The sequence below is a fragment of the Indicator indicator genome, chromosome 2 (assembly GCF_027791375.1).
Source record: "Indicator indicator isolate 239-I01 chromosome 2, UM_Iind_1.1, whole genome shotgun sequence".
Classification (NCBI taxonomy): domain Eukaryota; kingdom Metazoa; phylum Chordata; class Aves; order Piciformes; family Indicatoridae; genus Indicator; species Indicator indicator.
In genome coordinates this window covers 33,104,955-33,249,133 of record NC_072011.1, presented here as the reverse complement: position 1 = coordinate 33,249,133, position 144,179 = coordinate 33,104,955, and the positions used below count along the sequence as shown (strand labels likewise).

Sequence of the window (144,179 nt, the reverse complement as noted above, 5' to 3'; positions counted from 1 at the left end):
TACCAAAGATCGGGGAGAATGGTCTGGCAATGATCATCTTAACCGTTCATACTATTAAAATACTTCAGGTGAAAGTTACATTGGATTTATATAGCTTTATTATTATTACTTATTACTAATTAAGGGTTTAAACCAGTACCCTGACAAAGGATGGAATTAATACACATTTTGGTTTTGCTATCTAGATCAAAACAATTACATACCTAGAGATGCAATTAAGACATACAGAATTGTTTAACATGTCTCACAGCCTTCTCCAACAGATGTCCAACATTTGCCAGGCAAAAATTCCTCTTCTGCGATTCCATTTTGACAGAACCTAAACAGGACCCTGTCATGCAGTGAAGAAGCACTTCTAGAGGGAAAAGGAGGAAGAGAAGGCTGATTGGACAGGAAGATGGGGTAGAAAAGACCGTAAGCTAACAGCTATGATGGGGTAAGCCTGACCTTCCATGCTCAGACTTACTCCATGTTCTTTCTGTAGGAGGGGATGTCAGAGACCATCCTGGTGCGAGAACTCTCCCTGTTAGCCTCATCAGGAGTTCCAGGCACAGGCCATGCTGGCACTACAGCAGCAAGGCAGAAAATAGGGCCCTTCATTTCTGTCATCATGGCAGCTTCAGGCCAGCAAGGATAATTACCAGCTTGCTTCTACCATTCTGGTTCCAGTTGAGTCACAAGTCCAAAATGCCAAGTTTGGTAATCTCAGCTGAGTTCTGTTTCACACAGCTATTTATACCAGGCACATTACATGGTCAAAAATCTCAGAATATTCAGCTATGGTGGTATTAATAGAATGAACAAAAATGGAGGCTTATTGCATTTGTTTTTGGTTCTGATGTAGCTGGACAGTATACAAATGGTGTGTGAGGGCAGGACAAATATGTCTCTATCTTATTTACAGCGTATCTTCAGTTGGAAACTGGCACCTACAGAACCCTGACAATCAAACAAAATGCCTTTGTAAAGGGACTGAACAGGCTTTCCCATGACAAGGTTATGAATAATTGAGGGCACAGGAATTATTTCTCCAGTGACTGAGAACATGTGATGCTATTTCTTTATGGAACTCCTGAACTAAGCAGTGAAGTTACTTATTTTCTTGCTTTTCAAACTGTTTTAAGACATTGAATCCACTTTTTCATGGCATGTTGAGGTAAACCAAAGATTTCAAAAAGCATTTCAGGAAACCCAGTGAGTTACTAGTAAACTAGCTCCTTTCTAAAAGGCAAGGCCCTCATTTTCTGGACATCACTTGTGTTTTCAGAAGCAGAAATTAAATGAAAGGGTGTAATTGAGGCTCATGTAGTTGAACGAGAAAGCAGAAGATTCCCAAAATATGCCCAAACAGGCATATAAAAAAATAAATGTGGGTTTTCTTGAGGAATGGCCTGATCTGTCGTTGCACACTCACCCCAAAATAAACTGCACTAAGATTATCCCGGGAGTAACACCAGCACCAAAATCAGCTTAATAAAGGGGCAAATTTAGAGATGGTATTCCCTTCTGACACTCACAAATTAAGATATGTGCCTCAAAACTTAATTGATTCTCCAGGTTGCCAGCCCGACTTAGTGCAGGGTGGAGGGGGAAGTGTGAAGAAAAAGAAAAAAGTTTTTTAAAAATCAGTATCTAAACTAAATTATTCTCGATAATAAGAAGATAATTTTATACAAATTATTCTTAAATTGCCATGATCTCTTACATCTTGTACTTTGTTAACTGACCTAGAAAAGCACCACAAAAGGTCTTTCATGCACTCTAAAACTGTCAGTCTTTCCTTGGCAGTATGCACTCCATTTCATGACTTCAAAGATACACATTACCATGGCTTTTCAATATGGTTTCATGGAAGCAAAACAGTCTTACCTGGTAGTACTATTCCTCCACAATTTACCTTTTTTTCCGGAGAGACGAATGAAGATTTGTGTTTTTCAGTGTCAACTGACAAAGTAACAAACTTTTAAAGAAATTGTCCTTGGTAAAAACATCTGCATAATGCCAATGAGTAACTCTTCCCAACAGGTTCTCACGATGACAAGTTTTGCAGGCAGAGATGATCTTTCTCAGTGTATAATGCCACGTGTGGAGGGATAAAGCAATTGCACATCACTTGAAAACCTTTGCTTGTACACAAGGTAACACCACCACTGCTACACAGCAGTGCAGCTACTGCAGTCACTCTGATTCTGGTAAAGCTGCACTGGCTGAAGTGCATACTACTGATTCAAGAAAATAAATAAATACATAAACAAACCACTGTACAAGTCAAACTTTGACCCCATTCACTGAATTAACAATTCAGACTAATAAGACACCCCGCTTCCAAATACAAGAATATAGAAGAGTGGTGGAGAGGAGGTATTCCAAGCATTAAACTGATTTGCAGAAGTGCAAGCATCAATAAGAAAGTGGAGAGGATTTTAATTTTTTACAGGCTACTTGTTTCAGGAACAAATTTCCCTTTATATTGAGAAGTTTTACTATATTTTTTGCAGTCTAAAGGAGTGTTCTACTGAGGAACTGCTGCAGCAATAAGAATCAGCTGATATACGAGGGCATGTTTCAAGTCCCCTGATATCGATGGGGGAGGGAAAGTTCCATTTAGAAATTATTTTTGTAAGTCACTAAAGGATGAGACATCCTAAAACATTCAGTTAAGAACACACACAGCCACTTTAAAACCCCAAAGCAGCTTTAGTAATTTCAGACTCATGCTACAATGTACATATTAATTTTGACATTGTCTGTTCAGAACACTGTACATGTCTTATTGCTGCCATTTAAAATATTCTAATAGGGTAAGACCATTGACAGCTTAACCTTTATTAAATTGTTGATTCAAGATGATTCTTTCACCATCAAGTCTATTGAAGACATTACAAAAATTGTACTGCTATTATTAGATTACAGACAAACTATTTAAAAGAACCTTCTCATTGTAACATTGGTCTTCTCTTTACAATTAGACCCCAGAAAATGACGGGGTTCTGTCATAACACTTTGCTAAAACAGCAGTTAAATAATAATTGAGGCACTTTTCGGAGATTATTAAAAGCTATGAATAATTAGCTCACTCAGAGCTAACTGAAGAGCAAGCCTACAGTATTAGCTGCTACTTATGATAATATCCCTACTACTTGTTTTTAAAATCCAGGTACCTGGAAGCTTAGAGTTTGTAAAACACTGAAGTCAACTCCAAGCTTTCAGTCTGTTTACAATAACAGTTACGCTTCTCTCACATTTTTCTTGTACAAAAGATTGTTTGAATATGAATTAAACCTCACAGCATAATGCAGGAAGTGCCATTAAACTTTATACAGAGTAGAAACAGATTGTGCCTTGCTGAAAGAGAAAGCATGAGGTGGACAATCCATGGGCTCAGTCATCCTCTTTCATGTTCTGTCATAATATGGTATCTTTAATATTGCTCAAGCACAATATATTACGTTGATATTTCTAACTGCAATCATAATCACAAAGTAATGTAAAATCCTGATGATTATTCTGAGAGAACAACATATGTCCTAATCACAAGGACCTAAGCATGGAGCAGAGATTTTTAAAAAGGAGAACTGTTATACTTCAGTTTTCTTGATCACTTGGTACAAAGCATTTGGGACTTTACAGAAAAATCACATCATATTTCCATACATGGACTTGCTAAAATATATTTAAATAACAGGAGTAAAATTGTATTCTACATATATCTACAGCCAATGGGATACTCTAGCTGCTCAGCTAAAGTATTTGTGCAAGAACTAAAAATAAATAAAAGTATGCTGCTATGACTAAGATCTGCAATACACTCATTGTGCTGAGCCAAGTGAACAGGGCAGGTTTGAAATATGAAGTTCCTTGACCAAAAATTAAAAAAATCAGAGAAGCTGTCAGGATGGATGGAAAAAAGCTGTTTACAGTGGGAAGAATTTTCTTGTTCCTTCTGGTGAATAGACAGATGTAAGACAAATTTGTCCAGAGGTGTCCCAGTTATTCAGTATCATATCCCAAAATGGGTCCCAGCCATTTTTCTACCTCTGCCACAGATGATTTTTTTCTTAGTGCATAATCTTCAACCTGCAAAGGGACCACAAAACATGATGAAGAGTTGGAAATTCCTATACAAAAATTTTGGAACATCTGCTCACAAGGTGTAACAGCTACTGGAATGTACAGTGTTAAGTTACCTGATCTTTACATATCTTGCCAACAGAAAAATATTTGGATTTGGGATTGGAGAAGTAGAGGCCTGAAACTGCAGAAGCAGGTATCATTGCTAGTGATTCAGTTAAACCAATTCCTGGAAAAGAGAGTGAGAATTTTATTATTCTTTGAATTGGTAAAAAGAATGAATTCAGACACTTTTTCTGTTGGATAGTTTCAAGCAAAGTTGAAAACCAAGAAGCTTTCAGACGAACTGAAACCAAAATAATTTTCCACCTGTTATCTATTAAAAAAATACACATAGCTTTAAATATATTGCAATATCTGAGGGGGGATGTCAAGTGGAGGGGGCCAAGCTCTTTTTGGTGGTGCACAGTAGTAAGACAAGGAACAACCAGTTCAAGCTTGAACATAGAAGATTCCACCTCAACATGAGGAGAAACTTTTTTACAGTGGGAGTGATGGAGCACTGGAACAGGCTGCCCAGAGAAGTTGTGGAATCTCCTTCTCTGGAGGCTTTCAAAACCCTCCTGGACACATTCCGGTGCAGACTACCCAAAGTGATCCTGCTTTGGTAAGGAGGGTTGGACTCGATAATCTTTTGAGGTCCCTTCCAACCTGTAGCGTACTGTGATACTGTGACTTTCATCACAGTATTACTGTAGAGTAACAATACAGTAGGAAGGAAAAAATTTATACATTTTGGCAAATGAAATGGGCAACCAGACATTTTGAAACACAGAATTGTAGAAGTGAAATGTCTGGCACACAAAATATCAGAGAAAATAAAATGTAATTAATGCCTTTAAGAGTTATTATCTCAAAATTTCTGCAGATCAGGAAATACACTGCTGAATTGGCTTTTTTCCTGTTTATATCTGGAATGTCTTCTTGCAACCATAAGGATGCTAGAATTTTTCTCTGTACAGCAGAATTCTGTTTGCATGCAATCTGCTAATTAGGGACATAACTCCCTCACCAAAATTGCTAGCAGTATTTTGCAAATTCTTCCTTGAACGAGGCAAAATAAAAGGTAATGAAAAGGCGAAGACAGCAATTCCCAGAATTGCTTCAGTTTGGTTTTCTTATGTAGTTCTGTACTACTCGATTCACTGTTTTGCTGGTATTTCAATCTTTCAATTTGCATAAAACCAGTTTAAGAATCTCAGTAAAAGTATGTAGAGGTACCTGTTGTTTCCTCAATGTTTGCAAGTTTCCACATGGTGAGTTTTTCTGTATGGTCAGGCTGGCTTGGATATCCAGGAGCAGGGCGAATTCCCTCATACTTAATCCTGCGCAGGTCAGAAAGATCTAGCTGCTCAGAACTTGAGTAAGCCCAGTATTCTCTTCGAACCCTTTCATGGAGCTCTTCAGCAAATGCCTGGGAATAGAATGGAAAGATTTTAAATATTTTTTTATTTGTGCAGACTCATGCAACACTTATTTGATGAAGACAAACACTGATAGAGACTTTCTCCTCATTCCCATTTTAATTTTTAAGTGAGTTCTTATTATAGGTGAGACATTTGATAGCATTAAAGTTCAGATACAATACTTATTTTTGCTAATTCAAGTATTTTAGTTTTCTCTCTTACTGGCAGACAGTGTTTCTTGGTTGTCCTGTTTTAAAATCCTACATACTCAAAGAGGTAAAGATGTGCACAAGTAACCAGAAAAGAAGTAGCACTGAAGTTATTAGGTTATGACTGTTGAGGTATCTTGGTCAGGTCTAGTTATGGAAGGCCAGATCATTCTTGCATCATTGCTAGTATCAGATGTTAAGTAAGTGCTGCTGCTCTTTCTAGCAGAGGACCTTTCCTTTAGCTGAAAGTGGGCCACAGCTTTTCTTAATGGCTCTTACAGCTTACACAATTTTGCCAGCAATTGCCATCTTCAAGAGAAGTTTCCACTTCAGTATCTTTAGACAGCATTTAAAAATAATTTCTGAACCTCTGCAGCTTGAAATACACAACCAGAACTAACTCCACTTGCGTTGCGCTGAGGTTACTGTAAGTTTTAACATGGTTAAGTGTAGGGGCAGGCTGATTGGGATGGAGGGGTAGGAGGGAAGGGGTGGCATTTTCTAAACTACTTCAGTTAGAGAATTAAGAGCACGTGGGTCTTAGCTCAAGACATGTTAGGTCAAAAGACCTTGGATAAATCTCTATGGTCACCATTAAAAGCAGAAGGCAAATCTGCAATTCAAGAATATAACCAGTGGGTGCTTTTGGGTCCAAACATGTTCTCATGTAGATAAAACAACATAGTTCTTCTAAGCAAACTTGTTTTACAACTACTAAATTCTAGGAATCATCAAAACCCTCAAAGAGCTCAGAGACACTTTTACAGCTGTGACATACGGACAGGAGAGTTCTCTTTAGCTCAGAAAAGATTTCTCTTCTCAAGACGATTTCAGTAGAACCATTTCACTTTCAGATTTAATGCAGAGCATACATTACAGGCAATAGCCTAAATTTAAGCTAAAACTTACAACAGTAACTTGTCAAGCAAATCTAATACACAGTGATAAAATCTGCAAAGGAAACGTGAGATAAACCCTCATACCTCTGCCAATCGATCGCCAAGAGCCTTTACCATTATGATGTTGTATTCATCATCCTGTTTCCTAAATTGATTGCATAACTCCTCTACACCAAAGCAGGCCACAGCAAACAGGCCTAAGTAGTCACGAATGCCAGAATCCAATGGTGCTATGAAGTCAGAAAGGCAGTAATATGGATCTGTGCAGGCAGAGTCCTTTTCAGCCTGAAGCAGTAAAAACAATGCCATAAATCAAAACATTTAAAAATATACTATTAGTGCACTATTAATCTGAAGACCAGTATTTTTAAGTCTAAAAGGCTGAAGGCATTTCAGACAAACATCTAACTAGTCATTGAGCCATGCAAATCTTGTACTTGAATTGTACTTGGATAAAAACATCTCTCTTACTCTGAGGGTGTTTGAATCTCAAGCAAAGTGGGTTAACACAAATAGGAAATATCCTGCTCACTGGCTCCTTCTCCAAAATGCAAAAAAGGGAACAGAAAGAGGTGACTGAATGCTAGACACAGCACCTAACAAGAAGTTTTACTGTTGAGGATCATATCAGCATATTCACAGAAATGTTCAGGTTGGAAAAGACCCTTGGGATCACCAAGTTCAACCAACTCATTGTGGAAACATGACTACTATTTAAAAATTGGCACAGCTCTTGTAAATCTACCCAACTTACAGAAGTAGAAGTTATTTTATGGCTATTACTTTGCCAAAGATTTCTCTCCAAAATTTCTTTTTCTACAACCTATTTTAACAATGCTTTCCACCCACTCCCAACTGCAGTTTAAAAAACAGTTAAAAGAACACACTACCACCATCACCACCACAAAGACAGACAAATGGTCAATCATTTCCCTAGTTTCTGTAACCTACTAGGTTACAGAAAGTACCATAAAGCTGAAGAAATATCCTTTTCCCAAACAAGTGAGATCTATGTTAATTTTAAAATTTTTTTGGTAGTGATTACAGTTAAGGCAAATACTAAATACTCCAACTTTTAGATTTATGTCACATCCTTAGTAGTGTCAATGTCATAGATTAAACTCTGTGTATTGAAAGGAATGTTTTATATAAGAAACAGGAGACAATTATTCTCTTCTGCTTTACCCTGGTGATGCCTCTGCTGTACTACTATGTACACCAGATTGAAGGAGATGAAGCAGTCCAGAAGAATAGTACCCACAACAGCACAGCTTCATGGCCTTAACCTTTGAGAAAAGGCTGAATAATTTTGGGATCTATAACAGACCAAGGAAAATAACAGTCTTCTAATAGTAAAAACCATTACAAAAAGAACATCAAATCAGATATTCTCTCTGGAAGAACCATAGGAAAAGGCCAGGAAAAGAAACTGGAGTAAACTTGATATACATGGGACATCAAAATGTTTAATTAAGTAATAAGGCCCTGGAACAGCCCTGCCTGAATGATAGTGACAAAAGTTTATATAAACATCTGCCATAGACCGTTAAGATCCAGTTCCCTGGATGGATTTAGTGTAACTAACAAACTTAAAGTGATATATTTCTTAGTACAGTTCTGCAATACTGACACAGGACTGTCCTCACAGAGTACCGTACTCCAGAAATTTAGGTAAATGGTTACCTTTTTTGTTTTTGCCATGCTTGATGACTGAATATGTGAACTAAGTCAGAAGGCAGGGAAAAAAGAGAGGCAGAACATCTTGAAACTCTGAATTAGCAGCCAACTAACTCTACTGCCTCTTCATATGCAGAATTTTTCATTAAAAATCCCTAAGACTGTCGAGAACATGTATCTCCATTGAACTGTATTTTCTAGGTATTTTAATTGTAGTTGTTTTTAACTCTTAACTCATTCAAGCAGAATTTCTCATCTAAAGCAGATTCCAGGTATATCAGTGAACTAAGGTTCATTAGATTTTAATTTAGCACTCAGGATGTATGTGATGAATTTATACAGCACAGTGCTATAGCATATCTTAAATACTCAAATGAAGACAGAAAATACATGTCACATCTGAAGATGGTAAATCTACAAAGTATTTTGTATCATTTTGCACTACTACAATGTAAAATACTAAAAATGCTACAATACGAACACTTGGTTCATGACTAACAAGACCTTTTTGTTACTGAAAAAAATAGCACAACGGCTGCAGACAGATTATGACAGCCATTTTCCGTACAGAATTTAATAGGACCCCTTTGTTACATTCTTGAAATTCAGGGAGGAAAAAAAATTGCTTTATTTAACAAATGTTGTTATTGTACCTGCTGCCTCAAGCCATAAAATTTTGCTATTGGTTCTGAAGATCCCACTGCCTCTTCTACAGCATATAAATGGATATCATCTTGAACACTTTGAGCTGGCCAGAACCCAATCACACCTCTGGCTTGTAATTTCTTCTGACTGATCAATGTTTTCAGTAGATTTTGAGCATCATTATAAACTCTCTTTGCTTCTTCACCTATCAAAAAAAGAGAAACCTTTAGAAAAGACATGCTTTTACCACTGGCTAAATGTGTTTAAGAATTGCTAAAGACAGGTTGATTTTCCATATAATTTTCTGATGACTGCAACAATCTGTCAGCTACAGCAAACAGAGATGGCAGTGTGATTATGCCTATATAGATGTAACATGTATCTTGAAAAAACAAAACAAAAAACCCACAACCAAAAAAAAAACCCAAACACCAACATTTCAGCCAGCACCATTCTAGTAGGGACAAAGTGTACAGAATAAAATGAGCCACAGAGAATGTGTGTGCACCTACATTACCACATTGCAGCAAACCCAGAAAAATGGATTTCAGTGTCACCCTTGCATTTTCAGCAAGATTTTCAAGGCCTACTGAACAGTTTCAAAATGAAACAGGGCCATCTTGCCATTTGCTCCCACAACAGGGACACAGATAAAACATTAAGTGCTCTGCTGCCGTTTTCTGTCATTAAAATACCCCCCTGTGTTTGGCAGGTGAATTCTAAATAAAATGATTGGGCATTTTTAATCATTTAATTTTTCAGACTCACATGCCAACACCTGTTCACTAAGTGTTGCTTTAAACAAATTACTTCAGTGACACAAGGTTTCCACTATTCCTATGAATTTCAAACTATTCAGAATCTTAATGAAGCATGGCAGGTCTGTTAGGGTTATTTACACACAGTACATGCAATTTCAGTCCTTACCTACAGTCTTATCATTAAAGACTTTAGGGAAACCCCGGTTGGGGTACTTTCCTCTGAGCTGCCACACATCAAAGAAAGGCTTCCAGTCAATGTATTCTACCAGCCTGTTCAGGTCATAATCTTCAAAGACTTTTGTGCCAATGAATTTTGGTTTAGCTGCAGGAATCAGGAGTACAATCTGACATGATGAAAACAGTTTAATATTGCTCTTACATGTGCAGTATAGCTGATGCTCACCAGCTCAAACCATTGTAAACAACCTCTTCCAAAGTAATTGTCTTAGAGTTCTTACTGTCATATTGCAACTCTACAGTTACAATGTGATAAAATGAAAAAAAAGGCATAAAAGGCATATAAAGTTTAAAGAGAATATCTGAAAAATCAAGATCTTTTGTTATTTCATATAAATCAACACTTATTAGCTGTTGGACTTCTGAACTTAATTCATTGGACAAAATATTGGACAAAATAGAAGACCATAAAACCCTACACAACTTATCAATACCTAATATTTTCTGGGCATATACCTTTAATATTTACAAATCCCCAAAGAACTTTTGCAATCACCACACATGCTCAAATGTATATGTACAAGCAAAAAGAAGGATGGATCTATGTTATGATGTGGCCACAAGCTTTGCTGTCTGTGCTGTTCAATACTTGGTAACACAACCTTTATTAAGACAAGGTACTGAAAATTTAGCAGTTTTTGAGTCTTGTAAATGAAATGACAGAAAGTAGTGACAGCTTAACATCACTGCAGGACCCCAATTCTTGTAGAATGCTGTTTATACCCCTAGTCTCTAATGTGTGAGACCAAAACTGGTTCAGACACTGACGTGGGAATAAAAAAGTATAAAGAAGAATATGAGAAAAAAATGCCATGTCACAAAGAGTGTTCCTAAATATGGTACAGTAAGCTTTGTAATGTAATGAGCTATCTGACATTATTTTGCAAAGCAGGTTTATCTTTGATTATATGGTGTTACAGGTAACTCACTGGTTTAGGGTTTTAAAAAAAAAAAAATCATTAACTATAAATTCATTCTTTGAATACACTGCAAAAAATAAAAAGCAATAATAGGATTCTCAAATTTATGCCATAAAATTTCTCTGCTCAGGCAGTCACCAATGTACTCAAGTTGTTACACTATCATATCCTGAATTTTAATAAAGCATAATCTATGTGTAAAATAAATACAAAAAGGAAGGGCACAGCAACAGCAATAATATTTAAACTGACCTGGTTTATGTCCTGATAACCAATCATTATGGAAACCTTTTCTTCTAGCTTGATGTAGAGACAAGTACCTTCGTTCCTATATGGACATAAGGGTTAATGTCACAAAGCCAGCCATCTTTAAAACAGATAACCTGTTGATTTGGTGGTAGAGTCTTACTCAAAACAGTCTTCAAGACAAAATCTGACAATAGGTAATTTCAGTTCAAACAACTCCCAGTTCACAACTGTAAAGTAAGATTACATCACAATCATACATTATTTTTGCTTCTATACTTCTAATGAAAACTGGCCAACAAGACTTCTAGCTCCTCTGAACTACATCAGAAGTTCCTGTATGACTTCAAAATACATGAAAATACAGGTGCAGCAAGATATTCTCCTACTGCCTGCAAAAAAGCTTAGAACTGCAGTGACATCACCAGCAGTGACTGCAGCATGTCTCTGGGCAAATCACTGGCTCTTCTTAAAGGCACAAGAAATTTGCAGCAATGAAGGCCCATGAATTCACTGTTGACCTCTGCTCAAAGGAGGCTGCTGTAATCACTGATCTCAGCTTAGTGGACTGGTTACTTGTGCAAAGACATTCTTAAACTTGGCCAAGCCAAATGCCCTCAGCAGGATTCCTCAAGCTTTATCTTTCCTTATCAAGAGACCAGGAAACAGCCAGACGACTTTCAGCTTATTTCTGTGTTTATTTACAATGATGGCCTCAGAGGAGTCAGATATTATCTGTTTCTTACTGTTAATATGCACAGTATTTCATTGTGTCCTTCTCTTCACTTTCCTAAAACGGCAACCTCAGCTCTGAGACTGCTCAAATCCATAACCTAAACAATACAAACACATCAGGAGAGCATGGTGGTGTAAAATATCCAATAGATTATAGTTTAGTGCCAGCAAAAATCAACCAGTGTCATTTTAATTACTCCAGTGTACTGCCCTGTTTCCAGTATATCGCTGGTGTCCTCTGAGTTGTTTTTTTGCTGAAACTGAGTTAGTGAAGAGGCAAGTACCAATCACTTCAAACAAGAAAAGCTGCAGTTGCTAGATCAATTACATTTGTACCTTGAGAGACTCATAGTGCTCTTTTCTAATTTCTTCATATTCCTCTAGTATTTCTTCAAAGAAATCGTCCTTTACACTTTCATCTAAGAGCTGGGAGCACTGAAAAAAAGGAAAAAGAAAGCGCTAAGTATGTACTGTAATATACTATAGCAAGGGCAGAGTATGAACTTCAGACTATGATATCTTTCTTTTCAGACTGCCTTCCCATCACACTTGACCACATCATAATAAGCTTTACCACTAGTCTGCAAACTGGATTAAAAATATATTTTAGAACATGATTGTTACTGAAAGCACTCCCCTACTACACAGATAGCATTAGCAGAGCCAAGCCTGGCTTTGTAAAGACCTGAAAAGCGACTACTCCAAGACTTTAGAGGCTGAATAAGTCATAGAAACAACACATAGCTTGGCCTGTTTCTTCCCAGAAGGTATTTTCCAGCTAAGACTACCCATTTGTCTGAGTATCCATCCCAGAAAACTCCATACACGTTTCATAGTACTAATGTTGCCATATCACTAACCTCAGAAATACATCCAAAATGGAGAGACTAGCAGCTCAAATCTAATGTTATCACTCTTCACTATAAAACATCTTGTAACTACAGCCAAGGACTCAGAGTAAATCATGTCACCCTTACTAGAGAAATGGACATTTACATAAAGATCTCCAGTGACAATAATTAACAAAAGGCAGATGAGATAACCATGTGGGAGCAAAAACTAACTGAAACAGTAGTAGTTTAGAAACTGGTCCCTGTCATGCCCTTTCAATTTTCTGCCATAACATTAGCCTCAGGGAAAGAATGAGAGGCATTTTTGCATGGATGAGAAACTGTAACTTAGAACTTACAACCACAACACTCTTGGATGCATCCAGGACATGAATTACAGGTGCACTATATCGTGGGGCAATTTTAACAGCTGTATGTGTTCTTCAATGAAAAAGAAAAAGAGTGAGCATTTCACAACTGAAACAACAAAAACTCCTAACACAGACAAAATACCCAGCGACATAAATCCTGCCTTAATACACAGACCACAGCTTCAAAAGTAGAAAGTAATTCATCCATCTGCTATGCAAGGATGATTAAGCACGGATTTTAATACGAGGTACACAAACCCTTCAAACAGTATCACACTGCTGAAAATCAGCAACTCATTAGTTTGAGTTTCAGAAAATCTCAGTGAGAATGTTCCAAACTAAGTCTCTATCAAGAACTTACAACATTTTTGAAGTATTTTTTGCTTATCTTATGTTTTCCCTCCCACATGGTAGTTTCTGTGTCTATGTTTAGCATTAACATATTTCAGTGATGGTTATTCCATTTCTGTGATGTTCTACTTCATAACTGGAAGCACAAGCCCACTACTCACCCAGCAAAGGAATTCTGCCAGTGGTCAGTAACTATTACAAACTTGCACCAGCTTTGTCAGTCAAACAATTCACATAAAACGTTCACAATTCATCCAATTACTCAGCACTTACACATATTCCAGTCCTTATTGAAATAATTCAGCATATGATGAAGAATCACTGCTATATTATAGTACTATTTGTTAATCAAACTAGAGTTTAAAGTCCCAAACTATCACGTGAAATGCAGCTGACTGCCCCCATTGCTCAGAGTCTTGGCAAACTGGGCAAAAAGGTGCAGGAATCACAGAATCGCTACAGTTGGAAAAGACCTCTAATATCAAGTCCAACAGTTAACAAACAAAGACCAAATCCCAAAGCACAGTTCTCTTTCTTGAGTAAGTTCAAATATGATTTTGCAAATTAATTTATATCAGAGGCCAGGAAGCAATCGTCCACACCATTACCCCCTTTTTCTAAAACAAAAGAAAAAAAACTTTTACGTATTTTTCACAGTATCACAGCCAGAGGAAAAGAGATTTATGGAGAAAGATAAAAGGATACAGTTAACCTTGCATACAGGTGACCCTCTTCACTGTCCCTAGAATTATGGGATGATTTGCTAAGAAAAAAAAATACAGAATACAATGGTTCTGCTACAATACATGCTGCTTTGATGAAGCTGCAAGCAGAGCTTCTTTTAGTTATGCAAGAAATTACTTGAGGGAAACGTAGAGAGAAACAGCTACACACGCTCTTTTTCCCTGTTTAACGCTATTTTTATACACATTCCCCAACTTCCCAACTAAGACATCTTACTTAGAAGTAGTTGCTCCTCCAATCAGCAAAGGAATCTTTATTGCCAATCTCTCCATTTCCTTGGCGACAAAAATCATTTCATCCAAAGAAGGGGTGATGAGACCAGACAGGCCAATTATATCTATTGTAAATGTACAAACACACATACACAAAAGGTTCATCCAATCCACTTTAGAAAAAACACAGAAATTACTACAGGAAGGTTTCTTACATACGTCAGAAAATAGTGAGATAAAAAAGCTGGGTAGTTGCTAGTCTAGAAATAGGTTTGACCTAATTAGAAAGTGAAAGCTTCCTAAAAATGAAAGTGATTCCAAATCCACAGTTTAAGGTATTTCTCAGTCTTCACAGCTGAACACCTACTGCTCTAGTTTCAGCAGTAAGTACACCATACTTGTCATTAGCAAGCTTCAAACCTCAGAAGTTCAGCACTGAGGATGGAAATAAGACAAAATAATTATAAGCTCTGCTCTTAGAAACAGCAAATGCTTTCAGACTTTCACCACCTATGCTACAGACAATTCATCTTTTCCAAGATGCACTGGACTGTTTCAAAGCAACTGTAACTTGTTTCAGAAAGTCTATTATTTATTAGAACAATTTATTTCCAATTTCACACTCACTGATTTGGCAGGCTGAAAGCCAAGTTCTTAATGATTTAAGACCCAGCACAAAGTTATTTAACCTTTCCAAGTCTCCAACTGTAAAACAACTACATCTCTCTTAGAGTTGTCCTGATACAGTGTTTCAGTTCCTTGGGCTAAGTTTCAGCGAAGTGTCAAATACTAAATAATTATTATTGCTAATGCAGAAGTTTTGGGTTATCTGAAGACAGTCTGACCAAATCATAGACAGCATAGGAATGCAATGAGTAGCATTAAAAAAATATGAGTGGGGTTTAAAATCAAACAATTCAGGAGTACTAATTAAATCTCTCTATACCTGCTTTGTTCTCGATAGCAGCTCTCAATATCTTGTCACATGGAGTCATGACTCCTAAATCAATAACTCTGTGAAAAGAAGTGATAGGACACAAGATTGTTCAAAAAACAGGTCAAAATTCTGCTAAAGGGCAAATACACTGCTCTTACTGTAAATGACTGACCTAGAATTAAAGTTAAAATTGAGAATTTTGTTTGTCTGTTTCTCTTAAGACCTCTGTCGGGAATTTTAATATAGAAAACATATTGAAAGTTTTGCCAGACCTAGATATATCAGAGTTTCAGAAGATGAGAAAATTCAAGTGCAACAACACTGTTGCCAACTCTGATGCATGTACACAGACCCCAAGAGAGCTGCCTTTTCTTAAAGTTGTCTTTTCAAACTCAGAAATGGGACGACAATCTCATCTCTCATTTAACAAAACATACCCCATCAAGTTTTTAAAACCTCATAGTTAATGAACATCTTGAAATACACAATACAAGGTTCAATCAAATCTTAGACTTCCTTTTTCCCAACACACACAACCCACACATAGTCTTGCCTACTGCAATTGTCGTATCTGAACTTTTCAGATATTATGCCTATTTATTAGGAAAAAAAAATATTAAAGGAGGAGGCTATACTCCCTCTTGCCTTCCCACTAGTAACAGCTCATGGTCTACATTCCCAACTACAACAGAGGACAGTGCCCAAGAAACGCCCACCTCTGTTATCACCAGAGTTGCAGTTAGCTTAACACATTAATCAGCTAGCTAGTTTCCAGCTACCAACTGTCTACCTGAAGTTGTTGCAGCCCAGAACAACTCCCACGATGTTCTTGCCAATGTCATGCACATCTCCTTTCACAGTTGCTAGCACTATTGTACCTTGGAAAGGATCCTGCAAGTCAAACACCAGAGTCAAATTACTCAGAAGCCTCAGTATGTTTGCACAGATCTTTCAAACAGTGCAGTCCTAATCCTTGACCAAAAGTCCTGTTGTAGTACAAGTAATTGTAAAGCCTGGAAACAATGCTTCATGAATGTGCATGATTCACTAAGCTAGATTGATCTAGATCACCTTCTTTTAGCAAGAGGTTTGGACTAGGTGATCTCCAGAAGTCCTTTCCAACCCAAAGCATTCTAATATTCTATGATTATACCAAATAACTACTGATGATTTAACTAGTACCTGATATCCTAGAAAAAATAAATAAATTAGATTTGCACAAGAAGAAGGAGAATCTGTGCCAAGCAACAAGCAACATGGACAAGAGCACACACCATTTAAAATAAACTCTATATAGGGCACACTGAAATTTCAGTTGTCTCAAGCAAAGAGTGCTGGGTACACATCCAAAAGGCTTCTTCTTTTCACTCTTGGTAGAGATCCACAGCTTTGTATCCTCAAATGTAACTATCAATGCTTTACATTTCCTGGCAGCCTGTGACTAAAACTGTCCTGTAGGTTACAGTAGCCTGGGTAACATCAGATGGATCAGCTACCACAGTCTGCAAGTCATTTTCCTTCAAGTCAGCATCTAACTTTGGAGATGGATGCACTAGATTTTAATTCTCTCACCAATTCTTTAGATAGTGACAACATTTTCTTTTTAAGAGGAAGGCACTACATCCCTTGTCCAGCAGAATATAGAGGAAGCAGGACAGAAGCCCTACTTTTTTTCCTCCTGCTCTCCTCAGCCACACAGAATATCTCACAGTCTCTTTAGAGTGTTTGCTGTATTTTTAAGAATCTGTCAAATTCCACTTTGTTTCTTTTTAACCAGAGAATTAAGTGCCAGAGGGTTCACAGTAGAACCTAATCCAGTGCTCACAGAAGCAAACAGCATCAGAACAAACCAGAAGGTGCCAAGTACTGACAGTGTTATCTGAATTAAAATTAAAAAGAACAGCACGAGCAGGAGAGAGATGACACAGAAAGGTGACTCACAACAGCCAGAAAACAGATCTACTCAAGATACTGCAGAGAAGACAAATTCACATCCAGAAAGAGCATAGGAAAAGAGACTAGGTGTTCTCCTACTATTAAGATTAATCAGGTTTGATCATTGGGTCATTTTTGCTTCTAAATTATTTGCTGTATTCGTTACACTTATTCTGGATAATCACACAACAGATCCACAGTAAATGGAAATATACAGTGTAAAATTATAAGGGAAGAATTATGAACCATTCAAAAATCCACAGAAGGGCAACCAAAGGAAACACATGGTTAGAGAAATTGTGCTATTCTTCCTTTTTAATGTGTATTAAACACCAGATTTGTGGTAATAGACTTTTTAATCTGAGAATTTATGAAGACAATGTAAGCTTCTACAGGATGAAAAATGTAAACACACATCAATCCTAAATTTGATAGTCAAACAAAGACAGGAGAACAAGAAAAAATACTAAACCAAAACCATAAGCACCTATCACATTGTAAATGTAGCAAGAAGCAGTAGATATGAATATTTAAAAGGGCATTCTCTCCAATTCATCTGAACTCTCTTTTCTACTAAACAGAATCTTGCCAGTATGGAGAAACAAGGGACATCCTATATTTTTATTTATTTTCATATTCCACTAACAAAATTTGGAAGACCTTACTTCAAGTATATCATAGACAGTTGATAAAACTATTCTCAGGCATCCAACCACTGGCTGTGAAACAGGAAATGCTGTAAAGGAAAGGTCTGCAAGGACCTGAAAAATCCTTGAATTTTTTCAGTTACATATATTTTATTTATTACATACAAAGTAGTTTTCAGAAACTGGTGAAAAACTACACATATGAAGAGACAATCCTATTCAGACCTTGTTTTCACAAACACTTATCCCCTGCAAGTTGCTCATGGCTACACATGCAACGAGCAAAATATTCTATCATAACAAGAGGTCTCCAAGTCATAATCAATGAGGAAAAAAAAAGAAAAGAAAAATTTTGGTTTATTTATCTGAGAGAATGGTCAGGGTTAAAGGAAAGGGAAGAGTTGAATACACAGAAACATGGTAACAGGCTTCAAGCAGGCGAAAGGCCTCTCCAGAGCTCACTGAGGGTCGAAGTTGTAGAAGCAAAGGGCAAAATTTGCCATACAGTTAGAAGTACTGTGAGTAAATAACACTAGAATTAAATGTCTACAAAAACACAAGTAAGTAACCCTGGTATCAAGGGTCTACAAAGGCTTAAGGTATGCTTTAGGAAACTTTTGACAACATCTTAGGCACACATCAAGCAGAGTTCTAAAAATCTACACTTTATGAATTTCAATCCTACTTCAAATTATGTCTGTTTCCATACGACTGCATCAACTCTTCAGCATGAAAGCTGAATAATTGTCATTAACGGAAAATAATTTACATTTTTGTCATGGCATGCTATGAAAAAGTTACAGCACAAAGGACTTTGTCTTGCCTCTTCCTCAGTGCTGCCTTGCTGGGCTCTCCTTTCCTCTCTTTCTTTTTCCATATAAGGAATAAGGTGGCCAACTGCTTTCTTCATAACTCGAGCAGACTTTATCACCTGCATAAGTAAAATGAGGGTGGCAAAATAAACATTCAAGATTAGGTATATGAATAGACTATGATTTCTATTAGTTTTCTTCTATACCCATTCAAACAAACAAAACTTCAGGTTGGTGCTTGTCTCTTCTCACAGGTAATTACTGATAGAACAAAAGGGAACAGCATCGAACTGTGACTCAGTAGGTTTAGACTGGACATTAGGAAAAATTCTTTCACAGAAAGAGTGGTCAGGCATTGGAATGGGCTGCCCAGGGAGGTGGTTGAGTCACCAACCCTGGATGTTTTTAAAGGTTGTTTACATGTGGTGCTTGCAGTTATGGTTTAGGGGTGAACCTTGTAGATAGAGTAGGGTTACTGGTTGGACTTGATGATACCAAGAGTCTTTTCCAACCTGAATGTTTCTGTGATTTGCAAAACCAGATTCCAGCTTTGCAGGCTTTTCTGTGGTAGCAGTCTGCTGGTCCTACTGGACCACATACGATGCTTGCTTTTACAATGCAATCTCCTGGACCACTCACAACAGAATTGAAAGCTATTTCAGGCCTAGACTTGGAAGGTGCTAAATGCTGTGATTTTTAATCAAATACTTTTTCTCTCTTGCTCTTTGTCCCAGGCCCAGACTTAAAACTGCATTTCAAATAAAGCAAAAAGACACAGGAAGAAACAAACCAAACATATAAAACTACATAAAGTTCTAAAGAAAGAATACTGCTGCTTCTCAGCAGCACCTCAATTTTCACAATTCCTGTGCTATATCTGAAAAAAAAAAAAAAAAGCCACAAAACACCAAAACAGTCAGCACAGAATGTTTTGCTTATATTTTAAAAAGCTAGATTTTGCAAAATGGGAAAATATATGAAATAATTTTCTCATTACCTGAGGCAGAAACATCTTTCCAGCACCAAAGAGATCACCAACAATTTTCATGCCATTCATTAAAGGTCCTTCAATTATGTTTAGAGGTCTAGGATATTTTTCCTGATTTAACCTTGCTTCTTCTGTATCTGCAGTGATATACTTCTCAACACCCTGGATTAAAAAAAAAAAAAAAAAAGAGAAACTTTTTAACTTGCAAGAAATACAGCTTTTCCTTAGTTGCCATCTCCTCAAAAAAAATCACAATGAAAGCACAAAGAGTGCACTTTAAATAGTGCTAGTCTTTAAGAATACCTCAAATGCATATTTAAAACAGGTTTTCTCAGGAAGCAAAACACTGTAGTTCTTAGGCATATAAAACAAGAGTCCCCAGCATTAACAGGTTTCTGTGTTTTTCTTAACTATGTCATAAGGAAAAACATTTATAGTCTGCCTCCAGCACAAGGGCAACTTAGTGTAGTGCTGTTAGAAGACAAAAAAACCCAGCAAACCCCAGAAAGTACAATCAGTTATGCTACAAAGTAAACCAAATATGTTTCTACCAATACTAGAGAAATAAATTAAAGGTCAAAGACTTCAGCTTCTGAAATTTGTGAAAATGGTGGTGAAATCAGCACAAATTCCCCTGTTATTAAAGTTAGTTAAATATATTAATTAGCAGCTTTTAAAAGAATAGTAGTTGGAAGATTTTTCTGAAGCCAGAAGTTTCCCTTGAAGCCTGAGCCGAGATCAAGTCTCTGAACTGATGGATAGGACAATTTTCTGCAGAGATTCACCTTTACGAGAGCATATTCCAGCCTTTTTTCCACAGAGCTTTTCCGCCACTCATCGGTCTGCACAACTTTCTTTCCTCCTTGGGCATGATTCTGAAAAGACATTCATAGAAACATAAGAAGTACAGCTACGAACTTTACTTTTAGACAAGTGAAGATAATTTCACATACTGACCCATAAAATAATTTAGATTATTCAAAAGGTATGTGCAAATCATATTGCAAACGTCCATGATGTATTACAGACATACAGACACTTAGTGAGCTCTACATCCAAAAAAGTTTATATCTCAATGAAAATGTCCACAAAACAGAATTAAAAAAAAAAAAAAAAAAAGAGGGAGCAATTTAATAATTTTCACACTCTCAAAAACGATAAAATGACTAATCTTAAGGGTTTTACTTCCGGTAACAATTTGGTTTTTGTCCCATATACTACATTTAATTTTTAAATTCTCATTAATTTGCCACTAATTCAGTTTCTGATGGAATACTTTATGGTATTCCATACTACAGCTGTGTTTTCAATCATGTGTCCTACAGAACTATTATTTCTCATGCACAGAGGTTAATCCAAACCCTCATATATTCTTTTTGCCTCACACCCACTCCCTTTTACTAAGCATGTAAAGGTCAAAAGGGCTTCAAAACGCAAGAAAGGTCATAAGCATCCACCCCAGGAAGACTCCTAAATGGGTGCACTATCCATTACTTTAACCACTATGATTTGGGCAAGTAATTTCCTTCCTCAGCCATTCTACATAATCTGATATCTTTCAGTCCTTATGAACCTCCTATACTTCTGGTGCACCAAATGCTCCTCAATATCTGGCCATCAACATTAGCAAGGGAACCATTCCAACCTAAATAGGCCATGAAGCTGTAGGGTAGGCATGCACAGATCACAGTGGGAAGTACTACATAGACAGAGCTACCAGATTATTCTTCAGAGAGAGCTCATCTCTGCCATAATACATATAGAAAACTTACTTAACCCACCACTGTTAACAAGGGATGAGGCATAAATACTGGTACTAGATATTTAAAGCTGCTTTATTTCCTATTGATTGCTACCTCATCCCTTTTTTTTTACCTGCTCATACTCTCTAGTGCTTTAGACTGTAAATTCTTTTAGGGAGGGTTTGTCATTCACTTTAGGACTGTACAGTGCTTTGTAAAATAGGGGCCCTAGTAGTTTTCCCTCTTAGATGACTTTTGGAAAAAAAAAAGGGGGGGGGGGGGCAAATCATTCATGAGATGAAGGTTGAACTCTCACTCTGAGAGGTGTGCCTATTGCTGGCTAGGCTGAGCTCTGCAGCTGCCCTTTTGGAAACAATTTTCACATTGAGAACATTTTTCTGAAAAGCTGAAACAAAAAGCCTATTGTTCCGCTACAAATACCTACTCAGGCTACCTTTTCTTAGCAGAACAACAGGAAAGCAAACATTTAGGGTAACATCATGAAATGTAAGTGTATATGTATCCTTAGCTGTATCAAAAGCAGTGTGGCCAGAAGGCTGAGGGAGGAGATTGTCCCCCTATACTCCACTGTCATTGAGATCCTACCTGGAGTATTGTGTCCAGCTCTGGAGCCCCCAACACAAGAAAGACATAGAACTGTTAGAGTGGGTCCAGAAGAGGGCCATGAAGATGATCAGAGGATTGGAGCACCTCTCTTATGAAGACAGACTGAGATAGTTGGGGTCGTTCAGCCTGAAGAAGAGAAGGCTCCAGGGAGACCTTATAGCAGCCTTCCAGTACCTGAAGAAGGTTACAAAAGAACTGGAAAGGGACTTTTTACAACAGCAGATACTGATAGGGTAAGTGGTAACGGCTTCAGACTGCAATAAACTGGATTTAGATTAGTGATCAGAAGGAAATTTTTCCCCACAAGGGTGGTGGGGGGCACTAGAACAGGTTGCCCAGAGAAGTTGTGAAGGCTCCAAGCCTGGAACTGTTGGACAGGGCCTTGAGCAACCTGGTCTAGTAGGTGGTGCCCCTGGCCATGGCAGGAACTAGATGATCTTTAAGGTCCCTTCCAGTCAAAACCATCCTATGATTCTGTGCTCTTTAAAAACAAGGGGATTATAGTGCATGCAGAGGATTTAAAAACCTGCCTCTGGAAGAACAACTCCCTTTGCCATTAACGGGTTAAAGTTTCATTTTGAGAACATGTGCAGCTATACACGTTATGGAAAATGTTGTAGGCTGTTTTTTTTTTTACCTCAAAGTTCAAATGAAGACTGATCTCTTAAATCTGCAAGTATTAAGTTCCTCCTTTTCTCCCCCACAGGCCTAGCACTCAAGCAACTGGCAAGGAAGAAACTTCAGTGGTGGTCTCTTAGAGATGTGAAAATTGAAAAGAGAATGCATATTCTACTGTTCTTTGTGCAAAATAAATTGCAGTAATTTGAAATAAAAAGAACATATGCACTTACTGACTGAAGAATACACTTTTTGCATTTAAAATCCCAACACCTTTAGACAAAAGAACTTAGAGCCATTTAATTCCACTACATTAGTGGAAGGTCTGAATAATTATTTTGAAATATGCCTCAAACTCCAAAACTTGAAGTAATAATCCTTCTCATTGTCTCTAAGTGACTGTCTGTTTGGACTCATACTTTTCCAGAACCAAGATGAAACCCAAATCAGGATGCTTACCTCCAGTGAAAACCTAAAAGTTGTAGTACCTTCTGTTAAATTTTAACAGAGCTTTGAAAGATGTATTGAATCAAGAGTGTCTTTTTTGCAACTGGGAGCTGATTTAATCCCACAGTAAAACCACCACCATGAATAAGAGTAGAGATTCCAACAATGACTTCCCGAACTTTTAGACCCAGGAGGAGTCATCACCCACTTCCATTTCTTCTTTTCGTGCCCCATTTTAATTCACATTCTGCCTTCTCCAGCACCACCGCCTAAGCAATCCCTAATTCCTGTTCTTTGTTGCCTTCCTCTTTAGGCAACTCTGAATACCCTAATGGTAGAACTCTGCTTTTATAGACAAGATCACTCCCAGATGAATTGCTTAGGCACTAAGAGCATCATCTAAAATAGCCTATGCACGAAGGATAGTTTTCAACACTTAGCCATTACTCCTGAAAACACACCACCACAGTGTAAACTACAACCCAAATTAAGCTGTGTGCACAAGTAATATCTACAGGAGCTACAAAACATGCATGCAAACCTTCTTATACACTAAAATCTAAGAACCACCTAACTCACCAGCTAACTAAGATTTTTGCTATCTTCTGTTCAGAATAGGAAATTACTAATCATCTTATGGCTGAGGATCTGGAAAACTTAAGACATGCAATCTTTGGCTTTTATCATCATCTCAAAAACACTAAATACCTGATCCTCACTTTTGGCATCAGTTACATACACTGGCACAGCCAGGAACCACAAGCAACTACTTTTACATACACTTGAAGTAAACCATTATTTACCAGAGAGAGCAGTTTACTCTCTCTCCCACACTGCACTTCTCAATTAAGCTCCAGCACAAAGACTTCCTTTGGTAGTGTGTTAGCCTTTCTGGGGTTTGGGGTTTTTTTAGTTTGTTTCTTTGGAATTTTGTTGTGTTTGTTTGCGAGGGTGTTTTGTCTGGGGTTTTTTTGGTTGGTTGGTTTGCTTCTTATTGGTTTTGAGTTTGTCTTTTTTTAAAAAGAATGCCTATACAGCTTGGTCCCCTGAAGAATCTTGATCTTTGCAAGATTTTTCAAGGCATCTAAGAATTCAGAGAGGTTCAGTCTGTCAGAGTTCATATTTTATTCTATATTAACAACTGAAGCATTTGTAGTAGCATTAGTAACTTCTAACACCCAGTGTTAGATTGACACATGAAGTTTATAGGTTGTTCTACCTGTCATCAGCAGAGCGGTGTTAAAGACGAGGTGCTAAGCTAAATACTGTTCAGAGCTTAAAAATTACCTGAGCATAATATAAAAGTTTCTCTGTTGCATCAGGATCTTTGTTCCAGATTAGATTCTCACACAGCTGTAACAATTCCTTGTGGATATCATCATACACTGGCAGATTCCCAGCATTCACAATTCCCATGTCCATGCCATGCTGGGGGGGGGGGTAGGGGGGGGGGAAAACAAAAACATGAGAGAGTCCTCCAACCAAGGCAGATCTGCTAAGTGCAAACATATGGAAGCCCAAAATACATCATACCTTAATTGCATGGTAAAGGAACACCCCATGCATTGCTTCTCGAATGGCATCCATTCCTCGAAAGGAGAAAGACAGATTGGAAAGACCTCCACTTATCCTGGCTCCTGGCAGTGTTTCCTACAGGAATTGCACATAGATTTTTAGAAAATTGTTTTCCAAAAAGGAAACCTAAACAAAGCATTTCATCCATAAAACAGTTGGCAGCTGGGCTACAGTGCATTGGCTATGCACTCTCTCTCTTCCCCGCTCCAGATCCTTCTAGCTACTCAAATTCATAAAAAGCAATTCACATCTCTGTAAAAAACAAAGGAAAAAAGTAAAAGGAAAAAAAAACCCAGCATAATGATCTGCAAGCAGCTATTATGAGTTCCATAGTCATAGGTGCTACTATCAGTCCTCTCACAGTAGCATTCCACATTTTCCCCATGCAGACCCATTTATGGCTCTTCCATCCACAGCTCTTCTGGAAATAGGAGCAGCCAACCCACCCACTTGCATATCTCAGGATCAGGTTGTAGCTGAGCAGCTAACCTGAAGGCTGCAGCCTCCCTTCCAGAATCCCTGTGGTGACAAAATAGCCTGTGGTATGTTCAAAACCCAGACTGATACTGACAGAGCATTTCCAGATAAATCAAGTTGCCTTGTGAAAAAAACTCAACAGTGCAGCTTCCTCAGCTGTATTCAGATGATGCTCTTCACTGCAGTACTTTCTCACAAACAAAAGAAAAAAAAAACCCTTTCACAGTAACAGTTTAAAAGGCAGTTTAAAAAGGACCTTCAAAAAGGTCCTTTTAGCTAGAACATGAATATGATTGTTGTGTCTAATGTATATTTACAGTAGAGATAACACATTGAAATAAATTTATGAACTATTGGAAGTTCTGCTGAAAATACTGGGGAATAGCTGCACAGTCCCCCTTGCTGATTTAAAGCGTGCATTTTGCAGCAGTGTGGTGGTGGTGTTTGGGAGTGGGAAGTGTTTATCTGTTTCGTGGTGGTTTGGGTTTTAAATAGTCTCAGCAAAACACGTCAAGATAAAATAAGATTACAACTCACTTTTATGGTTTTGGTAGCATTGATAAAATTAATGGCATACAGGTTATGTTCTTCCATTCCAGTTCCTATGGTCAAAATATTAGGGTCAAATATTATATCATTTGCATTGAACTGCACTTTTTCCACAAGGAGGTGATACGCTCTGGAACAGATTGCAATCTTGGTTTCTGTTTCTGTTGCCTAATGAAGGAAAAGAATTCTGACATGAAGCTGACAGACAACACAAAAAAAAATCAAATCCCCAGAAATCATTTATGGCTGCAGTAATTCAAGAGCAGCTCGCTTCCCATGACTTAGAAGATCATGAAACAGACCATCCTAGAAGCTGTGCTAAAACACGTGGAGGACAGAGACGATGGCTTTACCAAGGGCAAGTCCTGCCTGACCAATCTAGTGACTTTATATGATGGAGTGACTACATCAGTGGACAAAGACCTATGCATTTTGTTCCCCAACATTTCATCATCCCATGCAAAGTTTAATAAGTGGGTTTTGACATAATTAAACTAATTACCAAAGATTCCACTCTCACGCAAAACTCAGCTTCTGAACTAGAAAAATCTTCTAGGAAGGAAGAGTTCTGCATGGCTGAATAGAAGAAACACACTCTTGTGCTAGCAGAGCTAGAGTAGTACTTGGATTCCTCAAAAGTAAGCAGCGTAAGAAACACGCATCAGAGCTGAAACCACCGCTAAGATTATACAGATCTCTGAGTCATCCATGTCAATAAAACAACTTTGTCTGGCAGGAGAGTAAAAAAGTCTTCCACTCCAGAAGAAAAACATCTCTCCTTTAAAGCAACACTTACCTGTCCCATTTCATCAAACGCCATGACAACCACAGCTGCTCCATACAACTTAATCTTCCTTGCTTTCTCCAGAAAGTCCTCCTCACCCTCCTTCAGACTGATGCTGTTAACAATGCATTTCCCCTGGCAACATTTCAAACCTGCTTCAATCACTGAAAAATTTGAGGAGTCAATGCATAACGGCACCTGTAAATAACAGAGGAGTAAGCCATGGGAATACATACAAGCTGTGAATTAGAGTTCCACATGATGTTCACCCATTTGGACATAAAAATGTACAAACATGAATCAATATTTATGAACGTTCCCAGCTGGTATTTGTATATTGACTTTGCTTTAAATGCAAAATTTATTCAAGAGCTTCTATGGCATCTCCATCACTTATCATATAGAGACCTATACTTTTTCCTGTATTGTCTGGTGGTTTCAAATTACTCATTTTTAGTCAATGCACATTGCAGAAGTACCCATCCTATATCCATAGCAATTTTAAGTTCATGGAAACTAACACCATTATGCACTGCCAATATATAGGTTATGGCTCAAAACTGCTGCAAAAGGAACCTGAATCATCTTTTCTACCCCACGAAAATAACTGGCATATATTTAGCTAAAATAAGACAGATGATCTTAAAACCTCTGCTTCCTCCAAAGGCGTTACCTATTATAGTACCTTTTCCTCTTGCGGAACACCTAAATCTGCTTATTAAGCACCTAAACTGGTTACTTAATAAATCAGTATCAAAACTTTCTGAAAATTTCCCAACTCAATAAGAAGTGGAGTAACTCAATAACAACCTTTGCAATATCAGGTTCTGAAGAAATCAAGTTACAAAATTTGGTCATTGCAGCAGGGCCATCCAGCATCCCATCATCCATATTGATGTCAAGAATCTGGGCCCCCATTTCAACTTGCAATTTGGCTATACTCAAGGCTTCCTAAAGAAAAAAGCAAAAAACCAAAATCAAAATCAGTAGAAAAAAAGCCATTCTCAGAATAACATTTCACTTCAAAATAAGCATTCAGACAAAAAAAAATTAATTTATTAGACATCCCATAGGAAAACAAGGAAATGATCAGTGATACACGACAACATAAAATAGTTGTTAGCATGGCACAACTGATAATTAATCTGTTTACAAAAATATGACACCAGAGACCTAATGTGCAGGTAGTGTCATTATGTTTAATTGAATGATTTAAAGATTTGCCTGGTAACAAGGACTTCTAACAGCACAAGGTCACAGGAAAACAGTCTTTGTGATGGTGTGACATAAGGGTCTTGTATCACAAGCTCTGCTGTTTAATACCACAGAGTACTTAATTTTTGGAGGATGTTTGACTTTTCCAGCTGTAGAATAATCACCAAGTGCTAAGAGGGAAATACTAAAGCTTTCCATCTGTCCCACAATTATCTGAACACCCCAGTCTGTTTGTTTTCTCTTTTTTGTCAAACTGCAGACTGAGATTTTTAGTTGCTCACAGTCCCTAACAACCTGTGCTTAAAGATCTCATTATTTAACAGGCCTAACTTGCTTCATGACTTCTAAGAGGTTAAGGGTCAGACTCTCTAAAAAACAAAGGCAATTTTATTTGCATCAACTAGAACAGCAGCTCATACTCTGGGACAGAGTCTCAGATCTCAAGAAATATCACTCTACTATTTCTTTGAATGTTACAGTAACAATTTACAGAAGAATGAGCCTTACAGCCTTTTCATTTCTGCCTTGCAGCTGTTTGAAGAAAGGAGTTACCTTCTAAGCACCCTTTTCTGTAGCAACTCTCGTGTAGCATGCTGGAGCCAGTATTCAAATATATAAAGATTAGATGCAACCATAGCACTAACCAGGATTGGAGAAGGGAGGGAAAAGAGGGATTACATTCCCTCCTCTCTCCTCTGTAAGATCACGACTAGATACAGCACAGACCAGGACATTTTCTCAACTATCATCAGCTCTGTATCTTAGTGCAAAATGTTTCCTGAAACATTTGCCAAAAAAAAAAAAAAATCAACCAACCAAACACAAAACAAACCTAATAACACAGTGCAGTGGAGTAGTGAAAAATCAGAGCATCAGTTATAAAGATTACTGTTAAAATATTTACTTCGTAGTTGCCTCCCATGATGAGCTTAGCAAACTTCCGTGAGCCTGCAACATTGCAGCGTTCGCCAATATTAACAAAGTTGGTGTATGGGCCAATCCTGAATGGCTCCAGACCTTAAAAAGATATTTTTTAACATATTTGTAAAAGCAGAGAAGAAAAATAAAAACCACACTGTTTAAGAAAAACAAAATCCCTTTTCTAAACTGTGAGAAGAGGTACCTTTCTCTTTAAGAACAGCAATTTCTCAGCACATCATGATGTGCACAAACCTAGTGAACAACTAGCAAAGAATGCAGTGAAACAAATATACATGACAAAGGTGTCTGTCCTTCCTCAATGACAGTCAATAATTTACCTGACCTACAAAAAATAACAGCCAGTTTGTCCAAAGAAAATTACATGAAGCCACAATTCTTCAAGCACCTATGTGTATGCACAGACATACCTTCTCTCAGCTTCCACATTATCTCATGACTCTACCCCCACCAGAGAAGCCCACTGAATTGACCAACAAACAAAGACAGTTCCTAACCACATACCCACGTTCAGAGAAACAAGTTAAATGTGCAATAAGAGGCAAATGAACTTTACACAACAGACTAAGCTAATGTATAAAACCACAGGCCAACCATGATTTACTGAACTAAGGCTAAAGTCATTTGACTTTGAGAACAATACCAGACCAAAAAGATGGTACTATTTTATTTGGATAGACGGCTCAAAGTCTTAAAAGAAGGCCTGCTTGAGGAACACACAGATCTAGACTTGGCTAAAATAAAAAGACATTCTAGACCTGAATATATTGCTGGAACACTGTCCCAGTACAAATGGACTGGCATCTGAAGTGACACAATGTCACGGTAGGGGCAAACAGGCCCAGCACAAAACCCAGACAGACCCTGATGTGTCTAGACATGGTCCCCCTCTCCCACCTCCTTCCTGCAGAAAGTCAGGAAAAGGAACAAAGGGGACCGGACCATGCATGTCTGGTAAACAACTCTCCTTCTGGGGTAAGAGCACAGGTACTGGCCACTGCTCCTCCCTGACCATGCCTATGTTCCTGCCTTTTCTGGCCACGGCCTGGCAGAACCCCTTTTCATTGGGTAACTATGTGCCGGCTTCAGTTGCCCTGTTGATCCAATTGAATCTCGGGTAAGATATATATACAGGCTGATTTCCAGTCACCTTGCCTTGCTCAAGCCTTGCTTGAATTGCCTTGCTTGAACCTGCTTGGACCTATCTTACTTGAAGTTGGCTCAAGTTGCCCTGCCCTGCCTCAAGTGCACAGTCCAGAGCCTGGGATAAAAGGCCTACAACACAGCAAGCTAGAGAAGCCATGAGCTTAGGAGCTGGAGCCAAGCCTAATTGCCCTTGCAACTAGAATTTTGCAATGCCTCAGGACAAAGCAAGTGCCCATTGCGAAGAATGAGTTGAAAACTGCCCACCGTCCGCTGAAGCCAAACCAGCCTGGGACTGCGTGGCCGTCTTGCTGGCTGTGCTTGAGCACCATTTTGCTCCTGGGGATTTTCTCTTTCTGATGTTCCTACCAGTTTGCATAGAATTGTTAAAATTGTTATATTTGCGTAAATACTGTACATTCCCACTGTAAACATATATTCCAACTGTACAGCAAACCTATTTAATACATTTTTGGCAATTTTTCATATTAATAAAAATATTAATATTTTAATATTTGCCATAGTGTTTATAAATCAAACAATCATATTTCGTTAACACACAAGACAGCTCTCTCACAGCAGGTGAATTAGGATCTCACCCCTGCTCTCTCTTTGCTTGACCCTTCTGTTGCAAAGTGAAGGTAAAGACACTCACCATTAGAAAATGCCTAAGACTGCAGGATAAAATATGCTGGCGTGGCTCTATTATACAAGACTGTAGTAAAATGCTCTATTAATACTTTGGTCAAGACAGTAAGATTTAGGTCTGGTTACACACCCATAACCTTGCTGGATTAAGGTAGAACAAGAAACCCATAGTGCCATTCTAATCAGGAGAAAACTGCAAATAAATTTATAAAGGAACACTGCATAAGTTATAAAGTTCAAACTGTTACACTGTTTTACCTGATAGCAGCATGTATCCTTGAGAGAGAGACGGTGGAACACGAGGCTTACAAAATTTCACAGCTTCAGCAATTTTCCTGAGTTACAGAAAGTGGAGAGCGAAGTTTTTTATTAAAATTAAACCATTCCAGAAAAGACTCAAACAGAAAACGCTAGACATAGACCTACATCTCAAATTTAGCCCTGTAGCTGACAAGAATAATTAGCTAGTTTAACTTTGTGTAGACAAAGCAAAAATATGCTCCCAGAAGACTATCATAGCTGTTTGTAGGGAATGTACAAAGCAAGTACAGAATGTGAGATACTATGCCAATGGGATAGTAGATGGGTATCAGAAACATTCCTCAACCACTTTGGCTCTTACCTTAGTAATCATTTGTTGAGTTGAGCAACTGTTGATGACCACAGCAAGAATAAAAGTGACCAACACTGTTCAGTGCTGAGACAAGTTTCTCAGATGCTGGAATGACTCATGATGTTCATGTTCATTTTCTCCTTGCCCCAGTCAGGAGCAACACACAGTGTCATCTACATGTTCACATACCACCTCTTCCCAGTCTGTAAATGGATCACAAGGGCTCCTTCTCTTCCAAGCCCAGATGAAAAACAGAGATTTTCCCACTGACCTGATTCCAGTGAGAAAGATCAAATGCTTCTTCTGACTGGCCAGGACTAGTGCCAACAGCACTCCTAGATACTTTCCAACATTCCCCCTGCAACACCCTCAACTCCTTCCTTTCTTCTACCAGCAAAGGAAACCTGAAGTTTCACCTTTTGGCAAGGAGCACAAAAAAGAAGAATGTATGGCTACAGTAGGAGAAATGGGAGGTCTATTATATCCAGTGGTGAAAAGGGAGGAATCATTCCAAAACAATTTGAAATAACAAAACAGCAAAGGTATAACCCTGGTTTGAACCATGCCTTTACCCACTCTCATTTCACATTACACATGCCTATGAAAGCCAGGTTATTGCTACTCCATATATTGCACTTGGCATTCACTGCTATTGGTATTCATGTGATCCATCTTTTCAGGAAACTCTGAGACAGGCCATGGAATATTACTCCACAGAAGCAGCATTTAATCTACTTCCCATTGCACCTAAAGTTGTGGTTCATGAGGTACCTGATATGTGCTGGTGTAGTACCACAGCAACCGCCGACTATGTTGACCAAACCATCCAAAGCAAAACTCTGCATGAGTAAGGGAAAAAGAATTTTGTTTTAACTTAATAAAGATAGATAGATAAAACCCCGAAAAGATAACCTTTTTCTTTTTTTTTCATAAGCTAAGCTATCAGGAAGAACACAAGTTAAAAAAAAAAAGGCTATTATAAACCCATCAGTACTATTTCTTCTCTTATGGATTTGTCTTGAGATGTGGATTCCCAAGGCTAACCAGCAATTTCAACACCTACTTTTTAGGAAATTACATTTTAAACTGGCCTATTTTATACTGAAGTCCCAGATGAAAAGTTGGGCGAGTATCAAAGAAAAGTCATACTATATTATAAGAAGGAATTAACATGCATCAGATACTGCATTCTCACTGACAAACTGCAAGTCTAGCCACATACTTCTCTGTCTTCCACAGATCAAGTGGCATGTTGAAGGACACCCTCCACTAGAACACTACCACTATCAGTGGCTCCTGTATACACAAATCTATAAAATTCTGGTAAGTTCATAAAAGTCACTCAGCTTTTTTTATTCTAGAATGTAAAGGTATGAACCCAGAAGTGCAAATGAGTAACATCCACAGATCAAGCAGGAAAACATGAAAATAATTAAGATTTTCTAAGTTTCCTAAATAGTTTTTCCCTAACCTGGTATCTCAAACCAGCATCATTTAGCAAATTGCTTACAAACAATCCAAATGACATATGGAACCATCTAAGGAAAAACAACACAACACACCACTGTAACTGTGCATAAAACACAAGCAAATAATTCTAGTCTACTAATATGTCAGATATGACACACAATAAATAGGTCATACCTTTATGTGCTTGGCAGTCACTTCTGGAGTTTCATCATAACCACCGAAAGTATTGGGAAGACCTTGAAACATAATTTTTTCCAGTATTACAATTTGTTTATAGCTCACAAGAACAGAATTAAATTCCATCAAAGATATATATAAGTAGCTACACTCGTATGAGGACTAAAACACTTCATCACCTTTGCAATCATTATTCAATAGAATATAAATTAGGCTAATGAGCATTGTGTGCTCACTGTCACTGAACAAAAAATTACATTCAGCAGTTTAAAATATTCTTAATTTTTCCCTAACAGTGAGAAAACCCCAAAACCCCGCATCCCAAAACAAAACATCTTTTTAAGGTATTTCAACTCAATTTCTGCTAATGGGCTGTGATGGTTTAGTTACATTTCAACACGTTCCCCACACACCTGCATTGGGGTAACAGATGACGTAAGCTGTTGTACATTTTCCGATTGTTTCAATGAATGGCCGCATTTCAACTGCCCCTAAAGCACAATTTAAGCCGATACTGAAAAATAAATTTTCAAAAATTATTTTGAGGTAAAAACACCTTTTACAAACAAACCAGACAAATGTTAGTGCTGGCAACTGCTAACACCTGCCATCACCTACAACAAAACCAACCTGATCTCCAACTTCTTTAATCATCATCATCAACACAGCAAGACTGTGCAAAAAGAGAACTCTTGGGTGCAAGAAAAATGCAAGAAGGAAGGGGGCTGGACTGAATTGAACAGGGAACAGTAAATCAAGATTTCATTCCAAAATCCAGGAAGGAAGTGGCAGCATTTTGACAGCAACTGCAGCAACATGACAGCTTTGTATTTTCTAGATAAGAGAGAGAACAAGTGGAATGAGAATGACAGACTGGAAAGGAGCCTTGTGCTACAAGAACTATAAGAAAAGGTTGGAAAAAGCAAGACATGCTTCAAGCCGTTAACTCATTTTCTTTTTAAATGTTACATAAATTATGTCAACCTTGGAAGAAACCAAGTGTCTCCTCCAAGATGCCTCATGGCAGCACTAAGCTTGGGCAACTCAACCTGCTATATCTTAGTAACCAAGACAGCACTACAGCAGAATTATTTTTACATTAATAAGCTTCTCAAACAATTTTGTCAGTATGTGAGGTACAATCATGTTTTCTATGGGTCAGTGATAGATACATAAATGTGACCTGCACTCAAAATGTCTACATGGATACTAAAAAGGGAAATGTCTCTTTCAGAAAGTTTCTAAGAGGTTTTCTGATCTCTCTTCACCATTCTAGAAAGCATCTATGAGCACTGCAAAACTCAAAAGGTGCTCACAGTGCTGCTAGAAGAAGCTTTCACCTTTCCTGGAAAGAGTCTCAGACAAGATGCAAGGTAACTCACTGAAACCGCAATAGATAACAACTACATCTCACAACTGAATCACAGGCGCTGCCTCAGAGGTAAGTTAATGAAGTGCACATATGCCCATTGCAGAAGTCAAAAGCAGTAAAGCCCTGCACAGGACTTGAAGCACAAAATGGTTTTTGACTTTTTGCTTGTTTCCAAGGAGTAGGCATGGCCTAGTAACTGCATAAGTAATAGCAGTAAATACTTGCAGCCAACTTCACTTGTTGAACAGAATGACAAATCTTTGAGATCCGCAGCACTCCCAGCCACATCTAAAACTGTGGCCTTCAAGATTACACAGTCACATAACAGGACCAAATGATATACTAACTTCTTCCAACATCTTAGGTGTGGTTTGGCTGGGGGAAGGGTGGTCATATATGTCATTTTTTTTAAAACAGACAGTTCTACCTTTAAAATGCTTTTTCTAATGTATCTCATATCAGCCATTCTGTTTAAATAGAAAGCCCCTTTTATTTTTATTTCCCTGTCCAGTGTTTACATACAGTTAATTCCTTCATATGATTCCCTGAATACAAACAATATGCACAGGGAATACACAATCATAGCAATGAAGTTCTGGAATTTTATTTCAAAGTGAGGGCTCATCCCCCAGGATTTTCTAAGCAGGGCAAGGTAAGAATGGTTAATGAGACTCTCCTTATCAATTGCAGATGAATGTAATGTATTTCCTACTGTTAAGTCATTCAATTTACAAGCTTCCAGCTCACACTCCCCATACCTTTTTAAGCTCTTTCCTGCATTGGGCAGATTCATCTTTCCTTTCCACATTTAATATCCACCTGTCTTCAGTTCCCAGTACAAATTGATCTGCCACTCTCTTTACCTCTCTTACCAGAGAGATACTGCAAAAGCAGCCTGCATACCAAACAAACAAGCACTTCTTGATGTTCTGACTTGACTTAGTGGGTACTGGTCATCCAGACTGTCAGAATTATTACCTGCTAAAAGGGTTGTTAGTACCAGAAAGCGTAGTGACAGGACAAGAGGTAACAGTTTCAAACTGAACGAGGGTAGAGTTAGATTAGAGATTAGGAAGAAGTTCTCTACAGTGAGGCTGGGAAGCACTGGAATAGGTTGCCCAGAGAAGCTGCAGATGCCACCTTCCTGGAACTCCTCAAGGCCAGGCTGGATGGGTATTTGGGCAACCTGTTCCAGTGGAAGGCATCCCAGGGAAGTACAACTGGAACTAGATGATATTTAGGGTTCCTTCCAACCCAGAAAAAAATCTGTAATTCTATGAAATATATTTATGAGCATAAGAGGATCCAAGCATTCCTTGTTTCAAAACTGCCGTGTCAAACGAAGCACAGAAATGCAGACTCATTCAGAAACAAAGAGCAGCTTCTGTGGCCAGTAGCCAGAAGCCTTGAATCAAACTGCTGGTATGCTATCTCTGCTGCCCTAGTGTAATAACTGTCACATCCTCATTTTAAACATGACCTCTCTCCCTTGCTCATTTCTTCACAGCAATCACACATCACTTCTTGTGAAAGCTAAGGCTGCAGAGTGCCCTTGGGACCAGAACAAACACCATGTTAGAGCCCTAAACTCAACATATGTCTTCTTAATGCTACCTCAGTAGAAACAATGACAGGATACAAAATAACATGAAGGGCATTCATGCCATATCTGAGCACCTTTCATAGCAAGCAGCCTGCCACATATCTTTCTGCACTTAGAAGCACACAGTTATGAGTTTCTCAGCTGCAAGCAACAGGACACAGAGCACACACTTTTTAGGGGAGAGATTCAAACTGAAGTGATGTAAGGACAATAGGACATACAAAACCAAATGGAAACATGGGAACACATATAACATGATCCCTAGGAAACCGCTACTTAATAGCTTTTTCACAACCTTGAAGTCAGCCACTCTGTACCAATTTGGCAGCAGAAACAACATCAAACGCAATCTGCTCCACAACTAAAACCCTTCTGCCACAGTGCTGTATAGTAGCCTTTGCACAGATGAGAAACAAGCCCCAAGCATTCAGAACCATAAAACAGCTTTTATGAAATATGGTTTAATAAATTCTTGATTTCTGCTCCAGTGCCCTTCTCCCCTCTTCAGAGGCAAGAGAGTTATAAGCAAGATTATCTTAGACTGACTCATGCCAAATATGGATCACTAGGCTGTGATGCTGAGAGAAGAAGTCAACTACTGTTCCAAGAGGCTCCATATGTCACTTCTGGAGCACCGTCTGGTCTGGGAAAGTGGAGCCTCAAGGGCAGTCAGGAAAGCTGTGAATGCAGTCTTCTGCTTTCGTACCACCAAGATGACAGATTGCCTGCTTTAGCTTGAATTTTGTTGTAAAAACAAGTAATGGCTCACCACAACGTGCATGGCATGCACTGCTAACTACAAATTAAATGCTTTATGTTAGAATTTTTTAGGAAGAGCCATCAATTTCCAGCACAAATTTTGGCATGAAGAATCAACCCAAAAGAAGAAGTGGTAAGGAGGGAAAAGAAGGCAAGGATGTAGAATAGGATATTCAAATTAACATGCAAAACCTTGCACAATGACCAAATCTGCTACATTATGCATTTTCACAGATCTCAAGTTCATATTTCTTTCAACTTTTCTGCAGGAACAGAGAAGAATGCAAGTAAATGGAGGCATCAGGATCTCTCAACGCAACAATTCACACCCTTGAGAAAAACACTCAGGGAATATATACAGTTTTGTACGAGTTCAGTAAAAAGCACACTGGAACAAAATCTTAGGATTTCAAGCCACCCTAAAACATTCTGAGCTGGCAATGCTTCCCTCTAAGAAAGATGTAAGCTCTGCCCATACCAGGAATTAGTTCCTTGCACCCTCTGAGATGGTAGAAGATGGCAAACCACAATTTCAGAATTCTTTTTTTAGTGCTTTGACCAAATTATGACTTGAGTGGCTGTTGCAAACACAAAACTCTAGATTATTTAGGACAGCGTTTTAAAAATTCAGCTTCTTGGAAACAAAATTTCTGCTGAAGGAATGTGAGCAGAACATGTTAGCAATACATGTGATTAAATGATCACATGATCCCAGTTAGTATAGCTTTCAATTAGCTGCAAGCAAGGCTTTAAAATAGAAAATAATTAAAATCTACAGACAACTTACTGAAAGAAAGATATATTTCCTTACCAAAGTGGCTTGCTGTGGGAAACGCTAATGACAAATGCCTCTCCTGTCTGGCCTGAGAGTGTACGCCCACTCTTGTCCACAATGGTTCCAGAAACCTAAATATCAATTGAACACAGAGAAAGAACAACTAAATTAACAATAAAACCAATTTAAATGGCTGAACTGCTTAAAGCCAAAGAGGGACCTGTGCTCCACGCAAGTGATGAGGCACAACTTAAACAGAAAAATTAATCCCTTTCCTCCCCATAAACATTAAAATAGTTAGTCCAAGGAAAGGCAAACCTCTCTTTCTCTCTCACTCCCCACCTCAGGATTAAAAAAATATTTAAAAGAAGGGGTGGTGAAGGAAAGAAAACTACCACAAACATTCAGCAGCAAAGGTAGCATTAGTAACACTGTATCGCTCTGATAATGGCCTCTGAACCAATCTGCAGTGGTTACCTGTTCAGGCAGCTATCAGCAGGCACAGTTCCTTCTCCTGTTCTCATCCTCCCTGCCTCCTCCTTTATGTTATTTCAAGCCTCAGGACTGCTATTAAGTTATTTGGTGGTGGTTGTTGGGGAGGTGGGAAAAGGAAGGGCTGGCCTTAAAACAAGGTATTCCTATTGCCACAAGGGAATATTACATGTTCCAACTTCATAGTGGAGATAGAAGTCTTAACCAGTGTAATCATACTTCTGTTGTACTATAACAGAGAGAAATGTGCAAATAATGATGTCTTGACCCCAACTAAAAGCTACAACGTTGAGAACTCTGGAAGCATTTGAATGAGCCAGAAAAACCTTCCCAAGTTGACAGATTTTTTTTTCCAGAAGATGGAATGAGTTTAGGAAACTCCATGGTAAATCCATTATTCACTCTAAATCATGCTTTAAAATTGCTTCAAACTACTTTCCTTCAAACTAGTACTGAAGCAGTGAAGGTTGAGGGCAGCCTTGGCTGTAGCGATCATGAGATGGTAGCATTCAGGATCTTGCATGGTAGGAACAGAATATCAAAGCAGGATCGGTACCTTGGACTTCAGCAGGGCCAACTTTGGCCTTTTCAAGCAATTGCTAGGGGAAATCTCATGGGACAGGGTGCTAGAAGGCAGAGGGGCCCATAATAGTTGGATAATATTCAAGAACCACTTCTTCCAAGCTCAAGATCAGAGCATTTCAACAAGCAGAAAATCGAGAAAGGGAGCCAGGAAACTTGCATGGTTAAGTAGGGAACTGCTGAGCAAACTCAAGTGGAAGAAGAGAGTCTACGGATCACGGAAGGAGGCACTGGCCACTTGGGAGGAGTATAAGACTATTGTCAGAGGATGCAGGGAGGCAACTAGGAAAGCCTCCTTGGAATTCAACCTCGCAATGGAGGCCAAGAACAAGGGCTTCTTCAAATACACTGCAGGAAAAAGTAACACCAGAGGCAATGTAGGCCCACTGCTGAATGAGGTGGGTGCCTTGGTAACAGAGGGTACAAAGAAGGTGGAGTTACTAAATGCCTTCTTTGTCTCCATCTATACTGATGGAGACTGTCCTCAGGAGCCCCCGACCCCCAAGGACCCAGAGGAAGACATGGCAAAGGAGGAGTTGGACTGGGTTGATGAGGACTGGGTTAGGGAACAGTCAAGTAATCTGAGCATCTATAAATCCATGGGTCCTGATGGCATGCACCCACAGGTGCTGAGGGAACTAGTACAGGTCACTGCCAGACCACTCACCATCATCTTTGATTAAGTCCTAGTGGCTGGAAGGTTGACCATGAGCCAGCAATGTGCTCTTGTGGCCAAGAAGGCCAGAGCCATTCTGGGTTGTATTACAAGCGGTGTGGTTAGTAGGTCGAGAGAGGTTCTCCTCCCCCTCTACTCAGCCCTGGTGAGGCCACATTTAGAATATTGTGTCAAATTCTGGGCCCTTCAGTTCAAGAAGGACAGGGAACTGCTTGAGAGAGTCCAGCACAGAGCCACAAAAATGATTAAGGGAGTGAAACATCTTCCTTACAAGGAGAGACTGAGGGAGCTGGGGCTCTTTAGTTTGGAGAGGAGAAGACAAAGGGGTGACTTCATTAACATTTATAAATATGTAAAGGGTGAGTGCCAAGAGGATGGAGCCAGGCTCTTCTCAGTGATGCCCAATGACAGGACAAGGGGCAATGGGTGGAAGGTGAGGCATAGGAAGTTCCATGGAAACAAGAGGAAAAATTATTTCACTCTGAGTGTGACAGAACACTGGAACAGGCTGCCCAGGGGGGTTGTGGAGCCTCCTTCTCTGTCTGGATGCGTTCCTGTGTGATCTGGTATAGGTGATCCTGCTCTGGCAGGGGGTTGGACTAGATGATCTTTTGAGGTCCCTTCCAACCCCTAACATTCTGTGATTCTGTGATTCGAGGACAGTGACCAGGGAAATCCTACAAAGAGATGTGCTAAGGATTGCACTTTTCAACATAACTGTAGTGTAAAGGGAGCAGAGAATGAGGCAACCAAATGTTCAGGACATTGAAGACAGAAAGTCAAATCTAAGTATTCAGAAAACTCTCCAGTGCTAAGTGACCTGAATGATGAAACTCATTCCTGATCAAGTACAAAGTTGTGAACACATGAAAAATTCTACATACTGACACCTCTCAACCAGTCTTTATTGATCAAGAAACTAATCTGAGTAACTAAAGGAAGCTTTATGAATGCAATTTCAAAGCTTACTAGCAGTAAACTGTTAAACACTGCAAAGACAGAAACAAAGTAGAAAACATCACTAGGCTATCATAGGAATCGCTGGTGTCTCCACTTTACTCTATGTTATTCTAATTCCCTTCTGTCTTGAGGAAGTGTAAAACAAAAAAGGTAGCAAGAATAACAAATGAATGGTATAGAGCAGCCAAATACACAAGGATTCTTGTGGATAAAACTAAAGAAAGCTCTTACAGAGGACTATAAATACCATGACTATGCAGCAGCAAAGGGCACATGAAACAGCTGCGTAGTGCCACTTGAAAGAGAAAAATAGCAAGACATAAAAGAAGCTATTGGTTGGAATGTCCAAAAGTAAGCAAACTTTCAAAACAGCGCATCCATAAGCTGCCAAAGTTACTGGCACGTTATTTTGTGTATACCTGGGTCCCACACAGGTTTAAACATAGGTTCAAGGAAGGAGTAAACACTTTCAACAAAATGGTACGAACAGGTAGAAACTGCAGATCAGAAAGACAGGGCTGCAAACTGCAGAAAACTGTAAGAATATATTAGAACTTTCAAAACAAGCTTATTCTTTTTCTATATTCATTCCTACACATACATGACTGTCAGAAAAAAACAAGTCAGAGGACAAATATGGAGTTAGATAGATCTTTTCTGACTTCAAACAGCCACTCATATTCTACTTTAAAATGTGACGGAATTTGCTCAGTTTCATCCTAAAAACACTGGTTCTGTTTACCATCAAGACAGCAAGCTTGAAAACAAAAAAAAAAAAACAAAAAAAAAAAATCACCAGACCTTTTCCCGTGGAAATGAATGAACACATGCTGGAATTAACTCATTCCTTAGTCTTCAGATTGATAAATTGGACAGAACTACCCAAGGCAGATTTCACAGAGCTCTTCACATAAGAGTTCTTCCTTTCACAATCACTTGAAAAAAAGCACATTTCCAAGACACTCATTTCTTTGATTTCAAAACACTTTAACCCACTGTCATCTCAGCTGGCTCACATCTCGAGCTTAAATACATGTAACATATTAAATAAATAATACTTACAAATATTGGTCGGGGAGCATAATCTTCCTCAAACAAAGTCTGGAGTGCATAAAGAGCTGCCTATAGAAGAATTAGTTGCAAAATATTAATGGAAGTTTCAGAAGTTCTTCGTTTTTGTGGTTATTTGTTTGTGTTGGTTTCATGGTTTGGTTTGGAGTTTTTTGGGGTTGGTTGGTTTGGGGTTTTGGTAGTTTTGTTGTTGCTATTTATATTTAAAAAGTACATTTATAAACGTTCAATTTGCTATCTCAAATGTCCTGCAAGAACTTAACTACGCTCAAGAAGTTTCACTCTTACCACTAACATCTTCCAGATGTTCCAAAACACAATTTGTTAACAAGTGCAAAGGAAGTACTATGAGGTAACCAAATACAATCAAGACTACTCTGAAACTCAAGTCATGTCAGCATGTACTTCTCCCTAAAGCAGCACAACTGCCACTCCAAACACAGTTTTATGTAGCATTCTCAGTACGCATTCACTGCCTTTAAACCTATTTAAATGTCCTGCAAAGGATTCTAACCACCACAAATTTTTCAAAGAACTGCAGTGAACCCTTAGAAGGTCCTGAAAATTACCTGCTTCCTTACACTAAGAAAGTTTCATGCAAACATGAGCTCAGCACCACGTTAAGCCTACAGGATCCTAGCCAAACCTCAATCATAACTGGTCAAATCTGCAAAGGGCAAGCCATGCCACTGCACACATTAATCAGCCCATGACAAAAGCTTAAAGAAATACTGTGCAAATATCCAGCCAGACTTTTCCATGTAAAACTGCAAGACAGTTCTAAGTGCCCTAATAATTCCACCACCTGCACTGAGCAATTATTTGATAGAGGCGTCAAAAATCACAGGAATTGTGGCATATTTCAACATATTATTTCTTCTGTATTAACCTCTGAATCCTCCACTCCCAATTGCTCTCTTCAAAGCTGAGCGCCCAGAAACCCCACACTTTAACAGGACTGCCTCACAAGCTTTCTCAAGCCTGCAAACAGACACTGGACATTCCCTCTCTAGTGTGGATCTCAAGTATCCTTTGGGCAGACATACTTAACTGAAAAATACAAACATCAGATATATTTGGAGGTGTTTCACAATACAGCAGAGCTTCTGGGAACAGAAGACAGCTGGCAGAGACAGTCAGAAACATACTAATGGCATATGTTAAAAGGCAAATTAAATACTCTGGAACAGGTTGATTAAAAAACATCTCCTCACATTTCACCTGTTTGCTCTCAAATGAAAAGTCTTTTCATATATTTAATAAGCAGTAGCTGACAGCTCTTACAAGCACCACAATGAATTCCCTTAGGTAGTACACCAAATACTTGTATTACTGAGTATCTTTTTTTTCCATGAGTCTCACCTTGGCATTGGCTGTATCAAATACAGTTTCCACTAACAAGATGTCAACTCCTCCATCCAAAAGTCCTTTGGCTTGTTCCTTATATGCTTCAACCAGTTCATCAAAAGCTGTAAAATAGGAATGATGTTAATTTCATCTGTAGGTATCTCTATCAAGACTATTGCTTAAATTAAATAATGGTTATAAATACTTATGTTCCTGTAATCTGGTCTCTCCACAGATGGTGACACAGAGAGCGTTCTGTTTGTTGGACCCATGGCTCCAGCAACATATCTCTTAATTCCTAAATGAAGACACAGAAAGAAAAAAAATAATTAAAAAAAAAACCCACAACACAATTCATCTGTGTTTTTACATTGATAGCCATATGAATGTAAACATCAAAACATGTATATCATTCAGAAATGAAGAACTAGAAAATAGGAAACTCCTGGCTCAAATCAAGAGTTTGATCAGCAGAAGATTACACAGTACAGCTAAATTTTCATTTTAATCCTATCCAAGAAGTAGTTCATTGTACACAAAAAATAGAAGAACATCTATGAAAAAGACAATTGGCTTAATTTTTCTTCTAAGGGTCATTCGTCTCTGACACAGGAAGCTTCATTCCATTACTTTAAACAGATAGCATAGATTTGTCCTGGTATTTTTCACTATATAGTCTGATCAGAATATTCTGGTATGTGTTCATTAATAATCATTAATTAAAGCTATTTCAAATCTCACAATTTTATTGCATACTATGAATCACATCAGTAACATTTTATCTGGATAACAGCAGCACTGTTAGCTTGAAATACGGTTTGATGCCAAAAACTACTTGTCTTTGAAAGACAGCATTGTCTACAGCAGAGTAAACGAGCTCAACCCTCTCATGTAAAGCCTAGAAGGTAAAAGACTGCACATTTACAGATGGGCACATACTAAACACGTTCCAATAGTCTCTGAGTAAAATCACACCACAGGACTTACGCTAGAATTAACTGATAATCTACATTTACCTACCATCCGCTATCCTAATTCTGTAGTACTAAGTACTAAGACTTGTATCATACAAACCTACGCAAATTACAACAGTCCCTGCTCAATTTAGTTTCTCTAAAACACATCTGGAAGATGTGTATTACAAGCAGTCCAAAACAGGAAGGCAAAGGACAGGCATCCTGCAGAACTGTTGTGAAGGCACCCTATGCCCAGAATTATGCCCCAAATACTGCCAAAACTTGTCCCAACATGTTTTGCTCATATCCCCTCTTCCCCTTCCTTTCTGGAGTGGGTGCTCAGCCCAGCGCTGAGAAAACAAAAGGCCAGGAGTCAGCCAGCTGCGGTCAACAACCCAACCTGCCTTCTTTGGGGTAAACAACATCATGCACCCACCACATGGGATGCTCATGCTATGCTTGTGCTCCTTCCAAGTACTAGCCACACACTCGGTCATAGGCTGAAAGGTCTAATTAAGTCTGACCATTGGTCCAGTTCAAGGCTCAAGTAACTTATAAATATTCCCTAAATGGTAAACAAGTCACTCTTTGCTCTTGCTTCTATTAAGTTCCATTCATGTGCACACATACTGCCAGCCTCTGCACTCCAGAGAGAAGCCAGCGACCCAAGAAGTGCCACCATGCCTCAGTTCACCTGGAAGCCTGCAAAGAGTCCTTTGCTTCACTACAGCTTACCGTTGTATCTCCTAGTTCCAGTAGGAAAAGCTGCCCCTGTACCATAAATGGATTGAGACCCTGTCGGTAAGATTTGACATTATGGGGAGGGAACTAGCCTGAACCTCAGCAGTTCCAAGCGTCTGCTACAGCTACCAGCAGCAGACCTGCAAGCCAAAGCAGCCTTTGTGTGCCTGCTCACAAAAATAGACCCCACAGTCGCAGGAGAGGGGAGCCACCGCCCGCAGCACTCCACAGCCCTCTAAGTCAAGCTGACGAAGGGTGATTCAGATCTGGGACCACCTGTGAGCGTGCCATACAGTCTCATAAAGGACTGCCTTGTAACCCCATTGAAGGGAAACAGTCGCCAAGACGAACTCGGCAGCGCTCGCACAGCCTAGAGCGAGCCAGAGGAAAGCTGTACCGCTCTGCTCTGCTAAGCTAGTTGCTAAGCTATGTGACGCTGGCTGCCTGCGGAGACTGGTTCTGGGGACCCAGCTGGGGCTGGTCCCTGCCGAAGCTCGGGGCTTGCAGGACTGGTGCTGGCTCCCAGGGACAGCTTTCTCCTCCCGCAGCAGCGTTGGGGTGAGGCATAGACTTCCGCCAATCAACCGCCAGCCCCTGGACGGGCTTGGGTGGCTCCCTCCTGGAGCTGCTAGAGAGCATGGGTGGGCGCAGCGCGGCTTTCCTATGGCCTCTCTAGAGATCTATGAGCCGTCAAGCGTCTTGTCAAATCGCCATCTGGTGGACAAGCGTTGGAATTGCACATTCAGTTCTTAATTGAATAACTATTTCATAATTTTCCTAATTGGCTTCAAATTGTTAAACTGCCAATTTATGGGATATATCCACGATCGTGCACTAGATTCTGCATATAAATATTGATAAAATGTTATTAGTAATGTTTACTATTAGTAAAAATAATTTTCATATTTCCATATTTTCATAATTCATAAATTAATAACCTCAATTACAAGAACACACACAGATCCTACAAACATGCTTAAATTAGTATGGTATGAACAGGGATATGAAATTGATACTGTATCTAAAAAGAAGAGTGTGAATGTCTGCAATTTATGTCCTTCTGATGTAAAGCTATTCTCTAGTTAGCAACATTTCAAAGACGGAAGCAATACACTCAAAACCACAAATGAGTAAGAAATTAAAGTAAATACTGCTTACCTGTCTGAGCAGTTACATAATCTGCTGCTTTTCTCGCCACCTGTGCAGAGATTCTGTTTAACTGATATGCCTAGAACAATCACAGAAAATCACTGGGTGACCTTTAGTTCAGTACAGCATAACTCATCCTCAGAGAAACACACCACTTCCATTCAATATCTCACAGCACACTCTGAAGGCTCTCTAAGCCATACAAACACATACAGGCACTATTACAAAAATCAAAATGAACAGCTCTGCATATCTCAACAACAGACACAACAGGTCTCATCCCATATATGCCCCAACCTACACATGCTAATCACAAAATTTCTCTAAGATACTAATTAAATCCTTCTGAAAGAGAGGACTTTGAGGACAAAATTAACCTACTTTTAAATTGACTTTTTATTCAAGTAGTGTATTTTCAAGTATTTTCTTTCAGCAATTTCTCAAATTCTCAAAACAACACATAACAGAAAATAGATATGACAAACGCCAGCTTGAAAGGACTTCTACACACACTGGCACAAACAACACATGAATACTATCCAGGAAAAAATGCAGTTCTGTTGTGGCATTTGGCAAGTTGGAAGGACTGAAGCAAAATATCCCTGTTCAGAAGTGAGACATTCTGAGAATGCTTGAAGGAAATCTAAGACAAATTATTGCCTGTGCCTTCATCAACAAGAGGCACACTATGACTGTCACACATGGCAAATACAATGAACTACTACCCCATCACTGGCTCAAGAAGAAGAAATGCAATCTATAAACACAATACCAATGGACTTTGGGAATAAGCTAATCTTGCTTGCAAAGACAGTTTAGCACTCTTACCAAATGTTCAAGACCATAGTCAGCTTGTGCAACTCGGGTACTGCTGAAAGTGTTGGTTTCAATGATGTCAGCACCTGACAGCAAATACTCCTGCAAGACATGAACAACAAAAATCCTCCAAAGCCTCTCGAACCAAGATAGGGAATGAAAGCAACCCAACTATTTTGTGTCATTCAGCTGACAAAAAGTCACAAATCATCTAATGCAAAGCAAACTTTGAAGGCCTTACTCAAAGGCACAGTGGTCAAAGCAACAAAAATGTTCCATATAACCGATCTTTGGAGTTTTTGTGTCAGTCACACACTTTCTGTCAACAGGTGAGATTTATAGACTGACCTCTGCCACCAAGTCCAGCAGCTGGAGCACATTCTAGATTTTTGCACAGGGACATATCTGGATGTAGTCCAATTGCCATCAGCAAGCAAGGGCTGCTGTGGGCAGACTTAGCAAAGGCGTTGGTTAAACAACAGAGGATTAGAAAATTTAAACATTATGAGGGAAGCTGTACAGCACAAGAGCATACTGTGCAGATCTATACTGAAGGGTCAAACCCCAAAACATGCCCTAACCCAGACAATGAGTTAAGCACAGATGAATGTGCAAACCTGTACACTTCCTGGGGTCCATATGGTGCAGGCAAATGTGTAGCATGTGTAATTAACCTTATAAGCACCTGTGAATGTGCAAACCGGGACACTTCCTGGAGTCCAGATAAACTTGTAGCACATGTAATTAACTTTGTAACACACCTGTGAACTCTCTGTGCCACTGGCCATATTTGGATATGCCCTATCCTATAGGTTCAGCTATCAGGTTTCTCTGTTACCAAAGGGCATTAATTGTCTTGGGACAGTATTTAAACCAGCCAAGAAGGTAGGCAATTTGCCTTGTTCTTACCACAAAAGAGACAAGAGCCAAATGCTGCTGAAGTTGCAGCTGAAGGGTCTACCCTAGCAGGCCAACTATACCTGGGCCTTGTTTTCACACAGACAGCAATAAGAGCCAAATGCTGCTGGAGTAACACCTGAAGAGCCTGCCCTAGCAGGCCAACTACACCTGGGCCTTGTTCTCACTGAGAAAGCAACAAGAGCCACATGCTGCTGGAGTTGCAGCTGAAGAGCTTGTCCTAGCAGGCAAACTACACCTGGGCCTTGCACCTGGACCAAGACAACCAACACTCTGAGAGCCCTGCACCAGGGGCAGAAACAGGAAAAGCCCCAAGGGAAATGAATCCCAGAAGAGCCATGGAAAGGCTGCAGCCTGGCGATAGAGCACATGAGAGAGAGGACCCCTATCCCTCTCCAAGCCAAGAGAGACTTGAATTATAGTCCCAGCATCTGGGACAGAGAAGCAAGCCATGAGTACCCAGCTAATCTGATACAGAATCCAATTTGTGGGAAAATGCAGATCACAGCACCTTTATTCCCATTTTTAATTGCTGTATTGGAAATTCTTAGATCTGCGCTTAAATCATTTAACTGTCTTCATATGTGGAATGCAATACCCACAACCATGTAATAAAACCTCTAAATATACTTTATAAATAAGTCACAGCAGTGTTTGAAGATACCACCACCAGGAAATACTAAATATAAAATATACAAATACACACATTTTATTACAAGATCACATTAACTTTCTAAATAACGGCCCAAAATCACAAAACAATTGAGCCTTCTGCTCCATTTTCATTGTCTAATTTCCACTGAAGTAAACTGAAATATTTTTTTTCTAGTCTGCATTTTTACAACCTCTATTGGTTGCCCTCCTCCCTCCCTAACTCCTCTTTTTGATCAGGTTAACCCTTAGGTGACCCCTGCATATTCAAAGAAATTAAGATATCTGAAGTGCTAGGAAGTCAAAAATACTGATGGGGCCATTACACATAAACCACTAAGATTTTCCTATAAGAAACAGATGAGCTCAGCAGGTTCAACAGGGCAAATAATTTCTTGATCCAAATAGCAGCAGAAAATAACTAAATTGGCTTTAAAACATGTCTTGCTGCAAACTAACACATCTTCTCTGAATTCCTTGTGATACATATGGAAATATCTATAAATAGCCATATGAAAAGGATAAAATGAAAGAAAATGAAATAAATAAGAACCTACAATTAACAGAAACGCAAAAACGTATTTAAACTGACAGTGCTTGAGTAACATTAAGAACCAAGACATGAATGTTGTGCTCAGATAACCAGAACAGTCAAATCTGCTCATTCTTTTCTCATGGCTACCTACCATGCTCTTTCCTACCCCCAAAAGAGAGAGTGAAGAGAACCAGTAGCCTGTGGCACGGAAAAGAGGATCACAGAGGCCAAATTCACCTTCCTTCTCTTGTCAAGACATAGAAATCAGAATCACCTACCTTGTGTATGTCACAGATTATATCTGGTTGAGTTAGACTGAGAAGGTCATTATTGCCTTTCAAAGGCCTTGAATGATCTTTAAATTCATGCCCTCGGAAATCCTCTTCTGATAGGGCATATTGCTGGATCATGGTACCCATACCTCCATCCAAAATCATTATCCGCTCCTGCAGAACGGATTCAATTTCATCTGCCATGTTTTTCTGGGCATCTGCAGTGAGAAAATAAACCCACTATTTAGGCAGCTTTGAAATTCCCTATCTATACATTTGTGCAACTTAAGCCCTTATTTAAAAAACAGAAGACAATAACTAATCCCCAGCTGCATCTATGTACATATATTTACACTTAAATTGTCCTTCACCTAAGTATAGTCGACTACTCAGTTAGATGCAGAAAAAAAAGAGTATCAAAAAAAGAGTATCAAAAGTTCACAAGAGCATACATCAAACATACATCTATATAAACTAGTCTCCAATACCGAAAAGGTGTTAATTTCCACCACAGCAACACCTGAACAGCAACACAGAGTTGCCTGGTGGTACCAGACACCATGCTGTAAGCGGAACACAAACACAAATCAGAAACTAGTAAGTTTAATTCAAAATAAAATATTTTTTAAATCTACTTTTAATTGTCTATATCATTATGATAGAGAAAAACAAAACCAATTCTTCAACTGAATCCTGAATTCACCTCTTTCTAGAATTAGAGAAGTAAACAAGGTTTTTGCACTTCTCTTGGTAAGCAAACACCAAGATACTCCAAGAGATAACAACCTGGGTTTTCTTTTGCACAAATGCAGTAAGATCTTTTCTTCCTCTGCAACAATGCCAGATAAAAACAAACCAGGGTTAAGTCTAACAGTGACTGAACCAGAAACCTGTAGAAATTTCAGACCTATCATCATATGATATATCATATCATATGATATATCTGTGGTGAAGGCACCATATGCCCAGAATTATGCCCCAAATAGTGGGACAATTAATAGTGGGCTGAGTGGGTACTCAGCCCAGAGCTGAGGGGAACAAAGGCCCAGGTACCAGCCAGAAGGCAAAAACAACCCCAATCTGCCTTGTAAGGGACAAACAATTACATGCACCCATCGCATGGGATGGTCATACTACTGCCTAGTAAGGGCATAATTCTAGCTTCACACTTTCTATAGGCTAAAGCTAGTTTTTGACATGAGTGCCCTTTGGCCAAATCCAGCCTTGAGAAACTTACAAGTATTACCCCAACTTGTAGAAAAGTTGCTCTCCTTTTGCGCTCTCCCTTTGCTAACAATCTGTCTTTGCCTGAGCTTGTAAGCTCGCAAGCTCACTGCTTTTGTGCTTAAGTCTTTGGTGCTAAGCTCCATAGCCATTGCCAGCACCCTGGGAAGGCTGGTGAGCCTCAGTTTACCTGAGGAATCTGCAAAGGAGATCCCTTCGCAGAAAGCTGCAGAAGGCTATATCGTCGAATGCCCAGCCCAAACAGTAGGAAGAAGAGTGTTTTAAAGAGGACTGGACCCCCAAGGGTAAGACTGCCCAATTGATGGGGAGATAGGACTAGCCCAAGCTTGGCAGTCCAAGTGTCTGCTACAACCACAAGGCAGCAGACTGACGAGCCACAACCTCCTGCTTACTGGCTCGCACAAGCAGGAACCGCGCTCAGCCGCCTGTGCGTGACCCCGCCGTTCACGGGAGATAAAGGGAGCCGCTGCCTGTGCCTGCTCCGCAGCCATGCGATGCCAGGGTAACTCAAAGTTCGGATCACCCTGAGAGAGAGTCCCGCCCTCTCCTTTGAGTCAAGCAAAGGAGTGCCTCGTAAACTTAAACGGGAAGCAGTCACCGAGAAGAATTGGCATCGCCAACTCCTTTGAGCCAAGCAAGGGGAAGCCGCCACTCCACGTAGCTGCGGCCCTTCCCCAGGGCCGCTCCTGCCGGCCCCAAAGCCCGTCACTGCGTGAGGACCGACCCCATCCCCACCTGTTGCGGTGCAGAATCAGAGACGCCCGACCCTGCCTACAGAGAACCGTCGCCCCACCCCGAAGGGCCGGTCCACCACGGACCGCCCTACCGGCCCCGCTGGGACAACCCCATCCAGGGAGCTGCACCGGCCCTGCCAGCCCCCGGCAGCCGCAGTTGCACCCAGGGACTGCCCCACACCACCCCCACTCCGCTCCTGAGCAGCAGCTCCAGAAGGGACCACAAGCCCGTGGGGCCAGCCACGGCCGCCGCAGCTGCGCCGAGGAACTGCCCGCCACCCTGCCAAGGGAACCTGCTGACTGGCAAACGTATCGCCCCCTCCCACCTCTGCGAGGGAGAAGAAAAGCCGTTGTCACCTCCCAGAGGAAAGCGCTCCCCTCCTCCGCCCTCCCTACCCCCTGCGTAGCCCAGCAACTACCTTCGCTACAAAGGACACTGTTATCTTTCACATGCTTTCCACAAGCTAACATACAGTTCAAAGCCCGCGCCTCACGTAACATTTCTACTGCAAGCCTCTGCTCAAATTGCCTCTGAAGCACTGTTACACTTTCGCTATACATAGTTAAAACCGCAGTGTCTAGTCGAGTTGCCATCTAGCGGACAAGCGGCGGAACTGCATCCTTCGTTTCTTTATCCAAATTAATTCTGTAAATATTCTAATTGGGTTCAACATTGTTCAAACTAAACCAGTTATGAGATATATTTCACAATCGTGTACTAGAATTTGTAAATAAAATAGTGATTAATTGGTTAATAATTTAAAATTTCTTTTCATAATTCATATTTCATAAATCATAATAAGCTCTCCATCACAGTATCATATCATATATCATTATGGTATCAAGGTGCCAGATCCTGCACTTTGGTCACAACAACCCCAAACAACAGTACAGGCTTGGGGAAGAGTGGCTGCAAAGCAGCCCAGTGGAAAAGGAGACCTGGGGGTGTTGATGGACAGTCAACTGAATATGAGCCAACAGTGTGCCCAGGTGGCCCACAAGGCAAATGGCATCCTTGCCTGTATCAAGAACAGTGTGTCCAGCAGGAGCAGGGAGGCGATCGTGCCCCTGTATTCCGCACTGGTAAGGCCACAGCATGAGTATTGTGTTCGGTTCTGGGTACCACAGAATAAGAAAGACATTGAGGTCCTGGAGTGTGTCCAGAGAAGAGCAACGAGGCTGGTGAGGCGTTTGGATGGCATGTCATATGAGGAGCAGCTGAGGGAGCCGGGGTTGTTTAGTATGGAGAAGAGAAGGCTAAGGGAAGAAATCATCGCTCTCTACAACTACCCTAAAGGAAGTTGTAGTGAAGCTGGCATTGGTCTCTTTTCCCAAGTAACTAGTGACAGGATGAGAGGAAATGGGTTGGAGTTGTGCCATGGGAGGTTTAGATTGGACATTAGGAAAAACATCTTTACTGAGAGAGTGCTGAAACATTGGAACAGGATGCCCAGGGAGATGGTGGAGTCACTATCTCTGGAGGTGTTCAAAAAGCATGTAGATGTGGCATTTCAGGATATGGTTTAGTGGTCATGGTAGCAGGGTTATGGTTGGACTCGATGATCTTAAAGTTCTTTTCTAACCTTAATGATTCTATGATTAGGAATGAAGACACAGTATTGTAATGCTTTAATATCCCAAACAAAGCCCATCCCAATAATATGAGACATTAAAGAAAAAAAACAAAACAAAAAAAAACAAGAACAAACACCACAGAACCCAAAACAAAGTAATCCTACTTCTCCTCTTTTGAATGCATGCAGAATCGTTTCAGAACAAACACAAACATACATGCACATCATAAAATAATCAAACAGCCACTTTACCAAAATAAAACAAAAACCCAACAAACAACTTACAAGAGTGGTACCTCACATCTTTCACAATCATGTAGATTAATAATGTGTTATTCTCCATCTCCCTGCATTCAGCTTGGGCTTACTCACTTAGAGAAAACATTTGGTTTGCATTTAAGTTATGCATTATCTTCAAAACATTTGTAAAAAAATTATTTCTGAAGCAAAAAAATATCCTTACATCTCATTACAACTTACAGTAGTACTTTAAAATCATTGGCAACTGCTCAACTGATTTGACCTCTTTCCTTCTGCATTCTTGCAACGCAACTTCTGCTTTGACATCAGTACTGTTAAAAAACAGCTGTAGAGAAAATGAGGCCAAGAGTTATTACAAGGTTACATTTATACCAACACTCCATAAAATCAGCTCTAATCAGATGTAGTCTCAGCAAGAAGAGAAGCCAAATAAAATTTACTCAATAACAAATATGAAGCATTTGAAGGGAGATTAAAATACAAAAAAGCCACTCTCATGAGTTGAAGGTTTTAACACCAGAGAGGCAAGCACAGAACGTTCTTACACAAGAGCTTAAACCTACTTATGTTAAACCATCAAATTGTTAATGAAAAAAAAACCTCAGTCCTTGAGCCAAAGGCTTTCAGAAGCAAGACTCAAAAAATTGTTTCTGACACTATGTCTGCAATGCAAACTCCCATTGTCTGCAACTCGTGCTTTGCAAGAGCTACAGTCCAATGGGACACATGTATTAGAGCTTGCTTTTGCTTTAACGTAGCCTCCTAAGCAACACCTTGATGCCAAGTGCTGTAGCCCAGACAGCCAAATCAGGCCATTGGAGCCCTCCCAGAACCAGTCCTCCTTTCTCTAGGCTTCTGTCCCTTTTAGCTACATGTTTCATATCTTGGGTTTAAGGAACAGAAGGATGCTCTTTACCCTTCCCCAAAGAAGTAAAAGAAAATGCTCCACACAGGATTGGAAAAGAATTGGAAATTTAAATGGAAGTACTATTCACAACTAAATACAAAAATATGCAAAATACATCAATTCATATTTAGCCTTGGCCCAGTTCTCTCCAATCTGGGCTTTACCAAGATCTGACTAGGCCAGAACCTTCCCAAAACCTTCCCCTCACCAGGCCAAAACCCCAGGCCTCAAATGCTCCACCACACCCCCCATACCTTCCTACCCAGGCCCAAACGACGCAGTAAGAAAATCAGCTTGCCCACACGAGACCCCACTACCCCACAAATACCAAAGAGATAAGAGTCCAGCTTGGAGGTGAGAGAGAGAGGAAAAGGGTGGAAACAGACAATTATGCCCATTTATTTAGGGGAGTAGATGCAGGATTATAGGAATGAAAATAACAAAGATTTTTTTTTTTCTGGTGTCCACCTCCCTGCACCTCTCTGGTTCTCTTAGATGACTTCCCTATGGTATAGACAGTCTTAAACCTCAAGTGAATTCAATGGGTGGTTCTCAGCCTGTTTTTTGGATGACTCCTCCCCACCGTAAGAAATAGAAGTGTCAATACCTAAACTATCTACAGACCTCTTCTTCACACTAGAGCTGCCCTTACTGAACTCTTTCTCACAGAGAACCCATTCCCCTGAAGGGCTGGTATTTCAAACCTGAATTTTCTTGTCCTTTGGAGCCACAACATTTCACAACTATCTTTCCATATACACTGGGAGCAGATTTAGTTTCGCTTTAAATTCTGAACCTCACATAGCCTGTTTTGAATCACAGAATCATAGAACGGCTTGAGTTAGAAGAGACCTTAAAGATCACCTAGTTCCACACCCCCCCCCCCTGCATGGGGGATGTCCATAGGCATGGACACCTCACTAAATCAAAGCCTCATTCAGCCTGGCCTTAAACATTTTCCAGGGATGAAGTGTCTACAACTTCTCTGGGCAACCAGTTTCAATGTATCACTACCATCATAGTAAAGAACCTCTTCCTAAGGTCGAATCTAAATCTACCCTTTTCTGGTTTAAAACCGTTGCCCCTTGCCCTACCACCACATGTTCTTATAAACAGTCCCTCTCCAGCCTTTGTCCAGGCCCCCTTCAGGTGCCAGAAGGCTGCTCGAAGGTCTTCTCACAGTCTTCTTTCCAGGCTGAACAGACCCAGCTCCCTCAGCCTATCCTCATAGGAGAGGTACTCCAGCCTGCTGATCATCTTTGTGGCCTTTCTCTGGACCTTCTCAAACCGATCCACATCCTTCTTGTGTTGGGGGCTCCAGAACTGGACACAGTACTCCAGGTGGGATCTCAGCAGAGCAGAGGGGCAGAATCACCTCCCTTGACCTGCTGGCCATGCACCTTTAGATACAGCACAAGACACAATTGGCTTTTTGTGCTGCCAGCACATATTGTGAGTTCATGACAAGCACCCCAGCATCTCTGAGTCCTTCTCAGGACTCAGCATCTCTGAGTCCTTCTCTGCAAAGCCGCTCTCAATCCACTTGTCACCCAGCCTGTATTTGTGCTTGGCATTGTCCTGACAAAGATGCAGAACCTTGCACTTTGTCTTGTTGAACTTTACGAAGTTGGCATGGGCCCACCTCTTCAGCCTGTCTAGTCTGTCTGGATGGCATCCTGTCCCTCCAGTGTGTTGACTGCACCACGCACCTTGGTATCATCAGCAAATTTGCTGAGGGAGCACATGATCCCACTGTCCATGTCACCAACAGAGATGTTAAACAGCAGCAGTCTCAGTACCAGTCCCTGAGGGACTCCACTCATCACAGGTCTCCATTTGGACATTGAGCCATTGATCGCAACTCCGAGAGCAGCCATCTAGCTAACTCCTTATCCACTGAGTGGGCCACCTATCAAATCTGTGTCCAGGATGTCATGTGGGGCACTGTCAAATGCTTTGCATAAAAAAATTTCCTCTACAGCTTGCATCACAGAACAGATGACAGTTCAGTGTATGGTTTTCTGCTCACAGCAGCACAGATATCTGCCTCATCTCTGCTCCAAGGTCTGCAAGAGCCTCACAGAATCACAGAACGTTAGGGGTTGGAAGGAACCTCTAAAGATCATCTAGTCCAACCCTCCTGCCAGAGGAGGATCACCATGAGTAGGTCACACAAGAACATGTTCAGGTGGGTTTTGAATGTGTCCTGTGAAAAAGCTTTCAAAATCAGTACTTCTTCAGGAGCATCTCAAAAAGCTGCAGGAGATTGGGTGGGAATCGTTAAAGTGGCTGTCAATGACAGAGGTACCGAGATTTTACATCGGACAAATGGACGTCATAGCTCCAAGCCCACCAAAACCCAATTTACCTGTCCTTGCTATGGATAGCACTTGACTCTTCCACTACAAGCCTGCACTACTTCAATCTGTGCTCCAGCACACTGATGATGCCATTTTCAGGTTGCAAACAGAGCAGACAGGTCCAAAAAGACCCCAAGAAATTAGAGGGAATAAATTCATAAAGCCATACTATAAAGTGCTGAACTTTGCCCTAGGAAGAAAAGCACAGAGGAAGCTGTAAGTCAGCTCTGCTGAACAAGTACCATCACCTTAATTCAGCATTCAACTCACCTAATTCCCCACTCTGTCTTGGTTTCACTGGGACAGAACCCTAGGTCAGCCATGAGTTGCAAGCTGTTAGCAGTTCTGAGTCAACCAGGACAGCTACTTAAGTAGGCTCAAAGGTGTATCCCCTACCTCAAAGGTCACGCGCAGTATAAAGGTGGAAGTTTGTTGAGGACAAGAGCCTTTTGGCTCGGGCTCCTCCTGACCTTGGTTTTCTGCCTTCTGCACTTAAGGATTGCTTTCCTGCATAGTGTGACCACTGTACCTTTGCTGTGCTGAGTATAACTTTATACTGGCATTGGTATCAGTTTTGTCAGTTCATTAAATCTGTTTTCATTTTAACTCACAGGTCTACTTGATTCTCCTTCTCTGCTGAGGAAGGGTTATGGGGTGATAGAGCAACTGCTATAGTTTAGCCCCAGATACAGGCTAAATGTAGACACATTCTCTGGCACAGACAAGGTGCAAGAGTTTGTTACAAAACAATAAAAAACAAATCAGGTCAGCTTGTTTGTTTGTTATGGTTTACAAACCCTGCCCCTACCACTTCCCTGTCAGGAGCTTCTCTGCCCTTGGGAAACAGAAGCATCCAGATTCTACAGCTATAAAAGAAATAGTAACAAACCAGCAGTGGTAACTGCACCCAGGTTCAATTATCTTGATTTTACACTCCACTGAACTTTTAAATGTAAAGCTCATTACCACAGAGTGTTCTAGGGCTGGTACTAGTTCAGCAGACCATACCAAGACACAGCAAAAGAGACGCATCGGTACTGTCTTAAAAAAAAAACAATCACTGGGATGCAGAATGAAAAATCCTAATAACCCTACTTCACTTCCCAAGTGGCATAAAGAGGGGGATTACTAGTCTAGAAAGGAGAAACTTTATCAGCTACAACTTTTACCCTTTGCAGATATTTACAAGTAAGCTGGCATGGCACACAAGGTGTCTCTGGTACAGCTGGTTCACCCCTATAGACATTCTACCACTAATAATTACAAACTTTGTCTAACTGCAGCATTCTGTTTCCACACTGTGACAACTAAACAGCTCAGGGGACAAGGCGAGATAAGTTCTTCCATCTCCTTACCCCAACCCCCCTACATGCCATATATGCAGAATTGAAAGGGCAAACGCTTGTCCACAAGAAACAGCACATCAAAGCTTGCAACTTGCTTAAAAACACATTTTTCTGATGCCTGCAATGATTTTCAAAAGGTGTTTTTTGTTATTTCTGCACTTCTATTCAAAATTTATTCTTAGGATAAAAGTCTGGCATATAAGTACTTCGAGGGAAATAAAGGATTACAAGTTGCTTCCTAAGCTTTTAATGAAGGATCAACCCAGATGTGACAGTATTACAGTATTTTTACTACATTAATGTGAAAGAACACAAATTGGAGAACTATAAGGAGCTACAGGCATTTACAGTCTATTTCCTAGGTTGACCAGGTCCCACCTTAAGGCCACAGGGGCACTCCACATTTGCTCATCCCAATTCAGCAAATCAGCCCTTCCCTACACTAGCTTCAACCACAAGCTGCTACAACAATTTGTTACGCAGCACGCAAAAATCACAACAGTACCTAGAAAACATGCTCCTGCTATCAGCCTGGCAAAGGCAGCTCATTACAACCTTAGTATAACTTGCTGTTTAATTAATTAAATCTTAAACTAGATGCCCTCTGGCAACATTAAGAGTTTCATGAACTGTAGCAACAGACAGTAGACAGGTCTTCTACAACAGCAGGCAGCAGTGCCCTAAGTTATCTGTCATCCTGCCTATCCAAGAGAGGAGCATTGGATCTTACTTCACCTTGCGTACCTATGTGTACCTTGATGACATTTTCAATGTCAGCACATCTTAAGAACCATTCAGGTCTTCCATAACACACAAGATAGGTAACTGTAGCTAATGCATTTAACAAAGTTGTTCGCTCAAAAGGCAAACCACAACCTCAAAAGTCACTGAGAGTAAGAGAAGTCTCATTACTTGTGCCCATTGTCTGTAGCTAACAATGCAAATCCCAGGCTCAGAAAGCTTTCAATGTGGTAACCATAACTGTGCACATCCTGGCAGTACACTGTTCACAACAGATTAGATATTTGTAACAGGCAGGGAAACAAACCAGCCTCCAGACCAACAGTTTTGCTTTGTGGCATGCCCTGCCATTGAAAGCTAAGGAAAAGCACTTTGCTCGGTTTCCCAATGGCCTGTACCTGAATGCAGACCCTTTGCATCACTGTCAGATGTACAGACCATCCTCTACTGCCTTCTGCTGTTCAGCTGGACTTCACAAACACCTCTGGTACACAATTTTGGCTTCTCCCTAAGCAGAACTTTTCTCTAATTGCCATCACTTCTCAAGCTGCTGCTGAATCACCTTCCCATGATTCCCATTTCAGCCAAACCCATGGAGTTCTGCAGTAGCTGGACAGTTGTTAGCCATGCCTTGGCACAAATGGCATGGGAAAAAGGGCAGGGCAGGTCAACATCATCTTTGCCAGGGAAACCTTGAAAAGCCTCAGACCACAAAAGCTGATTGTGGCATCAGTGCTACACACATCTCTGCAGTGAGATCTGCAGGCTGGTAGCAAACCGGGGGATATAAACCTAGGCTGGAAGACATGCTCATCAGCAGGCATTCCCTCAGAAATATTTAAAAAGGCAAGGAGCAGCTCCATTGAACGCAGCCACTGACAAAACTGTCCATTTTAAAATATCGACAATGCCCATTAGCAGCTAATTTTATTTCTCCCCTTCCAACGACTTCTTAACTCACAAAATGGCACTTTTGGCTTAGAGCCCCAGAGCAGCTGGAGCACATCCAGTCCCTACCACCATGCTGCAGCTTCTTAGGCAGCAATAATATATTTTGCCGGCTTAACTGTGTCCGACAAGGGCAGTGTGGGTGTCCTGGTACCCTCAGGACCCCTTTTAGATTGGGCGAAGCCTACTCCAGGGTACCAACTCTGCACTGGAGCGGCCGGGGACTCCTACAACACCGCACTGCCGCCTCGGCGGCACCCGTTTAAATGCAGGACCGATCTCTTGACGCGGTTTTTACAAAAGTTAAGCACGGCGGACAACCGAGGCTGCGACCGCATCGGTGCCCAGCCGCGGGCAAACACCAGAAGCCCAGGGAACTAGAGGGAACAAGACCCCAGCGACCACCGACCACGGCAGAGTGGAAGCGGCAAAGGGGCTAAGCGGCTCCCCGCGCCCCTCCGCCCCTAGGTGGGAAGCCCCCGGCCCGGCTCGGCCCGGCCCGCTGCCATAACAGCGGCACGTGGCGAGTCCCGGACCCTAGCCCGTTGTTGCCGCCCGCGCCGGGGGGCGCCACCTCCCCCTACACCAGTCCTCCGCTCCACGCCAGCGCTGGCTCCCGTTACCCGGCGAGTCGGTGGGCGCCATGCTGTCGAGACGTCACCCCCGCTCGTGCTGCGGGGCGAGGCAGCCCGCGCGCAACCTGTGAGGCGAGCACAAGCGGCAAGGCTGTCGCGTCACCCCCGGACGCATCAGCTCCGCCCACAGCGCGGGCAGGAAGCGCCGGCTGGGGCCGCGTAGGGCGGCTGTTGGTGCGTGGCCTGCCTGCCGCTACATCAGCTGTCGCTGGAGCGGGCTGAAAACTCACCCGGGGAGCGGGCTTGCGCTCCTTTTTCAGCCTGACGACAGCAGCTCTTAAACTTACTTAGGGCCGGGTGGGGGAAGCAAAGCCTGGTCCTATAACAAACTCTCCTAATGTTACATGCTCCTGTGTCTGCTCTAGGCAGAGTCGCCAGGCAGAGCTAAACAAAATGAGCCTGCCCTCAGCTGTTGTAGGGGACGGGGAAAGTTAAGTCTTTCAAATGCCAGTAACACTTTGCAACTAAAGACTGACAGCACCGAGAGCAAACGGGTGTAAACACACGTTGCATAATCTGGAGATCAGACTTGCCGGTGTTGTATATACATATACATCATGCATGTTACTGGCTGCTCATGGCTTGGATGAGCACAGGCTCTGCTGAATAAAGCAGTGGCTGGGCAAAAGGGCCCAAAGAGTCAGTGGAGTTCAATCCAGCTGGCAGCCGGTCACAAGTGGTGTTCCTCAGGGCTCAGTGTTGGGACCACTTCTGTTTAACATCTTTATTGATGATCTTGATGAAAACATAGAGAGTGTCATCCGTAAGTCTGCAGATGACACCAGGTTAGGTGGGTATGCTGTTCACGAGGGTAGGGAGGCTCTACAGAGGGACTTGGATAGATTGGATCAATGGGCCAGTGTTAATGGGATGAGCTTCAGCAAGGCCAAATGCCAGGTCCTGCACTTGGGTCACAACGACTCCGAGCAATGCTACAGGCTTGGGGAAGTGTGGCTGGAAAGCTGCCTGGCATAAAGGGACCTGGGGGTACTAACTGACAAGCAACTTAATATGAGGAAGCAGTGTGCCCAGGTGGCCAAGAAAGCCAATGGCATCCTGGCTTGGATTAGAAATGTTGTGTCCAGCAGGAGTAGGGAGGTGATTGTCCCCTTGTACTCAGCTCTGATGAGGCCACACCTTGAGTATTGTGTTCAGTTCTGGCCACCTCAATACAAGAGAGATGTGGAGGTGCTGAAGCGAGTGCAGAAGAGGGCAACAAAGCTGGGGAAAGGCCTGGAGAATAAATCTTATGAAGAGTGACTGAAGGAGCTGGGGCTGTTTAGTTTGGAAAAGAGGACGCTGAGGGGAGACCTCATCATTCTCTACAACTACTTGAAAGGACATTGTGGAGAGGCTGGTGCTGGTCTCTTCTCACAGGTAATTAGTGATAGAACAAGAGGGAATGGCCTCAAGCTGCGACTCAGTAGGTTTAGACTGGACATTAGGAAAATTTTTTTTCACAGAAAGAGTGGTCAGGCATTGGAATGGGCTGCCCAGGGAGGTGGTTGAGTCACCAACCCTGGATGTATTTAAAGGTCATTTGGATGTGGTGCTTGGGGATATGGTTTAGGGGTGAACCTTGTAGAGTAGGGTTATTGGTTGAACTGGTAATCCTGAGGGTCTTTTCCAGCCTGAATGTTTCTGTGATTCTGTAACTCAAGAGTTTCACTTATGATGATATACCCTCTCAACATCTTATCAGAGGACTCACATTTTTAAAGAAAGAAGAACTTGCCTGTTTAAGGTACAGAACAGCACTTGCTTGCCAGAAGGCACAATGGCTCAGAAATGGCAGCTTGGTCTCATTAACAGTGTTAGGAATTGAGGTGCCAGAAATAAACACAAAAATCATCATTTAAACTAGTTCAGGATTCAAAATATAGTAAGAAGAAGGAAGTGTGTAAAATGGATTACTGACCAGCCTTTCCTGGTTTGTGTTTTGTTGTTTTGCTTTTTTTGGTCTGGTTCAATAACTTCAGCAAGCAGATGAAGATGCAGTGGTTGCTGGTTCTGTGTTATCAAGAATGAGCTGAGTTTTCTTCCCTCCTTCAGGCACCTGGGCCTCATCTCTATGTGGCAACAGGAAAGCCTTTTATCAGCTAACAGTATGGGTTGCTACATGTGCTGTATGTACTTCGTAGCTTCTGCATTTTTCCCTGGAAATTTTTTAGGGAACCCAACATGAGTTAAAAGTCATTAGCACAGATTATTCACGGAGACTAAGTATTTATTTCTGAATTTTATTTTCAGGTGCAAAACCAGTTAGGTACAAATCTTTTGAGTCCATTGATCTAGGAACTTTTATAATCACCTTGGTTAATGGTGATGCAAGTACATATAAAAATGTAACTTTATGTTTAAGCAAAATATATGGCTAATTCACCTTCAGAAGAAATAAAAACAGCATACAAATGAGTTAGACAGTAGTCCATCTTGAGTTGTAGGGGCCATGCTCCAGTTTTGCATGCCAGGAGACAGTATTGGAGAGCAGATCTTGCAGTGGTTGGTCCAAGCTGCCACTGCAAAAATGTGTCCCCAAATTCCGGTGTAAGATGCAATGGTATGGAAACACATAAACTTTAAAAGCCTAACAACAGAACTGGAATACACTAAACAGAAGCAAAAGTCAGGTGCTGTTCAAATTTATCCCTTTTATACATGACTTGCATATATCATAGAGATAAGGAATGCTTTAAGAACTGTTCATTAAGAGATTTTTTAGGGTATACATTTACTCGCTTGACTTTTGGACAACTCCCAATCTCTTTGTTGTGCCACATAACACTATGAGAATTTTCTCTGGCAGAAATTCAGGTTAAAAAGCTCTGTGGCCACAGCTACTTTGTGGCAACAGATCTTTGTACCACAGCTCAGCATGTCCTTGCGTGTGCTGATGCAGTTGTTTGTGTAACTGCTGAAAGTAGGTCAGTGGAAAAAAAAAAAAAAAAAGGAGGTGGGGTGAGGGTGGAAAGGCTGGGAATTTGAAGGTGCTTTTGAAAAGGATCTTTTCACATATCCTATTCAGTCCTCAGTTTCACATCCAGATTCAGCTGTGAAACAAAAGTTCCAAATTCCACTTTGTGCCATCCTCGCATGTCCCTGCCTTTCCTTGTGTGGCTGCTAGCCCTCAAACACAATTCTTCCTTAAAGGTCAGTTTTCAGTGGGAACAGGTCTCTGATTCAATTGTCTGCAGGTGAACGGTCTCCAGAGCTGGCATAGGAGGAGACATAGGAACAGGAACATAGGAGCAGGAAGCAAGCCCAGACTGCATTTAATCTGCTTGAGAAACTGGAGTTGTACAGACAACTGAATGAGCACAGCCAAGGCAAGATACACTCCAGAAAGTGAAGGGAAGAGAGAAATGCGGGGTTAAGGGTTGCAATTATGAAACTAGATTATCCAACAAAGGAGTGTCAGCACAGAACTTCAGCATTAGTATGTTTTGCCATTTTAGAGGATCTCAGGCCCCTTTTTCTTGGTTTAGTTTCCATGAAGACAGTATGGCGCAGTGCTAAGAGGCCCAGTGTGTGTCCCTGGCCTGAGGCTGCTACACACCTCTAGTTACCAAGATTTTTGAACTATTTGAGAAATTATATGTGTTTGCAGGAAACCTTCAAGGATTTGCAGCGAGCATGCCTTAAACTTGAAAAGCTTAAGCTTTTTCTTTGTCTTACAAAGTCTTATTCTTATTTTATTAAATTAAGCTGTCAAAATACTGTTCCCTTTCATACAGTCAGAATAAGACCAGGGGCAGCTTATGGTTCCTGGAGCAGTGGAATAAAGGAAGAGCAAACACAAAGATGCCATCATTCCCACCTGACCAGAAACTTGACCTTAATGCTGTTGGGAATTAGTCCTATTTAAACATCAATTGCAAATATGGTATCATTCCTGTGAGGGTCTTAGTTTCTGAGGTGATTATAAGTGGTATATCAGTAAAGCAACCATCTTCCTAATTGTAACAGGATTAAACTATAAATCCAAATTAATATCCTAGGCAAATTAAAAAAAAAAATCTTTAAGTCAGACCAAGTTCTGGTATTTCAAGTATCTTTGAAGGTGTTTTCAAACCCTAACTTTCCCTCGCTCCACACTTAGATAAACTCTCACAGATCTTTTAAAATGAGGTAACTTTTGAAGCAGACAAAGCCATCTTTGGATTTTCATTCATTTTCCAGTGTGAAGGATCTGGTTCCCCAGTTCATTACTTTGCTTGCACACATGGGTATTCAAATGGTATACTCACCTTATGCATGCGCAAGGGTTTACCACACTCTTTGAGCTTCTGGGTATGTTTTAGATACCTCTATAATATTAATTACAGAATTCCCATATTATCTCTTTATATTCTTGAAGATGCAGTTCCCAATGGGCTATTTATGTAAGTAATCCTTATTTAAACAAGAACAGCGAGATTATTCATGTTATTAAAGAACAGTGTTATTTCAGGTTTATATCTGAGTGAAACATTCACAGCAGCATGCAGAAATCTGAAAGAGAAAAAAAATCTGACTTAAGAGCACAGCTCTTGGCACTCTGTTCTGTAAGGTTACTTATCGCTTCTGCTATTCTGCTGCAGCTGGACTCTTGCCCTATTTCAGATGGCTAAATTACGCTACACTATTGTTTTTCTGTCCTTGAGAACTAAATTTCTATTTAATAATTAATTTTCTAGCCCCACAAATTAGAGGATTTCTCTGTGTGTGTGATCTGAATACAGATTGTTTCCTTTAAGTCACATTATGATGTTAACATTTTTATTCCAGGATCAAAACATTACCAGAAACTGTAAGAAAGCTCATTGTTTCAAAATCAACCCTAAGCATATTTCAAATGCCAAATTAGCCTATTAAGTGTCTGCAGCTTAAATGAATATCAACAAAATTATTCTACTTACCATAGAAAAGATTTTAGACTTTACTACTTTTAAAAAAGCTCGAAGTCTAGATCACAGTGAAAACAAACACACTGAATTGTTTGTGAAGTATAACCTTTTACATTTCTTTAAAGAATCTGTGTTGATCAAAAAAACATATTAAATGCCTAGAAGGTCTGAAGGGCAGGCATGAAGAGGACTGAGAATTCAATAGTGGGTGTAATCTTACATTTCATCCATATTGCTGCACAAGTCAAACTGTATCAACTGTTTCCATTTCGTTACAGGCTTCATATGATTATGAAATGTTGCAGCATTTTAAAAACTTTCAGTATGGACCTTCAGGGATCTACATCAAATTCACAGGAAAAAGAGGATGAACCACTGCAGGCTTGACAGCTGCCCTGAGGCAGCATGGAACAACATGGAACATGGTGCAACATCTTTATCAATGACATTAATGAGGGGACAATGTCTTCCCAGCAAGTTTGCTGACAATACGAAACTGGGAGGCTTAGCTGATACACCTGAAGGCTGCGCAGCCATTCAGCAAGACTTAGACAGTCTGGAGAGCTGGACAAAGAGGAACCTAATGAGGTTCAACAAGGACAAGTGCAGAGTCCTGCATCTGGGAAGGAATAATAAACTGCACCAGTACAGGCTGGGAGGTGATCAGCTGGGGAGCATCCCCATGAAGAAGGACCTAGGAGTCCTGGTGGACAGCAAGTTATCCATGGGACAGCAATGTGCCTTTGTGGCCAAGAAGGTGAATGGTATTCTGGGGTGCATTAAGAGAAGTGTGTCCAGCAGATCAAGGGACGTGCTCCTCCCCCTCTAATCTGCCCTCTAATCTGCCCTGGTGAGACCTCATCTGGAATATTGCATCCAGTTCTGAGCTTCCCAGTTCAAGAGGGACAGGGATCTACTTGAGAGAGTCCAACAGAGGGCTACAAGCATGATTAAGGGACTGAATCACTGCCTTATGTGGAGAGGCTGAGAGCCCTGGGGCTTTGTAGTCTGGAGAAGACTGAGGGGGGATTTAATAAATGTTTATAAATATATGAGGGCTGGGTGTCAAGAAGGAAGAAACAGCCTCTTCCTATTTGTGCCCTGTGATAGGACAAGGGGCAATGGATGTAAACTACAGCACAGGAAGTTCCCCCCCAACATGAAGAAGAACTTTAGTGCAAGGATCACAGAGCACTGGAACAGGCTCCCCAGAGATGTTCTGAAGTTTCCTCTGGAGATTTTCAAGACCCATTTAGATGCATTCCTGTGTGACCTGCACTAGATTATATGGTCCTGCTCTGGCAAGGGGATTGGACTCAATAATACTTACCTGGCAGAGGGGACACCATGATCAGGCAGGTGGTTTTCCCAGGGTGAGGCTCATCCTTTGCACTCTGGGTGTGCTGACCTCTGTGATTTTCCCAAATGCCGGAAACTCAACTGCATAATTAGTGGTAGTGGGGGATTTTATATATATATATATATATATATATACACACACAAAATCCAACATGTGATGCAATTTGGAGAGGCAGCAGGACCAGCTCCAGCTCTAGGGGCAGCTCCAGCTCCAGGGGCAGCTCCAGCTTCAGCTCCAGCGGAGCAGCGTTTACTTGGCTTTCCTTTTCAGGTGAGCAGGGTCTTCCTGACATGGGGGGACCTAGAAAGGGGAGGAGGGGGAGCAGAGCAGGCTCGTTCACGTGCCTGAGTGGGAGAATGACACAGTGGGGGAGGGGTTGCCACAGTAACCACATGAGTTTTCAACGCAGAGAAACAGAATCCAGCATGTGATGCAACTTGGAGAGGCAGTAGGGCCTTCTCACTAGAGAGAAGAGAGATGTGTGCATGGGGTTGGGCAGCAGAGTGAATAAAAGATAGATAGCATTCAAGCAGGCTAAAAAAAACCCAAACCAAAACAAAAAGCAAAAACCCAACAACAACAAAAAAGATCGGTTGCCCGAAGAGATCCAGCCATGGTTACAACTCAGCCAAAGGCTTCTAGAAAAACTGTGGGTACCCAATCAGGATTAGTTCCCTTAAAAAAACCAGGAGAGTAATTGTTATTGGTGATTCCCTTCTGATGGGAACAGAGGGCTCCATATGTCAGCTAGATCCTTCCCACGGGGAAGTCTGCTGCCTCCCTGGGGCTCGGGTCAGAGATGTTACCAGAAGGCTGCATAGTCTGGTACAGTCCTCTGATTACTATCCCTTGATAGTTGTACAGGTGGTGACAGATGAGGTGGCAGAGGACGCAGAGAAGGCAGAGTTGCTAAATGCCTTCTTTGTCTCCCTCTATACTACTGGAGGCTGTCCTCAGGAGCCTGAGGCCTCCGAGGCCCCAGGGAAAGGCAGGACAAATGAGAAATTTTCCTTGGTTGATGAGGACTGGGTTAGAGAACAGTTAAGTCACCTGGACATCCATAAATCCATGGGTCCTGATGGGATGCACCCAAGGGTGATGAGGGAGCTGGCGGAGGTCATTGCCAGACCGCTCTCTATCATCTTTGGTAAGTCATGGCAGACAGGAGAGGTGCCTCAGGACTGGAAGAGGGCAAATATCACTCCAGTCTTCAAAAAGGGTAAGAAGGAGGACCCAGGTAACTAGAAACTGGTCAGCCTCACCTCCATCCCTGGAAAGGTAATGGAACAACTTATCCTCAGCACTGTCCTTAGGCATATCAAGGACAAGAGGGTCATTAGGAGCAGTCAGCATGGTTTTACCAAGGGGAAGTCATGTCTGACCAACCTGATAGCCTTTTATGAGGGCATAACCAGGTGGATAGATGATGGTAGAGCTGTGGATGTGGTTTCTCTTGATTTCAGTAAAGCATTTGACACTGTCTCCCACAGCATCCTTGCAGCTAAGTTGAAGCAGTGTGGTCTGGATGATCAGGTAGTGAGGTGGATTGGGAACTGGTTGAAGGAAAGAAGTCAGAGAGTTGTGGTCGGTGGGATGGAGTCTGGTTGGAGGCCTGTATCTAGTGGAGTCCCTCAGGGGTCAGTACTGGGACCAGTGCTGTTCAATATATTTAATTGACAATCTGGATGAGGGCACAGAGTGCACTGTCAGCAAGTTTGCTGATGACACAAAGCTGGGTGGAGTGGCTGACACACCAGAGGGTTGTGCTGCCATTCAGTGAGACTTGGACAGACTGGAGAGTTGGACAGGGAGAAATTTAATGAAGTTCAACAAGAGCAAATGTAGAGTCTTGCACCTGGGAAAGAGCAATCCAGTCCCAGTACAGACCCCTTAGGGACACCACTTGTCACTGTTCTCCATCTGGACTTCAAGCCATTGAGCACCACCCTCTGGATGCAACCATCCAGCTAATTCCTTATCAGTCCACCCATCAAATCTGTAACTCTCCAATTTAATGAGCAGGATGTTGTGGGGCACCATGTCAAAGGCCTTGCAGAAGTCCAGATAGATCACATCCATAGGTTTTCCCTTATCTACCAACATATTCACTTCATCGTAGAAAGCCTCTAGGTTAGTCAGACAGGATCTGTGATACTGTGATTTTCCATGTACATTTCCCAACTGTTCCTTAGATCAGGAACAGTCTACATGGTGTACAGCCCCTCATGTAATAGACTCTGTCAGCAACTTGAGCTTGCAAAGAGGGCTGCAAGAGAAAGTGGATCTGAGTCTCCTTGTATATTCTGGCACATGAAAATACTTTGTATTACTCTCCCCTTTTCTTCTCTGCTATCTGCACTTCTACACGCATACAAAGTACATTGGGAGCTGCAAAGCCACCTAGAGGGTACAAAGAGGGTATGACTTGGGGCCTTAATGCTCCTCTCCTCTCTTTGCTGTATACAGCTAAACTCACTGGAAGAACCTATATTTTGATGCTGGAAAGTGATGGTGGAATAATATGTGGGGTTTAATAAGTACTCCAGGAGTAGCAGGTAAAATTAACATTATTAAATAAAAACACAGGGAACAATACTTTATTTATTGCCTTAGTACAAATCAAGAATAACTACATTCTGAACAAGTAGCAATAAAGTGTATCCCTTCAAAATCTGATTCAAGGGAGTCTTGAGATCATGAAACTACATTTAAGTGGACATCTCCAGTCAGAAACATTTAAGCTCTTAAGGACAGCTGTTAGAAGTGGGAAAAGGGCAGTTGCAGAAAGAGAGTTAGAAGAGAAAGTAATCTGAGAAGAGACAGAAGGACTCACAAGAAGGGAGATGCTTCCTCAGAAGATGCAAATGAACAGCCATTGCCAAAGGCAAACCTGTTGTAATAAAAACGTATATTTTATATATATTTTAAAGTTAATATCTTGGGCGGTGGTATCTTCAAACACCACCATAACTTATTTACAAAATGTATTCACAGGTTCAAGTATTCAGTTGTGGATTTTACACTGCACATATAAAGACAGTTAAATGATTTAAGCACAGATCTAACCTGTCCAATAGAGCAATTCAAATTGGACATGCAGGTGCTGTGATCTTTGGGGTTTCCCACAAATGGGATTCTGTGGCAGATTGGCCGAGTACTCATGACTTGCTCCTCTGTCTGGTATCTTCCCAGATGCTGTGGCTATGATTTGAGCAGTGCTTGGCTCAGAGAGGGCTAAGGAGCCTCTCTTGTCGTGCCCAGTTCATGGTCTGGAGCTCGCCCTTGGCTCAGAGAGGGCTAGGGGGCCCTCCCTCTTGTGTGCTCCCTTGCTGGGCTGCAGCCTCTTCTGGGATTCAGTTCCCTTGGAGCTTTTCCCCTTTCTGCCTTGGTCTAAGTGCAAGGCCTGGGTGAAGTTGTTGGGCTGCTAGAGCGGGTCCCTTCAGCTGCTACTCAGGCAGCATTTGGCTCTTGTTGCTGTTTGGGTGACAACAAGGCAAGTTGCCTGACTTCTTGGCTGGTTTAAATACTGTCCCAAGACAATTAATGTCCTTTGGTAACACAGGACCCTGATAACTGGACCTCTAGGATGGGGCATATCCAAACATGGCCAGGGGCACACACAGTTCACAGGTGTGTTACAAAGTTAATCACATGTGGTACATATTTATCTGGACCCCAGGAAGTGTCCAGGTTTGCACATTCCCAGGTGCTTACAATGTTAATCACACGTGCTATACATTTACCTTGGTCATCTGGACCCCAGAACTGTCCAGGTTAGTACATTCACAGGTGCTTAGCCCAGTGTCTGGGCTAGGGCATGTTTGGGGTTTGACCCTTCAGGACACCTGTCTGCAGAGTAACACTTCGTTCGGTTAAATGCCACTGCTACAAAAAGGAATAACTGAGCTAGGTGCTGCCATACGGAGCTGTTCCAAAAGGTCTTTGGCAGAATATTTATTCCACTCTAGCTGTTCCAACTGTCCTCTGCAAATAAACCCAAGAGGGCAATCTGGCTTCTTCTTCTGGCTTGAAGAAACAAGTAAGTCTAACATAAAAATCTGTCCAAACTCTCAGAAGAGGCAGACTGGCAGTCAGCTGGGGCAAATCATAAATGAATGTTTTCATTTTTCCATACTGAAATAAAATAAAAAATCTGGTTATTGTGCTTGCCACAAGCGTAAGTTCAGCTTTTGCAATGTACTGGGTTTGGCATTCTTCTACTGCTGTGTTTTGCAGCAGTAGTTGATACACACCAGTGTTTTGGCTACTGCTGGACAAGCATCCAGGCTGTGCTTTTCCAACATTTCCCCACCCCAAGAGTCTGAGGGGCAGGCAAGATCTTGGGAAGGGGCAGAGCCGAGCCAGGTGACCCAAACTGGCCAAAGGGGTATGCCATGCCATATGATGTCAGCTCAGATATAAGAATGAAGTGAAAGAAGGAAGTGGGGGAGCTATTTGTCCATGGTCTTTGTCCTCCAGAGGAACCACTATGCTTAGAAAGCTCTGCTTCCTGGAAGTCACCAACCACCGTGTGCTGATGGGAAGTAGAGATTAGCATCTCTCTCTTTACTTTCGCTTCCATGCAGTCTATTATTTGCTTATTATTATTAAATTACTCCTATCTTATTGCTGGCTTTTGTTATATTTTCCCCTCTCCCCTGTCCATCTAAGAAGGGGACTGATAGAGCAGCTTTGATGGGCATCTGGCCCCCAGCCAGGGCCAAACCACCACATGAAGTTCACATGCAACAATATTCAAGGGAAAAAGGGGGGGGGAAATTAAATATAATACAATGGCTAAAGAATGTAACGATATTTTTATTTACATATCAAACTATTAACTTCAGCTCCTTCTTCCACAAATCACTTTAGATAACAACACAGCTATTATTTCTGAGTGGCAGCAGGGTTTGCTGGACAGTACAGTTGCTTGCCAGATTGCTGTGCAAATCAGGCCAAAAGTTAGATCTGTCATGGAGCATTGTCCCTAAATGATGCACAGATAGCAGCAAGACTTATTCAGCATGCTGTCCAATATTAAATTCTGTGTCTTTAATCACAATGTCAGTAGATGGGACCTCAAAGATGTAGTACATGACACCATTGTCTGCCATACATATTCATCAGGCCCACTCAGACATCCATCAGACATTACTGAGTGTCTGATTTTCATGTAGTAATCAAGTTTGCTGAAGACTTTGTTAAAACTACGAGTAGGTTGTTAGGATTTTTTGTTGTTTGTTTGTTTGTTGGGGTTTTTATCTCACAGGAGGTAGGATTTCCTTTCTCTTGGATTGCCTGCAGTTTGCAAGTTAGCATCATGCCCACAAGAGAAAACCAGGATTATAAATTCTATCTGGTTAAGCATAAACCAAAAAGATTTTGAAGAACAGTTTCCAAAAGATGAAAGAACAGCCAGTAAACCTTTTTTTTTTCATGCATATACAGTAGCCTGCTGGAGAATTTATAGGGAGAGTAGATTCTACTGAGAGGAATACAAGAAGAGCTCTCAGAGAAGATACTGCTTTAGCAGAAAAACACACTAAATTTTTCTGCATCAGTGCACAGTGTTTCACAAGTTCCTGACTCACACATTACTGGAAGCAAGTAGATGAAGGAATTTATTTTGAACCTCAGAATATGAAATCCTAGTCAAGCTTACATATGGAAAAGCCTGGGTTTGTCATTTAATGTAGCTCTCTTTCTTACCAAAGGAAGTCAATGGTACTCCCAGTACTGGCTCAAAATTTGTTGTCTACAAATAAACATTCTTTTGTTGTCAATAATAAAAGACTTACTTCCAGAGAAAGTGCATGGCTGGGTCCCCAATTCCACAGTTAGATGAGCACTGTAAGATAATGTAAAGGCGGTTTGCTGCTGGAGGGGATAATCTACTGTTCTTAGAACCCTAGGTATGTATTCCCAGTCCAAATCCAGCTGCTAACAGTATTTTCCTCCTTCATTGAGACCACTTTTGTCTGGGATAACCTCTACAGAGAGCAGGAACAAGCTGCATGAAAGAGAATAGTCTCCACCAAGAAGTGGGCAAACTGAACCATAGGATGTTCTGATGAAAACACAAGCCAGTAGAACCAGCTCTGATCCGAGCCTTTTGTGGCCTGTAGGTAAGAAAAGAAGCTCCAGAAACTCTGCATATGAAGAAAGGAGGTATGAAAGTAGCACACAGCTGACAACACTTTTTATATCTACATCAGCAACTTTCTGAAGATCGCTAACTACAAAAATCAAGATCTTCTTGGCAGGAAGTTTTTTCAAGGATCTGTTACAATGTCTTCTGTGACTTTATATGGATGTATTGCAGTCATTAAAGCAACTTAAAATCTTACTGATTTTTTAAAATTTTAATTCAGTTCTATAATGTTCATTCATGTGATCATCAAAACAATGCTGTATTCTCACCTGTTGAAACCTTGATTTGGGCCCTGTGATTGGTAAATTTATTACTTTGGGCTCAGTTACCATGGGTTTTTTTAATAGCAAATCTAGTCTGCTGCCAGAATTGCATAGACAAGAAATACCACTGCACTGATTCCCAGAGTGAACAGAGTGGTTCTATAGAAAAATACAAATGTCACCTACTAAAAATGGAGCCTTAGAGCAAAAGGCAATTTCTCTGTTAAATCTGTAGCCCTGGACCTCGACCACATAATCTTTTAAATTACCTTAAATGTTACCCTTTTCAGAGTAAAATAATACTTATTTATTTAATGTAATTATTTAATGTAATTACCCTAAAAATAATAACTTTATGATACATCTTTCTTCTTTTTTTTTATGTGAAAGACATATTAAAGTAATAGAATTAAAGTAGTAGAGGATATGAATAACCATAGAGGTGACAGATATAAACTGTCTCTGTGCCAATTTTTTAGCATAATTGTGCCCGTAGCACTGAGATTTTGCTTTTGTGCCATTTTTGGACATGCAACACTTTATTCTTCCAGTTGCATTAAACTGTGAGGATGAGATACATACAGATATATATTTTTAATAGTATTCAGCCTGCCCAGCAGTTATTTAGCTGGAAATGCCATTGCTTTAAGGCAGAGCTTCCCAACTTACTTTGTATGGGCACTATCATCACAAACAGAGGCAGCACTGCACTGTATCAGTATCAGCAGTAGCAGCTTCTGGCCGCGTGCAAGGCTGGACATGCACTCTAGGAGACATGATTCTAGCCCTAGTATTTTTTTAACTCCTCTACTGGTCTTAGTACACAAGGTGGAGGGGGAAGAGGTATTTGGTCATTGCTTATCTTGTCTGGGATTGTTTTGAAATTCCTCCCACCACAGACATGCACCTTACCTGCAAGACACCTGCTTTAGGACTGAAATTACACACAGATTTTTAATGATTTCATAGATTTTCATAATGATTTTCATAGATTTCAAAGCAAAGGCCAGTGAAAGCATCACTGCATACTTAACATCTCTTCTTTTGAAGATGAGGAAAAAGAGAGCTACAGGAAAGTTAAGGCAAGTATCTTCAAAAGCATTAGTACCTGAGCCTCACAGAAATCAAAGCTAGGAGCCTAACAAGCTATGAACATCTGTACTCAGGGGTCTTAAACAGAAAATCTGTCCCATTTATTCTGAGATCCAACTCACTCCATGAAATTGTACCTGTCCCTCCAGCACATAGTGACTGTTGTTCGTGCAAACACTGTGTACAGAAATGTGTGACATACTGTTTTGCACTTCTGCTTTCAATAGACCGAAACCACCATCAATATTCAGAAAGGTTTCCAGTTCTTGGAGGGAACCACAGAGCCTCATAAGATTTTTGAAAAGCAGACTTTATTTAATAGGCACATCATTGCTTTAATAGCACTGGGCTGCACAGTTCACTTCACCATTTGTAAATGGTTTTGTTTGGTTACATTGCATTTCCTCAGTGTCAGTAGGATTCAAGTAAAAAAGTTACTGCTTTTATTTCTTTATCGGTTCTCAAGATGGAAAACACAAAACAGTAAACAGCTAGCACACAGGAGCATAATACCAACAGCACTGCCTGTGATGCAGTAGAAGTCAAGACAAACTGAAATTTGAGCAGTTAAAGCTGCAGGACAACTACACTACATTTGCTCAGATGGGATTTTGCATTATGCAGGATAGAGATGAATGTTTCCCATGAATATAACAAGGGACTGGCTTTCTCATACTGAGAAACAAAGATTGTCCAACACGGACAAGAATGAGCATGTCAAAACAAAAGCAGCTCACATGAAATTAGCTTCCTTATTATTTCTGATTATAAAAGTTATACTCCCTCAGCTGTAAAAGTTAAAAGCCTAAAAGAAAAGTACAGCTTCCAGAACTCTAAACCTGCAATTTAATCAGCTTTTCCCCCCTATATTACAACTCTTTGTGATAAAATAAAACCATCTGTAAGAGAAAAAAGCATAACATTTTGGATTACTTTCATAATTAAGTAGTTTACTTGGTTTATGTATTTATTCCCTGAAAACTGCGTTTTAATATTTGACTAAATTCCATCAGTAGAAGCATATAAAATCAGAAATCAATAGAGGAAAACATTATTGCTCCAAGAAAGAAAAAAAGCATGATGTCTAGCATTGTTCTATGAACATCATAAAAGAAGCACATATGGCATTGAAACATTCTGAAAAAGGAGAAATATTTTGTGAGTGTCAATGTTCTTAGGTTTTGCATTCTATTTTCCAAATTGATATTTCCAAAGTTAGTGCCTTGCAATTTTTTAATTTTTTTTTCTTTTAGATATATATTTTTTCTATCATGAATAGGACAGACAACATAAAACCAACAATGCAGAAATCTAGTGTGCCACACACTTTAATATACACTAGTTACTAGCACTTTACATTGATGGTACCTACTGTATTTGTAAAACTCGTTTTAAAATCAGCTTGTCAACGCTTTTGAGAAGCAATCTGGGCAATAAGGTGGGTATCTTTAGTGTCTACCACGAATACAGGCAATTACAGAATCAGAGGTCGCTCTCTCCATACAGGGCTGATGAAAAAGAGGTATAATCCAGAGCCCCAGGAACAGAACCTGGGCCAGTGTATGGAGGCATTCTCTTGATGCAGTACTGAGCCTGCTCAGGAGGCAGCTCCCGACGTAACTCATCTGCCAGGATATAAGGCTGGAAGGGGAGAATGGATTGACAAATTCAGTGTATGTTCTTCAAAGTCACTAAATATATTGATTTTCTGTAGCTGTTACTGGTAAACTTGGACATCCTGCCTATTTTTCTGAGACCAAGTACTTTCCTTGGTAATTTCCATCCCTAAACAAGAGTTGAAGGGAACAATCCTGCCCACAAACTGCGTAGCTCAAAACCCAGTCTCAGGATATGTGACTGTTGTATCACCTACTGAGCTCTGTGCAGACAGGTGGACTGCTACTGTTACAGCTCCTCCGCGGATAGCTACTCGGTAACTCTAAAGCACAATGCTGCCCCTTCGGCAGTGACAGGCCAGACGCATTTTTCAGTTTAGATCCAGTTAGTTTCAAGGTCCTAACGTATTTGTAATGAAAGATGCATTATTGCTGTTAGTGGTTTGCATTTATGATATGAATATTGCGATATGAATGTCTGTTAACTCTATTAACATACTTGAAAGTATTTAAAATAGCAAGACAATGGAACCCGTTTTTTCCTGAGACCTTAGCTTTTATCTTCCACATTAATTCCTACTGAGAGCATGTCTGGAATTCAAAATGTGGTCCACAGTAACTGAGATCACAAAATCAATAGAAACAGCCAGAATGAGAAAATCAATAGCACGAGCTCAGGCAAATAGATCTATACAGCTGTGATCTCTCTCCACAGCACAGGATTAGTTTCCTAGCAGCACTGTTTATGACCCTGACTGCTCCAGAAGCTCTTGTGTTGCCATTATGCTCTCTTTCATCTTCATACAACACTCACTCACAAGTGGATCTGGTTGTGGAGAGGAAAGCATGACAATTCAGGAGCTTCCTCCACTAACTGATTAACTAGAAGAGGCCTCTTCCTAGGACAGAGGTATACTGCACTGCATCACCATGTTGGATGAACTGTAAGGTCACAACATTGTCACACAATTAGTCTCATGCAGCTGACCCAGGCTGTGTTCCAGAGGGTCTAACTCTACATTGGAACATCCAGACAACAGGAGTTCCATAGGGGTCTGTAGGGGTCTGCAGGGGTCTGTAGGGTTCCCCTCTAATCAAAGCTGTTGTGCAAAAATAACCTGATGTACAATATATCCATTATACTAACAAACTGTTTAAGTCTTGTCCAAGATACCTAACTTCTATGTTGGCACTTTATGATATAAGAGGTACACAGACTAAGCCTTGAATTCTGTACTAATTTCAGCTGAGAGTCTTGGTTCCAAACAAGAAAAGGCAAGTGCTTTCTCTGAAGTCTTACAACCTGAAAACAAAGCTTCACTATTACTAAAAGGCTTGTATAATACTTTCAGCAAAAAAAGGCTAAATAGGAGAGCTGTTGAATCTTTACAGCCAGCAGGATGATGACTGACCTTATCTGAAGCCAGGATTCTGAAGGAAGCTATGACTTGCTCAGCTGTGTCTGTGTCTGCTGTTTCTCTGGTCATGAAGTCAATGAAGGACTGGAAAGTGACGGTTCCTTGTCCGTTGGGGTCAACCAGAGACATGATTCGGGCAAACTCAGCTTCACCCTTTCACAGAATTCAAAATAAAACAAAAATGGTCACTGTAATATCAGTTGCACGTCTCTTATGAACCAGTAGGGACCAGTGATTACAAAGTCTTAAAAGTGTCTTAAAGCATCTTCCTGACTTAAGAATGTAACTCTCAAAGTCAATAACATTTGGGATTTTAAATGCCCACCTCTCTTTTTTGTAAAAGGACTCTATGCTTTTGCAAAATGTATTCTTTGTCCTAAATGCATGGTATATACCTTTCAATTAACTTTCTGCAACTTTCCCCCCCTCCCGCAACACCTATGTAACTTGTTTTAACTTAACACTTCATTTTACATTCCATCCTTAAACCACTGGAGTTTAGGTACCACACAGGGTGGTGAAACAGTAGCCCAAGAAGCAGAGTACTCACAGACCCATTGAACTAATACATAAGGGAAACAATTCTGAAAATGTCATGCCCGGTACAGGATGGTTCAACTATGGCTAAACCTTTTTCCCACTAAAAAGGGGGAATTTGGAGATAAATATTCAGAATAAATAAGTGAAGGAAAGAAAACGCAACCTGCAAAGCCTAGTTTATGAGACTTAAACAGCATCAAATTCATTCTTTCTCATGCAGGTAAAAAAAGAAAAAGAAAAAAAATTATAATTTAAGAACTGTTAATTTCAACTTTTAAGGTTTAGTTAGTTCAAAGAGCACAGCAGAGGACCACAGAATATGGTTTTCAAGTGTCTAGTTTTAATTTTTACTTCCCTTCTAACCATCTGAAAATAGAGAAAAAGCAAAGAAACAAGAAATTAGCATCACTAGTGTAAAATATATTAGTAGTATTCTGTCAACTTCAATAAGCTTTAGTGTTGCTGTGGTTAATGTTATAAGCTGTAAGCACAATCAGTTGCCGTAATTTCTTAAAAGTCATACCAAATCATAACCCATTGAAATTAAGCAAGCTCTGAAATCATCATGGTCCATCAATCCATTCTTCCTCTATTGACCAAAACAACATCAGAAATATAAAAATGAAGGTTTGAAGAATCCCAGGTAGTTTCCAGAGAGATGATGAGTTTAGACCATTGGCATATTGGATCCAGTGTTAAGAACGGTATTCATCGATATTGCCCGAGCAGGTTACCAGAATCATCACGTTTCAAAGGAGAAAGAAGTAACTAACATATTACAGACAGGAAACAGACATTTTCACCACAAAAAGTAACATCAGGAAAGGTCAGGGGAGAGATAAGGGAGAAGAGGAGGTGAATGAGACAAGAATACAAAGAACACAGTCAGAGAAGACAAAGAGCAAGGAGAAAAGTTTGTTACTAAACTAGTCAAACAGGAGATGCTCAAGTTGTGTGCCTGATACGAAATGTCTTTGAAAGGCTGTGCATGGGTTGATCCAATGACTAAAAAGTATTGTTAAAAACAGTCTGAAAATAGTGTATCACTGGCTATTTCAAATACTCCAAAGCTAAGGCAGGTCCACTGTGAGAGCTGTCTGCTGACATATAGGAAACAGGTACAGGGATTTTCCTTCTAACTGCAGGTTGTCAAGATCTGGACTACAGCAGAGGGATAGCATCAGATGTGCATACTACCTTCAAGGATGAGACCTGCAAGACTTAGAAGGAGGTCAGTTGAAGACCTTGTATAAATAAATGGAGGTTTGTCATTTTCCAGGCAGTATCACACCTGTGGCATTCCTGACTCAAAGCTGAGCAAACATTAAATGGCGTGATAGTAAGAAGGTAAACAATCATTTCCTCTGTGTTGTGACACAGTGTAGTAGTTTGGAGAGAATTGTGTCATCCTAAATCAGGAGAGAGCAATAGAGAGCTTGTATTGAGCCCAACAAAAGGAAAATTAGCAAAAAAAATTAGCTTGAATACAAGAAGCATAGGAGCTCCCCACAGTTATCTAGTAAAGTCCTAGCAAAACACCTCAAAGCAAGTAAAACAAACAACCTGAAAAAACTTTGAGAAATGCATAGAAAGTGATGCTGACAGTCCATCTAATCCAGTTGTGTTCCCAGAGGCAGGATCTTTTCAAAGCATTATGATCAAAACATTGGAGGTTAAATCCGCAATCTCTTTGGTTGCTACGTTATATTTGACTATCTGAAAACAGAACAATATCAATTTCCTCTACCTGCAGGTCATTTCCAACCTGTCCTAGACTGATGAGGCAGGCTTTAAATTCATCAGAATGCAGATTATCAGATTCATCCTAGCATTCCACCACGGGTCATGCATTTGGGAAGGTGAAAAGAAACAAAGAAAAATCACAAATCAGGTTAGTTGGTTAGTAAAGAAATTTCTATTCTTGTATTAATAGCCATATTTTTACAGAAGTCCACGGAAACACACTGTCAACATCCTGAAATGAATTTCCTAAAAAGTGCACAACTTTTGCATTTTCATGCTTTAGGTTTTCTCTGAATGGAAGAGGGTCCTTCAACTACAGAGTTAAAACTGTGCTTCCCTACAGGTGCTTTTTTAAATTTTTTGCTTATAAGGCAGCTTGAACTACCATTTGCTTCCCTCAGATCACTGAACATTTTTTCCCCATTCATTGTTACTTAATTCTCGATCTGATAATATTACTTAAGAACTGAATATGCATATCTCAAAAGAGAGAAGTACTTGATTTCTTGTCTAGATCCAAAAATACATTCATCACTGTCAAATTATTTTCAGTTATCTGTCTTCCTTAACAACCTATACAGTAAGGCTTTGCTGTGAAAACTGACTTTAAAAAAGCCCCATTGAACTGCGGGTTAAATTGCTCTTTAGTAACACCACATCAATCTGAATCATTCTCTTGACCTAATAATTTTGTCATTTCTGCAGGTCAAGAAATTCCCATTAACTTCTTAAAAAACAGACTGCCTTATCCTTGTCTTCCTGTTCATACAAAATGTGTCCTATCAGAGGTCTATTCCAGATTGAGTTAACATGAATACAATTAAAGAGATGTTCTAAGATGAAAAGCTACTTACTGATTTCACAGACTAACAATTTGGAGAAGATCCAAGGATTTCTGTCTGCTATGCATTTGCCTGCTAGATGAATAATTTATTTTTGAAAATTTTCATACAGTTATGCATAACTAAAATTATAGGAGTTTTAAAAAAGGCACTGGGAGTATTATATTAATAGAATGAAGTGGTGCTTCATTAGCTTCAGAACAGCATGCGTTCTTGACATATCCTGCTGTTATTATATTGACTCCATCTGCCTCAACCCCCACCAGCTACATAAAGGGAAGATGAAAAATAGTAGCGGGAAATCAATGCTGAGAGATAAAGCAAAGATGCAAATCTGTGGCAGCATTTCATCAAAAGCCATAATCACAGTGAAGTTTTGGGGTTTTTTTTCTCTTTAATATTTACATTTTATAGGATAATTCTTGCTATCATGCTTTTATCATTCTGAAAATGTTAATCTAGGCTATCTTAAAACTCTCAGAAATCATCCTGAAGACAGGCTACAGCAGTAAAGTGAATCAGCTCATTTTACTTTATTTCTAAAGCCAAAGATACTAATGTGTGACTGAGAACAAAACAACATAAAAACAGGAGCTAAGAGCCAAATTCCGTCCCTCTACTTCCTCTACCAGGTGTTGGTACAGCACTATTAGGTACCTGACTACACTATAGGGGTGGGTGGTCAGCATGTGCTTGAGCTCCCTCACCAGTACATAAAATGGCAGCAATAGGTAGCAAAGGGCAGAGGGGAGTGAGAGAGACCAGCACATCTACCAAGAAACCATTCTCTTTAGGAGAGGAGTACAATGATTTTGCTGGAGCTCACAACTGTTGTCACTCAGTGAGAGTCCAAATATTTGGAACATGCTGTAGAAGGTTCTCAGATTCCCATAGCCATTAATTTTTAATTTGCATTACATACAGCCTTAAAAAGGTATCTTTGCCTTTGCAGTGTATCAGACTTTCGTGGAATACTATGCTATATTGCAATTAATCAAGCCCATGCAAGGGCTTTCTTATTGCAAAATGGTTCTTTGTATTTATTTTTATTGTTTGGAGACCATTAATCATTGAAATAATTTTCTAAGCATATGAATAACTTTGCTTTATTTATAAATTCCTGCCAATACAAAGAAAAACACTAAGATCTCCCTGCGTGTTTCATTATTAGTCCTCAGAAATCTATTCCTTCCTCTTTGTGATTTATATCTAGCCCTACAAAACAACTGAGCTTCTGAGTCAAAGTAATCTATTCTTAAATATGTCCTTCAGTTTCCTGAATGCTTTTAACAGGGAACTGTTGTTTTCCTGTTAGTAAAATATTAGGGTGGCATGATGCTATCACCTTGCATGCAATGTTCCTACTTAAAATCTGTAGGTTGCACAAAAATCAATATAAGAATATGTTAACAGGCATTAGGATATTACATGCAGAGTAGCTGCAGATATTTTATCACATACTTTGTAATCTTATTTAAAATTTACTAAATATAGTGAATTAGGAAAGAAAAATAATCCCTGCATAAAAAGACATCAAAACCAGTGACTGACAAGGTATCTCTGTTGGTGTACCAATCTGTGCATACCTTAAGTCAGCTATGCACCATTCCAAGCACTTCTAAACTGCTTCTGTGATCCCAACATTGTGTCCCACTTTCTCTCTTTCTCTCTGAGCAGTCACATTAAGGAAGGAAATATACCAGAACTGCTAAAGATTTATATTTACACCTACAACTAGACTGTGCCTTCATGCAAAGCCTCCAGCAAGGAGTAGTGGGTAAGTAGCAGCATCAGGAATAACCACTGGGGTACCAGCATATGTACATGCCTGTTGGAAATGCAAGAGCCCAGGGGGCTGCCCACGTGCCCCAAGGGAGCTAACATATTTACCATTTGCCTTCAAGAAGAGGCTTGTAACACTTCCTGTCCTAGCACATCTCCAACTGGTGGATGTATTGAAAGAAACAAACTCTTCCTGCATTTGTAATTCAAAGCATGGTGCCCACTTACTGCAGTTTGAAGGCCAAGCACATGTAGTCCCCCTGAAAAGCCTTGTAAAATACTGGACAATTTCCTTTCACATATTCAGGCCATTTTAAATGGCTTCACCAAATTATTTAACTCTTTTTCAAAGGACTAACAATTCCAGAATTAAGACCTGTAATAGATTATGAACTGTAAGATATTTAATTTTTCCTATATTCTTCCTTGTGAGGAAGATAGGGGTTCCTTCCTCAGATTTATAAGTTAAAAAAGAAGTTGTTTCTAGAAGCACTCTGTAGAAAGTTGTTAAGTTTATGTGTACCAAAATACATTATTTGAAATGGGTTAAGGGAGCTAAGGTAACATCCTCAACACACACTAGGAGTCAAACATTAAGATATATCCTAAAATGGAGAAATGCCACAGAAGCCAGAGCTACAGCATGCATAAATGATTCTGTTTTGCTTAGGTATTTAAAGCTCACTAACCAGGGAGAGTATTAAGGTTTTGGATCTCTTCTGGCTGTTCAGCATTGTGAACAGCAATCCAATTCTCTCAGTGTACTTTTTCAACTATGGCAGGTATTCAGAAATGTTGTTAAGCACAATAAAATTCTTACATATACTGCTAATTCCACCCAACATGGACAAGCCAGTATTTTTTATATTAGTGCTTAGGTTCAGATGATCCAGTTTCATCTGCATTTCTGTTTAAGGTGATCAAGACCATAAAAGAAACCTTTACTGCCATCTCCACCTAAATTCCAAGTTTAGAGTTGTCATTATTTTATGTACTGTGAAGGACCCTTTATTCACCAATACTAAATATTTGAATATGCAAGGACATAGGAAGGATACAAAAATGCCTGCTTCTCTCAAGCATGTTTGTTCAATGTCTCCTTCTAGCCTGGGTAGATTGAGTCATATCTGCCCATTAAATTATAGTGTAATTTAGTCAGTATAAAATTCTCCAGTCCCATGCAGAAAGCCTGTGTTAATGGTTGAGTGGCCTTAGATCACAATTTCTTCGTTTCTTTAACTTGCATTATGCTACTAAGAACGTAATTGTTGCACTGTCAGTGCAAAAATCTACCTAGCCTAATTTCCCATGCCTGATGTAAGGGTTCACATATGCAAAATGGTCCTTCCCTTAACATGATCCTTCCAGACCTCCTTTTTAAGGCCTTCAGACTTATATATGTCATGGCACAAGGTAAGATCTGCAGCTGAATTTGCTCTCCAGGCCCAGGTTGTTAAGGCCATAGAAAGTGATGAAGTATGTGTCTGTTTCAGCTTCTGACCTGAACATTCAGGCTTCCTGCCAACAGAAATAAAGGCAGAATGGACACTACCTGCAGCTATTATAGCCTGGGAAAAAAGGAGACAGCAAGGGATAGGCAAGGATCTAGGGGCTGGGAAGCACTTAAGTTGCATGTTGTTGTCACAGCTCATCTCCAATCTGCCTGCAGCCACGTGACATGAGTGCCCTCTTCCAGGCCAACACAACCTTTCCCAAGGCCTCATTCTCAAAGTCTTGCTGTATCTGTGAAGTCTAAAGATCACTAACAATAGGGTTGGCTGGTGTAGGATTTAATTTTTCACTTTGAAACCTACTGAGGCATCAAGAGATGAGCCACTGAACCAGCCATGATGCAGGCTTGCCAGAGAACTTGCCTATAAACTACAAAGACACAGGGATGCCAGAAATGGCCATCTAGTGTAAGGTATACTAGGACTCAGTCACCTTGCTTCCTTATCTCGAGGGAGCCATCAAATCTTTGATCAAAGTGACTGGTTTCCCTTAATTTGGTCTCAAATACTGGTGTGTAATTTATACAGGCCTGGGACTCTGATTTTAATAGCTTCAGTATATTGGGAAAGCCATTTAGTATGCTACCTCCTTCCACCCCAGGAAATTTCTCTCTGCTTCTGTGAAGCTATCTTCTGCTTCCTTAAAATTAAGATTTTCTGCAAAATCTGTTCCTGGTCTCTGTGTAGCTAACCATACCTACGCTTGTGTGTTTCTTCAGAAAGCAGAGATTGGGCAATTCTGCTTTTCTTTCTAAACAATTATGGATATTCTAAAGAATACTTACCAAACTGTGACTGTCAGCATGCAATGCACATCAAGTATAAGTCTAGGCCTGGTAACCTGATGGGTAACCATTTTGAGTCAAGTTGGACAAGCAGGATGTTAGTGAAAAGAAAAAGGTATTTCACTATAGCTCAAAATGATTTGGAGAAGCCCACTCGTGATAACTGTAGGGGGTTAAGGACAGTCTGCTAACTACACAAATCTGTACGGAGAAAAAGACAATTTGTTGGTGCTGCTTGATGGTAATCTTTTTTAAGCATTTTAAATATGAACTTTGTTGTGAAGATGGGTTCCTGTGAGCACAGTGCCAGCAGAGCTAACTTACGTGCAGACTATTCCCCAACTGGGAGTGTCAGATCCCTGTATGCATGTAGTTTTCTATTGTGTCTCTTCATAGGTATCTTTTTAACACTGTGTCCATGAATACTGTGTAACTCAAAGAATGAGTTAAATTTCTTCATAGTATTATTTTCATTCCTACTTTTTTGATCATCCATGATTAGATACCTGAATAGATACCTCTTATTTCCCATATAGAGCCAGAAAAATTAAGGATTTTCCTCAAAAGCTATCAGTGCACCAACTACATTCCCTACAAATCTGCTTCTAGGGGGACAAGATGTGATTCAAATTTAAAACAAAACCAACCAACCAACCAAACAAACAAAAAACAACCTGTAATACACATTACAGCTAAACTCAGTGAAATGGAAGCTGCTGGCAAGTACATAGAACATGCTGCACTGCCTCAAAATAAAGGTGCACATTATCTTCCAAAACAGAGATTTATCCAGTTCTGCCTGTTATTTAAACAAATATTCAACCATATTACCAGAAATATAATTTTGCATTACATTTAAAGAGAAAAAATCACTCTTTAACATACCCATATGATTCCATAAGGCTGTAAACTCTTTGTTAACTGATCTTTTTTGCTGTTTTAAAAAGAGCCTACTGATACTGCATTTGCAGTTTTTTAAAAAAGGCTTACATTTGGAATGAGAAGAAAATCTCTTTCGGGAGCAATAAACATTGCTAACTGAGAAAAAAACCCAGGAGTACTGTACCCTGTCAAAATGATTGAATGATGCTCTGAAGTCATTCATTTGTTCCTGAGTGATACCCTTGGCATCTCTGGTGAGGATCTGAGTCTCAACTTCATTGATAGTTCGAGCAATGGTGGTAAGTAGGAGCTCCCATCCAACACGGATGTGCTATGAGAAAGAAAATACTGATTTAATAAAGTATCAAATAGATTTTTCTAAGAATATAATAAGTATGGTAAGCAAAAAATAATCTCCAAATATTTGTGATATCTTTTGTGTACCACCAACTCAACAGTATGACCAAGGATCATTAAAAATACAAATCACCCTCAGGAAAATACATAACAGTTTCTTCATTAAAAGTAAAAATAAATTAAAACAGATGAGATTATCAGGAAGTCTGCCAAATTCCATCCTCTTTCATAGTCTTCAGATCAGGGATGGTAGTTACATGGCAGGAGAGGGCAGAATAAACATGGACAAAAGGGAATAAGTGGCTACCTCCATAGTATAATTGGTGTGCTTGTTGTCAAACACCAGGGCTTCTTGTATAAGCTGATGATCTCCTTCCAGTTTGTCAATGTTATGTTTATAATTAATGATATTGTGCTCATATTGCTTCAGCTGATTCATCTGGTCCTCTAAAGGCCCTGTCATTTCAATAGAGCTGCGGGCAATTTCCTGTTGAAAGAAACAAAAATACAACCCCACCCCACAAAATGAAGCTTTAGATTTGCTAATTTGACCAACTTTCACATAAAACTGTAGTATTTTTATACTAAGAAGCAACACTAATAAAACCTTCATACAGTGGAGACAAGGAATTTTGTAGAAAACACATTTCAGAAGAAATGGAGGACATATAATTCTATAATTAGTATGGTGATCCCAGTGATGCTGGCATCTTTCCTTTATAGAAAACAGAAGCTAAATTGTAACTGTTCATTGATTTTTCAAAACTACATCTCAGCTCACCACCAAAATACAACTTTTACAAGCTTTCACAGTTTTAAAAATCCTCTTAAAAGGTGCTAAAAACTTCAAGATCAAACAGCTGGTGAAATATCAAGGAGATTGCTATTGTCTGTGTATAAAGCAGAGACAAAACAATTACAAACCACTTTGTTCCTCAGCTTCTGTGTGAAGGTTTGACACTCACCTCCATCTTGGTCTGGATCCATGGCCCAATGACATTGGCCTGAGCAGCAAACTGGCGACGCAGGCGCTCGTTGGCATGCTGCCGGGCTAGCTCCTCCTGCAAGGATTGATCCCTCTGAGGCACCAGCTGCTTCACCTGTTACAGTGGGAAAGCACTACGTGTAAGCAGGCGCAAATGAGTAGTTTTAAAACAAATGGAACAAACAGATCTACACTTAGTAATTTTACTTGGGCAGCCTGACCAGAGAAACTGACATGGACAGAGAAAAAATTCTGACCTCTGTCTGGATTTAAGTTCCAAACAATTATTTAACTTGAACTGCTATTAGAGAAATTATTTTGTTTTTCTTTTGAAACACAGGTGATTTTTCAATCTCTAAGTAACTGTTCTAAGAATAGTTGGTGCAAAGCATTTTATTCAAGTACAGCCATTACAACAAGATATATGAGACATATGATATTCATCCTGTGTACCTGGAGGTCTCTAATATGCTGCAAATACTTTTTTGTCTTACCCTTCTGGATTACCCTGTGAGACTCTGAAATTAGTCCTTATTGCTTGGATTTTATAACCCATTGAGGGTGTGTTGTTGTCCATCTAAATTTATGTATTTGGTGATTTCATACATTCTGTGCAATGATTTACTTTTGGCATATTATGTCTCGGTTTCTAGTGAAAAAAAGTTTGTGTGTTTGCTCTAGAAGCCTGTCTTTAATCCCTCCCTAGTAATTTTTAAAGGTAATTTAAGGTAATTGCCAATTTCAGTCTAATTGGACACAATATTAATGGTCCCAAAGATATTAATTTTTGTACAATGTTTATGAAAAGCAACAGCTGGTAGAAGAGACACTTGAACTGCTGTTTGTACAGAAAAACAAAATAGCCATCTTCTGTCCTGTTCTTTTGATGGCACCTGCTGGCCCATCAGCTGGCCACCAACGCTGCACTAGCCCAAACAGATGCTTCTCTTGCTCTGCCAAAAAGGACATTAAGTACAGGATATTGTGAAGCAAGACTATGATAAGGAAGAGCATAAGATATTGTAGAAAGTTCATTGTGGCAACTGATGATTGTGAATAATTTACAGATGTATTGTAATGTACTCTGAATATTTTCAAAGTATTCCTGAACTAGGATGGTATGTTACACTGTCCTTCATAGATTTAGCATACATTACCTTTTCCCACTTGCTGCGAAGCTCTTCCACAGTAACAGTGCTGTAAGGATTACTTGCGCTTACTCTCATGCTGTAACTCTGAATAACTTTTTCAACTTCGTTCTGGATTGACAGTATGGCCTGTCTTTCACCATCTGCCTCTGGCAAAGTAGCTTTAAACTGATCATGTGCAGAGATTAAACTCTAAAATCAGAAACAGAGAGGGAAAGCAAGAACACTTTAATGTATGGCTCAACATCTGCAAGATCCTCTCTTAGCCTCTCCAACACCCTGTCGACGTGTTATCTGTACACAGAGGAAATAGCACATGTAGATACATTAATGAAATGCTCACAGATTCACAGATTCACAGATCGCATTGGGTTGCAAGGGATCCTCAAAGGTCATATTGTCCAACAATATGTGAGTGAGCAGGGACACCTCTAACTAGATCAGGCTGCCCAGGGCCACATCAAGTCTGATCTTGAATGTCTCCAGGGATGGGGCCTCAACCATACCCTGGGCAACCTGTTGCAGGATTTTACCACTGTCATTTTAAAGAACTTCCTCCTTATCTCCAACCTAAATCTACCCTGTTCCAGTTTAAGACCACTGCCCCATATCCTATCACTACAAGCCCTTCTAAACAGCCTTTCTGTAGGTCCCCTTCAGATACTGAAATGTAGTTATATGGTCTCGCTGAAGCCTTCTCTTCCTCAGGCTGAACAGTCCCAACCCTTTCAGCCTGTCTTCTCCTTATGACTTTACCAGGACCATTGCTTCTTCCATGATCTCTAGAATATGCTTTCATATCAGTGAAGAACCCTACTTATAGTAGAGCATACATTGTCTATCACCAAGAAAACGTCATGCCAACTATGGCGTTTTTTTTCTTACATGTGTTCTACTCTCCAACAACAAAAAACCTTTCTTTCTTGTTTTCCCCGTGACTGCAAGCCAAAAAAACAGGAGACATTTACCTGAATTTCCTCTATGCTATGAACAATAAACATGTCCTGTAGGTCTTCCATAGCACCTTCCATCCAGTTGTTGAAAGGAGCAGCCCTTTTGGCAAACTCCAGGTGAAGCTGATCAATTGTTTCAAGCAATTTCTCCGTTCTCTGTAGAGGTTAGGAAAAGTACATTCCTTTGTTACTAGGGCAAGACCTAGCTCCCTACACCTACCCAACCATGCACAAAGTCATGCCTTTTCAAAAGCAATTGATTGCATTGTTGACTGATTTCACCACCTGCTTTAAGGATTCCCACTCAACACAGACACACTGACTGAAGATACTCTCATATCTCACATGTTAAATGGACTATATTTTTTTGAAGGATAACAGGTAAAAATTACTTTTTCACTGCTGATACTTTAAGTATTTTTGGGTTTGTGATCTATCTACAAATCAATTAAAATCTGCTAATCTTGCTTTAGTAAGTTTTTGTAAGTATAAAAAGGAAGAGTCATACAGTTTTCACCTTGATATACACATGTGTGACTTCCCCTCTTCTCAAGAAACAAGATTTTGGAAATTATTTCAGTGCTTTGGAATATTTACTACCAAAAAGCTAACCCAGTACAGGCCATTACCCTGATTAATCTAAAACAAGTGTGCAAATGGAAGCTTCTAATGGTTTTGGTTATCTTGCTAGACATCAAATTCCCAAAGAATAATGGTGTAAATCACATATCATTTGTTACTGCTTTAGAACTGTTCTTGGCAGCTGAGTGCTGTCAAGTCTACTCTGAGCAGTTCAGTCTGCTTGCAAATGAAACCATGCCAAAATACAATGGAGATGTGAGGAAAGGGTTTATTGCTTTGTAGATTCCCAAGTGAATGCTCAGTGACTGTTTCCAGTTCTGAAACAAATTATGTATTTTCCCCTCCCCACCTCACCTGAGCTACTGATCACTGTTAAATGGCTTACCTCCAGTGCCTCTCTCCTTTTCTGAGTAAGTGTTCCCAGGCTGTCCCATTGGTCACATATCTTTTGGCATCTATCATTGACACTTGCAGCATCATGGTAGTCCAGTTCACTAAGAAAGAGTGAAGACAAAACTCTGTGTGACTTTCTGAAAGACACGAACAGTTACATTGTCCACAGTCTTCCACTGCCCCTCAGTAATTCCTCCCCTCTTTTTTGCAATATTTCTCCTCCAGGTAAGCAAGACTTGCAGTACAGGCATGTGTGCTCTAGACGTTCAGTATTTCAAGAAGCACAGCACAGGAACCTCCACAGAATCAACCTCCTCTGTTGTGAGAAAAATCAAAAATCCCTCTATGGCACCCAGGTATCAAAGACAAAATGTCAGACTGTCTTTGTCTCATCTACTCCCATGGCAATTTGATATCCTGAAAACCAGAATGCTTCAGCCTAGTCAGGTTTTTGAAGATTGGTACAGTTTTAAGTTAATTGGCCTGAAATATACATTTTGTTTAAAATAACCCAATTATCAGTTCCAGCCTCATATGCTCTGAAACTATTTAACTGAGAAAGAGACACCAAGTAGTATTTAAAGCATAATCTCTCTTTCACAGGCCTGATAATACTAATAGGGGCTGCTCATATCTGGGGCACAGAGAACAATTTTCATCTTCCTCTTCAGGATCTCCTCAGAGAGCTATACTCTAGAACTGGCTGGTTCAGAGAACAGGGATCTCCAGACTCATGTATGCCACCAGCATGAATAAGTGCATGTAGCAGTAGCATTGCTTCTTTTGCTTGTTTAACAGGCTTATATTACCCTGACATAAAGCAACTTATTATTCTGCCTAAGACTGAAATAACTTTTAAAGGTTCTGTTCTTAGATTCTGCAGTGAGTCTGATTCAAATTGAATTTTTTATCTCAGTGGTAGATAATCCCATTGGTTTTCCTGCAGCCATCATGGCCATAATAAAAATACATGTGTTTGACACTCTGGAAGCTCACTTTTATAGGTGTACACTGAATTTAGTACTTGGCTTCTCCTTGAGGACACTTTGCCCAGTACTAAACATTGCAGAGACTGTGATTATATGACAGCTATCACAGTATCACAGTACATTAGAGGTTGTAAGGGACCTCAAGAGATCATCAGCTCCAACCCCCCTGCCAAAGCAGGATCACTTAGGGTAGTCCACACAGGAATGCATCCAGGTAGGTTTTGAAAGTCTCCAGAGAAGGAGGCTCCACAACCTCCCTGGGCAGCCCATTCCAGTGAACGTCAGATTTAATTTAAGGCTTGAACAAGACATTACATGCAGGTAGAATTGTTCCCTTCTTTTGAATATTCTTCTAGGCAATTGGCAAGAGGAACTTAGAGATCACTCTGCCAGTAAGTTAGAGAATCGCAGAATCATAGAATGGCTTAGGTTGGAAGGCACCTCAGAGATTACCTGCTCCAACCTTCCCACTATGGGCAAGGACTCCTCACAACCATACTCAGCTGCTCAAGGCCTCATTCAACCTGGCCTCAAACTTCTGCAGGGAGGAGGCATCCACAACCTTCCTAGGCTGAAGAATTTCTTCCTAAGATCCAGTCTAAACCTTCTCTCCCTCAGTTTTGAATCATCACCCCCTGTCCTATTGCTAGACACCCTAATAAAAAGTCCCTCTCCAGCCTTCCTGTAGGTTCCCTTCAGGTATTGGAAAGCAGCTATAAGGTCCCCCTAGAGTCTTCTCTTCTCCAGGCTGAACAATCCCAGCTCCCTCAGCTTATCCTCATAGCAGAGGTGCTCCAGCCCTTGAAGAGGACAAAAAAAGAACAGAGGCAGCTTTCATGTGTGAAGCTATACTGTAGGCCAGGAGCAGTGTTCATGCTTCCTCCTATAAACTCAATCACAGCAACCTGGTTCAGGATGACGTTGAGAAGTATACGAACCATCATGTTTAAAAGAGGCTTCAGATGTGCTGCAATTGATCAAAAGCTGAAATTGAAGTAAAATAAGTGAAAATAAAGTACTATAACGATTTCTAAAAATAACAAAACCAATCCAAAATTGTGGAAGTAGAACTGTTAGACGTAAGTAGAAAGCTGTCAGCAAGTTGTACTATATAAGGATTCCTTAACTTCAAGACTTGCTTTCTCCTTTGGAACAAGCCTTTTTGTTAGATGTCGAGGGATGCAACAAAAGCCATCTGTCTTTTGTAAAACTTTGTCAGAATCATGGAGTTTTGGGTTAAACAGGCTAAGATATATTTTGCCACCATGAGCTTCTGGCTGAAAGATGGGGCTTTTTTCATTGTAGCATATTGAGATTATAAAATGATGTTCCTGTGTCAACTGTGAGCTAAGTGGATGGGATGTGTAGATTTGTATTCCGGTCTCTTTTTGCATACCAAATCTCATATATGGACAGGGTATTTTTTCCAGATACTCCAGGTCATATCCCTGAGAGTACTGTAAATTTTGGTTTTGCTTCAATGGATCACTTATTTCCTTTTGTTGATTAGCAAAAGGGCAGATGTCCTTCCATGAAAGTAAGGAACTGATTGTACCAGTGCTAGTCAAAGTTCTGGAAGGTAACGTGCAAGATTCCTCCACCAGCTCTGCCAGGGAGGCTCAGTCATTCCCCATAAAATCTCTGCTATCCTGTTTCTTCCACGTATATGTGCTGTGGACAAATAGGTAGGAGAATAATATTATCAAAACAACTTCCAAAAAGTGCACCTGTGGGTCAAAAATCATAAGTCAGATTACCAAGTGGCATTAAACAGTGTTGTTCTATTGTCTTTCTGGGCCTTGTATCTCTCTCAGCATTGAAACGCAGACTTCACATTTTGTACAAAGAAGCTTTGCTTATCGTGAATACATGAAGTACTGCTGTACATGTGTTACAGATCTGCTAAGAGAATGGTAATTGCTATTTCTTTGGTTATTTGAAATCTACAGCTTTCAGAATGTAAAAATCATTAAGCTGTTCCTACTGATCTTACAAGTAATTCAATCTTATCTGTAAAGAATGAAAAATTGAGTCCAATTTTGTCCTGATCCAGAGAAGCTTAAGTATGGGCTCACTTTAGGAATGGTGATAGTGTCACAAAAATAATCTGCTGAGTAATATACTTTAGAACTGCTTCAGAACCAGGCACTTATTAATCATGCACCTAAGCAAAATTTGAGCCCAGGTTTCTAGAAGCAAAAAGACTCTCCAAATCAATGTTACAGCGTTTCAGTCTTCCTGGCTGAAAATAAATTGCTATTCTAGAAATTATGCAAGAGATATGCAAGAGATGCTGCAGCAGAAAATACCACAACAGACAGGAAATGCTAACTGGTAAAATTCAGGGTCACACAGCAATTGTTCTTTGAAACTGTAACACTAGACAGTAAAGAGATTGCCTAAAACAAAACATGGAGGTTTACTGAATTGAAATTTAGACAGAGATAATGCTGATTTCTATAAAGACCTGATCCAGTGATAAAAAACAACAAACAAAACTAAACTAAATAAAAATACCCACATTGCCTTCAGTAGGTTTTATCAGATGGCAACGCACATTTCTTAACATTCAGATGTTAGTCAATCCTTCTTTAAAAATATGAGTGGAGAAAGAAATTATTGCTTTCCTTCGTAATTTCATTGTGTGAGGAATTACATACAAATAATTAAAATAAATATTTAAGTAGAAGCTGCCCATTTGTTTGCCGGTAATAATAACATTTGATCTTTATGACCTTTCAACCAATGTTCTCCAAGGGCATTAGGTGTAACTGAGCTACTGAGTCTCAGTGAAACATCAGGCACTGACAGCCCCCCCATATAAGAAGCAGAGAAGTCTAAGTAGAGCATCTCTAAAAGCAATGGGATTTCAGCACCTTTGCAGCCCAGGCCACAAATAACTCATTTAACTTAACACAGCAAATTACACAACTGAGAAGATACAATCCTAAAATAGACAGGATACCATGTTCACTGGCCTCCCCAGAGGTAAAGGACACAGAGTTCAAAATGCTGCTAAGCAGATGCTGAGATATGTACACTACATTCCCAAAGTTTCTCATCACTTATAAAGCTGAAACTGAATTAACAATGATTAGGTGTTTCAGAGGCTTTCTTCAGTATAAAGAGGAACAAGTAACTCCACAATAGAGATCAAACTATGCCAGAAGGTATTTCACAAGCTCACACACTCAGTGAAATCTCCATTTTCAGTGTTTTGCAGACTTTCACACTAACTAAAAGTCAGTGCATAGTCTGCACACTGTGCCTTACTTCTACTCCCTTAAATAATCTTGACAAATAGGATTTTTCTTCTAAATCCATTTGAATGACACGATTACTACGGGTGCTGCTGGTATCAGGTGCGAACTACAATTTTAGTAAACTCTCTGATTTTTAAATTGCTAATGAATGTGGATCCGTACTAAAGAATGTGTAGTGAAAAGAGGACATGTTTTCAACACTTGATTTTTGACTGTTTTAACATTGTTTTAAGACTGGTTTGCCTATTCACAACAGTGAGAAGCTGAAAATTGGAGAGTGGAAGCCAAGGGCAGGAATCTGACAATTTGATCTTGGCTTCTGTTTTGAACACTAGTGTACATTCGTTCCTTTTGGCTTTACAGATTTACACTGTGGGTGAGCAATGAATTTTAGTATGTGCCAAATTGCCAAAATCAGAAGTAGCACCACTGATTTACAGTACAAAACCACTGCAGTTGACTGCATAACATTGTAAAATTAAATATGCTTAGCTTTAGACTACTTTACCAGAATAGGGACATCGGTATGTAACACCACAGTATTATCAGCATGGGCAGAGCTTTGCTAACAAAATTGTGCTTCACACAGGTGCATTAACAGCCTTTCCACAAACAAAAGCAAGGTCCAAACATAAAGGCACCATTTTGAGAGAGTAATTGCATCAACACTCAGGAGTTTTGCTGCCATTCTTCTATCAGTCAGGGGCCTTGACTTTTCAAGTCCCTGACCTATGCCACTAATATCAACAATACAGATGTAGCCTAAATGTGTGTAGAACTGTTATCAGCTATGGTTGTATTTTCTCTGGGTATAGCATGCTGAGTAAACAAGTGTTGATCCCGTGGCTAAGTTGATCGAACTGTGGGTGAAAACCCCTGGTTTCCTATGGAAGAATTTGTGTGCTTGATTGCTTGTGTGCCCTGAGCAAGTTACTTAGTTTCCACATGCCCCACTTACCTACCTGTGAAATTAAGACAATAGCACTTCCAAAGCACTGAAAATAAGTATACTAGAGACAATTAAATAATCAGAAAAGTCAATGCCTTGCCCACTACTATAGAGATAGTTTAGGGATGTGAAGCCTTTCAAAATAACCAATATGCTTGTGAGAAAATACTTGATATTAAAGTGAAGATGCTTGATCTGCTATTTGTGTAAGTGAAATTATTTTCTAGGCTAAACAGCTCATAGCCAGTACCTCTCAGCAGACTATATGAACTGAGAAATAAACACCTCCAGGATTCCCATCAACATCAGCAAAGCCAATGCTAAAAGTTTACTGTTAAGTCCATTTTAACATGTTCCTTTCCAAATAATTTTGGTCCGTTGAGTATCTATATTTGGTTGGGGGTAAGGAGGAGATGAGGGAAAGGTCTCAGTGACCAGCTCAGATAATATACTTACAAAGCTATCTCTGGAATTCTTATGTTGGTACCTATGACACTATCAAATTCATTGGAAAGAGTTTATCGCAAAGTTAAATGTCAGCAGCTGCAAGCCTTTAAATGGAACATACTTCAGCTCCTGGGCAATGGCAGCGATCTGTTCCACTCTGTCCTGGTGAGCAGCCAAATCACTCTCAAAAGCTTCATGTTTCCTCAACATGGCGCGGACTTCTGTCAGAGTAGCAGATTCATAGTCCTTCTGAAGTAAGACCTGCTCTTTGCCTGAAAGAGGAAATTAAAATATTAGCCATTTTTTACTGTTGGCTAGAACAGCTCTGAATTCAGCCAACTGTTTTTAATCAGGCATGGTGAAAATCACATCTATGAGATGAAGTACCACCTCCCCTGCAATCAGCAGCAAATTGTCAGTACAACAGTTGTAATAAGAAATAGATATCGTTAAAGATCTCCCAATAATTCCTTGATTTTTGCATAGGCTGTTTATAGTGGTCTAAAATAGTGAGTTTTACATTGCTTGAGGAACTGGCATTAAGATGATATATTGGCAAGAACTGGAGCTCTACATTATTGTGATAAGTCTTTTGCACAGTAGACCTGCAAAACCAGAAATCACAATGCTATGCTCAGCTTCACCTTTACTAATGATCTGTTATTCTTTTTCATGTTCTGCTTTCAATTTATTATTCAGCTCAGCAAGTAAAAAACAAAATAATTGAGATGTGTGACTATCTTTGGTATCAAACACTGAATTTTAACTGGAAAATACCAAATTATTTACAAAAAGCTAGAGGAAATAGAAACTGAAATACTACTCCTCAGTAGCTCCCATGCTGAATGATTAAATCTATAGAGACAGCTCCTACAACTGCAGCTCACCGCATGGCATTCTACAGCTCTGTGAACTCTAGAGCCAGAAGGGACTATTGTTTCTCTTGCTATATACCAGCTTATGTGACGTTTTCCCTGCATAACAGCCATAACATGTCACTATGAGCACTTTATGCTCAGAAAATAGGCTCTGGGGGCTGACAAACACTGTAATTTCCCTTCTAGAATCTGGTTGGCAGCCATTTACAGCCTTGTATGCTTCTAGCAATTGTGTTATGTGATGGACTCTAGTTTATTTTCACAATGTGAAAAGATCTAGCTGGAAACAGCCAGAAGCATGGCAGAAGCAGGAAGACAGGCCAAACAAAAGGATGGTAGAGCATATCTATGTTTAATGGCCCCTAGCAAAACTGTATGTCAGTGTATTCTCCTATAGCTGTTTTAACTACATGTAAGATAGGTTACCATTAAAAATCAGAATTATAAATGGTGTGTAATCCAGGGCATGGAACAAAGAAGAAATGAGTCTTTTATTGTGTATTTTATATAGACTATGTTGAACAAAGAATAATCAACTCAGAATAATTCTGTTGATAATTTCACACTTAGTCAGTGGTGTCACTGTGTTCCTGGTTGGATTGCTGGTGTACAAACACATAGGAATCCAATAGCAGTAATGGCCTCTGCTGAATATTCCCATTAAGTTTGACTGCCTACCTCAAGAGTATGACTTTTATGGTTACATTTCATTGGTTACATGCCTACAAGTTAGGATCATGACTATAGTCAACAAAACCTGCAGTTTTGCCTGTTGTTATTCTAGGTTTCTAAAGCTGTCTGAACTACTTATGAGTGAGTTTCTGGCTGGCAAATATTCAGCACCAGAAGTTTAATGTTTGAGCACTAAAACATTAACAATGTTAAAGCCATTTCTGCTCACCATATGCCCACTGTTCATGCGTGGAAGCCTTCTGCCTAAATTTCTCAGCCAAGTGTTCAAGTCTTTCCAGTCTTCGTATTTCATTCAGCAGCCACTCTTCATAGCCTTTCTCAGCTTGTTCAAGTCTCTGCCAAGCCCCGGCAATATCCTGTGACGAGAATACATGTGAGAGAGAGGATGAAACCATAATCTCTTTTTTATCCAAATGATAAAAAAGATTTGTGATTCATTCATAATTTTGCTCCAAAAAGAAGACTTTTTCCGTCTGTATTTTGTAAAATCACAGAATCATAGAAAATGTGGTCAGGTGGCTCAGGAAGTATTGCAGTCCAGATATCTGCTCCTAATAGAGCATCCTATTTAGGTGGGTTCATGAAAAGAACCCCTATACAAATGGCTTCCAAGCATAGCTACATGTTTACTGTCTTCGTGATGTACTGCTTTTGCTTCTCACTGTACATACCTATACCTGTATTACCAAACTAGAAGTACTTTGCTGTCAGAAGCTGACAACAGCAAAACAGTATCAAATCAATTTGGTGCATGTTTTATCTGGAATACAAATTCATTTAACTTTCTGAGGTGCACAAAGTCTTGTGAGCTACCTCAGAAACTCAAAGCATGAGTAGGAAGCTGAAGTAAAAGGGCCTCTATTTTCTGTCCATGGGGAGTGAACAATTGCCCTTTTCAGAGAGTGCAGTTATCTGTTTATCAAATCTGAGCAGCCAAAACACAATGACAGAAGAGAGTACAGAAACAGGTTTGCTATATTCCACAGGAAATGTTTTGACACACAACAAACTCATGACACTTATCAACAGGTAAGCATTCTTGGTACTGATTAGTCTTATCTTCGCAGACATGAGAAAAAAAAAAGAACTAATTTTTAAAAGTTGTATTGAGCAGTATCTGTTTCTCTAAGTCTAATGACCAAAGTAGCAGTGAAACCACTGCAAGTTTTGTCTAAATAAACAATATTTGGCCTCACTGATAAAGAAGCATTGATAACACTCCCAAAGGAAGCTCTGTATCACCTCATTGTCTCAAGACAATTTGCTCTTGGGGAAAGCCTTCAAGGAGTCAGAAGCATGCTCCAGTGAAAGCAAGATCTTAGAATTAAAGGGAATATGTAGAAAGAAGAGTGGTTTCATATCGATAAGTGCAACTAACTGAAGTTTCCAAGGCTGCCTTAAAATGGCATTTCAGTCCTTTATGTTGAAATTTTTTTGACAACACTCATAAAAAGAAGAGGAGAATATTGATGCCTTCTTTACTTACTGAAACCATTTTCCCCTCTGATGGCATGAAAGCGGGACGATTGCTGATTCTCAGTTTTGTCTGCAGGGTGTTGAAGTTGATCTCCAGTTGACATTTCTCTTGGACTTTGGGAGGTTTGTGTTTGCGGCGGTAGTCCCGGAAATCCTCTAATTTCTTCTGCATAGCCTGCATTGTTTTTTCTGGGGTCCTGTTTTCCAGCCAAGGAATTGTCCGGCGAATCCATTCTAAAAGCTTTCAAACCCACACAAACAATTGAAATACAGGCAACAGAAAAGCAACCAAATAATGACTGTACTGAATACAGAAATCCTAACCAAGTTTGCTCCATTTTAATATTATTGACTTCGATCTGTACCAGTGCCTTCGTGGCAAGTGAGCTCAAGATTTTCAAAGCTGAACAATACTTTTTTAATTGATTTGCCCAGATATTCTAGGTATTTCTAGGGATATCCTGGTTTTCAGAAAGATGGAACATATATGTGAGGTGTCTGTAGCTAATTACTCAAAACTTGGAGTTACCCCAAACCACTTGCCATGTTCAAAAGGGTTAGTGTTGATGTCTCAAGTAGTCATGATCATGATCGGGACAGAAAACACTTGAGTAACTCAGTTCATATACAAATATTCAGTCAGAAGTGCCTTAGTGCCAATGTAGCACTAATGTCTTTGTGTCTATGATCTCAGTATGTTTTTGCAGGTATGCATTAAAGACCAGAGCTCTCACTTGTGGACTACACACCTGTAGTCCTGACTCAACAAATTTTCCATTTAACAATCTGCCCCCTTCTTCATTCAATTGCTGCCTGTGTTCACAGGTGTGTTGTGAACACCCTGACAGACCCTGTCGAGCTGTGCTTTGTAGTACACAAAGCCAACTCGCTTACATGGAGCAACAGGATCTGGTATGTTCCATATGGTCAAAGATGGCTATATTTGAAGATTACAAGCTTGGTCTTGGGGCAGATAGATGACAGTCCTCAAAACACCCTTTTTGGCACATGAATGAGACTAAGTGACTTGCTGGAAGTCACACAGGAAGTCTGTGGCAAAGGAGTCACCCAATCCTTGATATCTTAGGCAACTGAGTGTTGTATCCTACCACTGTGAAGATTTACCCTCAGTGTCTTAACTGTGCTGCCTTACAGAGAATGCACGAATCTTTAAGCTTGTAGTATTTCACTAACATAATTATCTCCATGTCACAGATACAGCTGTTTTTACCTCACTTGCTAGTCTCTCATACTCCTCCATCAATCTCTCATTTTCCTGATTCACAGCAAGCACCTTACAGATCCGGTTAGCTGCAGTCTCAGCCTGTAAAACACAACAGATAAACAGGTTGTATTCATAAACACACCCTGGTACAGGATTGGAGAAAGAGGGAGAATGTGGCTGCTGCAAATAAAAATCATGTCATTTTATAGTTGGTGATTTATACAGTTAGGTTACTTAGACATATATTTACCTTCCTTCTGTAGTCACAAATTCCAATGGCCTGAGTAAGGCACAGATCAGCTTAGAAGCCACCTTTTTGTACAATGAAACCTTATTATACAAGGGGGAATATCCCACTGCCATTTTAATTGTCTAATAAATCTTTTCTTTTCAAAGCTGACTTAAGTAATTCTTTAAAGTTACCCTATTAGGTTATTTTTATTTTATAATCACACCAAAAGAAGCATTAGCTTTGTTAGTCACATCAGAAAGACACCCCATATAATTCAGAAGTCCCAGACCACTCTATATATCTGCACACCACACATATGTGTAACCCTTAAGAAAATATGCAGCTCAACTAATGACAGCAAATCCTCCTGACAAATTTAGTTGTGAAGGCACTGTGTAGCTTTGCCATATTGAAAATTTACATTAGTAGGTTGACATCACAGATCTATAATTTCATCTGTCTGGAGTATATCTAATCAAGTAAATACATGTGTAGACTCTTACATGGAGTATGTGGAACCTCCTCATATCGAGAAACAAGAGGGCATAACAGTATAGCTATGCTGTGATATGGCCTTCCAGATAGGAAAAGAAATTAAATTGTGAGAATGAAGGAAAAATATCAACTGCTTTGAGAGTTAGGTTTGGTTTGGTTTGGGTTTATTTTTACACATCATTGGGTTATGTCCACTTGTAGGCTAGAAATGTATACAGAAGAATAGTGGGAAATGCCACATTTGGAAGTGATAATCTCATCCTGTATGACAGATTTGCTGCTCTTGTTCTTGCCTTTTATACTAGTACTTTGATCCACAAATAATTCCATTGGCTCCAGTGGGAGCTAGGCACAAATACTGTCTTGGATGTCTTCTGTGCCCTTCTGCATCTTTATGCTACTTTGAAAATCTAACCTGAAACTACTACTCATCATGAGTAAGTCTAGAAGAGTATCAATTCCCAAAACTCAAGCATTCTTTTATGTAGCAAACATTTAAGACGTTGAGGTACCAACAAATAACTCCATTTCACAGTATCTTCAAATATACTTTTTTCTGAAATAGCCTTTATAATCAGCAAATAAATTTCCCAAATGAGAATGGGAATATTCATCGGTATTAAAGAAGTTCAACTTGCTACACAACATTTGACTAAAACAGGTTCAAGTGTTGGTTAAAAACAAGTATTAGTGCTCAAGTAATACTTGCAATTGTTAATTAAAACCACAAAGTACTAAATTAGGGGGGTTTTAATAAACTAGTGGCAATGTGAAACAGTCAGTCAAAAACACAGCAACCTGAAGGGACAATTGATTAATACCTGCTCTGCTCCAGCAAAAGCATGGTAGAAGCAGGACACATATGTCATGATAGCTCTCTCATCGGGTTTAGGAGTGTTCACAATATCTATGAGATGGGGGGAGAAATTAAAACAAAAAAAAAGGAGTCGAGGAGTAGAAAAAAGGATGAATAAATAAAAGCACAACATAGTGTCATTCTGATTGTTATCTCATCCATAGTTCTGTATTCTAGAAATAAACCTGGAACAAATTTAGTGTTACATTGATGGGTGCCGACAGAATAAAACGTACAGTAGAAAGTCAACATAAGCTGTTACAAAGAGGTGGAATTTTTTAATATACTCGATCTTACAGTATTGTCACAGGGGGAATGACCTTAATTTTACCAGGACTATCAGCTAAAGAATTGGCACATGTATGTGTGGTGACTTAGAATGTGGGGAGGTTTTGACTAAAATACAGGAAAGAAAGACTGCATTTTGATCTGGAGAGATGTTCTCTGGAAGTTGCACACAGATTAGTTAAACCTTAGCATTATATACCAGTATTCTTTATTTTAGTAATACCCGAAGTATGTCTAACTCTACTGCCTTGCTGTTTAAATTTTTCCTTCTTTTCATTAGGACACAATTCCAGAGCTGGTCTGAGATGTCTGTGTATGTTTCTGTGTTTACTTTGCATAGTAGCAATGTTTTATGTTGATGTTTGTACTTACCATTGAGCATTTAACATTTTTTAAACAATCCTGAAAGTGTAAGAGAAGGGTTTATTTTCCTAACATCTGTTACGATGATTTTCACATCTGTAGCAAGTATAATATCCAGGAGGAAGAAAGAAAAAGATGGCATTCTACTAGTGAAATTGGTTTTTCACTAAAAGCTTTTTTTCATGTTGAATTTTTAAAGGTGATTTAAATGAATGCACACAAATTTAATTAAAGAGAATAATGTCCTCTATCCCACTCAGTAACCAGATGCCTAAAACCTACTGGATATTATTAGTAAATATGCAGAAGATGGGGTTTGGTTCTACGGAACAAATGAACAGACTACTACTGGCTGTACCAAGAAAGTGGCTCACATCAAAATCAAGCAACAGGAAATGAGCTCAGCTCTAAGATGCTATCCTAGTAACTACTGAGCAAAAGATGAGAAGAGAAAAAACTGCAGAAGGAAACAAGACAGACGGTGAAGGATGAGATCTGATCGATCTTCTACAATCTCACCTTCTGAGCACCAGCAAATGCATGGTAGTAACAGGAAACATAAGTCATAATGGTTCTTTCATCAGGTCTGGCAGTGTTTACTACATCTGTGTAGAGAGAAGAGGGTTAACTGCTCAGAAATTCTCACAAGGTACTTCCATCAGATTATGCTGATTATGCCACCTCAGTGCTGTAAGGATTCAAAATAAATAAAGCATTATTCAGGTTGCAGATGTTTATTGATATCAGTGCAAAACTACCTGAGATTGGGACTCCATAAATGGAAAAGATGTGACTCTGAAATGACAAAACATCTGCAGGCTGAGACTACACAGAAGGGTATTGCTACTTTCTGGCTTGTGAAAACTTCCAAGCAGATGGCATGGCTAGCAGATCTGCCAAGTTCAGCTTCACTGTCACTCCAAAGCAGCTTCATCTAGATAACTAGAATTAATCCATAGTTAAACACAGTCACAAAGCAGGAGTAGGTGCAGTGTACATTATCCCTGTGACCCCACAGGATCCCTGTGACTAACAGGATATTGATATATATTGGCAAACTGTTAAACTCCTGCAGTCCTTTAAAAATACAGTTTGTGGTGAGAAAATCTTGAAGAGTAGCAGTTTTGCAACCTTTGTGAGTGTCTGCCTTTTTAGTTAACAGCATACATCATGTAAGAGTGTGGCTTGGCAGGCAGAGAGCTTTGTCTCTATTATGGCAGTTAAGAGTAGAAGTATAGAGAGGATGCAATCAAGGTATGAACACATTGGTAAAAACAGACCCTTCCAATACCTAACAGAAAAGCAGGAAAAGGTGGTTTTACATCATTTACAGATGAGTGATGAATGATGCTAGTAGAAGCTGCAAAGAATGGGAAGATACTGACGTGAAAAGACCGAGGAATGAGGTAACAATTTCCAACATTAAGAGTGAGATTTCTAAGTTCAGGATGAACGTATTTGCTGATTTTCTACTTCAGAGTTGTGAACTAAACTTTGCAAAGTTTCCACTGAGAACATAGTGGAGGTAAACAGAGTAAAAAAGCAATAGTGAATACTTGGAAGGTATTAGAAGCAGCATAATTTCATGTCACCCTCACCCGCCGAGATAGAGAATAGTAAGATAAGGGCTAGAATGTACAGAAAATCCGGTAAGGAAAGAAAAAGGTTTCTTACATGGTATGTGAAGAGAAAAAAATGAGAAAAGGAGAATGATGGTATGACGTGTTCATTAGTAAGGAGGTAGCACCTATGCTTATTCCTTGCACAGTATTTCAGAGTAAAATAATAAAGTGGTGCTTGAAAGGGAAAGTGCAATTAAAAAAAATGAAAACAATTACTTTTGAAGTAAGAAGGTGAAACCAAGAAACCACCTCAATGGCAAGGTTTCAGCCTGGATTTTCCAGATCATCCTGCATTGGCCTAACTTCTACGAAAGACTTGAAAGGGAGCAGACACAGTGAATTTGAGAGCTCTGGATAATTGTCATGTTATCTCTGCTCTACTGACAAGCCACCAGAGCAGAATCTGAATACATGGAAAAGAATCCTTTGAACCAATGTAGGCAAATTCCAATATTTTGGCACCATTTTTTGCCTGGAATACAAAATGTATTGATTATCTTGAAGAAATTCAGGGAACTTTAATGAATATTTTCTCATTATTTGTCAGCAAGCTCTAAAGATTTTGGTTTGAACTAAATATGAAACCATTTGTTAAAACTATCACTGCAAAAGGTTTATAATAAATCCCCAAAAAATGCTTCCCTCAACCTAGCTCTCTTCCATACTGATCATGCTGTTAGTATATTTTGATAATTCTATACTTCTATTTCTAGCTCTCTCATTTAAACATTTTAAAGAAGTGAATATGCTTTAAGTTGCTGACATTGTATTTCCCTTTATTAGACTTAGATTTTAATTTCTTAAAGGCAAAGGTTATCTTCTGATCCTGTGCTGAGGTTAGGGCCCAAAGTTCTGTAATAAATACAAACATTTAACAAACAAGAAAGAATGAGGCCAAAAGTGAGTGTAATTATCAAATAAATGGGGAACAAGAAGGAAAGCAAAGCAGGTTGTTCCATTACGATTCATGTAGAAGGAATGTTGAAAATTTACTAGGTGCAAAATAAAAAAAGCTTTACTGTCTACTGTTTGCAAGTAATACAAACTGCAGTAAGACACAATTCTTACCTTCTGCATCCAACATCTTGGGGATATCCAAATGCTTTTCAGCAATTTCCATGGCAAGGTTGATATTTCCTATGGGGTCATCCTGCATTAAAGGTGAAAATATGGCTAGTCAAAGATGGAAATTTTTCCTTGAAGGAAGACTACAGTAGGTACACTAAAAGTTATTATGTTTTCCAAAACTGTAAACTAGACTCACAACTATTGTTCTTCAAAAAGCAGAATACAGGTATATGAACTTTTGGTCTATCTACTGCTTTACTTTCAAAAGAAACCAGTAGTAAGCTATTCTGTACCACTAGGACTCTGCTGCAAATATATTCTGGATGGGAGCATAGACAATGTATGTAGTGTACACATAAATCTGAGGTAATTCTGAATTAAGTACAGCAGTAATACATGAAGTCAAGTCCACTGGTCCAGTGGACTTACTCTAGGCCATCATCACAAAGCTAGTCCTGCATGTTTTTATACCTCTTCTGCATTACGTTATAGGGATGTGATTTCTACCAAGTTCTTTGTTGGTCAGGAGCACACATGAGAAGCAGCAAGCACAAACAGATGAACATTTCTCCAGAAGGAGCAAGAAATTCCCAGTTTTGGCTTGGACAGACAAATCTGTACTGTCTCTACAACTGAATTTTAGAGTTGTGGGATTTCAAGAAGGAAAGAGAAACCAAGCAATGAGCACAGTTCAGATAAGCAGCACACAATTTCATGTCTTGCCCTACAGACAGTTATTGCTAGCAAGGCAAAAGCTTGTCAGATTAGGACTGTCCTTAAGGCAGCCTTCCCACATCAGCTTGGAGAGAAAACTCTCTGTATGAAATGGCAGGTCACACCATTAATGTTGTTATTACTATTCTCATGTATTCAAAAACTGCTAGATGATCATAGCCACTCTGAACAATATCAATGACTACAGAGAGAGGTTGGGAAAACAGGACATGAAGTCTACTCTTCATGCACTTATATAGAGTGGGAGCCATTAAGTAGTAATGCCTGTGACATATCTTCCTAAAAACATACCATACTGGATAGCCTTTCCTTTAAAAGCTGCATGTTCAACGAAACATGTTATGAAGAACACTGTAAATTCTGAAGCCTAACAATTTGGGTATAATAGAATACAAACTCTCTAATCAGAAGTTCTTACTCTATCATCCTTTAGCAGTTTTGAGCATCATTAAGAGAAACATAAAACGTAGACAATATTGAAAAACCCCAAACTTATTTTTGCTATTACACAAGACACCATGAGCATTACAATACTTAGTAAATACGTATACAAAAACTCTGACTGAAATTAAATGTGACAAAAATGCACTAAATCTAAATGAGAACTGACTGAGTTAAAACACTTGCTATGGATGAGTGATGAGCACCTCCTGTTTGTGTGCTTGGTATTAAGTACATGAGTAAACAGTGCTTCGATGATAAAGGATTTGTTTAATATTATAGCAACTTCTGAATAATTGGAGATGCCTATCACCCATCCTTTTAAACAAAACTACAAACTACAGTAACTAAAAATCTCTGCTACAGCTAAAGAAATACCTCATCTAACTTGTCATAGTCAAGAAGCTCAGGCCTGTGTCTATGGATAAGGGCGTTGAAAGCAAGGCCATTTTTCCAGCTATAAGTTCACACAAAACACATTAGTGGGGAAAGAAAAGGACAGCATGCAGGAGATAAGAAACCATGAAACAAGACACCAAGGCAGCTGTTAATGTAACCAAAATGAGCAGTCAATCAAACACAGCCAGGTCAGAAAAGCAAGATCTATTTTAGGTTTTTTTCTGCATGTGCTTTACGTGCCACAGCTGAGCCTCAGTGTGAAACCTGACCTGTTCTTATTTTGGAAAGCTCTAAGAGGGAAATAGTAATGCTGAAGCAGATCTGCTTCTGTTCTACTCCTTTTTCTCAGCACTCATATGTATTATACTGTTAAGTTCTTTACTACTGTGTATCACTTCTCAAAGCACAAACTCAATCAAACCAACTTGTTTGTGCCATGCTTAAACACATGTACACAGAGACAGGTAGCTTAGTCATTCCATGAATCAGTTTATCCATCAGAAACTTTGCATTTAAAATGAGAGAACAAGTTGGTGTTGATGACTAATATTTTGCCCTTTGGTTCAGATCTGCAGTTGTCTTAAAAATGCATAAATTAAAATCTTACGAGTTTCAGGAATAAGTTTATTTGATTTTCACCACTGCACACCTTGGAGACCCCAGCATAAGTTTAACATATATATAAGTTTTCGCATATTTTTGTGTAATTAATTATTTTTTCCCTGTCATCAAAAGCTTTCTGATGAAAGTTGATTCCACTAGTAAAATCAATTTGGAATGGAAAGGTACAGAATGGAAAATACAGACTATGATTTACCAGTCCTTCACATTAATGAGAAGTTGCACTCAGCTAATTAAAACCATGATTAAGTTTTCTGTTTCACTGATGTCTATATGAGATGTCAAGATGCATTCATTCCAGAGAGCAGAAAGTAGTACCTATATAGTGAGAGCTAACATGTAACAACAACACTTCACCTTCTTTCTAGGTTTTATTCTTCAGCAATGATACCCAGTAATTCTGACATTTTTATTTGCTCCTCATTCCTCCCTCTCAAACCAAAGTGGTATATTTTAGAAAAGGTGCATTTTGCCAAGAGTAGCACACTTAATAAAATAGTTTTGTAATCTCCTTGAGGTACTACCTAGGGACATTAGGGTATCAGCTTTGTTTCCACTTGTCTGGAAGTATAGGTAGAAGTACGATTGGTGAATATTTTCTATGTAAGACTAGTAATTTATTGCATAATACTAACTAACAAGGATAATGTTTGTTATAAGGAACTTTAAGGTTAATCATCATATCACTGTTTACTGCTCTGCAATTTACACTACACACAAAACAAAATGGACTGTGCAATACTATCAGTGGTGAATGGAGAATTGCAATGTATTTGATTTAATGCCTATGTGCAGCAGCATAAAAGACCTTCATCAACTACCTGGCTGCTGAGGACCAGATTGTTTGCAATTAAATGCTGGAGTCATCCTCATGGGATGGAAAGAAGGTCATTTCCTCCATGTAACAGTCTTTTTGGAGGAAGCTTAGATAGCCAGTTAGAATTAGTATGCACTCCTCAGCTTGCCTTTTAGAAAACATGCTAAGCAAACCGGAAGTGAGCCAAATCACTGCAGGACAGCATGCTGTACCACCCAGACTGATGACCTTATTTAGCTTGGAGTAGTCAATAAGATCAGGTCGGTGTCTGTGGATAAGTGCACATAATCCAAGGCCATCTTTCCAGCTTTACAACAAAAAATAGAATGGAAAAAAAATAGTTAATAAAGTCATGGCATTTTACAGTTTGATCCTTGCTCAACCCTTAAAATCAAGCAGGAACTCTCCTGTCAAATCCTGACACGTTCTGTGAACTATCACCCCTCTGAGCTTTTCTGTTACTGTACTCTTTTTTTTTTTTCTGTAATACATATCTTACTCTACAGTTCACACACACTCAAGGCATCCATAATATTTAATAAGCAGTGTACATTATGTGCAACAGTCCCTGACTTCAACTATTTAATTTGTGCAGTGTTTCGGGATAGCTCGGAATTAAACCTCATATTACAGCATGTTTGTGAAAATATAAAAGCAGAGCAAACCTGCAATTACTTGAATTTGCTGAAGCAGCTGGCCTTTTATATGTCAGTTATTTCAGACAACTTTACTGACACAACCATATGCTCATAGAAGTCACAAATCAGCTTAGTTTATTTAAAACACTTTACACATATGACAGCTTCAGACTGAGTGTGTATCTAAACATACACTTCAGTGTGACTTCAGGCCTGCTGCCTTTCTAGGCAAGAATATATAATGAACAAAGATACTAAAAACATCTATTTGGAGAGATTATGAGAGGTTCCTTCCAGCCAGAAGCAATTATTCTGGAAGATACTTCATGTAAACACTTTATACAATCACTGCAACTATGGGTTTGAGGCCTTATCCTGTGCAGTAATGGTATGATACTAAACATTTTAAGGCTGCTAGAATCCCTGTCACTGAGATGTCTAGGTAGATCCTCCAAGTAACAGAATCATCTCCAATAAAAATGTAATACAATTAAGCAAAATACATATACATTAGGTAATATAAAATCATCCAGAAGGTAAAACTGAAAACAAATGAGCATGAAACAAACAAAAATATTTTGCCCAAAAGGGACAGACTAAAATGATCTGGACAGCCCCTTGTAAAGTAAGAGCTGATGAACTCAGACATTAATCAAGGTACTTCCATTCAAGGTGTTCCCCATACCATGTATCAGACCAGCATATGTATGTATACACACTAAGATTCGATATCCTAACTTACAGTATACTCCGCATCCATATAAAGATCTATTGAAATATACCTCTAAATATTCAAGGAAAATAGCACATAACAAATTTCAGATCTCTTAAAGGCAATAGAGGGACTGTAAATCAAACATTCTGTTTATCCACAGATGCATATGTGATTTGTATCTTTTCCATTACTACATGTGCTTAAGGTGCTGCACATTTCAGAATTAATTTAGAACACCAAAACACTGTCATACAGAGCTCTTGTTGTAAGTACTACAAGGATTTCAAGGAAGGCAAGATCACATGCTTAAACAGTGTTATTGGCAAGTCACATAGTTTAGTCAGGGGGGTCACTGGCAGAGCTACAGGAACTAGCCCAGTGAAATCCCCAGACCAGGCAGCCTGCATATGGCCTTGGAGCTTCACTAAATTTTCCACATTAAGTAACAATCCTGATTCAGAAAATAAACGTGTTTTAAGTGCTGCTGTTGTGTATTGAGTGCATCTTTGGCTCCTTATTTATAGTTATCTTGAAAAACAATAAAGACTGATTCAATATAATGATATATTTGCACGCTCAACACATTGGCATTGTTGCCAAGAACAGTCTATAGTGGCTCTCATTTGAAAGCAGTCATTTGCCAAGTCACCAAGTCACTATGCTGCATTATTCGTATATTCCCATATATCAAGGACTCTAATAATGTAATATGATCATTCTGTATGTAATAGCAATTCTTTTTCTGTTAAATAGTATCTGGGGAAGCCATGGTAAATAACACCAAATGTTAATCAAAATAAGACTTTGAAGACAGAGCAAGAGAATTTTTTAAAAAAGTCCAGTTAACAGGCAAGAGTAAAAATCTCCTGTCAAATATATACTTACACAATGGTGGGGAAAACAATGACCTAAAATATTATTGACTGCTACTACCCTTTGAAATAATGGAAGCTTACCTAAGATGGAAGTTCTGAATGTTCACATTTCTGTAAGGAGCAGTTTTTCTTTGACACCACAGCAGCAGCCCTTCTTTGGCAGAGGTCTCTGTAAAAGACATCAGGTAGTAAAAAAACAGGAAAAATGTTAAAAGTGCTCAAATATTTAATTTTTTTTGTCATTGTAAATGTAGTTAGCCACCTGAAACTTGTTCGCATAAGTCAACATTTAATCCTGAAAGGTACTCATACAAAAGGAGATTACTTCTACTGAAAACTGAGATCAGTTTCTCGAATTCTACTTTTCAGAACATAGACCAAATTTAAAGTGTATTGTAACTACAACATACTTTCTGGAGACAGTTATAAAGTGAGAGTTAAGAATAAAAATCTGAAGCAGTGTGGAGGAAAAAAAAGTGATAGAAAGAAGAAAGATATAGTCAGATAATATTTGCAAAGAATATGACAAATGGATGGGACTAAAAAAGTATGTTTTAAATAGGACCACCATGCAGGTTACAGAACAGTTTTGGGCCACCAAAGCTCAGAAAAACAGGCATGTTTCTATCTCCATAACTGAGACACATGCCCAGAACTTCTGTATTTAGAAAGGTGGCTTGAGGTCTCTGACAGGATAAAAGTAATTACTTTTTCCCTCCAGGAAGTGATTTTTTCACTGGGTAGGGAACTTGCAGTGTAATTCACTGTGAAAAAGTAATTCATTTTTTAAACACTCGTCCAACTTGTGCACAATTCATATAAAAATGCTCTTAAACAAATTTCCCGTTTAACATAGTTGTAATGCTGTTACCTTCCACTGAAATATCCTGAATGGCAAAGCGAAGGATGATAGTCCAGATCATACCCAGCGTCATTTTCACATTGCCATCAACAATTTCTAAGGTGAATAAAAAGCATAGTAGTAGTATTTAGAATGTAGTTTGCTTTATTTTAATAATATATTTCTATAAATAATATCTTGTATCTACAAAATTGTTTCTATTTCTACCATAATTCTTTACCTACACAGAGTTCATCTGGGTTCATTTTTCACACCCTTACGCTTGTGCTACACTGGCAGCAGGACTGAAGATTGCTGAGGTTAAGTAATCTTAACTTTAGCCATTCAATGCTAAAAGGCTTCTCTTCAGGTAGTTGTAACTGTCTCAAACCTTGACTTTCAGGCTGACTTTTTTAGAGAGAACCTGAGGAGAAATATTTATTTAAAGACTGAGCAGTATCAGCCTTACTGTTTTCAAATACAAAGGAACTGAAAAAAAAATATGGTCTTACCACAGGTTTTAAGAAACTACTGAACATCAACAGTACTAACTTTTAATAAAATGGTACTCAGAATTTCCTCTATACTGTTTAGACCTTTTTGAGAAATTTACCTTTAGTGCCAGAACAGACTAGATATGAAAAACACCTCAAGAGACACAGCACCTCCTGAGACTGGTATATAGCTTTCTGCCAAGCAGTTCAGAAACATGGCCACAAAGCTGTAATGTCTTACAGCTCTGAAGCCCATGCACATTGAAGTATCTTTAATCTAAAATATGATTTTTTTTTAAGTCTGAGGTTTCAATTTGTTAGAAGACTGTTTGATTCTACCTACAACACAGGGCACTACAAATGTGCGTTCTCCAACCCTTCTCACACATATATGGGAGTCCTTTCCACAAGCCAAGTTAGAATCCAGTGCTCCTACATGCTAGTAAGAACAGTGGTACCACTTAAATTTCTCAACACCAAAAAATGTGCTGCCAGCCCCCTTAAGTGTGTTGAAAATGTTAAAACCATCTGAAAAGTATGGTGAGAAACTCATAAGAACGTAGTGAGACTCTAAGAAGGGTCCTGCACTGGAAGGGGAATAGGTGGAATAATGAGAGAGGGGAACTGCCAACCTCCTTTCTAGTCACATCACACCAAAAGAGCAGTGGAGTGGTGAAGGCATCAACTGCTCTTGTACTTTAAAGTTACCTCCAGCCTTCCTCAAAGTGTGGCACAACTGTGGCTGCCTGGGGGCTCATTAGTGTTCTGGAAAAGAAGCAGGAAGAACTTGCAGCAGGAGGAATTTCCTCAATTTAACATCAAATACCAATAGGGATGCCAGCAAAAAATGCAGTAGCTCCACTTAAAAGTTGCTGGAATCCAGGGGCAACTTTTACAGAACAAAGCAGCTGCCAGCTCTGAGACTTGAGACACATGCTAAATTACAGCAGTATGTGACAGAAGCTGTCAAGTGAATCTATGGAATTAACAAATGTGGTAGAAGATATGTCACTCAACATTAGTTTATACTTTGTTAGTATGATAATCCAAGTTTATATAGGAATGGCTATTTTTCAGCTTTCTCCTTTGGGTTCTACACTAATTTTCCAGAATTCTTTCCTGACTTTACCTACCTTCCATGTATGATAACTATCTTACTGGCCCCAAAAGGTATCAAGTTTCTTCAAACCTCAGAACTAAATTCTTTTACCCAAAAACAGACCAAATGGCAATTAGGGCACATCGCTACTTATCTCTCCTCCTCCATCCTCCTTGGTCAAGTATTTAATTGTATTTTTGATCCAATCTCTAGTATGTATATGCAGTAAAGAAGAATTTCTTCAAATGTAAATAAATGAATTTAAATACTCAGGAGGCATTGATGATTGCCAAGCAATCAGTTCATGGATTTGCATAATCACTACATCATTGGTTTGGTTTACACATCCCTATGTACACACAGAGCAAGAGGGAAATTTGTATGTTGTGCCTCAGGAGAATTTTCAAGTGATTTGCCATCTTTGGTTTCTCATTATCCATTGCTAGCATAAAACACACACACAAAAAAAGGACTTATCTAAAAGAAAAGCAAAAATATCTTAACAGAAGGAAACCATAGTTTCTAAATGTTGAAAAGTACTGGTCAGTATGGAAAAATGCTAATTCATTCCTATAATTTTCCTCTACAGGTCAACAGAAGACTATTTCTTCACACTACTTGTTTACTCTGGGAGGAATATAGTTCCTACAACTCATATATGCAAAACTACAGTTATCTGGAGAAAGGTCTTGCTGACCTATGAGGACAGGAAAGGAGAGAAAGGAAATGGAAAAAATTTAAATGGTCTAGGGAAGAAGGTAAGCAAAGCAGTGTGGCAAGTACTCAAAGGTTTGTTTCCTTTTTTTTTAATTTTGTTTTTAATTTTGTTCTAACCTACTTATAGCAGATTCCTGGTCTTTAATATTTCTCCTGCTCCCAAAAAACCAATACAGAAGGTTTCCTACTAACAGGATACTTGGATATCTTTTGTCATTTTCTGCGTCTCAGTTCTTTTCATTCAGGATGCAACTACCTTGCAAATGGAGTTGCTGAACTTTTAAAAAACTTTAAACTCCTGGGCTGTTAGTGGATCGTAAAGACTACTTTCACAGCTTTTGCTTTAGCTTCTTGACTCTTTAGTCTCATTTCATCACCAATTGAGAGAAAGACTCTTCCATAAGACAAACCAGAGTAGCTAAACTTGGCTTCTGCAGAGCATTACAGTTAAAGGTGATCATCTGCTCACATAGAAAGTCCAAGGAAGTCAGTTTCAGAATAGTAAAGGTGACTTTAAAGAATATCCCTGGCCCCTTAAAAAAATACTAAATTGAACTTTGTGCTCATGTTCCACAGGAATCACAGTTTAATCTTTATTTTGAGGCTCCATTTTGAATACCCACTGGTCCCCTTGGACCTATATGGTCTTTACCACACAGCATGTCAGGTAACAAAACACGATCCCTGTCAGATTTAGATACAAAACTTTCATGCTTTGGCAATTAAAAAGTATTCCAAACATCTATGTAACTCAGAGAATGTCAAAGCAGACGGGTGCAGACGAGCCCATATGCCCCATGCTCACTCAGAGAGTCAGTAAGTTAAGGGGTTAAGCACTTTGATAACGATACAAGCTTAAGGAGCCTGTGCTCAGCCTCCTTGCTGGCATTCATTCCATCTTCATACTATAATGACTGCCCAGTCAGCAATGCTGGAAAATGCAACAAAAGAGAAAAAAGAGGTGAAGCACATTTTAAAATCAGATCATATTGCTGATATAGTTTCCAGCATAGTTACAGAAACAGTTGTCAGGCCAAGTGATAGGGTAGGGCTGTGGAGTGTGGGAGGAAATATGCAGGACAAGGGGGCACAGGCACTCAAAACACATACTGGTGCCAAAGGTCCCACACTGTGAAATTATACCCAGTCAGATGTGATACTGCATTGCTGCATCAGCACAGCATTGTGCCTCAGATAACAAATTTAGTAGGGGGATGTGGTAAACTTAACAGGGCACTAAGCATGACTGGTCTTGGCTTTGTGTTCAGCCTTTTTAGAGTAGGAGTGGAAGGCACATGAATCTATCTGCTTCTGCCCACATGGATGTAATCTAATGTGTGTAGCCATACTTGACATAGTGCAATGTCTTACAATGACAGGTTCCTCTCTGCATCTAAGCTGTGACAGTAGCAGTGGGTTTTTCTCCTGTGTTTTCATTCAAGAATTTAAATCTTGTTTTTTTTTTCTTCTTTAATGCTAACAAATGAATTTTTGCTTCTAGTCCCTCCATATAACAGATTAAAAATTCCGGATAATGAAGCCTGCAGCACAGATGAGAGCATCATCTTAGTCTCCCAGCTTACTAGCTACCACTGCTGTTATGTGCAGAAAGAAATATTGAGTGCATGAACAGACATCACCTTGCAACAGCTCTATGAGAAGCTGGAAGAGGTTACTGCCTCTTGTTCTTGCCTCCCTCCTGGAATAGATTGCCTGTTATGACAGGGTATCTAAACCCATGCCAGTTGCTCCCGAGGAGAATAGCAGGGTTAGTTTAAACGCTTTTAATACCTGATCTGAGCTATCCCAGATGATTTGCCTTCAGGTGATACAAAAACTATTCAAGTACTGTTCCCTGGCCTGTGCACTCTGGTAATAATAAGCAGCAATAAGCAGGGCAAAATGAGAGAGATGGGAGTGCAGAGGACTGGCCTGCTCCTTTCAGGAGCAGATAAAAGCTGATATGTCTTGGTTTAAATACTCCAGCCTTGCTCTAAGAATCCAGGTGTGAAAACTGTACATTGTGCAAACTGATCAGCGAGAAAAACCACTCTGTCCCACAAGATACTCCTTTTGCTACACTCCTGTTTTCAGTCGGGAAACCTCAAAGTCCCAGCATGACATGACAGGAACTACCAATCATCTGCTCCCCCCTTTGTACTTGGCACTTTGCACTTTGCTTTGTACTCTGGTACTTTTGTACCAGCTGTCTTAATTTTCATTTCCACACTTAAAAATGTCTCTTCAGTACCCTCTGCTGTCCATTCAATGCCATGTCGCTCCCAGAATAATGACTGAAGAGGTTTAGGGTAGTGATGTATTTTTCTATCCCACTTCATTTAATTGACAAAGGGCCCAGATGCCTCTGACTGCCTGTATAACAGATGGAAGAAGCCAGGCACCTCTGAAATGCAGCAGACCTCTTCTGAGATCTGAAGTGCCTTTGGGAATTGCCTCTTTCTCCCCACTGGTGATATATTCCCCCAAAGAGGTCTCTGTTACATGACTAAAGATTGAATTTGTACTCAGATGACACATTTAGTTCAGTCTCGAATAAAGGGTGAGTTCAAACAAAAGCTCTGCCCAGAGAACACACATTTCTTGGGATTTTGGAGAGCTAGATCTAGATACTGAACAGAACACATTTGATGAACAATACTTGAGGAACCAAGTGGGGTAGGTCAAACCATTGTGAAATCAATGAATGCTGTCACATCCCTCCATTACTTCTACAGGTGCCATTATTCCATCTAATGAACCTTCCTGCTCCAGGCACAGTTACAGTAAGCTCCCTGAGATGGAGGTTTGGAAGCCAGAAAAAAGACATACATAAGCCTGTAGAAACCAGAGCACAGGAAGAGAAGGCTTATAGATCAATTTTAAAAGGCCTAGCAATGTGAATAGAATATTCTTACTATAATACTGAGGCTAAAACCACAGTTTTGCTTTAAGGGACATTTTAGAGGCTGCCCCCATAATGGACAGACACCACAGAGGATATGGAATCAAACATACTTGGATATCATGCTAGCCACATCACTCCTGTGTATGGTAACAGCTATGCAAAACATTATGCAAATATCTCCATGGAGCAGCTAGTTCTAGATGCCATTCATTCTTTTTAAGCAATTAATTTAGTATCATAGCAGACACAGGTTCACTTGCAGTGAAAGTCTCCCTTCTTTTGCTCAGAGTTCACATCCATAAGCATTTAGCTAGCCAGCTGTACTTTTTTATGTAATGACTTGAACAACCTAACAATAACAAAGTAATAACTTTAGCGAGTAACATCTGGCTTCACTTCCTTCATATGTTCAGTCTCTCTCCAGCTACCATAATTTCTTTTGATTGCTCCCTTAACTCTGCATTTGAATTCCAGAAACACAGTTTTCTCAGAATAGAATGGGGGTAGGTCCCAGTTACCTGGTAGTGATGTCAGACTTTGTCTTGCCTGAATAATATCTCTTAAAAGACAAAAAAACATCCCAGCTTGGATAAAGCTCAACCTAGAGAGCCGGTTGATTTCTAAAGGAGTTCCTTATTTTTAATAATGTATAGAAAAAACATAATGCCCTGAAAGAAGAAATCATTATCTGAACACCCACTGAAAGAGACAATTTGGTTTAACCTTGGAGTTAAAACTAATCTCAGAGCCCATTTATACCCCTATCCCTGCCTATGTGTCCACAAATTTCCAGCTCTTATCCTTTCACAGATACAGGTCAGCAATCAATATTAAGGTACCCAGTTCAGGCATCCAGTAATATTTAGAGAACAGTCTGCACAATTTGGCCAAGAGTCTCTGTCAGACTTACAGCGCAATGTGAATGCCTGGGATCAAAGTAAGGTGCATTGTCAAGCTCTGCCACGTACCTTCTGCACCAATTGACACAAGTTTCACTCCTTTGCTGGCGATATAATCCAGAGCTTTGTTGACATTGGCAATTTTATGGAAGCGCATCTTCCCTCTGTCTGGTTTTGGTAGTCTTTCCCCTGCAGAACAAGAGATTCAGTGTGTTTATTGATACAAACCTCTGGCTACAGGCATCCAATCGACTAGGACTCGAGAATGAATGTGCCCTGAACACTGGCTAAAAAATTAGCAGTTATTTTAACAGATGTTTTTCTGAAAGAATGTCAAATGGTTTAAAATAAGAACTCAAAAAAACCCACAAAACCCCAAAAAAACAAAACTGAAGAGAAAATTCAAATGCTGAAACATCTTATTTATATCCTGCTGATATAGAAGTAACATCGGTTTTATGTTTGCCCTAAACATCTTGAAGACATACTCCTAGTTCATTGCTACTGTCTGTGTTAGAGCAGCCAAATACTAAGAAGGCAGAGCTCATTACCTTTACTTTCCAGACTATAAGGGGAGGCTGGACTCTGTCCAGCAGATTATCTATAGCATCCTTCCACACCTGACCAAGAACAATGGCCTTTAACAACCTCAGCCAAGACAGCAGAGCAGCTAATTTCAGAGCATAGGCTGATGTGCTTAATTGAACTTATCTTTACAAATTATCACAAAGAAAAATAATTTCTGAAAATATGACTCCCCATTTCATGAAGACTGAATATTTGAAGATCTTCTTTCCCCACTGACATCTTCAGCAAAAATGTAAACTGCCTTTTTTATATAAAAACATCTTGTAAATCTTCTTGTCCTATTCCACATTTGTTATGCATCTGTAATTTGAGCTACTCCCTTCCCATTTGGGGGAATTTTGTTTGTATCTTGGGAAGTGCCCCTCTGAAAAACATGTAAAATGGGCAACATAGTGAGTTTACATCAGTTAGTCAAAAGGAGTTATTGGATGTTCAACCACTCATTACTTTTACTCATTACTAAATATTGATCTAATTTTACTTTAGGCACTTACTTTTGAAAGCATTGGACCATCCAATAAAATCATTAAAAGCAAACCAAAACTTTTATACTAAAAATGGAATAAAATAAATTTGTCACCAAGTGTAAATGCTTTTTAACAGTTAGGGGCTAAGACCGGGTCCCAGTGTTTGTGGTTTGTCCAGCAACACTGTGATATCAGAGATATCCTGGAACACAAGCACAAACCAGATTTTGGAGATGAGGAAAAAGTAAAAGGGTTTTATTCTCCCATTTTTTTTATGGCATGTTTCAGTCTACTTAGAGTTTGTGGTCACTGTTTTGAAATGTTAAAAATTTTTGTTCTTGTAAATATATAGCAAACTTCCTTTTAGAATCAACAAGGTTGGAAAAGACCTCAGAGATCATCAAGTTCAAGCCAACCTGAGATAACTTCCAAGAGCAGCATCAGTTTGAGGCCGTTTCTGAAGTCCTCCTCAATGTTCTCAATCTGAGTGCCTGCTTTCCTGAGGTGGGAATTGCACCAGGCTGTAAACGTCTGTAATTGCATTAAAAAAAAAAAAATGATCAAAGACATTTTCCCAAACAACTGCTAAACCATCAGAGTAAACACTGCATCCAAGATTGTCACTACTACCTTAGAAATTTTGGTGTCCAACTCCTATTAATTTTATATATGTTGCTGAGTTCAAAATTCTTATTCTAGATGTTCATGAAGATGCAAAGAACTGTTTGATTAGAAGCAATGTTGTACTTGAGACTGCTGTCAAACACACCTTCCCCCCCCCCAAATATCTGCACATAAAGGCTAAATTCGTCTAATATTTATTGTTATACTTAACATTTTATGAGCACATAATTTTATGTTTGGACTTATATGTTACACATTCTTCCTGAAAAGAAAGATTGGTGTGGTATAAAGGAAGCTGTGTGACAGTAAAATGTAGGCAATACCAAGCACAGAAGCAACAACTTCTACTACTTGAATTCACACCACAATAAACAGTTCTTAAACAGAGTATCTATGCCAGGGACAAGTAACATGCATTTCTCACAGAAGAGAGGCAAGGATATCTGCAAAATTGCATCTGCTCCGACTTTTAACTACAGTGAGAAACAAAATATCTTCTGAAAACATGGACAATTAGAATGGATTTCAAAACTTTATAATAATTCAAGCACAGCAGTTTCACATTCAGACCCTGCAGATGTGGCCAGCCTTACCAGGGGTTTTAGTTTGAAACTATGTAATTTTCAGAAAACTACAAGTTCCTGTAGCACACAAATGCAGGTACTTCAGTTTGCAGGGCAAAAATGGTCACAAAAGCAACCACAAGCACTTCTCTCTTCATGGAGAATAGTCAAGTGTGGTTTTACTTGCAGAGATGAAAAGCAGAACCAACTCCATTGATCTGCAGAGGTCATATACTCATTACCTTTTGTATGAATGAAATAAATACAGGGACTAATATAAAATTTAGTAGTTACAATTGGTCTGACTTTAAATATCCCTTACTTCTCAGCCTTATGACAAATTCACCTTGCTTTTCAATGTCTGTTAAGACACATAAAGCAAGTTTGTATTTACTAGGGATTTCACCAGATATTTAACTCTAGGTATATAACACAGCCATACAAATTAAGTTAGACTTCTGCTACTTAGAACTGTCAGGTATTCAGAATTTCTCTTCTCTTCCTGTTTCAAATTACCATAGTTTAAAAAACATTGTCTATAAGAAAATTCTTTTGGCTTTCTTTTTTCCTACCTGTTTTTTTGAAACTCTAATTCCTGATCTCTCAGAAAAGAAATAGGAAAGGTCAGTAGATGAAGGCAAAAATTTCCCCTTGCACTGAAACTTGTAAATTCTAGACAGATTTCATACCTCAAGAAGATATTTGTTTCGGCTTTCTTTTCTTCTTCCTGTTTTTTGAGACTATAATTCCTGATCTCTTAGAAATTAAATAAAGTCAGTAGATGAAGGCAGTAATTTCCCCTTGCACTGAAACTTGTAAATTCTACACAGATTTCATACCTCAAGAAGATACGGATTGAATTTTCAAAAGTGGTCTATACTTACAAATGCAATTTTCTGTTGAAGAAAAACATTTTGGTGGCTGTTGGGTTTGACTCTATTTGAAGAACTTATGTATACCTTGCTGGGCTCTTTCCTCTGAACTATAGCGACAGGAAGCAGCTTGATACACTTCAGTTTTATGGACCTCTATCCAGTTGACAGGAAGAAGCAAGAAGTGCTATGGATATGGGGATGCTTGCAGTGAAATCACTAATTCTAGATATTCAGAGAAAGCAGGAAAGAGAAGACAGTATTGGAAGTGGCTCTGGGCAGGGGTCTTGTTGAACAGCAGAGGATGAGCTGCAGGTAGAGGCATAAGAAATTTGTTCTGCATGCAGACAGAGGTAAGCATGGCTGCACCTGAACATCTCTGCAAATATATCTATTTTAATAATGGGGTGTTAGCTTGAAAGGAGATCATTCAGGAAGGTAAAAACTTTCCTCATTTTAAGATAACTAAGCTTTACTGAACTCTTGGGAGACTTCAAACCAGGGTATATCAAACATCACAACAGAAATAACAGACACCTCTACCCTCAGGGCTTGACATGATGGAGTCTTAGGATAATATTTGGTTTGCATCATTTCAGGGTTTGGATCTACTTTATATGACTAATTTGTCTGCCTCAAACAGTATCTTCTTCTTGCAGTATGTCTCTAAAAAAGGCTTAATACCACATTAAGTCCTTTGCAAATACCGAAAAATCATAACAAGCATCTTTGGAAGCAACAACATTATGGTAGTACAGAAAAAACATTTTAAATCACCCAAGTGTAAATGCACATGAACATTGCATGGCAATTTGGCAATAAATATTAGAAATCTGAACCAGTAAATGAATGAGCCTTTCACGAATTAAGCTTAAGTGATGGACATCTGCAGATGCCATTGCAGTTTGAAGAATTATTCCAAGCACATCAGGCTAAACCCAAAGAACGATTTGGAGGAAAACCTCAGGCATTTCCATCTCTTCTTTTAGACATTTATAGTGAACAAACATCTTGAACTTGTACCCCTCATGTAAATGAGTTTTACCCCTTTTTCATTTCATTAAGAGTTTAATGGCAATAACACTACTGTCAAGCAGTCTTAAAATACAAATCTGACTTCTACTGTAACAAAAGCTACTTCCCACTTAGTTTCTTAAGAATAAATGGAACTTGGCACGTCTTAGGTTTTGTATGCATACACAAGTGTGTATGTATACATATACACACATATATATATACACACATATAAAAACAAATCAGCATTTTGTCCACCTTGAATCGCGTTGTGGTCCTCTATGATAGCTGATTGAATTTACTGCATGCTGCACTGACAGACACACAGCATAAGTTTTATCCAAAGTCTTCAAATAATATTTTCTCCTGAAAACAGACATTTTTATGTCATTGAATTTCCTGAGAGTCAAACTGTCCTCCCAATTTTGTTCATTTTATGAAGATACTAAGCAGCCAATGTTGCTGTGATACAAACCAGCAAAAGATGATACTGCTGCTGAGTCAAATTGTTTGCAGTAAATAGCTTGATAACAGTCACTGGTTTTATGGCTTTTTGTATCTGCAAGTTATTTAAATTTTTTTTCCAGCAGTATTGGGTTTTGTCACTGACATTGTAGCATTCTGAAAGATAAACCTGGAATTACCTACAAAGCCTCCACTCATGAGGTAAATTCTGTAGAAGCACTTCATTGCATGTGGATTCTTTATTTAGACTATTTGTATCTAGATATTTTAGATTATCTTCTATAACTAGGTTAAAAGATTTATATCTTTTATCTAAACTACCATTTCTCGGAGCTTTCTGTTTTACCGGTGCACCAGATCATTAAATGGTGATATCACCTTATGACAGTTGTCTTGTGTCTCATGAAAAGTGTTGCTGCATCGTCTAGGCATGTGACTTTGAGTCTGGTGCCTTCCAAATGTTTTATTTTCCTAGGACTTAACACAGTTATAGGAATGCTACTTAAGCAAACATTGACTTTGTTTCAGTGATGCAACTCACAGATGACTGTATTAAAGCTACTGCAAAACTTGCAAATTTTAACAATTTCCACAGTCCTCATTTTATTTAACCCTCATCCTTCTGTTCCTGTTGTGATACCACTTGTTCTCACTGCTTTGGCTTTAACTAATTCTTCTATTCATAGTAATTAAGAAACAATTCAAAGCACGTTTAAGTCCTGGAGATCAAGATACAGACAGCATATAGTACCCTGCAAATTTGTAATCCACTGGGATTTGAAAGCTATTAAATGACTTAGACAAAGCAAATCTCTTTTTCTGCTGAGCTGTATGGCACATTTCAGAGTACTGGATTGCTCAGAGAAACAAGGCAGGACTGAAGGCACCAAGCCGAATACCAGGAAGGATACAAGTAAGCACCTAGAAAGCTATACAAGTCTTTTTAGAATTTATTTAACATCTCTACAAAAGTAAAAAAAATAAATAAATCTCACTTCCAAACTTGTTACTGCAGAAGACACTTTGTTAACAGATGACAAACCATAGAAGAGGGGAAACAGGGCAGGAAGCCAAACAATTTGCAGTCCCACAGGTAAACGTTCTCTTAATGCTCTATTAATTATCTACTGCTGTCACAGGTCTATTTTGGAAAAGCTAATTCCAGAAAAGGGAGCACAATTTATGTTCACTGCCCACTTAGCCTCACTGTGAAGACTATCAATAGCATATTCTCCAAAATTTGGATTCATAGATCTGTGACGGCAAAGTGTGTACCTCAGGAAGAAAAAAAACCCTTACCTGGTAATTTTCTTAGGCCACTTAATTTCACAAGCCCTTGACAAGCAGAACTGCAACCAGTTAGCAGTAGGCCTAATCAATTAGCAAACAATTACAACTAATGCCAAGAATTAATAGCGTATATCTCTTCTCTGTAAATATTTTTATATATGCACAATGAAGGACACATTTTGATAGACAAAGTGGCATCTCTGAAAGCTATTGTCCTACACTCCTAAGAAAACCCACGCATCTTTCTTTAATGTGTGCAATGTTAACTTACTTTTGACAGTGCATTAAAGCCAGAAAGTAAGACCCTGTAACAACAAGTTTCATATGTGCATGCAATAACAGGGATAAAGAGAATTGAGAACGCAACATTTGCCATCCTCTCCAATACTCTTACCTATCAATCACAAGACAACATTTTCCACCTGCTGAAGATACAGGGTAAATTGTAGTTTGGCACTCTAAACTAGACAATGGCAATGACTCCAAAATGTTCATCGTCAAAACAGCAGCATAACTTGCATGGGAACATGTACAGGGCATACACTCCACAAGTTCAGGGAGCATTAATTAATTGAGAGGTGGACCCAGCCCAAGTCCTATTTCATATGTGCATCCCATAACAAAGGTTAAAACTGCCTTTCACTATCCCCAATTCAAATCAATTTCTGACTGCTATAATATTTACAGAATTTTGAACTGATTTTAAAAGGCACTTGTCTGCTTGTCTCTACCCCTTCCAGACAGGCTACTGACTCATGAGTCATTTGATTATTGAGTTTCTAGCCTTTCTGTAATGTTCACATAAGAACATACAGACAAAAATCCAAATTTAACCTATAACTTATGAAAAAGATTGCATTAATAGGACACTTAATATTTCCTGTGCTTGTTAAGTACCGCAGAAGCACAACTCATTTGAGGTGGACGTTAAAATTCTAGCACCCAAAGCAGGAGAACAGACCCAATGTGTGATACAGTGTTTCTTAAAACTCTGCTTTATGGCCCTTCAAAAGTGGTTTATCTCTCTGCCTGTGCTAGCTGAGGGTCTTCGTTACTTCTAGGCTAAATGGGATGTGGTGATTCACTCTGTAGTTATACAGAACATTACTGGGCTCTGAGAGCATGGCAAGGGTGTTACAGAAAAAGCTCTGCCAGAACATTCCCACTAGGCCAGACTGAGGTTTCCCCTTGAAGAATTTCCCATCTGTCTGTTAACCATGTTCTAAAACGTAAGTTGCAAACCCGCAACATGATCTCCTAGATCCTGTGTCCACACAGTGTTCTAACCACTGCATGATCAGGGCTTTTTTCTGGGCTTGGGATATAGTCTGCACTGGTTCCCGTTAACTATTTGATTCTGCTCCCAAAAGAAGGGGCATGAAGGTGAAACGCTGCAAAAAATTTCACAGCCTTTATCAACTAACTTAATGGGAACCAATGACCACACATGGTATCTTTTAGATGTTTCTAGAACACCTAGATCACCTACCCTTTTAGTATATTAGCTGTATGAGTATGTTTTGATGAACTGAAAATAAATAAAACTTACATCTTACTTGGTTTGCTTTAACTGTCCCCTTGTTCTTATTCCCCTTGCAGTGGAAGCAAGTAAAACAATCAGAGTAACTGTAACAGTAGTGGTTCACCACTGCAACTCAGTCACTCAGCAGGCAGTGTGATTTCTAACACTATAAATACACCAGAGCACAACAACTCAAATGAAGCACAGTGAAAGACGCCATGACGGCTAAGGTAGGGGAAATGTTCAGTGTGTATCAAAAGATCATTAAAAAGAAACCCTTAAATTATAGGCAGTATGTCAAAGCCAATTTCTTGAGAACAGAAAGGATAGCAGAGAACTGTCTTACACAGGAAGATAGTAGGAAGCTCCTTCACAAGGTCCCTATATCCAAAGTTGGGGAAAGCCCTCCCTGCTCCAGAGCATCCATCCATCCAGCTGAAGAGATGGTGTCAGACATGATATGCTACCATACTCTGCACTGTCAGCAGATCTGCTCAAGCAACTAAGGAAACTTCACTCCCGTTTCTTAAATATTATCATCCACAAGAGACATCGTCAAAGGGATGAATTCAGCACACACGTCTTGTATTTTGCATTCTGCATTCTGCTTGCATGGAAGAACCCGGCGAGACCTCAGTCCTTACAAAGCAGGTGGCCTAATCCTATGTGAGTCTAGGGTTTCCCATAAAACATGCAAGCACCTCTCAGCACCAAATAACCGCACATCTGTTTTACAGTGCTCACTACTAACAGAAAACCCTAAGCGTGTCAATATTCCTTAGAGAATAATTTGGCAAGGCTGACCTCCAAGAAATGTCAAGAAGATTTTTAAGCCTTTTGTTACAAAGTGAGTGCCATTATTTATTTCTTTCAAAGATGGTAACAGAGAAATGTTATACTGCCCCGTTGGTCTAAAATGGCATAAAACTTAGGAGGCAGCAAAATGTGTGAGAAATTCAGTATGGATCACTGCATCCACTTGTCCTCACCTCAATTTTTTGGTTGTTTTGGTTAGTTTTGGGGGTTTGTCTGTGTGTGTGATTGGGGTTTGGGGTTTGTTTAGTTGAATTTTGGAGGTTTTTTGGTGGTTTATTTTTTGTTAGTTGGTATTGAGTTTTGTTTGTTTGGGTTTTGGGTTTTGTTTTTTTCTGAGGGAAGAACAGGAAGGAAGGAAGATAAGAGGTTTCACAACATCTTTGGAAGGGCTACAATAGTTAAAATATTTCAGGCAGGTAATACCTGTATTATATTATCTGAAGTAGCTGGAAAAGTCAGGTAAGTTTTCAGGCATATATGCCCGTCTTCACATGTGAGAGAAAAGCCTCAGTCTTAAGTCCTTTAGACAATTCAGGACTTTGATGGACCATCAGTATAATGTTATAACAGATCTATTCCCTGAAGGAAACTCCTTCCTTTTCCAATACTGTTGATGACATCCATTTATAAAAGTTTACAGCAGTAGGCATCTGTACAATCTCAAAATACATGCACTGTCATAGAGCTGACTGCTTGTTAATTTCTATCAGTTTAAAATAATTCTGTTTTAAATGTATTTTCAATCAGAGCACATGCAAAGATTAAAATCCCATTTGAAATTAAAGAGTGCTCAGGATCTGTAGGACAATTCTGGTCTAAATGTACATTTTATTTTCAGAATTTCAAGAATCACTCAAATAAGAGAAACCTGCTCAGAAAAATAATGCAGCAGTATGAGGCAAGTATCCAGTGAAAATCTACCACGGGCGTGGTTTTACCTTCCATTAAAAAAAACCTGCAAGATATATTTATCCATTCTTTTTCTTTACAGTGCAACTGCAACCTATTCTATTTATTAAGGTGAAGGAATTAGAAAGACAAAGGAAAAAAAGTACTTTGTCTACTTCTATTATGTTCTTTTAATTCTGACTATTTTTTTAACACATTCCTGTCACTAAGGAGACCAGAATGGTCTGTGGTAAATTTACATGTAGCAAATAAAGGGAGAAACACAGTCTAATAAGTGATTAAAAGTTTGGCTTATTTTATTTATGCAGAAGTGGGAAACTTCACTAGGCAAGTAGTATCAGCTCCTACAGGACCCAATCTTGAATTTTAAGAAAAAAAAAGTCCAAGTATGTACATTGTACTACTTTTCTAAGTCTACACCCATTTACATGCATGTCCTTCCCTCATGATTTTGCCTATCTAAAGTCTAGCCATTCATCCTAGTCCCACCTAGTTAAGCTACAGTATTAAACCAAGACTCTGCAGAAGCAGACCTCTTTTATGTCACACACCTAAGCTGGTTGCAACAGCAGAGAGCTATTTATCTAAGAGGAAAATAAACACAAAACCATATGAGAGAAAAAAAAAAAAAAAGAGTATTTAGAACCTCAGAGAGTTTATTCTTACTAATAGCAAGTAATGGTTCACTATTAAGTGGAAGGGTTTATTAAGTACACTTCTGTAGGAATCTGCCCTAAACCATTTCCTATACTGGACTTTACTTATACAGAGTGTACATTTATAATATTTGAATATTACAGCAACATGATGGGGCTGTAAGCATATTTCATCACAGAGCAACAATTCAAACTAATCTTGATAAATCAGTGAAATGACTTGAAGAAAACTGGACAGAGATTAGCAAGAAGTCTGAAGTACTGCCCTCCTCCAGTAATAAATAACTGCAAAAACACAGGACGGAGAAAAACTGCCATGGCAGTAGCACTGAAGAAGAGGATCTGAAAATAACAGTGAATCACAACCTACCCTGATTTGAAAATGTTCTACTGTTACATAATGCAAATAAAATATTGGAATGTATAAGCAGAAGAATAGTGTATCGATATCTTAAGTATTTCTAACAATCTCCACCGTGCTGGAAAGGGATTGGAAAGAATCCACAAAATAGCCATGGAAGCAAAAAAAATTCTAGAAAAAAAGTGAAAAATATAGAACCATTGGACATATTTAATCATGAGAATTTTGAAAATAAAGTAAAACTTGTTTCAATCATTTAAGAAGTTACAACACAGAATAGATCACTTCTCTGTGTTCACCAAAGACAGATTTTAAGATAGGTAATCATGAGTTTAAACAACAATGAAGAAGATTTAGATTATTTTTTAACTGCAGAAGTAGTGAAGCACTGGAAGAGATAGGCTGGGTAAATGTGGAATCTTTCTTGGACATCATCAAGAACATGTTGGGAAAATGAGCCAAAGAACACCATGAGCATATTTGCTTCTGCCTGAAAATAGAGGAGTGGACTAAATGCGTTCCCAGATTCTCCCAGTCATACTTTCTATGATGTTCATGGAAGATTCCCATCCTAATTGACATCTACACTGCAGCCTTGAAAAGGAGTATAGGCAAGAAGATTTCTTTTTTCTTCTTCCAGATTCTGTGGCTGAGAAGCCCTAAACCTTAGGTATACGTTATCCAAAGACTACAAAATAAGAAGTCATTCAGCAGAAAACAACTCCCTTTTAGGAATCCAAGCACTTGGCATGCAACAGCTGCAAATTTTGTTTCTGTCAGGGTATTCTTTTTGTGGTGATCCCCATTTGTCTCTTGTACTTTTATATGACCTCCTAATTTCCCTTACCAAAACCAAATATAATATCAGGGGAGTTCTGTCAGGAATACTGAAGAAAAAGAAATTAGAACAGTGAAGACAGAGAACAATAAAGAAATGAAGCTGAATATAAAAGGATAGAGTTAAAGAAGATTCAAAAACAATAGGCAGAAGAGTGTTCACAGACAGTTAAACATGAACCAAATTAAAATGAAAGTGGATTAAATTAACTGTTCTATGGGTACAAACATTTCCTGAGGTCTGTATTGTGATCCTAGAGAATATACTCTGACACCTACATTTTCTCCCCAACTTTGTACCATCTTTTAAGTCATTTATGATAGGAATTTTTTAAATGTTTATATTGTCCTAAATGATGAGTGGTTTATGACCCATTGCTCCTCACTCAGGACTGTCATCAACTTTTAACAACATGAACAAATGTTATTAGCCACAGCTTAGTACTTTTAAGTGTCACTTCTGCACTGAAGGATAATGCAAATGTTAAACACTCCATGCCCCGCAGCACTGTTGCAGGGGAGAATTCACTGTTGCTTTTGAGGTGCTCAAATACTACCATGAAAAAACGTCCAATAAAGAAATAGTAGCAAGAAACATTAGAAAGCTGACACAACTATAAAAACCTTGCAAATGTGGAACTGTAAAATTAGTAAAAAACAGAACCTACTATGAACAGATGAAAAAAGACATAACGATTATCAACATCTTCAGCATCTGTTCTTAGTCATTCAAAGTTAATTCTACATTTAAAAACCAAAGCTAGCTGTTTAGCATAAAATGGTTACCTACTACTGCTAATCTAGTTACATTCCAGTTATCCTTTACTCCTTAAAGTCTTAGTGAATTATGAAATGTGCCAGCCACTTAAGTATGGAGAAAGAAGTCTTTCAGGGAGCTGTTAAGAATAGCAATGACTGTGAATAACCCCACAGATGCAATCTGAGAAAGCATTTTCACATACAGAAATTGCTTTAGCTTTCACCTCTAGGATGAAAAGTCACTGTCCCTACCTCTCACTAATAAGGTCACTTTGGGCACCTCCAATGAAGCTGCCATTTCTGGTGGTTTAAGTGATGGGGACACCTGTCTCCCTGAGAGCTAAACTGAGAGTACAACTCACCTCATAGACATTACCAAACACCCTGCACCCTGCATGTGCTAGCAACCTTGTCACTTATTCACCTGGCCTGGGTTCAAAACACTGATCTAAAAGTGAAAGGTACCCCCCAGCCACACATTCCCAGCCAACAAATTAAAAATCCATCTTCAGTACAAGGTTATCTTTCACTGTGTGCTGGGGAATAGGAGCTATTAGAATATTCTGCTTGAAAGGCTTTGCAATACTGAGGCTTTTAATTAATACTGTCACCACCTCGCTAAGCAGTGGCAAAGGTTAAGGGTTTGCAAAGTCAGCTTTCTCTTAAATATGAATGACTATTTTGGCAGTATAGTTTGTTCATTCACATCATATGCATGAATCCTTGAAAAAAGATGGTCACAAACAGAATCCAGACAACACTTTCCAAGAACCCTTTTTCTAAATGGCAGCAGCTGGCTGTCTTACAGCAGCTCTGGACAATCCATTCTAGCTAGATGGAGTAATGGGGAGCAATCCCTTGCTGTTTACAATGGTCTTACCTCTTCATCTGCCTTCCTGATTCAGTAACAATACGCTTGACATCACTTACAGTTATATACTACTTTACTGATAACTGTCTTTGCCTATTATGTAAAACAACAGGTATGTTAATACTTTGTCATAACAGAATTAATATATCTGAATTTTTTTACTACATACCTTTATTCAATGCATTGAAATGCCCAAGATATAAGATTAGCTCTACAAAATCATAAATAAATTATATAATCTGTGAAGTGAATATAATGTTCTTAAATTACTAACAAGTTTCTGCCCCTATATTAAATTGCTTTCTCTAATGACAGTGAAAAGACAGGCAGTGAGTAAAACCCCAACTGCTGAGTCCCTGCTCTTCTGCAGCTTTTTGTGCAACTTCTTTCAAGTGGTAAAACCTCTTTATACATATGTATAAATTCTTTACCCCCCAGTAGAGATGAAAGGTAGATATGCCCCATGGACTAAGAGTTCTAAATGCAGAATTCGGAAGGCTCTGTTCATCTCTGAAACTGAGTGATTGTGCAGTATTGTCCAGTCTTGTACTTTGCAAATTTTAAATGCTGTAGCAAGTGAAAGAAGTTTGTTTGTCTGTTTGTTTGTTTTTCAGAAGACTCAAAAACCAAATATTGCTGAAAAAAAGTACCTGTGAATCAAGCACATTCAGAACACTGTTCTTAAATGGAAGTAAAGCTTTAAAACAAAACCAAAACCAAACAGAAGAGAGACTAATGGAACCATACAAATATGAAGTTTCAAATAAACTATTTTTGGTCAATGTATTTTATTTTCAGATGTTGGGTCTGTATTTCCCTTGAAGGAAATGTTTATGCATATGCCAATCTCCTTCAATAGGTCATGTCGCTTCTATCATTAAATAATTTAGAGAGTAACAGATCAACAGGTTGTTTTTTTTCTGACATGCAACATTGCCAAATTTTGCCTTTCAAAATATCTCTGGAATAGCCCTGGAACAGGCTCCCCAGGGGGGTTGTGGAGTCTCCTTCTCTAGAGACTTTCAAAACCCACCTGGATGCGTTCCTGTGTGGACTATCCTAGGTGATCCTGCTCTGGTAGGGGGGGTAGGCGGGTTGGACCTGATGATCTCTTGAGGTCCCTTCCAACCTCTGATATACTGTGATATTGTGATCTCCTACTGAAATCTGCAGAAATAGCGAAGCATCACCTACAAGAACCTGTGCCTTTTTGATAGAGATACATTCCTCCCACACAGCATGACTGGGAGTGTGCAGGATCTAGACTGAACCTCTAAGGACTGTCAACTATTTGCATGGCACAACAGTATTTTCCTCTAAGAGGGTCACCTAATGTTAGAGCTTACTAGCCAAATATTCTCCATTCCAATGCACTGCACTTTGCAGAGGTTGAATTTACACTATAAACACAAGTAATTCTGACACTGCAACCTGAGTTATATGGTGATAGCAGATAGTAGTATCTTACGCAGCATTCCTGATCACTTTACACCACAAAACTTTACAATGCATACCTACAAATAAATCAGTTCCTGCTCACTTGGCAGAGCATTAAAATAAATTTGCCACTACACTGCACAAAGTTCAGTGCAGCAAAGAAATGTTGTACGTATTTTTATAAAGGCTTTAATGGACTCTATCATCCATGCAATAAAGACGGCATCTTTGTATTACATACAAATAAATAGCTCCTAAAGTGCTGTCCAAAGGATACCCTTCTTCAGCCAATCAGGGTAGGATACCAGGGACCTAAGCAGAGAGCTTGTGTAGGTTCTGTTAGAAACTCCAGTGTACTGATGCACGCTCCTAAACGTCTCTCTTTCATGCACCCTGTCTCTCTTGCTCTCTACACATTTTTAGATAAAGATCTTGGCTGAATAAAATAAAGAAAACTCCTGATACTTTTGAAGATATAATTAATGGAACAGTGAGCCGTTTGCATTCTAGTGCCACACTGCTGAGCAAAGTGGTATGTCTCACTGTAATCACTAATTAGACAAAGTGCTATATATAAGGCACACTTTTTCAATCTAACTACTGAAAAACTAAGAAACACAAGGATAGAAAAAGGTATTTAGTATGTCATGGGACCAATATATCCTATGAAAACTTGAACTATTATAGGGTCAAAAAAAATGGCTCAGGAGTCATTGATTCTGGAACATCACCTTCCATGTTCAGCATATCTGTTTCACAAGAGTATCAAGAAACTAGAAGGCATCTTCAGAAAATGATTCACAGTAAAAATGCCAACAGCTTTAGAGACAACTTTCTGCAGTGGTAAAAGGTTTGAGACCAGCCACTTTTCTGTTTCTTTTTTCCTCCTCTGTGTTCTTTTGCAGATGGCTACTTTTTTTCTACTACAAAACAAAAGAATAATGGCTGTTATACTTGCTTCTTCCTGCACAGAGTTAAAAATGAAGCATAGGTAGTCTAAAAAGAGTCTCCAATACTGTGGTGGTTCTTCAAGGGACAAATATGCAGGCATGCTTTAAAGGTGAAGTCTGTGCCTTTTATACTGTCTGGGGCTTTCTCTCAAGTTATTAAACAAAGAACACACATTATCACTAACCTACCAGTGCCAAATGAATCTTCTCAGGGAGAGATAATTTCTCCTATTCTCCTTTCCAGAAGGACTCCAAGGGTCCTCCTATCATCAGCTGTGCCTTACAGTGCTCCTCCTGGTTTCCCAAGAACTCCTGAACTAGCACAGATAGTGCTGGCTAACGTTTTTGTTTCAGCAAACACATATTTAAATAACCAAATACTGTTCAGGATGGCATGAAAGAAACATTCACACATTATAGTATGGAAAGAACTAAAGGTATGCCCTCTGGGAATAGAAGGATTAATTAAAGTAGGCTAATCCAGGATTTAGTTGACTGGATTTCACAATGTCTTTCCCTTGCTTTCTCTGTTGATTTTCTTCACAGTGCTATCTTTATCCAGGAATTATGTACTACATTGCCAGGTGAGTAAGTAAATCCATTATAAATTGGTCAATACAGTCAGTCAGTATGGGACAAAAGTATATTCCTATCCATTGAATCTACAGTCTTTAAAACACTTCTATAATTAGAAAAGCCTACCTTCTGACTGATAAAGCTAAAAGAGATTTTGAAAGATTTTTCAATTCCACACACACCAACACATAGATATTTAAGTCCCCAACACCAATAAATGATGGGAAAAGTATTGTCAGTAGTCAGACTCCAAGATGGTCACACAGAAAATGTTGTCTTTATATTCTGTCAAGTAGCACATTTGAAGATCACCAAGTCTAGTTTCACTTGTAATCTAAACTAAGGTTAACATTCTTACAGAGGAATGAAAACCTCATGCATTAATTTTCAGCTATGCAACAACAAGCTCCTCTCTGGCATATATGCCAGGCTACTCAGTACAATATTTCACGGTACGTAAGGCATATAATTTGTCCATGTTAATTTTTCTACCACTGTAACTGACAATTAAAAAATAATAATTCAGTTTTGATATTGTGTTTGATTTAAGAATCTAGCATTTAAAGAATTTGGTAACTTCTGCTGTTAAAGGTGCAAATGAAACATATTAGGTCAATTTTTTTAAGCTCTAATTTATTTTTTTTTTTTATGAGGCATTGGCTGTAGGGTAACATTTCCTAGAACATTTGAAATACTGTGTAAGCCAGCAGACTTTCAGAAAAATTCTGGAGTTCCTAAGTAATTTTTAGTGAGGCTTGGGTTCCCAAATTACTGAGCTTTTCTTAAAAAAGTGAATAAAAGAGCTAAACATTACTTAGGGTCTTTGGATGGCCCAATGCTATACAAATATTAAATTTAACTAAGTAATCTGCTGTCAAGCGCTTAGCATGGAGTAGATGAGTAAATAACATACTATGATGGCTGTAAGGGCTGAAAGCATAAACACCAGTGGTTTAATACAGCGTTTGTGATAAGCAAACTACTTTGTCAGGTAAACACCCGGTTCTTTGTTTATAGTACGTCTGATTGTTAACAGGAGCCATGCTGGGACTTGTGTTTGGTCATGGAAATTAAGGCTACAGGAAAGAAGGAAAGCAAGCAAACTTCAGCCTCATGTATGGTGTTTTGTTTGTCTTTTAATATTAATGCCAGATGGATGGCAAATGTGTTATACATAACATGTACAAATATAGCTGCTTGTGGGGCTTATTCGGGATTAAGGAGTGGTAAGAACAGGGAGGGTTGCTTCAGATTTTTGCAGTGATCTGGTATATAGCAGAAGATCATTGCACCAGCAGATGAAACCTATGCATGGGATGCAAAGGCGGTCAGCTGCTTTGCCAAAGAAAACATGTGGTGGAACTACACTCCAGCATACAGCTGACGATGAACTTGGACTATAGAAATTTCCATTGCCTAAGAAGGCTCCTTTATGTGAAATAATACCCCAGAGCTCCACAATCATTTATGTATATTTTTTATTTGTATTTAGTGCAGTTGAGTACCAACTTTCCTCATGCTGAAGAGTGCACTGTCCTAAGTCTTGCAGCAGTGAAAAGTCACACTGGTGCCAAGATTAAACATAAAACGGAGTTTAAAAAAAAGTATCACTTAATGCTAGATGGCTAAGCCTTTCTGTGAGTGCCAAAATAGCAGGCTGATTTTCAGAGGTGCAAAATAGACAGAAGTTCCTTCTGACGTCAGTGGAAATGCCTGGGTATTCAACACCTATAAAAATATAAGCATTTCCTTAAATGCTTAAGGAATAATCACAGATGCTAATTTAGACTAGGGTGGTGGTCACTTTCTGCAGACTCCTGCTATGGTAGTCAGGGTAAACAAGGCTTTTCTAAGGGGTAGTTCAGACTGGAATCCATTTGCTTCAAATTAGGTTTTCCCAGTTATCAGTAGTGGATGGCTGGACAGATTCTGCTTACAGGTTTTTGAAGAGAAGTAAGAACAAGCACTGGATTTCAAGTTGAAGGGATTCTGTCAGTTAAGAGCTATTGGGAGAATGCATTTGAAGTAAATGGAAAACCTCCCTCATACCAAGTACAGTAAACACTTTGTACTTTCATCTGTAAAGGTATTTCAACCACTATTTTGGAGATGAAGACATGGACAAAGTAATAGGTCCTCATATCTCAAAAGCTGGGAGAAATTCAACCAGACATAAGAGTGCCCATTCTTGCACTTAGGATATACATTCAGGACTAATTTTCCTCATCTCTGTGAACATGTGGAAATGTAAGGTCCAAATATAGAAACTAACTAAACATTAGCCAGACAACTGTCAGCTTTGCCTCCTTCCAGACAGGCCTTCTAAAAAAATTGTTTCTACAAGTTACCATGTTAAGTGGGACACTTTCCTAAAAGGAGAACACTGCATTTCAAAGTCTTCTACTTCTGTCTTTGCAGATGCCCTGTTCCTGCAGAGTAGTAATACTTGCCCTGTAATCCTTTCACACCAGTAATTTGAGGATTACTAGGACAATCCTATCTTGATCTGTATAGATGAGTTACTTGTACTGCCAGCAGGGAAAGCTACTACAGAATGTGTACAGAAAGAGTCACAAAGGGTGATCATAATGTTGCATTTGCTGGTTAAACGATGTGGAAAAAGTAACTTCTATCTTTAAATACATGCCCCATTTTATCAGGTAGAAAAAGAGCATTATATAGCATCTGTACAGTTATGATCAGCTTTATGCATCAAGTCTCTCAACATGAGGTATATTTAAAACCAACAAATCAAGTGATATTAGAAGAACAAATGCCACACACCGTTATCAGAGCATTTCATAAAATTATGTTCTTCAAAGACTGAAAATTTGAAAATCACCCCAAACTATTAGGAATGAAATTTCATTTAAGAGAAAAGGGAGTGCTCAAGGTGAATAAACTCTCCTTCTGGTATCAACTGAGAGTAAAGAATGAACAGCCATAAAAGACAGAGTCAGCAACTTTTCAGTACTCACCGCAGAGGAATACCACATCAGTTACACATTCTTTATCCTTACAATTAGGGCTCATAAAAATTATGCTTGTTAATAAGCCATCCAAGGCAATTCAACTTTGCCAACTGTGTAAGCACTTTTATATTTGTTTGCTTGCAAGGATGTAAAATAACATCCAGGAGGAGTGTCTTTTTGACTTGGTACACAACTAAGCACAACAAATTCCTTCCTATCTCTATTTCACTGACATGCTTCTTCCTGCATCATGTCCACCTGCATTCTGGATTCTTCTGTAAGCAGGCTCTGAAGTACAACTTCTAAAATGACACCAATATCTGTATAGTATGTACCATTCACAACTAAAGAAAATCCTAACACTTAGCCTCACTGGAATTAATTCAGTAGAACTGTACAGTGCAATACAGAAATTATTACCAAAACTATGTATCATTAAATGGATCAGAATGCATGCAACAATGAGTAAATTTATGTTAGGCATTTGGTATCCAATCATAATGGTGAAACCTCTTTTGTTTTACTTGCAAGATGGTGGAAAGGCTTTGGTGGAAGATTTTGAAATGTATTACACTACTGGCAAACAAAAGTAAAATTCAGCTTGCAGAGCTGTCTTAATTTGATTTGGAAACTGGTGATGTAATAATGGTATTTTTTTACTGGGATTCATTGCTTTACAGAATATAGCTGAGTCCTGCTTTTGCTTGCACAGGGCTACAAACTGTATGACCTTGAATGCCATATTTACTGCAGTCTCAGGGCCAAAAATCCTCAGTGTTCTTCCAAGCAAACACCTCCCATGCCTTTCTTGTCAGCTCTCCAGTAACCCAAACACACATCCATGGCAAAATGCAGACCCCCCACCCCAAAGGGATTATAGCAAATTCCAGTTCTTAACACATAGCTTTTCTCTAGCTCTTAAGCACCTTGGTTGGAGCTTATGGAAACCCACTTAGATCCATACTTTCTTCCAATCCTTATTGTCTTACTAATTGGATCAGCATATCTGCAGACATTTTACTATAAAAATTTCAGAGGAGGCTCTGTGTGTGTCTGGGAGTGCAAGCAGGAGGTAGCCTTTGCTTCCCACTATAAAATTTTTCTTACAATTTCTTTTCATACACATACATTTCTGTTTCTGGCAGGTATTTGAGAGTAAGTGGCAATTAACAATTGAACTGAGACTGTAGAAATTATCAGTTCAAGAATACTGAGAAAAGCATGCAGAGCCTGCAACAGATCAACATTGAGAGGGTCGTTTAAGTTTCATTAGAAAATATAATATTGAATAATATATTCCTTTCTTGCACTCAGTATTTGCAAAATCTACCTACATAAACTTTCTAGTTAAGTGAATTTCAGAATAACTTTATTTGATTTTTCCTTCATACACCACCACCACAGAATTCAGGGTCTCTAGCTACAAGCCTTATTGAGAGGTTTCGAGACAGAATATGAAGCACACTGAAAAAATATGAGTGTTCCACTATCCTTTCAGCATAGCCCTCTCAAGCACCATTCCATGCAAGTAACATCAGCAAGAGGAATTTAACATGTTCTATTTTAAAAAGCACTAATCTCTAAGAGGCCAACCATACAGAACAAGCCATAAACACATCCCATATTTCTATAACAGTGTCCCTCTATCCTCATTACAGCTCTTTACAGGATGACAGAAACTGCAACTCCATGTCTTTCTGTTGCATCAGTGTCTAATATTTAGGACAGTTTTAGTATATGCTGAAATATCAAGACATGCTCTGGCAGCATAAAATGAAGTCCATTCATTGACTACCACATTCTGTATCAGAACCTATATGGAGCAATCTACCACTAAGAAGTTCACTTACAGAACATCCCTGGATTTAAAAAGAAATGAGAAAAGTTTTGAGTGTGTGTTCTCAATACTCGAGGATTTGGCATCTACTGTTTGAAAATCCTTGTTGCACCTGGAGGAGAAGCATTTGGCTGCATGCTGAAACCTCATGTTATCATAAGGCACACACTGCATCTATAGTGACATATTTCATTTGGCAAGACATCCTTTTACAGAACTCTCTTCTAGAGCCACAATACTGGATGAATACTGGGGGGGGGAAAGGAAGTCTAAAAAGGAGAATTTTTTTGCTTTTTTAACTGTTCGTAATAATAGAAAATTCTGCATTTTAACAACAACAAAAAAAAAAAAACAAGACACCTATGTCATCCTAATTCTGTGCATAAAAGGGAAGCAGGGAATTGCAGTGTAGGACTCAGCAGAGCACATGGTTTTTCCACTATCATTCTGCTTTCATCTCTGGAGGATTTTTCTCCTAACAAATTAAATTGCTTCCTGAAATTAGTCCTAAAGCTACTCAACCAAGGACCTCCATCTATTTAAGAAATATCCAACTGTTAACAGGTTAAGTACTAGGAATAAGTAATGAGAAGGCTAATACACTCTTAGAAAGGCGTGTACCTTTTGCTTCCCTCACACCTCCTACATTCAGTGCTGATTCTCATCCAGATCCTGTTCACGTCACTCATTTGCAGAGGGGAATCTCTGTGCCTTCTCAACAATCGTGGTGGAATTCCACGTGTCTGCATCACAACATTAAAAATCCTCAAGAGATGGCTGGTTGCTCCGTGTGCTATGGGAGCTTAACCCCAAGACTGATTATTCAAGGACAGAATTTTGCATGGTCTATAAAACCCTACAAAACTAACAAAGAAACAACAAAACAAAACAAAAAACCCACCAAAGCAAACCAAACCAAAGAACACCACAAACAAAGAAAAAAGGAAAATCAGCCCTGCTAAAACCCACACCAAAACTTTTATTATTTCCAGATAGTACCAGTAAAAAGCCAAAAAATAGGCTGGAATTCCCTATACAAACTGTAGATACTGCTATATTCTCCATGACAATGGTTTAAATCCAGAGCCTGTAAATCTATGAGGAGTGGTTCTACAGTACTGAATTTTGCTGGCGGCATCCAGCAGCCCCCATCAACACTTTTCTGCCTTAAATTTCTTTTTCAATCAATAATTGATTCTTAGTTGTTTCTCTCCTTCTCTTCCTGGTTAAGGAATGAAGCTGTTTCCATCCACTACTTCACCTGTCTTCTCATTCACCAGTAGGGTTCTTCCAGGAAGATATTTCTGTAAGAAACCTGTTTAGATTCCCTCTACATAAGACCACACAAACTTCAGAGTGAATCTGGGACACTGACTGTAACTCTATTTATAGACAATGAAGTCAGACTGAACACAAGGACAGTTTCTCTTTCAGGCTGCAACGAACCTCTCAAATCTGCTGAACTTAATGAAGTTGCAGCAACACCAGAAGAAGAAGGATGTTGTCCATAATTCAGAGTCCTGGTATCCTCTTCCAAATATTTTGCCATACATGTGGTTTTTGAATGCTTTTTTAAAAAATTATTTATTTATTTATTTATTTACTTGCAAGAACAACAGGAGTTGCATTATCAGCTAAAGGAGGTCATGCGGATAAATCCTTATAGGTCACACTGAAAATGTAGTCTGATCTGTCTTGATGAAGACTGTAAAGACACAGCTTCTTTCCTGAAGAACCTTTTCCAAAGTCCTTACTCATATAATATGGTGTTCAGAGTCACCAAGAACAACTGCATTCACAAAGAGTGCAGTTTCAGGGTAATAAAAATTCTAAGTCTCCTTTTGTATTCTTTACCAGTGTAAAAAAATAGGATCAAACCAAAATGGGCAGAAATTGTATTAACACCTATAATAAAACCCTTCTGCATTAACACAGTGGTGTTATTAGGACCATATAGCAAGACAGAGCAAGATCATTCATCCATCAGTAAGGTAAGAAGTATGTTTCCAGTTCTTTCCTTGTACATGCGAGACACTTCTGAATGACTGGAGAAAACATAAATTACATAAGTGGAGCCAGTTTAGTGCTCTATAACTGTCCTGAAGAAGAGATCACATCTCTTTGACAGCCTTCAGAATGTTATCCTGAAGTCTTAAGAATTCCTTGAAAAACTAACAAACCACATTCCATATCAATGTTTTAAAACACCTGTAATACAGTATTGATAGCAGAACTAATTAAGAAAGAGGACCACTGAACACACAGCTCTGTAAGTAGTGTTGGCAATAGGAGTATCTTTGCTGTACTTGGTTTCCTAAGCCAAGGGACACTGCAATTTCATATGTTCCTTTTAGTTATATTGAGATACAAGTTAGTGAAAACTAAGAAGTTTGTGGAATTTGTTGATTTTTTTTTTAACATAAGAAATAAATTTATTATGGAGAGAAGAAAAATCAGAGTTTATACCTTTCACTGTGTGTTAGTATGATTCTTGCTTCCAATCCAGTCCAACAGGGTAGGGACTGAAAGACAGATAATCACTAGATTGAAATACCATAGAACCAAATACTTTTATCAATTATCACAAATATCACTGCTATCCTCTTTTTACCAGTAGAAAGATCAAGGTCCAAGGTGAGCTGAGCTCACTTCAGGTTACAAAGCAGAATGGAAAAGAGAATCCCACTCTCTGTGGCCAGACTTTTTGATTTCCAATTTTTTTTTTCCATGTAGTACTGAAGAGTCAAGGGGACACTTTCATAGATCTTTCAACTGCAGTTCAAGCACACAAGGGGAGTGGAAGTGTAATGGGTCAAGGAGCAGATTTCAGAAGTTTCCAATCTCATGATTCCCACTTATATGTTCAATTAGTTTCTACTGAAGACGGCCTGTCCATCCAAAATACAACTTTCTGTTGCTGTTACTTAGTCGTTCTTCAAAATTGCTGCCTGAAATTTCTAACCATATGATCCTGGCTTTTACCAATAGTGCCTAAGGCAGCAAATGGTCAAACTGTTGTACTTTCTTGATTTTTTTGACTTTGACACAGGCTAAATGTTATCCTAACTAAAGCACTTACATTGATTTCCACTTGCAAAGAGACAGAACTAAGCTGCAGCTCAGCTTCCTTTCCTACAGTGTACTTCATATTTATTCTAACATCTGCAACCACCAAGGAGCCTGGATTACAGCAGACCATAATACTCTATGAACCATGGTTATAATTAGGCATCACGTCCATTGTAATCCTATGGACGTCATCATGTGTTACCAGCATCTGTTGACAGATTTCATACCAGACATATCACTGAAATGGCAAGTCTGGAGAGGGCAGCTCACAATAGAAACAATGGCATTTATTTTTGGGTTGTTCCAAGACTGTCTAATAGAAAACATATGCTGCCAACTGCCACAACTCCACTGAGATCATTTTTCAGTATTATGCTATCAGTTAGAACAAAGATCTGTACCCATGTATCTGCAACCTTCTCCTAAAAGGAAACAAAGCCTTTTCTGCAACTCTCTTAGCACCAATTAGAAAAAGATATACACCTTTATATTTTCTAAATTTTATCAGGCCCTTTATCATGAGAGTACTTACTTTTCAAGTAACAATAAATTCAGGCTCCTTTCCAAGAGCGGGAATGAGTATTCCCTCTCCTAAATTTTATTTAAATGTGCTATCACTTTAACATTAAAATTTAGCCCTTGGAACTGGTGATACACAACAGCCACTCTCTCTATGTAAGTAAAGCAGAGTCTGCTATAATTTACCAACATAGAAACCTAACTTTCTGCTATGGGGTCTTACACTAACTACTCTGGTCTTCTGTGAAAGCCAAGACTTTCACAAGCATAAGCCTACAGAATCTAAGTTCTCTTTATTTTCTATCATTTATCTGCATCGTAGGAAAACTGCATTACAGTGTTATCCAGTAACCTGTCCATTATTTCTCTATTTTGAAATGCTGGACAGTTGAATCGTAATCAATATGTAACCATGACCTGTTAATGGCTAAGAAGTCACAAATCACTTAAGTATTTAAACACTAATTTCTATTTTCATTATAAATCACAAAAGAATAGTTCACAGTCTAAAAGAGTGTCAAATCAAAGACATATCAGTGTTGACGACAATTTAATAACTGATTAGGGGTTGCAGTAGCTGGTAGATCAAGAAAAGTCAATTTCAACCTAGGCTAGCACTTCTCCCACTAAACTTGTGCAGCAGGATCCAAGCAGCTGTGATGACAGAAAAATTAATAAAACCAGCTAAAACTCACAGGAGGAAGACTACAAGTGAAAACTGAGAGGAAAATACTGATTCTACTGATTTCAATGAAAAAGCAAACCCACGGCACTAACAACTCCAACAGCTCTTGGTTTTATAGCTCTTCTTTTATAGCATAGCTTTAATAGAAACTCTGACTGTAACAGTGGGACAGACTCTATCGTCAGATACAAATTTGCAGCTTCTACTGAAGTTTTAGAAGTGAGCTGCCCACTACAGCAAAAGAGCATATTCAGCCTTATCGCCTGGAGTGCTGTTTCTCTCTCCACCTCCCCATGCCTCCTTTTTTCCTTTTTCATTCTTGTAACCACCAGATAACCTTTTAATCCCAGATCACTCAGCTGTGACTCCAACATTACCTTTTACATTGGGAAGTAAAAAATCCTTTACAATACCTTATCTCTCTCCTTTCCATATGCTGCTTAAAACTCAGTGTTCTGAAATTAGATACTGCAATTCTAATAAAGTACCAAACCACTGACAAAACTGCTGATGGGACTATAATCTCTGCCTATGTTCATAAAAAGAGCATGGGCAGTACTTGCTGGCATAATAGTCTTATTACACCTAAAAGGCAAGAAGCATTTCCTCTACAATGGTATATTACAAGGAGCTTGCAGACCCATTTTTTCCCCAGACAGTAAACTGGCATGTGGGAACCTAATCATGAAATAAAGTTTTCCATAGGCAGTGTTTTCCTTGTCAGATCAGTCAGTCAGCATCAAAACTAAATTCTAGTAAGACTTGACTTTCAAGATCATAATTTCAAAAGCAGTTTCTTGGACTGCTCTCAGAAATAATGCAGCGATTTTTGCACAGCAATTTTGAACCACCTCATTGATCTGTCTGTTTATAATTGTAGTTTACTGTTCTTAAAAAGTAGTCAGGAACACACATCAATTCAGACTCTGAAAGGAAGATCCAGGAACAGAAGTTACTGAAACATTACCATACAAACCTAGAGGTACTGACATAATATTTCTAGCATACTATAAAAAGAAACTCCTGAGTCTCATAAATTAATATCATCTTACATATGTTTCACTTAAAGATCAAAAAAGTGAATGCTTTAACCTCAAAATATAGCATAGCTATATTGCATACATGCTTTATATGGTGTAAAATATATTCTTTTACAAAATCAGAGTCCCTTACTGCATACTGCACAGCTCTGACAATTCCAGATGCAGCATGGAATTCCACACAGAAACACATATACAGACACATATTACTTTATTTTCAGACCTTCCTTTGCTGTTTCTCCCATGCTGGGTCCAGGAGCAGGTCCCTGTCCCATTCTTCTTCTTGGGTCATGTATTCATCTTCTTCATAGTTGTAGGTGTACTGCATGTTTGTATCTATCTGGTTCATGCTATTCATGATACCCGGGGATCGACTTCAGCTGCTGTGCCTTCTACTTTATATATATGTAATTTTAAGCTTAGTTCACTTGCTGATGGTTTGTAGTGAGCAATGTCTTTTTTCTTTCCCTTATCCAAGGTGAGAGGGAGCGGATATCGGCGAGTCTTGTTGAGAGCAGAGGCTGAAGCTGCCAGATAGGTGCTGACCTGTAGTGACCTTCCTGCCTTCTGTCTCCTTCCCTGTCTCGCTGCTGCTGCTGCGGGTCCCTGCGGCTGACCGTGCGGAGGAGCGGCGCGGCTCGCTGCTGCCGCTTATTATCCCCGCCGCGCTGTCACGTGGGGCGCGGCGATGCCGCTGCCGGCGGCGGCCACTGGCGGCCAGGAGCCCTTGACCGGGCCGAGCGCCGGCCCGCCCCGCTGTCCTGTGCCTGTGCAGGCCGGGGCTGTTCAGCTCCTGCCAGCGCTCTGGCCGAGGTCTGCTACCTGCGGCTCTGTTTGGCGCTGCCCTTGCAGTATGACAGATGTTATTTTAATTTTTGTTGTTCCTGACACGTAATTCCACTTCTCACGGCCCGACTACGATTGGCTAATGCAGTCTGACATCGTTTATCATTAGTCTGAAGTGTGTGAAAACCCTGGAGTAACTATGCGCTTTTTCAGGCTAAGGATAACAAGAGCCAGTGCAGGCTAGGGCACCCAAGAGAGGAAACAACTTCCAGTAGAGATCGGATCTCGAATTAAAGCACAAAACACGGAAGCACAGGTTTGAAAAAGCAACATATATCTTTCTGATCCAGGGAACACGTTCAGTACATCCCAAAAGCAGGCACCAAGAAGTGCATACAAAGGTCTGCAGAACCAGTACCTTTATAAATGTGTAACAGGAACCATTTTCCCATGCTTAAATCTGAAAAGATGGCACTGAAATCAAGCATCCTGGCAGGCATGTCCAGTGTCATATCATTTCAGTTGCCCTGGAGACAATGTTTCTTCTGGGAACTGGCACGTTTACTATGTTCTTTATGTGGTACGTCATTAATGCCTGCACCTATCATCAGTCAAGCTTATTCTCTCTAGCAGTGCCGACGCTGGATACAATTCGAACATTACTTGAAAAAGAAAACACCAAAGCTGAGCTTTTGGAAGCCATTACAGACAAAGTCAGATGTAAGGCAGGACTATGCTCAATAAAGGCCTCTAAGCCAAAGTGAATGAATAATGAGGATAATTAACAGCTAGACAGCGTAAGTCTTCCACTTTGTACAGCTAACTAAAACTCTGCTTCCTGACAAGTCACTTTCTATCCTTGTCTGTCCAAGCCATTCTGAAAAACCCACACACAAGCAGAGCCTCTACCTACCCATCAGCTCAAAACAACTCTGTAAGTGCAACACTAGGGTTACAAATTGGAATTCAGAAGAGGATTGCAACATGTTCCATGTAGTCAAAGCAAGCTGAACTTCCAAAGACTGATGTCCAGACTGTAAGATAAACAGTCTAAAAATCAAATTGCAAATCTAAGCAGCAAAGTCAGAACCATATATTTTTCACCTACTCAATGAAAACAATTTCAAGGTTGCTCCATTTCAATCTACAGAATGAAGCAAATGTTGATGAACGCTCTACCTAGACTTTGTTGACGTGCAGATGAGCATTCTCTTAGGATACTCACAAACAATAACAACAATTACAAACCAAAATACTTCACATATGTACACATAATGTGTATGCTGATGTAATTTTTACAGCTGAGTGGTCATCTGTGGTTTGGGATACATGTCCAATTTCAATCACCTAAATGACTATTAAAGCCTTTAAAGTCAGTGAAACCATCTGTTCTTATTCTCTATACACATCACAGTGTAAGTTTCTAGAGGAAAAGCAGGTAGAAAGAGGAAGCTAAATCTGACCTGGTTTAGGTTCTCTAAACTGCTTACTGCCCCTTAATCAGATAGCGTGAATAGGCAGGGGAGATACTTATAGATGGAGCTTTAAAAGGAGTATCTAATATTTTGTTTACTACTTGAATTTTATAAACTAACAGTGTGGATGGTAACATGCAGCATATAAATGGAGGTCCATAGTCAAAATAGAACTCTAATGCCAAATTTGAAGCAGAAAGGTAGCTGCCTTTCCTCCAGTTCACCTATAAGAAAAGGAAAACTGTACCCACATTACTCCCACATCAGAGGTAAGTTAGGACTATCCCCACAAAAGCTGGCCAAATCACACAACTACTAACTACATATCTAAGAAGAAAGAAAATCAAATCAAAACAAAAATAAGAAAACTGAGCAGGAAAGGGCAGAAGTCCCGAGCAGATAAAGAAGAAGAAACACAGTGAACAATTTAGATACAGAATTTTAAGCTGACATGGCAGCTGCTTGAGAGCAATCACATATATTTGAGGTTGAAATGACACAGATAGCTTATACAATGTGATAGGACAAAAAGAATACTCACGATTGCTACACATATTAGAAAAAACAAGGTGGAACAAGGAGATGAGAAATGGAGATGGCAGAGCCAAATTTTCAACTACTTCTATTTGGCAAAAGATGTGCAGTTGTAGTTCATGCAAACATAAATGCTAGTAGGGGCTTGCCCAGAAGAATACCTTTATCTCAGGAGAACACTGTGGCAACAAGCTATCATTTTTCCATGCAGGA

General features: G+C 39.4%; 2 protein-coding genes and 1 non-coding gene across 5 annotated transcripts; 1 reads left to right on the top strand and 2 right to left on the bottom strand.

Annotated features, from left to right (window-relative positions):
- Positions 1–3,990: 3,990 nt before the first annotated feature.
- MTR (5-methyltetrahydrofolate-homocysteine methyltransferase) lies at positions 3,991–49,768 on the bottom strand. The gene is made up of 33 exons (XM_054396835.1): positions 49,630–49,768; positions 48,399–48,610; positions 46,029–46,118; positions 45,210–45,279; positions 42,560–42,652; positions 42,370–42,476; positions 40,999–41,058; positions 37,263–37,357; positions 33,131–33,231; positions 32,715–32,776; positions 31,842–31,909; positions 30,716–30,792; positions 28,632–28,744; positions 27,323–27,463; positions 26,525–26,710; positions 25,717–25,896; positions 24,661–24,777; positions 24,415–24,555; positions 20,479–20,568; positions 19,703–19,855; positions 18,717–18,824; positions 16,102–16,202; positions 15,321–15,388; positions 14,379–14,499; positions 13,056–13,137; positions 12,203–12,301; positions 11,138–11,213; positions 9,895–10,050; positions 8,976–9,172; positions 6,730–6,930; positions 5,353–5,545; positions 4,188–4,300; positions 3,991–4,077 (listed from the first exon to the last, which is right to left on the bottom strand). Exons 1-33 carry the CDS (start codon positions 49,766–49,768, stop codon positions 3,991–3,993), a joined length of 3,897 nt encoding a protein of 1,298 aa, XP_054252810.1.
- Positions 49,769–65,351: 15,583 nt separating this feature from the next.
- On the top strand, positions 65,352–65,517 carry LOC128980809 (U1 spliceosomal RNA). The gene has a single exon (XR_008489497.1). It is a non-coding gene; the product is annotated as a U1 spliceosomal RNA (small nuclear RNA).
- A 7,678-nt stretch (positions 65,518–73,195) lies between these two features.
- ACTN2 (actinin alpha 2) lies at positions 73,196–141,529 on the bottom strand. Of its 3 annotated transcripts, none has more exons than XM_054395434.1 (21): positions 141,395–141,529; positions 116,944–117,058; positions 115,542–115,661; positions 109,389–109,475; positions 108,599–108,686; positions 106,518–106,596; positions 103,277–103,358; positions 99,901–99,986; positions 98,359–98,451; positions 97,138–97,368; positions 95,860–96,007; positions 94,202–94,352; positions 88,425–88,533; positions 87,473–87,613; positions 86,514–86,696; positions 85,337–85,471; positions 84,679–84,858; positions 84,199–84,345; positions 76,993–77,058; positions 75,924–76,082; positions 73,196–74,536 (listed from the first exon to the last, which is right to left on the bottom strand). In XM_054395434.1, exons 1-21 carry the CDS (start codon positions 141,527–141,529, stop codon positions 74,378–74,380), a joined length of 2,694 nt encoding a protein of 897 aa, XP_054251409.1. In that variant the 3' UTR covers positions 73,196–74,377. The 3 variants fall into 3 exon arrangements, with proteins under 3 accessions (XP_054251409.1, XP_054251417.1, XP_054251425.1); XM_054395442.1 differs by lacking the exon at positions 99,901–99,986 and adding an exon at positions 101,106–101,191 and having other exon boundaries at positions 141,395–141,520; XM_054395450.1 differs by lacking the exons at positions 76,993–77,058; positions 99,901–99,986 and adding exons at positions 78,217–78,294; positions 101,106–101,191 and having other exon boundaries at positions 141,395–141,466.
- Positions 141,530–144,179: the final 2,650 nt, after the last annotated feature.

Bases quoted from the DNA above. Each gene is read 5' to 3' on its own strand.
- MTR (XM_054396835.1), bottom strand. From the start codon at position 49,768: ATGGCTATGGAGCTTAGCACCAAAGACTTAAGCACAAAAGCAGTGAGC. The intron at 32,777-33,130 runs GTGTGTGGGGAA...TTATGTTTCAAG, and splicing joins CATCTGTTACCCCAATGCAG to GTCTTCCCAATACTTTCGGT. The intron at 20,569-24,414 runs GTAATTTTTAAG...ATGTCTTTTCAG, and splicing joins AACTTTTATATTATGCTCAG to AATCATGCCCAAGGAGGAAA.
- ACTN2 (XM_054395434.1), bottom strand. From the start codon at position 141,529: ATGAATAGCATGAACCAGATAGATACAAACATGCAGTACACCTACAAC. The intron at 97,369-98,358 runs GTAAAAACAGCT...TGGGTTTGAAAG, and splicing joins ATGAGAGACTAGCAAGTGAG to CTTTTAGAATGGATTCGCCG. The intron at 96,008-97,137 runs GTAAGTAAAGAA...TTCTCGTCACAG, and splicing joins CAGAGGGGAAAATGGTTTCA to GATATTGCCGGGGCTTGGCA.